The sequence below is a fragment of the Cervus elaphus genome, chromosome 12, assembly GCF_910594005.1.
Source record: "Cervus elaphus chromosome 12, mCerEla1.1, whole genome shotgun sequence".
Lineage (NCBI taxonomy): Eukaryota > Metazoa > Chordata > Mammalia > Artiodactyla > Cervidae > Cervus > Cervus elaphus.
Genome location: NC_057826.1, coordinates 80,615,205 through 80,759,383, shown reverse-complemented (window position 1 = coordinate 80,759,383; position 144,179 = coordinate 80,615,205). Strand labels below are relative to the sequence as shown.

General features: G+C 42.5%; 1 long non-coding RNA gene and 1 other non-coding gene across 2 annotated transcripts; both read left to right on the top strand.

Annotated features, from left to right (window-relative positions):
* Positions 1–8,417: 8,417 nt before the first annotated feature.
* TRNAC-GCA lies at positions 8,418–8,489 on the top strand. The gene has a single exon. It is a non-coding gene; the product is annotated as a tRNA-Cys (tRNA).
* Positions 8,490–45,315: 36,826 nt separating this feature from the next.
* On the top strand, positions 45,316–102,119 carry LOC122705195. The gene is made up of 4 exons (XR_006344056.1): positions 45,316–45,422; positions 46,320–46,394; positions 56,504–56,592; positions 101,636–102,119. It is a non-coding gene; the product is annotated as an uncharacterized LOC122705195 (long non-coding RNA).
* Positions 102,120–144,179: the final 42,060 nt, after the last annotated feature.

The window sequence follows — 144,179 nt, the reverse complement described above, 5'->3', positions numbered from 1 at the left end:
GGCCTGTGGAAAAAATGAGATTTGGACTATGGTAACAACTGGTGCATGTGTGAGTGAGGCAGTTTTCAATTAATTTTCAATTAATTTTTTCCCACTAATTTGGGATGGGCTTCTTCATGAGTAGTGAGCTTCCTATCCACTGTGTCATCAGTCTTGCTGCTCTCATGGTTCCATCCTTCGGTGCTCCTACATTTTGTCCTCCACCACTGGTTCAATGATCTCCAACCTAGTCTCCAACGATCTCCAACCTAGAGGTCTCTAGTCCCATCCTCTCCCCTCTCTCCCAAGGCTCCAGACTCCTGTCTTCACCCCACAGTGAAGCTGTTGCTTGAAGTGTGGGATCAGTCAAGGTCTCACCAGGCAATAGAAACCACTGGGATATTTAAAATGAAAGATGTGAAAGAAAGGAATTTGTTGGACAACAGGTGATAGAAGGGCCAAGAAGTCAAACAGAAGACAATGAGACAACTCAAAGATTAACAACAGCAGGAAGAAAAAAAGGGGGACTATGTTTATGTGTAGCTGATTCACTTTGCCATACAGCAGAAAATAACACAACATTGTAAAGCAACTCTATTACAATAAAAATTAAAAACAAAACAAAAATTAGTAGCAGGAAGAGCTATCACTGAGGGCTGAAAGGCGCTCAGTAGATATTTAAACCAAGTGGGCTTGTCTGTCATGTACTAGAGGACTAAAAAGACACAGCAATTGCTAGAAATGCAATTAAAGCAGAGGGAGAAATAGTCTGGCTACCCCAACCTTGACTCAATTTCCTGCCAGTGCTCCCCAGGGCCCAAACACCTCCAGAAGCCAGAGAACACACGAACCTGGGAAACACACTCCCAGAGAGCAGGAGAAAGGTAAAGGAAAATGGGCAGAGGACAGGAACACAAGTGAAGGGGGGGTATAATAAACAGTCCCTTACATTTCTGTTCTTTCCTCCCTCTGTTCCCCAGGCCTGAGAGTATAGAGGGAGCTGGGAAAGCTGGACAAAGTAAGCATGTGGGCTGGAGTCCCCAGTTGGTGTCTAGTGTTTCAAAAAGCATAAAATCTTCTGGGCATGATGGAAGATGCCTCCCAGGAAGGCAATACATGGGTTGGGTTTTGGAGGATGAAGAGAAGCTCTTTAGGTGGATGAGGCAGGAAAATCCATTCCAAGAAAAGGTTAATTGAAGACTGTATACTAAAGCCCAGAGATGTGGAAAAAATCATTGTGTGTCTTGGGAACTGAAATGACTCAGTGTGGCTGGAGCCCTGGGTGTGAGATTTTACATGGGGTGAGGAAGATGGACAGTCTGAGGATACTTTCACGTTTATGCTTAAGGCCTGGAGAGTGTTGGTTGTGTCATTAAGCTTAGCAATGAGAGGGACTCCCTGAGTTGTGGTTCTATGGTGGTTGTGAAGGTGGGGGTGGGGATAATGAATTACACTTTAGACATGTCAAATTTGTGATTCCCATGGAATATCAAGGTTGAGATGTCTAGGAAGGGTATGAGGTGGAATCTTGGGGAACAGGTCTAGTCTGAAGATGTCACCTTGGAAATGTTTGGAGGTTTAATCCTTAGGAGTCTATGTGATCATCCAAGGGAACTGTGATGAGGAAGACAGCATTATGGCAGAAGGTAGATCCGGGAAAGGCCATCCTTTAAGGGGTGACAGGGGAAATAGAAGCAGGAAACATCCTAAGAAGGAATAATCAGTGAAGTTGGAAGAGACTCAAGAGAATGGTATGTTACAGCTGGTACCACAACTAACACAAGGATTAAGTGAATCTACTATGTTTGGCAATGAGAAATTCACAGGTTATCCTGGTAAGACCTGTGTCTGGGAGAGGGTTGGTGTGGAAACCAGCCTATAATGGAGAAAAGATATGGGGAAACGGGGCCAGGGAGAATAGTATGGTTTTCAGAGAAGGCTGGCTGTGAAGGATGGAAAGTGTCAGGATAACTTGAGGAGACCTGGGTCCAAGGATGACCAGAGATACTGTGGTCCAGTGGTTAAGACTTTGCCTTTCAATGCAGAAGACATTGGGGTTCAGTCCCTTGTCAGTAAGCTAAGATCCCGCATACACTGTGGCCAAAAAAAAAAACCCCAAAATATAAAACAGAAGTAATATTGTAACAAATTCAATAAAGACTTTAAAAAATAAATAAAATATGGAAGAGCCTTGAAGGAGACAGGAAAATGTGGTAATCAATTAAAGGAGGCCCTCAAGGGGATAGATTGGTGTGAGGGCAATTACAGATGTACACATGTGTTTGGGGCAGGAGAAAAGGCAGGCCTTCCTCTGAGATTGAGAGCAGGAAAGTGCAAGCATCTGGAGCAACATATATGAATTATGTGCACAGCTTGTCCTTAAGAAACTCACAGTCTAATAGGGAGAAGGGACATGGTGTCTTTGGGCTTCAAGATACAGAAACTCACTCAGAAGTTGAAGGTTAGTGTGAAACCATAGAAAAAAAACACATGCTGACTTCTGCCCCCAGTCCCTGGCACAGAGCTCCTTAAACCCTTGGGATGTGCTGGATGGGAGGACTGTCTTTGTTCTAAAGTGGCGATGCTCAGTGGGCTCCTGGATGAGGTCTGTTCACCAGAAAGAGCAAGTCTTGCTTAGAAGCTTGGAACTTTCAACTCTACCCTTATCCTCCATGAAGGGGAAGGAGAAAAGATTGGAGATTTTGTTAATGACTGATCATGTCTACTTTATGAAGCCCCCACAAAGATCCTCAAAATGTGGGTTCGAGGAGCTTCCAGGTGTGTGAACATATCAGTGTTCATATCAGTTAGGAGAGTGACACACCCCAGATTCATGGGGACAGATGCCCTTGTGCTTGGGACGCTTCTGAATTTCACCCTATGAATCTCTTCATGTGGTTCTTCACCTATATCCTTTATCCTATCAGTTACAATACATTGGTAAACATAACCAAGTGCTTCCCTAAGTTCTGTGAGCTGTTCTAGCAAACGATTGAACCCAAGGACAGGTTATGAGAAGCTCTGATTTATAGCTGGTTGGTCAGAAGCACAGATGACAGCCTAGATTTGTAATTGGAGTTTGAGGTGGAGACATTCACACTTTTGTGGAACTAAGCCCTCAGTCTTTGGGGTCTGAGCTAACTCTGATTAGTGTCACACTGCATGGAATCGTAAGTCACCCAGCTGGTGTCACAAAGAACTGCTGCTTGGTGTGGAAAGCTCCCACACATCTGCTGTCATTCGTGTTGTGAGTGTGGTTGTGTGAAAACAGTGGAGGAGGAACACAGGAGGAGAAGGAACCAGTTTATCACAAAGATGCAAAGGATGATCGAGCAGACCCAACTATGAAGTTTTATTTTTAAATCGCTTTACTGAGATATATTTTGTATTTCATAAAATTCACCTATTTGAAGTCCAGTGGTTTTTAAAATATATACATATTTATATGTGTGTGTTGAGAATGCTCTAAAATTAAATTGCAATGATGGTTGCATTTTAGAACATTCTCAACACCCTCAAAAGAATTCTGGATGTATTAGCAGTCATGCTCCATTCCAACCACCTCCCTCCCCCACAACACCTCCAGACAACCACACATCTCCCCTCTGTCTCTCTGCCTATTCTGGGAATTTCACATAAACAAAGTGAAACACTGTAATATTTTATGTCCAGCTTCTTTCACTTAGCATTGCAGGTTCAAGTTTCATCCGTGACAGAGCATGTGTCAGTGCTTCGTTCTATCACTGAGTAATATTCCATTGTGTTGATATACCACATTTAATTTATATACTCATCAGTTGAGAGGCATTTGGGTTGTTTCTACTTTTTCGTTACTGTAATTAATGCTGCTATGAACATTGGTGTACATGTTTTTCTGTGGCTATGTTTCATTTCTCTTGGGTACATACCTAGGAGTGGAAATGCTGAATCATACAGTAGTTCTAGGTTTAACATTTTGAGAAACTGTCAAAATGTTTTCCAAAGTGGCGCCACCATTTACACCAGCAATGTATAAAGGTTCTAGTTCCTCTACATCCTCCACGATGTTGGTGACTGACTTTCAGACACCTACTAGCCATCCTAGTGGCTGTGACATGGTATCTGGTTGTGACTTTGATTTGCATTTCTCTAATGATTAATGATGCTCAGAATTTTTTCATGTGCTTTTTGGCACACAAACTGTCTTCCCCCAAATCAATTTGTTGAAGTCTCAACCCCCAATGTGATGGTATTTGGAGATAGGATATTTAGGAATTAGGTCATGAGGGTAGGGTCCTCAAGATGGATTTAGTGCCCCTTATAAGAAGAGACTCCAGAGAAATTGCTCACTCAAGAAATTAGCTATCTGCAAGCCAATAAGCAAGCTGTTGTGTGTGTGTGCTAAGTCGCTTATCGTGTCCTACTCTTTGTGATCTTATGGACTGTAGCCCACCAGGCTCCTCTGTCCATGGGATTCTCCAGGCAAGAATACTGGAGTGGGTTGCCATGCCCTCCTTCAGGAGATCTTCTTGACCTAGGGATCAAACCTGTGTCTCTTATGTCTCCTGCATTGGCAGGTGGGGTTCTTTACCACTAGTGCCACCTGGGAAGCCCCAAGAAAGCTCTTACCAGGAACCGAGTTGTGAGAATTAAGTCTGTTGTTTAAGCCATACAGTCTATGATATTTTGTTGTAGCAGCCCAAGCAGACTATGTATTTAAGAAACCATTGTCTAACCTGAGGTTAAGAAAGACTCTCCTTTTCTTCCAAGAGTTTTTATAGTTATTGCTCTCACATGTAGCATGCTTATTTGTTTTGAGAATTTAATTGCCTCTGCATGGATAAGGAATCCACCTGGTCTCATAATATGTGGCCAAGGAGGTAAAGTCCTATGGTGTGTAAAATTGCCTTTTGGGGGGCTGTGGGCAGAGATGGGACACGAGGAAGAGGATTCTCTGAGAGGCAGCCTCTGAGGCAAGGATTTGAGGCCAAGGGATTTGCTAAGAAACTGTTCCAAGGAGAAATCAGTAAGGGAGTGGAGGAAGCAGTATCAGAAAGGGAAGAATCAGTGAAAGAAAGGATTTCAGCTGAAGTCAGAACCTCTGCCTGACCCCTGGGGAGCTCTAGGATATACATTGCATCTGAGAGTTTGCATCAACTCAGGCAAGAAAGGTGGACCTTCTGACCCTTTACCGGCCAGTCATGGCTGGGAGGTGGGGAGGGGTGGGGACTTAACTCCCAGGCACTCCCAGACCTGTAACTCTGAGTATGTGGATATATTTGTGGCAGCTCCAGGAGCTCAAGGGCAAGCCTCAGAAGAAGGTCACAGCTGCAAACAATTAGTATCAAAGTACACAGAAGCTTGTGGCAGTGGGGGGCTGTGGGGGGAGTGGGCGGTGAACACTGCCAAAGGGAATCTGAGGGGGATCTAGGTGAGCGGTTGAGGGTGCCCTCCAAAGGGCACTCAGGAATGGCACTATATGGCACAAAATAGCAAGACTACATGACATCAGAGAGATTCAGATAAAGTGCAGAAGGAAGTCTATGGCAAGAGAGGTTTTTTCTTCTTTGTTGTGTAATGAAAAATTAATTGTGGTGTTTGTCAGAGATGTAGAAGTGCCCTTAGGATGCTGCAAGAGTCTCACGGAGGTAGATAAAAACCCTTCTGTTGAGACAGTACCAGAACTCTTTTTCTGATCACTAAGTGAGCTCTCATCCCCCTGGGGACTTCTCACCAGGCATTGTTATCTCCTGACTCTGGGGCTGCATTCCCACACCAGGGAGACTGAACCTGCTGCCCGCTGGGGATGCTGGGGATAGACTCCCGAGATTCCTGGTGTCTGTCTCGGCCCAACCCCAGGTCTTCTGAATAGCAACCCTTATCATCTTTTACCTTTCCAAATGGTACCCCCTCCTCACCATGCTTCAAAGAAGAGGGGTCTCTATTCTATCTCTTTAAGAAGCTCACTTCTAAATATGATCTGGTATATTATGAGTAGATGCAGTGATACAGTTAATGAGTCTCTAATGTGGACAATTATAAGCCTGGCTCGGTTCTCTCCCACTCACGTGCACAGACTGATTTAGTAACACACACCCACTCACAATTATACTCTTGTCCCTGAGAAAATACCATACCCAGGCCTCACAGGAGCAGAGCAGAACTGGGCACGTGCATGCACACACAGGCAGACAAGTGCCCACAGGCCCTCACACTCTCTCAGAAAAGTCTACTGTGGTACATGGATTTGGGGTGTCTTCTCCGACAGCACTCCTTCTTGGAAAGGACCTGCTATCGTACCTGTTGAAGAGGTGGGCCAGCGTAGCAAGTGGTCCTGCCCCCCTCCCGCCGTGTGTGCTTGCCTGCTGAGTCGCTTCAGTTGTGTCCGAATTTCCTGCCAAAGGCTGGAAATAGTGTCTGAAATACTGCAGTGCCGTGCATGCCCAGTCATGTCTGACTCTTTGTAACCCCATGGGCTGCAGACAGCCAGGCTCCTCTGTCCATGGGATTCTCCAGGCAAGAATACTGGAGTAGGTAGCCATTCCCTTCTCCAAGGGATCTTCCTGACCCAGGAATTGAACCCAGGCCTCCTGCACTGCAGGCAGATTCTTTACTGTCTGAGCCACCAATGAAGCCCCTGCCCCCAACCAGCTATGGCTAATGGGACCAGTTACTTACTCTTGGTTCCAGAAACAGGAATGCTTTTAGAAATTCTTTGGTAGGGAGAAACAGAAACCCACTTAGAATATTCTAGGAATCAAAGGAATGGACAAAACACAAGGACAGGAAAGACAAAAGGGCCTTATGAGGGACTGGAACTGAGAAACAAAGCCACTATCAACCGAAGCAGCTACTTTCCCATCTAAATTTTTCTCTCTGGGGCAATGAAGGTCTTTCACTGCTCATCTGCTTCAGTTGCTCTCTTGCTGAAGTACCTGCATTCAAATCACGTGGAGCGTTTGTTAAAAATTCAGAGCCCTGTATCCCTGGGGATGCAGCCAAGGAAACCACATTTTAAACAAATGTCCTGTGTGATCCTTCAGCATACAAAGTTTGAGAATCACTGTGCTCAGGTGCTATATCATTCAGATATTGACACATGTCTTTGAGACATGTCTTCCTGGGTATACAACCACCAAAGAACTAACTCATATGGTTCTTTAAAATATTTGGCTGTGCTAGGTCTTAGTCATAGCATGCAGAATCTTCCATCTTTGTTGCAGCATGTGGGATCTCTAGTTGTGGCATGCAGTCTCTTAGTTATAGCATGTGGGATCTCATTCCCCGACTGGGGATCAAACACAGGCCTCCCACATTGGGAGCGCAGAGTCTTAGCTACTGGACTGATAGGGAAGTCCTCTAACTCACACATTTGTGTCCCAGTTCCAAATTTCTGTGAGCGAGAAGCCGACTAATGCCCCATAAGTCAGAGGTCCTGGTCCAATGGGCTGTGGCTGTCAGTGATGGGATGGTCTCGTCCAATCAGAAGGTGCAAACTCTGACAAGCTAGGGAAACTGACCAATGTCTCTGTTACAGTGAGATGTTTCCAGCTTCTTAGAATAAATTCCCTTTTACTTAAGTTGGGTTAGGTGGGATTAAGTAAATGACTCCTTAGCCACAAGTTCTCAGAAACACTTAGGCATACGTGCTCACTTGCACATGCACACATCTGTACATATCAGCTGATGAGTACACACCCATCATCTGGGTGCTATGGGAGAAGTCTGTTCTGGTAATGATCTCTTTGCAGCCCCATAAGACTATAGAAAAGGTGGGGGTACCTTTATTAATTATATATATTACATTCAATGTAGCATAGTATTTCATTTAAATAACTAACTGCAGGATGTGGCTTTGATACTTTGATTCACTTGTCAGAACAAATGGCTTCTCTCCCTTCCTGGCCTGCTGCGTTGATCTCTCATGATGAAAGCCCAGCCGGGTCTGCGCCTTTCATAGGATCTTTGTCCTAGAAAATGATGAAATGCTTCCCTGACTGAGATAAAGCAGGAGTTACAGCCTCTGTGGCAGCTTTGAGAGGGAAATGCCATGGAAATAGATCCATTTTATCTTTTCAAAACAACAGGTTGGGGAGATGATGCTTAGAACAGGATGCTTCTGGGTCACAGCCTGAGAAGCTGATTGCACGAGGCAGGTGTTCCGTGCAGATGGCCCCACAAGTGTGGTGATGCTGGGCATTGTCTGTCAGTCTCCTCCCTCCAGGTCATCCATGTCTCCTGATCTTGGCCACACCTTCCTTTTTGCTGGGCACTGTCCATCTCTGTGGGTTCTCAGCAGTCAAAAGAGAAACCATTTTCTCCAGCAAGTTCTTTGGAGGTGAAAGTTTGGTGCACTGCTGACAATTCTAGACAACCCCATAACTCCACAATACTACAAAACCCCCTACAAAACTAGAACCTGACAAAATGGTCCAGGAATTCCTACTTTGACAAACACTTCCCTGGTGGCTCAGATGGTAAAGTGTCTGCCTGCAATGCAGAAGACCCAGGTTTGATCCCTGGGTTGGGAAGATACCCTGGAGAAGGAAATGGCAACCCAGTCCAATACTCTTGCCTGGAAAACTCCTTGGACGGAGGAGCCTGGTAGGCTGCAGTCCATGGAGGCTGCAAAAAGTTGGACACAACTGAGTGACTTTGCTTTCACTTTCCAGAGTTCAGGTGGCCAGAGGACTCATGTGTGTGTATTAGTTGCTCAGTTATATCCAACTCTTTGTGATCCCACGGACTATACTCTGCCAGGCTCCTCTGTCCATGGAATTCTCTAGGCAAGAATACTGGAGTGGGTTGCCATTTCCTTCTCCAGGGGATCTTCCTGACCTAGGGATTGAAACTGTGTCTCCTGCATTGCAGGCAGATTCTTTACCATCTGAGCCACCAGGGAAGCCCCAGAGGGTTCATGCAGGGTCTAATTGGAATAAGGAATCTCAGGATCCTTCCTTTGCTAGGAGCTCCCAAAACAATGCATCTGGTCAAGTCCGGGCCAGCTGGCTGAGCACATCCCTGGAATTGCCTCTCTTCCCTTCCTTAAAGACAAGACTTGGCACTGAATATAGGTCAAGTTTGTGTCCAAGATTCTTTTCTCTTTTATCCCAAGACAAAGTCTAAGAAGTAGCTGGGCTGGGAGTGGTCTGGGACAGGGAGGAGGGAATCTAACATTTGTTCAGTGTCTCCCATGTGTTAGGGACAGTGACTGGTTCATCAATGCCATGGCATTTGATCCTCACCAGTCTTGTCAACTAGGGAGCCTTAGCTCTACTCTATGGAAGAGGCAATTGAAACTCCAAGTGGTCACTTGCTAAGGTCACACAGAGGCAGAGCCAGGATTTTAAGTTACTTTGTTTGGTTCCAGGGAACCTCCCTTTTCTACTGCACCTGCATAGGAGGCAGGGGATCCCCTTGTCCAGGCTTATTCCCCCAACTTCGAAGGGTTCACAGTGGCAGAGGAAGCACCCAGGGCTTCTGCCAGTGAGCTTCCACAGGGCCAGGCCGCTGTGTTCCATCCTTGGTTGTTCTCTCTCCTGTTTCTTCATTCTTTCCCTTTGCCAACCAAATACCCTCCAAGCATTCAGATGTTAAAACAAAAAAACAACAATGACCAACAATGAAACCTCCTTGGCTTTCCTCCAGTTCTAGCCACCAGTTTTTTTTTATCCCTATAGGTGGATGCAGTCGCCTTCTTAGCTGCACTTCTTTGGAAAATTATCCTCATATCACATTCTCATCTCCTCACTATCCTGTCTTCATCTTTCATCACATTCCAGTCTGGCTTCCTCTCTCTGTTCTTCACTGAAATTGTCCCATCACAGCTACTAATTACCTTCTTGTTGCTAAACTCATTAGACAGTTTTCATTCTCACGATATTGGACTTCTCAGCAGCATCGATCTTTTGACCTCTTGGTGGGCCCACTTTTTCTTTTTTTCCATGACAACATAGTCTCTGGAATTTCCTCCAACCTCTTGACTACTGCTTCTTCATCTCCTTTCCAGCCTCTTTCTCCTCCATCCAAATTTCAAATATCTAAGTTTTTCAGGGCCTGACTTCAGCCCCTTCCCTTCTCAAGCTCTGATCTCATTGCCATCCATGGCTTAAATACCTCTGGATGCTGTATGTGCACGCTAAGTTGCGTCAGTCGTGTTCGACTCTTTGCCACCCTGTGGACTGTAGTCCACCAGGCTCCTATTTGCATGGGATTCTCCAGGCAAACATACTGGTGTGGGTTGCCATACCCCCCTGCAGGGGATTTTCCCCACCCAGGTATCAAACCTGTGTCTCTTATATCTTCTGCTTTGGCAGGCAGCTTCTTTATCACTAACACCACCTGGGAAGCCCCTCTGGATGCTAATGACGCCTGTATTTATATCATCAGTCTAGATGACCCTCCTGAGCTCCAGATCCATGGATCCAATCATCTATGCAAGAGTTCAGCAAATATTTTTGTGTGTGGCAGGCCAGGCAGCAACTATTTTAGGCTTTGTGGGCTAAATGGTCTCTGTTCCAACTACTCAACTCTGCCATTATACTGCAAACTCAACCATGGACAGTGCGACAATAACTAGGCATGGTGGCTGTGTTCCAGTCAAATTTTGTTTATGGACCCTGAAATTAGAATTTTATATAATTCTCATGTGTTAGGAAATATTATTCTTCTTTCAATTTTTCTCAGCCATTTAAAAATTAAAAATTGAACACAATTTTCACATGTCAGGAAATAATTATTTTCTTTTGGATTTTTTTCCAGTTATTTTAAACTGTAAAAACCAGATGGCAAGACAGATGTGTTTCATAGGCTGAGACTTCATATCCAGGTCTATATGTGTTGGTTTACTTAGATGCCTTTACACCAGAATATCCACAGTGTAGTTCTGGAGCTTCACCTCCAGATCGCAGTATCCCCAGCTCGCTAAAGGACACTTGGTAAGAAATCTGAGAGTCATCTCTGATGGATTCTTTTCACTTACTCCTCTCTGCTTACAACATTCAGTCACCGATGGAAGCACTTCCTGTTCTTCCTTCTAGATACAGGCAGCAGGATAATATTGTGAAATATCTACCATGGTTCTCAACTTGGGGGTTTGCACTCATCCACTCTCTCATCTCCTTCAAGTCTTTCCTCAAACGACATCATTTCCACAAGGTCTATGGAAAAGATGGATGATCTTTCTCCATCCCTGATACCTTTACCCTGATTTTTTCCTCCCTCTTAGCACTTTTCACTTGAGAATGTATGAATACTCTGAAATTTATTAGGTATTACTGGCTTTAACATTTTTATTGGGTTTTTAATAGATTATTTTGATATTGACCATTTTACAGTATTTATTGAATTTATTACAATATTGTTTCTGTTTCTTTAATTAATTTATTTTTAATTGCTTTATAATATTGTTTGTTTCTGTAATACATCAACATAAATCAGCCATAGTTATACATATGGCCCCTCCCTCTTGAACCTCCTTTCTACCTCCCATCCCATCCTACCCCCTAGGTTGTCACAGAGCCCAGGTTTGAAGTCCATAAGTCATACAGTAAGTTCCTCCTGGCTATCTATTTTACATATGATAATATATATGTGTCCAGGCACTCTCTCCCACCCTCCCCAGCCTCTGCATCTCCAGGTCTCCTCCCTACTGAATTTCTCTTTCGTGTTTTGGTTTTTTGGCCACAAGGCATGTGGGATCTTAGTTCCCCATACCTCCTGTGTTAGAAGGCAAAGTCTGAACCACTGGACCACCAGGAAAGTCCCCATATTATTGCTATTGTTTCTAGCCTGACTCTCCTGGTTAGAACATCCCCTAAGGGTAGGGATTTTTGTCTGTTTTCGTTCTCTGCTGTGTCCCAAGCACTTAGAACAGTGCACATAGAAGGGGCCCAACTCACATGTGTTGAATCAATGAATGATGCTGAGGCTTAGGTTTCTTCATGGGGAGGACAGGATTAGTGGAGACAAAAGAAATCATTGCTATTCATAAATGGGACTCTTTAAAGCAGTAGTTCCTGACCCCGGCTGCACACTAAAGTCATCTGGGAGCTTTAAGAATCCTGTCGCCCAGGCTAAGCCCCAGACCAATTAAATCAGAAGTTCCCGGAATGGAAACTTTTCAGGTCCCTACAAAGTGCAGCCAAGGTTAAGAATCACTGCTTTAAAATGATGGAAATTATAACAGTCATAAAAGCAAGATTTTCATTTGTTAAAGTCAGACTTTGTGGTGGAGGGAAAAAAGCATTCGTGGGCTCTGAAGATCCTGAGCTCAGAGGACTGGGTGTTTGAACAGGGAAGAAAGAAGAGTAATTCACAGAAGAAGATAAAAGTTCAGGCTGGGAGCAAGAGACGAGGACCAGAAACACGGTGGGGCTGGTACATCAGTCCCCATCATGGTTCAGGCCGTAAATGGGGTTGGGGATGTAAAGATGGAGGAGACTTTGTCTCATTTCTTCTAGGATATAAATGGTGGAACAATTTGTCAGAGTGAACCTGAATTAACCTCTCATTCTACCCTACACAGAGACTCTTTCACTTCCAGTGGTTTCCATTTTCCAAGAAAATGTTCCTGGACCCTGGAGAGGGGCCTGGCAGATGGCTTTCTATGGGGAGCTCCCATGGCTGCCAGGGGACTGTTGTGTCATGGGGTAAGGGGGGCCCAGAGCGGAGGCAGTGGGAAGGCCAGCCAGTATAGAGATGGGTCAGTCTCAGGTAACTGACAGAGCCAGTCATTGTGAAAATGGGTAGTGGGTCAGAAGAGTATAGATCACTGTACTTTTAATCTGGGAAAATAGATCCCATGTCACACCATCAATGGACCCTTGCAGGATTGTCACGGGGGCCGAGGCAAGGCTGATACCCAGACAGGCCAGGTTACCTCTGCAGGGTTTAGCAAGGACCAGAGGACAACGTGCACACAAGGAGCCCCTTCCCTGACTCCATAATGCCTTCCAAACCGTGCTAGCTCTCACTTGTGCTTTTCCTTCATGTCGCTTTCACATTTGTCATCCCATGGTTAGTGAACAATTGTTTAATGATTATTTGCTACTTGAATGAAAGAGCCTATGAAGGCAGGAACCACAGCTGTGTCCCCAGAAACTAATACAGTGCCAGGCCCACGGGAATGGATATTTACTGAATGAATGAAGACATGGATGAATGGGAGTCGCACCCTTAGTGTTGGGCTGAGGGCTTGGGGCAGGATTCCAGACACTGGGAAGGCTTGCATAGCCACCAAGGTGCTTCTGGGAAGAGGAAAGTCCTTGTGGGGTGCCTAGAGGACAGGGACCGTGTAGGCTTTTGCTCAGTTCTGCAGATTTGCATGGGTCTGGGCTTGTCTCTGTGCAACGAGGCAGTGTGTGAGATTCGTCAGCCTCAGACACAGGTGTGTAGGGTCGAGCCCCACACCACATCCTGCCTCAGCACCACCTTCTCCACACTTGGCTCCCTTGACACCCAAAAGGCTCTTGTCCTGACCAGGGCACTCCCACTTTCCTTCCCACCACTGTTCTGTTCTTCCCAGCGGCTGCCAAACTTCCCCTACCTCCCTCCTATCAGGCCCCCGCCTTCCTGTCTCTGGACCCATAAAAAGTCACTTTGGCCTCAATCAATAGGCCATCTCTTTAACAAGGGAGATGCTGGTTTGCAGAATGGAGCCTCTCCGCTGGGCCGGGGGAGAGCTAGTTTCCGAAGACAGCTCTGCTTTGCAGGATAATGCATTAGGCCGCATCAGCAGATTTTTGCTTTTTACGAGGACATATACGATTCCCCAAAGAAATCTTCCAGAGAGGGTGTGGGGAGGGTGGAAGAGTGGGGAGAAAAGTGAGGAGACGTAATTCTGGAGGTTCAGAGAGAGTGCTGCTCAGATTCTGTCCTTCGCCACCTTCCTGTCCCTTCCTTAGGGTCTTAATGTAAGGGCAGTGATGTTTCCTCCCGCCATCCACTTACACAGTGTGAACACTCAAACCCGTCTAGGAACAGAACACACACACTCATGCGCACACACGCTCTTTGCTTACACTCACCACTAGTACACACAGATGATGCTGTTCCTTTAGCCTTCAAGGTGCCCCTTGCCATTCCCACCTCTTCTCAGCACCCAGCTAACGCCCGGGCTTCCCTCACAGGTGAGCTCACTTCAATCAGCCCTTCTTTGGGGAGCCCCCTGGCCTGGTCCCCTGGGGAAACCTTCTCATGGCACCCTGTGAGGCCATCCCCCACTGCCCTCCACATTTTGGGGTCATTTGCTGTAGTAGATTTTGACACTAATTTGTGTGTTTCTTTAGTTAATATGTGCCTCACCTTCCAGACTGTAATCTTCAAGTGACAGTCACCATTTTGTTCCATCTTCCCCACTCAGCAGGTCCTCATTAAATATGGTAATTGCTGAATGAATCAATGGATGTGGCAGGCAGCTTCCAGAACAGACCCCAATGATCCCACTTCCTGGTAGTCGTTTCCCTGTGCAGTCCCCTCCCCTGAGTGTGGGCTGGACCTAGTGGCACTCTAATGAGTAGAATATGGCAGAAGCGTTGGATGTCACTTCTGAGATTAGGTTATACGAGATCATGAGTCCATCCGCCTCCCCTCTCTCTTTTGTTTTCATTCTTGCTCTCTCTCTCATTGACTTACTTGCTCTGAAGAAGTCAGCTGCCACATTGAGAGCTGCCCTATGGAGAGCTCGATGTGGCAAGGACTTGAGGGTGGCTTCTAGGTCACAACTAGTGACCTGCCAACAGCCAGGAGAGCTGGGCTTTGAGGTGACTGCAGACCAGTCTGACACCCTGATTGCAGTTTCATGAGATGCTCAAATCATCTGTGCCCCAGTTCCTGACCTACAGAAACCGTGAGATGATGAATGGTGTTCATTGAAGCCACTGTTTTTCAGAGTCATTTGTTACGTAGCTATGGATAACTAATACAAAAATAGATGATTGACAAACACCATAACCACTAGCCCATCCTGTACTGAAGTATGCCCTGCTCATAGCCTCTTCTGCACACTCAAACATTCCACATAAGTCTACCTTTTTGCCATACAGGAGCAATGTTTTCACACACACCACACACACACACACACACACACACACACACACCTGAACCCTGAAAGGCACTCTCCCTTTCTCTCTTTTCCCTACCTTCCAACCCTACTCAGGTGGACATACTCTACCAGTTCCACTGTATCAGGCCAGAGGGCCGGGCTGACGTGGAAGCCACCCCGTGGTCCTGCTACTGAGCCCCTCATTCTAAGAACCTCCTGCCTAGCTCTGCATCACTGCTGAGGCCAGAGTCACCAACCACTCAGCAATCTTGTGAGAGGGGTGTTGTGGGAGGCACAGGCCTGCTCCCGCCTGAGGCGCAGTCGCGAGGAATGAGCCTTCTCCTGCCATCAACCGCAGCCCTGGCCGGCAGCGTTGTTGTTGTTGTTCATTCGCTCAGTCATGTCTGACTCTTTGTGACCCCATGGACTGCAGCACACCAGGCTTCCCTGTCCTTCACCATCTCCCGGAGTTTGCTCAAACTCATGTCCATTGAGTTAGTGATGTCATCCAACCATCTCATCCTCTGTCACCCCCTTTGAACCATTCTCAGCCTGGAGCTCTGTACCCAGGCAGCCGTAGGCAGCTGACTGCACGCACTCCCACCTGGGCTGGACAGACTGGGCAGCAGGAGTGGAAAATCCCCTTTCTTCTTGCTTGCTCAGTCCCAGCTTCCCTGAGGCCCAGGAAAAGAGACTCTCCTAGCCCAGGACTCACAAGACCCTTCTCTGGAAGTCATTTCTCTAAGTCAAATCACCATCTGAAATTGTCAGTGGCAGAAGCTCAGGTGACTGACTTTTAGAGACCTCAAATCTAGGCAGATCTGTTGGCAATAGCATGAGTATTCTTGGTTGGTTGGCAAGAAGAGGTCCAGAAAAGCTGCATTTCCTGCTCCTCCCTCCTTGCCACCCTACCTTCGGCTCAGAGGCACCTGCCTTGCTCTGGGTCTAATGAGGCTACTCGGAGTCCAGTGTTGATGTCTCTGGGAAGGATAGTCGAGGGAAATCTGCAGGCATCTGCTTCTTACTATCTCAGGCCATATTCTCCCCTTAGCCCTGCTTTCTTTGGGTAAAATACAGGGGCGACTGGAGCTCTTCCATCAGGGAGAATGAGCAGCACTGGCTGGATGAAGAACTGAATCGGCTGGATGGATTGGCCTTCAGGGCCCTCAGGGGCAGCCGGAGCCACTCTGCTTAGCTTAGTCAGGCTGTGGGCAAGGCCAGCTGGCACCCTTGGGTCATGCTCCCTGCAGGCAGGGCCAGGGAGCAGCCGGCTCCGTGGAGCCTGCGGCTTCAGGCCCAGAGCAGGGGTTGGCCAGCGGGTTCCTGGTCTGGGAGGCTCTTACTGGCACCAGCAGGCCTCAGCCCTGACTGGAGAGGGGAGCTGATGTGGCTGGAGTCTTGGTTGAAAAACATAGTAGAGATGCCTTTAGCATTATTAGTGGTGAGTTCTCGCATTGGCCTCAATCCATATGCTCAGAGGCCTGCACTCTGCACATTGTGTATGCCCACGTCTGTGTGTGCCCTGTGATGGCCCTCAAAGTGGGGACCTTTACCTGGCAAGTCCTCGTGGGTAAAGGAATCGAAAGTTTTCCCTGATGCAAACCTATCTATCTAATCAATGGCCAAGTAGGCCTGCATATCAAAGAACTCATAATCTAGTTAAGGGGACCAAAATCGCAAATGGATGGTGGGGGCGGGTGGTGGTCTCCGGTTCGTATCAGCAGGGCTGTGTGAGTGTCTGCCCAAACACACCTTCTCCAGCTGTGCTCCAGCCTCCGACTTCCAGGTCCCCGAGCTGCCACTTTGAGCCTCTCTCTCAGCCTCCTCCTGTTTTCCTTTCCCTTCCCTCCTCACCCAGCTTTCCATGGGCTTCTACTCTGCTGTCCCTCAGTTCCAACCCCCTCTGGGCTTAACCACATGCCTTCCTCACGCCTGTACTAACACTGCTTACAGTATCTCCGAAGCCTGCCACAGCCACGTGCCCCAAGGTCACGGTACCCTCACGGTCCGCGGTCACCTGGTTCCCCTGCACGTCGGGTCATCTCTTCAGGTTTCTTCAGGGGCTTTCTTTCCTCTTCTCCAGTCTTTCTCCTCAAACTTCCAACTCAATCATTCCCTAGTCTGTTACGGCTCAGCCCCCTGCCGCCATCAACAATAAACTTGCTGCTATGTCACCGATAAAATCACCCCAATTTTGCTGTCAAATCTCAAACCTACCTGAACTTCACCTATATCCTCTCTTACCCTCCTGTTACCCAGGAGGCTTATGCTCTAGATTCTAGAGCCTCTCACCTTCCTACTCTTTCCCCATCCCTCACTTATAGCTGCAGTCTTTGCCTTCCTGTTGATCTCTTTTCATCAATATTTAAATATGTTCACATCTTTATCTTTAAAGCAATCTTCATGGACTCCATCATGTCCTCTCCGGTTGTCATCCCATCTCTTTCCTCCCTTTCACAGGCAAATTTCTTGAATGTTTTCTGTACTCATTGTGCTACTTTTTCCCTTGCTTGCCTTACCCCTCAACACTTGGTCATCAAAATTCTGCCCCCTCTTGTCCACTGAGCCTGTTTTCATTGAAGCTCAGCATCGTTGATTATTAGAGAAATGCAAATCAAAACAACAAAGAGATATCACCTCATACCAATCAGAATGACCATCATCAAAAAATCTACAAACAATAAATGCTAGATAGGGTGTGGAGAAAAGGGAATACTCCTACACTGTTGGTGGGAATGTAAATTGATAAAACCACTATGGGAGAACAGTATGGAGGTTCCTTAAAAAACTAAAAATAGAACTACCCTATGACCCAGCAATCCTACTACTGGGCATATATCCCGAGAAAACCATAATCCAAAAAGACAGCTGTACCCCTGAAGCACAGGGGAAAAGTCTGAACTGTAGGAATAAATTATAGTATCTTCTGTACAACCAAGTAAATCAGCTATTTATGTACATATATCCCCTCCCTCCCTTACCCCATCCCATCCCTCTAGATAATCACAGAACACCAAGTTGAGCTCGCTCCTATATAGCAGCTTATATAGTTCATCGCAGCACTATTTACAATAACCAGGACATGGAAGCAACATAAATATCCATCGACAGAGGAATGGATAAAGATGAAGATATGGTACATAAATGCAATGGAATATTACTCAGCCACAAAAATAAATGAAATTGGGTCATTTGTAGTGATGTACATGAACCTAGAGTCTGTCCTACAGAGTGAAGTAAGTCAGAAAGAAAAAAATAAATATTGTATTCATTAACACATATTTATGGAACCTAGAAAAATGATACGGATGAACCTATTTGCAGGGCAGGGATAGAGACACAGACATAGAGAAGAGACTTGGGGACACAGAGCGGGAAGGGGAGGGTGGGATGAATTGACAGAATAGCATTGACATATATACGCTGCTGCTGCTGCGGCTGCTAAGTCGCTTCAGTCATGTCCAACTCTGTGCGACCCCGGAGACGGCAGCTCACCAGGCTTCCCTGTCCCTGGGATTCTCAAGGCAAGAACACTGGAGTGGGTTGCCATTTCCTCCTCCAATGCATGAAAGTGAAAAGTGAAAGTGAAGTCGCTCAGTCATGTCTGACTGTTAGCGACCCCGTGGACTGCAGCCCACCAGGCTCTGCCGTCTACGTGTAAAATAGAGAGCTAGTGGGAAGCTGCTATATAGGAGCAACTTGGCACCTTGTGGTGACCTAGAGGGGTGGGATGGGGGAATGGGAGGGACGGGATATATGTATACAAATAGCTGATTTACTTTGTTGTACAACAGATACTATTATTTATTCCTCCGGTCCAGACTTTTCCCCTGTGCTTCAGTTTTAACCACCGGATAGATATCCCTTCTTGGATGTCTCAAACTTAACAAGTCTTTGCATAGATATCCTAGGAAATATATTCTGAATCAAAATGCATATGATATACAGATGAACAAGAGGCAGATGGAAGGATGCTCAACATTGCTAATTATTAGAGAAATACAAGTCAAAACTACAGCGAGGTATCACGTCACACCAGTCAGAATGATGATTTATTCACTGAGTTGTGTCCCACTCTTGTGACTCCATGAACTGTAGCCTGCCACGCTTCTCTGCCCATGGGATTTCCCAGGCAAGACTCCTGGAGTGGGTTGCCATTTCCTTCTCCAGGGTATCTTCCCAACCCAGGGATCGAATCCATGTCCCCATCAGAATGGCCATCATCAAAAAGTCTACAAACAATAAGTGCTGGAGAAGGTGAAGAAAAGGGAAACTTCTTGCACTGTTGGTGGGAATGTAAATTGATAACCACTGTGGAAAACAGTATGGAGGTTCCTTAAAAAACTAGAAATAGAACCACCATATGACCTAGTAATCCCACTACTGGGAAACCCTGAGAAAACCATAATTCAAGAAGACATATGTATCCCAGTGTTCACTGCAGCACTATTTACAATAGCCTGGACAAAGAAACAATCTAAATGTCCAATGACAGGTGAATGGATAAGAAGATGTGGTACATACATACAATGGAATATTACTCAGCCATATAAAGGAATGAAATTGGGCCATTTGCAGAGATGTAGATGGACCTTACTTTACTCTGCCCATACAGAGTAAAGGAAGTCAGAAAGAGAAAAACAAATATCATATATTAATGCATACATGGAATCTAGAAAAATGGTACTGATGAACCTATTTCCAGGGCAGTAATAGAGAATGGACATGTGGACACAGAGGAAGAAGGGGAGGGTGGGGTGAATTGGGGGGTTAGGACTGACATGTATACACCACCATGTGTAAAATAGGTAGCTAGTAGGAACCTGCTATAAAGCACAGGAAACATAACTCAGTGTTCTTTGATGGGTGGGATGGGGGCTGGGGCGGGAAGGAGGTTCAAGAGGGAAGGGCTATATGTACACACATAGCTGATTCACTTCATTGTACAGAAGAAACTCACAGAACTTTGTAAAGCAATTGTATTCCAGTAATAAAATAATGTATACGCTAAGGCTTTATTGGAGGTGTGAGTCCATGGTAGCACAGGGCGATAGAAAAAAGGTAAATGAGACAGGGAAGGAAGGAAGCAAATATAAGGTGATGTGTTACCAACTGTTGTGAACCTGATTATGTACCTCAGAAAGACATGCTGAAGTCCTAATCTGCAGTCCATTTGAATATGACCTTATTTGTAAATAATTACAGATGTAACTAATTAAGAGGAAGTTTTGCTGGATTAAGGTGGGCCTTAAATCCAGTCTGTTTGGGTGTCCTTGTTAGAAAAGGAAAGAACGCACAGAGACACAGTCACGTGAAGACAGAGGCAGAGACTGGAGTGATGATGCCACAAACCATGGAGCCCTGGGGGCCACTGCCTGCAGGAAGAGGCAAGGAAGCATGCTCACCCAGAGCCTTTGGAGGCAGCACAGCCCTGTCAGCCTTTGATTTCTGACGTCTGGCCTCCAGAATGGTGAGAGAATGCATTTCCTTGTTTTAAGCCACCCAGCTATGCTACTTTGTTATGGCAGCCCTGGAAACTAATACACAAAACTAGCCACAGCTTCAAAAAATGTTGCTTGGGGCTTTCCTGGGCTCAGTGGCAAAGAATCTGCCTGCCAACGCGGAAGACGTGGGTTCAGTCCCTGATCCGGGAAGCTCCTACACATGCAGAACGACTAAGCCAGTGCCCCACAACTACCGAGCCAGCGCTCTAGGGCCTGCGGCCACAACTGCTGAACCCATATGCTGTAGCTACTGAAGCCTGGGTGCTAGAGCCCATGCTCTACAACAAGAGAAGACACCACAGTGAGAAGCCAGTGCATAACTAGAGAGGAGCCCCCACTCACCACAACTAGAGAAAAGCCTGTGCAGCGATGAAGACCCAGCACAGCCAAAAAGAAAAAAAAAAATGTTGCTTGAACATAGAAGAAACATTCGAAGTGCCAATCAACAGATGAATGGATAAAGAAGATGTGGTATAAACACACACATATATATGTATATACCACATTATATATATATATATGTTTATGTGTATATACACACACACACACACACACACACACACACCACATCTCAACTATAAGGGCATCAGGATCACAGACTCTGACATAGTTAAGCTGCTGCATCCATCCTGGGTCTGGTCTAATCTCTGAAGGTGAGAATTAGAAGAAAGGACAGGAAGCTTCGATTTTTGTGAATTCCCCCAAATCTTTCCAGCAACCAAACTGTTTACATAACACTTTGTGACCAGACTATTGAAACTCAAATTCTGAGAATAAGTGAAGTGAAGTTGCTCAGTCGTGTCCGACTCTCTGCGACCCTGTGGTCTGTGGCCCACCAGGCTCCTCTGTCCATGGGATTCTCCAGGCAAGAATACTGGAGTGGGTTGCTATTTCCTTCTCCAGGGGATCTTCCCTACCCAGGGATTGAACCCAGGTCTCCCACGTTGCAGGCAGACGCTTTAACCTCTGAGCCACTAGGGAAGCCCAAATTCTGAGAATGGACTCCATCTTTTTTGCTCTGTCAGCCTCCCCCTAAGGCGATGAAGAATGACTCAGTTCAGATGCGAAAGGAATCTGGGCTGAAGGAAGTATGAGGAGGAGGTAGAATTCATTGACTATTTCAAACCATTACTCTGAAACAAGTGTTTGTAAGTGAGGTCTGTGCCAAGCAAGATGAATATAAATATTCTTAATGGCAAAGCAATGATTCTGCTCCAATTGGAGTAGAACATGAGGAAAAGTTAGAGGAGATTCTCCAGAGAGGATGATGAGGGTGCTGTACTTTGAAGACTGGATTTATTTTCATGAGACAGGGTAAAGCCTTCTAGACAAAGGTCTGGCTCAGAAAAGTCAGAGAGGCCTAAGTGTGCATGGCAGGTTGGAGGAAGTGATTAAATGCAGCAGGGAGTGGCAAGAGAGTGGCTGGGAGAGAGTTTGGGGACAGAGTGTGAAGGTTCTTGAATGTGTAACTTTCAAAGAACAGAGAAAATGGTAAAGCTTTGGGAAGATCCCCTGGAGAAGGGATAGGCTACCCACTCCTGTATTGTCGGGCCTCCCTTGTGGCTCAACTGGTAAAGAATTCGCCTGCCATGCAGGAGACCTGGGTTTGATCCCTGGGTTGGGAAGATCCCCTAGAGAAGGGAATGGCTACCCACTCCAATATTCTGGCCTGGAGAATTCCATGGACTGTATGGGGTTGCAAAGATTCGGACTCGTCTGAGCGACTTTCACTTTGGCTTCTTGCAGATGTCTCCCCCTGGTCTCAGGTATCTCTGCCAGCTCTTCATCTGCTAGATAAGTGGGCATACAGTGCTGGCCACCCTGGGGGAGTCGTGGGAGCTTGGGAAGATCCCCTGGAGCCAGTCGTGAGCCAGCTTGGGGAGCGTGTGTACTCCAGGCAGTGGGGTTGTCCCTTGGCTCAGGGGCTCCTAGGATCCTGAAAGCTTGACAAAGATCTTGGTAATATCTTTGGAAATCCCTTCCCCCTCAGGCCCTTAGGCACATACCTGAAGAGACAGAGAGCTGCTGTTAGCAGAGCAGGCTGCAGCAACCCCTGGCCTCCACCAGCCTGTGGCTGGGGAGACCAGGCTCCCCTGGGGCTCTGCAGTTACCCGCTGCGGGCCCATCGTGTTCCTCTGCTGTCTTGGCGCTCAGCGCTCTGTGCTGTGTGTGCTCTTTGTCCAGCCCAGAGATGTAAAGTAGGCTCCATCCTACATTTAGCCCCAGGGTAGGGATTCCTTTCTCTGCCCACCCCACCACTTCCTTGGAAACAAGCGATTAGAAACTTTCCACATTTATGGGGGTGGATAAAGACATGATCCTCTTATAGTTAGGAAGAATGCTGAAGCTGGGGAAGTCCTCTGGGGGTGGATCCTTCTCCACACCTCCTTGCTTTCATCAATGGATGGTGGATTCCAGTCCGCTGTCCCAGCCATGGGACAGTTCCAGGTAACTGAGGGAACTGCTTCCAGGTAACTGAGGGAACCCTATGGGCATGGGATCATTGCAGGCTTCAGTGAGGTGTTTGAGCTAGTCAGAAGAATAGAAAGACCACCTGACCATCCATGGGGTCAGGGAGTATTTTTCCGAATCCCCTTTACTCTTTGGGGACAGAAAGTAAAGTTGGTGGTCTTCTGATTCTACCCTCATCTTGCCCACACCCTCATCTTCTAGGGTTTAGGGAGCCAATCCCTTCACGGGTGTAGACCTTCGCACAACCTACTCCAGTCAGCTACAAGACCATACAGCCCAGGAAGGCTCCTGCCCAATTCCCTGCACCCACTGGAATAGGTCTATGGAGTGAGATGTGTTCTCTATTGCTGCTATAACAACTTGCCATAAATCCAGCAGCTAAAATGACACCTGCTTATTATTTCACAGTTCTCTAAGGCAGAAGTCTAGTACCTGTCTTACTGAGTCGAAATCAAGATTACTGCAGGTTATATTCCCTTCTAGAGGCTTAGAGGGGAGAATCCATTTCTTTGCTCACTCAGGCTGCTGGCAGAATTCAGCTCTTTACATTTGTAGGACTGAAGTCCCTGCTTTCTTGTAGGCTGTCACTGGAGGACCATTCTCAGCTTCTAGAAGCTGACAGCATTCCTTGGCTGTGGGCCCCTCCCCGCATCTCTTTAACCAGCGATGATAAGTCAAGTCCACTCATTAAATTCACCTTAAATTTCTCCTGCCTTTTTCCATTGTATGTCAGCCTGGAAATGTTCTCAGCTTTTAAGGATGATTAGGTTGGGGCCACTCTGGTAATCCTGAATAATCTTCCTGTCTGAAGATCGATAGCCTTAAACACACATGTGTAGACACTTTTGCCATGTAATATAATATATTCACGAGTCCTGGGGATTAGAGTGTAGACATCTTTATGGGTCGCTGTAGTCAGAAACAACGGAGCAACTAACACACATACACACACATTCAGCCTACCACAGTGCAACCTGAGAGCTTTTCCATTCGCCCTCACAAACTTTGGTCCCCTAGTCTCAGAGTGGAGGAGAAGCACTTTTCAAGAGAAGAGTTGGTTTTCAGGTTAAGGCTTCTCTTCTCTGAAGTTGTCTACATGACTTCTCCAACGGGAAGCTGGCTTGTCAACTGGAATTTCACTTACAATGTGACCTTATTTGGAGAGAACAAAAGAATGAGGGAGAACTGGGACCCTACCTGCCATCCCTGATCCCTTCTTCCTTGCCCTGCCTCAGACCTTGGCCTTGACTCATTTACTGAAAACATGGAAACAAATGTCAATATTACATAGGCTTCTTTCAGCAGACTCTAGACTCCTCCTCCTTGTCAGGGAGCCCAGGCCAGACAAGTAGGCTCTAAAAAAGTATTTACATTTGTTTATCAAAGTTTTTTGATAATCTTGACTTGGGAAAGTATTTGGAAATAGGATGTTTTTCCACCAGAGGCTGGCTGAGAATCAGGGGACCCTGCAGGGACTGCTCCGTAATGTACTTCTGTGCACCCTCCCGTTGTGTCTGCTCAGCATCCAGGTCCCCTGACCCTGCTCTCTGGAAAGGCCCATTAGTCTCACTGGATAGATGGCAAACCTGTAGGATACAGAGCAATCTATGGATATTCTTAAAGACCAAATCTTTAGCTACAGACAGCATCTATCCCCAGGAGAACAGGTATCTCCCACAGGGCTGACTTCTACTCCAGCATCTGGAAGGCTTGAGTGAGTCTGGCTACTGGGTTGGCTTCTGCCCCTGGCCCTTGGGCTCTGAGCTCTTGGGCTGTCCCATCACCTCTCAGATTCTCAGTGATGTAAATACACTTTGTAATCAAGAGAAAGGAGAAGTGTCAAGGTGGTACCTTACTGGGTACAGGGCTAGGAGAATAAGAACCTCATGTTATAACAGTACCCTCAACATCTTCTTCACCACAAAGGACACCTGGTGATTGAAAAGCACTAAACAGATTTGTTTATTTCAGGAGCCTAACCTTCATCTTTTGACCTTCCCAGTATCCACTACCTTCATCTAATTTGTCCTGGTTCTCATCTTCTTTATAGCTTCAATATAAAATATGCCCCTAACATTTCATGATAGGAGTGGGTAGCCATTTCCTTCTCCAGGGGATCTTCCCAACTCCTGATTGAACCAGGTCTCCTGCATTATAGGCATTCTTTACCATGTCAGTCACCAGGGGAAGCTTGATTAAAAAATCACTAGATACATTTTGCCACAGTAAAAATGTTACTATATTAGTGATCCTCAAACTTTGGTGTGTTGGGGAGTTGCTTAATAGCAACCTAGTGGTGTCCTGAGTCACATCCCCCAAATTCTGATCTGGGTCTAGGGTGGATCTGAATGTCTCTATCTTTAACATCTCAGTTTTTAACAATTCCCTGAGTAACTGATTCAGCTCACTGCCTGTGACCTGGATAATCAATCAGTGCTACAATCTGACTGCCTTTTCTTGGGGTGGGTAATTTTAAGTTCTTTGTTAATTTTATTTAAGTCTCTTTCCCTCATAAGTTAGAAGTATCTTAGACTTGGACCAGGTCCAATGCAGTATTTGGTACAGATCTGAGTATACCGGTAATTTTCAGCTAATACTACCTGAGTTATTTTTGTTTGAAACTAGACTTTCAACTCTTAGTCAAGTTGCTATTAAACACTCATTCAGTTTGAAAGGATAGAAATATTTTAAAATTGGTTTTTGCATACGTGGCAAAAGGAAAAGTACTCTTGGTGTGGTCTCAGTATGTCCATTCATTCATTGGCTAAGTAGGGACATAAAGACGAATAATGACCAGCATGTTTATAAGTCCTATGTGCTACAAATCCTGTGTGCTCTGACCCTCACCTGTACCCCAGCCTCTAAGAAGATTAATTTATTATTTGTTTTTGGCAGCACTGGGTCTTCAATGCTGCACCGTGGGCTTCTTTAGTTGTGGCGAGTCTACACTCTAGTTGTGGTGCATGGGTTTCTCATTGGGTGGCCTCTCTTGTTGTGGAGCTCGGGGTCGAGGGCACAGGGGCTTTAGTAGTTGCAGCACATGCGCGTAGTAGTTGTGGCGTATGGGCTTAGTTGCCCTGCAGTATGTGAGATTTTCCTGGACCAGGGATCTAACCTGTGTCCCTTGCATTAGCAGACAGAGTTAACCACTGGACCACTGGGAAAATCCACCAGACTCATTTTGAAAGCATAGGAAGTTCCAGCCCTGCACCAGCCACATTCAACTTCTTCCAGATCCTTAAATTAGCTCAACTTACTCTCACCACTGGATCTTTGCTTATGTCATTCTCTTTGCCCGGAATACCCTTACCTCGTCTTTCCAGCTAAATGCTACTGTATTCTTCAGCCACCAGCTCGAAGGACACCATAGTCTCAGGGAAATTCCACTGTTTTCCTAGATCTGGGTTAAGCTGTGTTCTCACATTATAAGATGTTTCTGTTTGTGTGCTTCTCCTTAGCTGCTGTATGTGCCTAATGCATAGCAGGCTCTCAGTAAATATTTGCTGAATGAATGGAAGCATGTAGGTATGAGAATCTTTCAATCCTTAGGTTGTTTACAGCCTAAGTGGGAGAAACAGATGTGTGAAGTGATCATTATAATAGGTGCTACAGTGAAAGAACATACCAGATTTATTGGAGAAAGGGAAACACAAAGATGACTTGATCAGTATCTCTTGTGGACCTGGGCCAGGGAAGACCTTATAAAGAAGAAGATTCTTGAGATGAAGTTTGAAGGATAACCTGGAGTTTTCCAGGCATTTAAGAGAACATTCTTGGCTAGAAAAGATGTATGCATTGGCAAAGGGTTGAAGAGCAGTGATGTTGTGGGTGGCTTTGACTAGTTTGCTACACTGGAGGGATGGAGTTTGGGCTCACGGCCAGAACTTTGCCCAGTGCCATTTGGGGGCAAATTCTACTCTGCAGGGGGTTGAATTGTGGTCCCCCAAAGATGTCCAAATCCTAAGTCATCATACTTGTGAATGTAACCTTATTTGAGAAAAGGGTCTTTGTAGATGTAACTTAAGAAAAAGTTCTGGATGAGTTAAGGATGTAGAGGTGAGGTCATCCTGGATTAACTGGGTGGACCCTAAATTCATTAACAGATGTCCTTATAAGAAAAGGAGAAGACACATACAGAGGAGGAGAAACCCAGGGGGAAGGCCATGGGAAGATGGAAGTAGAGGCTGAAGTTATGCAGCCACCAGCCAGAGAATGTGGATTGTACTGATAGCCATCAGAAGCTAGAAGAAAAGCAGGGAACAACAAATTCCCTTCAGAGCCTCCAGAAAGAACTAGCCTGGCTCAGTTCAGTTCAGTCACTCAATTAGGTCCGACTCTTTGCGACCCCAGTGGACTGCAGCACGCCAGGCTTCCCTGTCCATCACCAACTCCTGGAGCTTTCTCAAACTCATGTCCATTGAGTCAGAGATGCCATTCAACCATCTGACACCTTGATTTTATTTATTTATTTTTAAATTAATTTATTTTAATTGGAGGATAATTACTTTACAATATGATGGTTTTTGCCATACATCAACATGAATAGGCAACATGAATAGGTTTAAATGTATCCCTGCCTCCTTCCACCCTATCCCTCTGGATCTCAGAGCACTGGCTTTGGGTGTCCTGCTTCATGCATTGAACTTGCACTGATCATCTGTTTTACATATGGTAATGCACATGTTTCAATGCTATTTTCTCAAGTCATCCCACCCTCGCCTTCTCCCACTGGGTCCAAAAGTCTGTTCTTTACATCTGTGTCTCCTTTGCTGCTGTGCATGTAGGATCATCGGTACCATCTTTCTAAATTCCATATACATGTGTTAATATGCAGTATTTGTCTTTCTCTTTCTGACTTACTTTACTCTGTATAATAGACTCCAGGCTTATCCACCTCATTAGAACTGATACAAACATGTTCCTTTTTATTGACACCTTGATTTTAAACTTCTAGCCTCCAGAACTGTGAAAAAATGCATTCCTGTTGTTTTAGGTTGGTGATGAATTGTTATGGCAGCCACAGTTTACTTATACATACCATCAGGTGTCCAACCTAGATTCAGCATGGTTTTAAGACTGACCGTGTATGTTACTGGAATCCAGAGAGGAGCTCTAATGAGTGCTTGACTCCATGTCTGTTGCTTAACACTGAGAAAATTATGGCCATAATAGATGTGAACTTGTAAACAGGCAACAAATTGGCTGCCCAAAGGAGGCAACCTTTTCAGAATTAAGAAAGGACAGAGATGGCTAGGAAGAATTTTCTAAAGTCCTTTGGTCAGTACTAGCTCCTTATCCCAACTATGGGGTGAAATCCTGGTTGTTTGACATCACTCCCTTCACGAATTTGGAGAACTGCAAGTACCTTTATAAAGACAAGCATTTACCTGAATGGCTTCCAAGATCTTTTCATCAGGGAGAGAGCAGTGGGGTGTCATTGGTGATTTTTTAATGCTACAAGTTAAAGCAACCTTTCTCTTGTTCACCAACCTTCTTGCCCAAGGCAAATTGAAGAACTCCTATGATTCACCTTTGTCCTCTTCCTTCTTGGAAACATAATGTTTGTTTAATCCTTGTAATTTACTAGACATATGAACTTTTTGTATATGAGGGGGAGGGAGTGATAGGCAGAATAATAACTCCCCAAAGATGTCTTTGCCTTAATCCCTGGAACCTATGAGTACGTCAGGTGATATGGAGGAAGAGAATTAAGGTTGCAGATGGAATTAAAATTGCTCATCAATTGACCTTAACAGATTACGCTGGGTTATCCAGGTGAGCCCAGTGTAATCACAAGGCTCATTGTAAGAGAAGGAGCATGGCAGAAGAATCAGAGTCAGAGTGATGCAATATGAGAAAGATGTTTCATTCGGCAAAATGATGGCTTTGAAGATGGAAGGGGCAGGAGCCAAGGAATGTGGATGACCTCTCAAAGTTGGAAAAGGCAGAAAAGTGCATTTGCCCCCTAGAGCCTTGGGAAGGAAAGCAGCCTTGCCAACACCTTGATTTCAGCCCAATGAGAGCCATTTCAGACTTCTGACCTCAGAATGCAAGGTAATACATTTCATTGTTGGGACTTTCCGATGGTCCAGTGGCTAAGACTCTGCACTCCCAGTGCAGGAGGCCGGGTTCGAGCCCTGGTCAGGGAACTAGATCCCACATACCGCAATGAAGGTTGAAGAGCCCACATGCCAAAACTAAGACCTGGCACAGCCAAATAAATAATAAATTTAAATAAATAAATTTTGTTGTTGTTGAAAGTTACTAGGTTTGTGTTCGTTTGTTACAGCAGCCATGGGACACTAGCATGGTAGGGCAGGGGGAGATTGGAGAGGGAAAGATTGGTAGAAATTCCCTTCCATGTTCCTGATGCAGTTACCCTTTGGGGAATTGTTGAGGAAATACAGATCCGGGCTACTGTCAGCGACAAAAAGAGAAGGTGATGTAGTGTTACAAGCCACTGACACATGTCAAAAAATCTGACAGAACCCCCCTCACCAGCTTTCCTGGAGTGTGACTGTTAGGGGAAACACTGACTAAAACTGCCCACCCTGGCCAGGCACCACAGTAACCATTTGCGTGAATTATTTTAGGATAGGAGATCTTGGTAAGGAATATGGAACTACCAAGCCACCACCAACTGGAAGAACTGGTCAAAAAGAGAGAAAGGTCAAAAGGAGAGAGGAGATGCCCGTCCATATGTCCTACCAACCTCCCAGAATCCTCTTTGCTGGCATCCATCTTGGCTGAGTGATGTGGCACCACCAGGAAGGAGCCTGAGTCAGGGTGATCGGCCAGAGACAACCCAGAAACTAACCCCATCACCATAAAACCCGAGGCTGCGAGCCATGTGGCAGAGCCGTCCTGGGTTCCCTTAGCATCCTTCTCTCCACCCGGTGCCCCTTTCCAATAGTCTCTTGTTTTGTCAGCACCCGTGTCTCCTCCGACAATTCATCTCTGAGTGTCAGACAAGAGCCCGTTCTTGGGCCCTGGAAGGAGTCTCCATTCCTTCAGCATGACTGTCTCAGACTCTCTGGTTGCAGGAGAATCTGCATGGTGCCAGGCTGGGAATGGCTGCATCCTGACCGTCTGCGAAGTGTAGGGACACGTGGGATCCTCCTCTCACAAGTCCAGAGCCAGATCTGGAGGAGGCGTGGCCTTGCCAGCCACTCTGACCTAACGCAACTTTCAGCCCTCTGTGGTGTCTGATTCCTCTGGCAAACCCCCTGAGGCTTCACTGTGTCGGCGGCTCTCCCTTGTGGTTCTTCCAAGGCCCTCCCAGGCCTAATGAGACATCCTGGGGCACCTGTCACAACTGGCCTATGTGCCCCCTCCCCCTCCCCCCTGCCCTGGGAGGATTTGGAGAAGCGGCTGAACCTGCAGATATTTCAGGCATTCCTGCATGCGTCACTTTTCCCGACAGCTTTCGTCTTCGTCTTCTCAAATGTCTCTTTGAGCACTGGCTCCCAGCCTCCTGGCTGGGAATTCATGAGACCAGTGCTGCCGGAATTGAAACTTGTCAGGGATGGCTTTGCCTGCCTGGCCTCAGAGCATCTAAGCAGAAACAGAAGGGGAAGGGCTGGTGGGGCCGGGGAGCTCCGAGTCTGTGTGGCCCAGCAGAGCCAGGAGGGTTAGAACCACTGTGATTGGACTCGTGTTAGCACCTTCTCAATGTTGGTGGAAACGGAGGGCTTCCTGTGGGTCTGTTCTGGAAGTTCCCCATGATCTGGTGAAGTGTGTGGGATCTGGATCCTAAGCCTTATTCTTCTGCTCACTAGCTTTGTGAGCTTGAACTTGCACAACTGTTAAGCTTTTCTGAGCTTCATTTTCCCCATGTATGTAAATACAAAAGAGCAAGTGAACAGGTGGCACTAGTGGTAATGAAGCTCCCTGCCAGCACAAGAGATGTAAGAGACACGGGTTTGATCCCTGTGTAGGGAAGATCCTCTGGAGGAGGGCATGGTGACCCACTCCAGTCTTCTTGCCTGGAGAATCCCATGGACAGAGCAGCCTGGGGGGCTATGGTCCATAGGGTCGCAAAGAGTCAGACACAACTGAAGTGTCTTAGCACACTCACAAGTGGACAATAAGCATTAGCAGTAATCATAAAAACAATTGCTACTATTTCTGATACTATCAGTTGAATCCTTCATCTTCAAGAGTCATGAATGCCAAAGTATTCTCAAGTAACCTTCCTCAAACATCCTGGGCCCTCCATTCCTAGTTCACTTTGTCCGTTTGACAATTTTATTGAAGTATAATTGGCTTAAAGTGTATAATATGATGTATTTTGACAAATGTGCATATTCAGGAAACCATCACTACAATCAAGATGATGAAAATATTCACTCTGCCCTGAAGTTCTCCTTGGTAATTCTTCCCACAATCACTGCTTTGTTTTCTATCCCTATAGATTAGTTTGAATTTGTAGCATTTTATGTAAATAGAATCATACAGTATGTACTTTTTTTTTTTGTCTGGCTTACTTCACTTTGCAACCCCATGTGTGATTCTTTTGAGATCCATCCATCTTGTTGTATGTACCAAGGTTTATTGCTTTTTATGTTGCTGAGAACTATCCTATTGCACAAGATATATTGTTTTTGTTTGGCCATTCACCTGTTGATGGACATTTGGGTTGTTTTCAGTTTTGGGGTAGTTTGAATAAAGTTGCTAGGAACAACATACTTGTGTAAGTCTTTGTATGAACATATGCTTTTACTTATTTTGGTTAAATATATAGGAGTGAAATGGCTAGGTCACATGGTAGGTATAAATTTAATGTTTTGAGAAACTGCCAGACTTTTTTCCAAAGTGGTTGCATGATTTACACTCCAACTAGCAGTGCTTGAGACTTCCAATTGTTTTATTTCCTCACTAATGCTTGGTTTGATCTGTCTAATTTTAGACATTCCAACGAGATATAGTGGTTTTAATTAGAATTTCCTAGATAATTAATGATTAATGATGTCAAGCTTGTTTTCTTGCATCATCTGTATGTCTCCTTTAGCGAAATATATCTTCAAATCTTTTGCCTATCTTAATAATTACACATACTTACAGAGTTTTGACAGTTCTTTGTATACTATAGACATAAAGCCTTTCTGATATGCTTCTTTGAAAATATTGTCTCTGAGTCTGTGATTTATTTTTTTTCTCTCTTAACAATGTCTATCAAAGAACAGAAGTTCTTAGATTTGATGATGTCCAATTCATCAATTTCATCTTTTTATGGATTATGCTCCATTTTGAGTTCATTCTTTTAGATAGTGTGAGATTAGGATGAAGTGGATTTTGTTTTGTTTTGTTCTTTTACACATGGATATTCAATTGTTTGAGCATCATCCATTTAAAAGACTGTCATTTCCACACTAAATTGCCTTTGCATCTTTCTTGAAAATCAATTGATCATATATGGGTGTATTTTGGACTCTATTTTACTTCACTGATCTATTTGTCTCTCTTTATATCAACACCATACTTTCTTGATTGCTGTAGTTTTAGAAGTCTTGAAATCTGGTACTGTAAGTTCTCCAACTTTGTTATTTTTCAAAGTTGTTTTAGCTATTCTAGGTCCTTTGACTCACATGGATTTTAAAATAAGCATAACAATTTCTACAAAAAGCCTTCTGGGATTCTGATTGAGACTGTGTTGAATCTATAGATCCACTTGGAGAGAACTGATATCTTAGCAATATTAAACTATCTAAGCTATGAATACAGTTACACATTTATTTAGGTTACATTTAAAAATTTTTTTAACTTATTTTTTTAAAATTAATTTTTGTTAAAGTATAATTGCTTTACAATGTTGTGTTGGTTTCTGTCATACAGCAAAGTGATTCAGTTATATGTATATACATATATCTATTCCTTTTCAAGTACTTTTCCCTTTTAGGTTATTACAGAGTATTGAGCAGAATTCTCTGTGCTAAATGGTAGGTTCTTGTTGGTTGTCTATTTTAAATACAGCGGTGTGCACATGTCAATCCCAATCTCCCAATTCACCCATCTGCTTCCTCCTTGGTATCTATATGTCTGTTCTCTACATCTATGTGTGTATTTATTTAGGTTATCTTTAATATACTTCATCAGAATTTTGTAACTTTAAATGCACAGTTTGCACACTTAAAAATCAGATGTATTTCACTAATTTACATTTTTTGATGCTAGTAGGAATGGTACATTTACATTTACAGACTTTTACATTTCAATTTCTGATTCTTCATTTCTATTAAAAAGAAATACATTGAAGGCAGCCAGATTGGAAAGGAAGAAGAAAAACTGTCACTATTTGCAGATAACATGATATTATATATGGGAAACCCTACAGACTCCACTAAATAGCTGTTGGAACTAATAAATGAATTAAATAATATTACAGGATATAGAATCAATATACAAAAATCTGTATTTCATACACTAAAAGCAAACTATCAAAAAGAGAAATTAAGAAAACAATTCTGTTTACAATTGCCTCAAAAAGAATAAAGTAACTAGGAGTAAATTTAGCCAAGAAGGTGAAAGACCTGTATGCTAAAAACTATAAGATATTAATGAAAGTGAAAAAGACATGAATGAGTGGAAAGATATTACCTGCTCATGGATTTGAAGAATTAATATTGTTAAAATGTCCATACTATCCAAAGCAAATCCATAGGTTCAATGAAATCCTTATCAAAATTCCAGTGGCATTTTTTTCACAGCAATAAAACAAATTATCATAAAACTTGTATGGAACCACGAAAGACCCTGAATAGCCAAAACAATCTTGAGAAATGAAAAAGAAGCTGGAAGCATCATGCTCCTTGATTTCAAACGATATTACAAAGCTATAGTAAGCAAAATAGTATGGTACTGGCATAAAAACAGATGTGTAGATAATGCAACAGAAGAGAGAGCCCCAAAATAACCCTCCACATATATGGTCAGTTAATTTATGGCAAAGGAATAAAGAATATACAATGAGGAAAGGACAGTCTTTCCAATAAATGGTGTTGGGAAAACAGGACAGCCACATGCAAATGAATAAAAATGAACTACTATCTTATGCCGTAGACAAAAATTAACTCAAAATGGATTAAAGACTAGAATGTAACACCTGAAACTATAAAACTCTTAAAAGAAAACATAGGCAATAAGTTGTCATAGATCTTGGCAGTGATTTTTTTAATCTGACACCAAAAACAACAACAAAAAAACAAGTGGAACTATATAAAACTAAAAATCTTCTACACAGCAAAGGAAACCATCAATAGAATGAAAAGGCAACCTACTGAGAAAATACTTGCAAATCATATGTCTGATAAGGGCTTGCTACCTAAAATATATAAAAATCTAAACAACTCAGTAGCAAACAAAAGAATCCAGCTGAAACATGGGCAGGATATCTGAACAGACTGTTTTCAAAAGAAGACCCACAGATGGCCAACAGGTACATAAAAAGATGCTCATCATCAGGGACATACAAATCAAAACCACAATGAGTTATCACCTCACACTTGTCATAATACTATTATTGAAAGATAAGAAATGGCAAGTATTGGCAGGGATGTGAAGAAAACATAACTTTTGTGCACTGTAAGTGGAAATATAAATTGGTATAGCCATTATGGAAAACAGTATGGCAATTCCTTAAAAAATTAATAATAGAACTACCATATGATCCAGCAATTCCACATCTGGTTATTTAGCTAAAGAAAATAAAAACACTGACTCAAAAAGATATATGTACCCCTGTGTTCACTGTAGTATTATTTATAATACCCAGGTACAGAAACAACTTTAAGAATCCATCTTGATGAAAATGTGGTTTATATTCATAATGGAATATTATCCAACTATAAAAAAAAATGAAACCTTGCCATTTGTGACAACATGGATGGACCTTGAGGACATTAGGCTCAGTAGAACAACTCAGACAAAGAAAGACAAATACTATATGATCTCACTTTTATCTGGAATCTAAAAAAAAGGAAACAGAGCACAGAGTGGTGGTTGCCAGAGCAGTGAGTGTGTAGTGGGTGAAGGGTGTCAAAAAGTATGAAGTTTTAGTTATAAAGTAAATAAGCCATAGGGATGCAATGTATAGCATGGTAACTATAGTTAATAATGCTGTATTGCATATTTGAAAGTTGCTAAGAGATTAAGAGATTAGATCTTAAAACTCATCAAGAGGAAAAAAATGTCTTTAGTATGCATGGTAACAGACATTAAGTAGGCTTATTGTGGTGATCATTTCTCAGTGTGTATACAAACATCAAATCATTATGCTGTACATCTGAACTAATGTTATATGTCAATTATACCTTAATAAAAAAGAAATAGATTTTGTTCATTGATTTTTGTCCTGTAACATTGTTAATTAATTTGTTTGTTCTAGTTACTTTGATAGTTTGCATTGAATTTTCTATATAGATGACTTGCAGATGTCTGTAAATAGAGTTTTACATTTTTCTTTTCGATCTATTCTTTTCTTTCTTTTTATTGCCTTATTTCACTGGAGAGAATCTCCAGTACAACATTGAATATAAATGATAAGAACTGATATTTTAGCTTTTTCTGATTTTAGGAGGAAAGCATTCAGTCTTTCACCAATTAAATATGAGGTCACCTGAGGTCTTTATTGATAGTCCCTATTGAGAAACTGTTCTTCTCTTCCCAGTTTTCTGAAAGTTTTTTTTTATTATTATTAGATATGGATATCAGGTTTTGCCAAATTTTTTTATACATCTACAGAAATGACCATATTTCACTTCATGATTTTAAAATGTTCAGCCAATATTACATTATTGGAATAAAGCCCTCTGCACTGTGATATACTTTTTGTATATTTTAATTACAATTTCCTATAATTTTGTCTTTTGTCAGTGTTTATTAGGGATGTAGATTGGCAGTTCTCGTTTCTTCTTTTTCTGATTTGGGTATCAGTGTAATAATAACTTCCTCATAGAATGAGTTAGAAAGTATTCCCTCCTTTTTAATATTCTGGAAGAGTTTGTGTAGGATTGGTGTAATTTCCTTTTGCTAAAGTTTGATAGGATGCACCAGTAAAGCCATCTAGGCCTAGAATTTGTTGTGTGTGTGTGTGGAGAGGGGGCGGTGTTTTTTAACTACAAATTGAATTTATTTAATAGTTATTGGGCTACCCTGATTAATAATCCCATATTCTTTTTTTTAATTAATTTATTTTTTATTGAAGGATAATTGCTTTACAGATTTTTGCTGTTTTCTGTCAAGCCTCAACATGAATCAGCCATAGGTATACATATATCCCCTCCCTTTTGAACCCCTTCCCATCTCCCTCCCCACCCCACCCCTCTAGATTGATACGGAGCCCCTGTTTGAGTTTCCTGAGCCAGACAGCAAATTCCCTTTGGCTATCTATTTTACATATGGTAATGTAAGTTTCCATGGTACTCTTTCCATACATCCCACCCTCTCCTCTCCTTTCCCCATGTCTATATTCTCTAGGTCTGTTTCTCCACTGTTGCTCTGTAAATAAATTCTTCAGTACCATTTTTCTAGATTCCGTATATATGTGTTAGAATATGATATTTATCTTTCTCTTTCTGACTCACTTCACTCTGTATAATAGGTTCTAGGTTCATCCACCTCATTAGAACTGACTCAAATGCGTTCCTTTTTATGGCTGAGTAATATTCCAGCATGTATATGTTCCACAGCTTCTTTATCCATTCATCTATTGATGGACATCTAGGTTGCTTCCATGTTCTAGCTATTGTAAATAGTGCTGCAACAAATAATGGAATACATGCATCTCTTTCAGTTTTGGTTTCCTCAGGGTATCTGTCTAGGAGTGGGATTGCTGGGTCATATGGTGGTTTTATTCCTAGTTTTTTAAGGAATCTCCATACCGTCTTCCATAGTGGCTGTATAAATTTACATTCCTAAAAAAAAAAAAAAAAAAAAAAATTTACATTCCTACCAACAGTGCAAGAGCATTTCCTTTTCTCCACACCCTTTCCAGCATTTATTGTTTGTAGACTTTTTGATGAGGGCCATTCTGACCGGTGTGAGGTGATATCTCATTGCAGTTTTGATTTGCATTTCTCTAATAATGAGCGATGTTAAGCATCTTTTCATGTGTTTGTTAGCCATCTGTATGTCTTCTTGGGGGGAAATGTCTGTTTAGGTCTTTTTTCCACTTTTTGATTGGGTTGTTTGTTTTTCTGGCATTGAGTTGTATGAGCTGCTTGTGTATTTTGGAAATTAACCCTTTGTCAGTTGTTTCATTTGCTATTATTTTCTCCCATTCTGAGGGTTGTCTTTTCACCTTGCTTATAGTTTCCTTTGCTGTGCAAAAGCTGTTAAGTTTAATCAGGTCCCACTTGTTTATTTTTGTTTTTATTTCCATTACTCTAGGAGGTGGGTCATAGAGGATCTTGCATTGATTTATGTCATTGACTGTTCTGCCTATGTTTTCCTCTAAGAGTTTTATAGTTTCTGGTCTTACATTTAGATCTTTAATCCATTTTGAGTTTATCTTTGTGTATGGTGTTAGGAGGTGTTCTAAGTTCTTTCTTTTACATGTAGCTGTCCAGTTTTCCCAGCACTATTTTTTGAAGAGTCTGTCTTTGCCCCATTGTACATTCTTGCCTCTCTCTGCCAAAAATAAGGTACCCATAGGTGCATGGGTTTATTTCTGGGCTTTCTCTCTTGTTCCATTGGTCTATATTTCTGTTTTTGTGCCAGTACCATATTGTCTTGACTGTAGCTTTGTAGTATAACCTGAAGTCAGGAAGGTTGATTCCTCCAGCTCCAGTCTTCTTTCTCAAGGCTGCTTGCTATTCGGGGTCTTTTGTGTTTCCATATGAATTGCGAAATTTCTTTGTTCTAGTTCTGTGAAAAATGCCATTGGTAATTTGATATGGATCACATTTAAACTGTAGATTGCATTTGGTAGTATAGGCATTTTCACAATGTTGATTCTTCCTACCCAGAAACATGGAATATCTCTCTGTTTATGTCATCTTTGATTTCTTTCATTAGTGTCTTATAATTTTCTGTGTACAGTTCTTTTGTCTCCTTAGGTAGGTTTATCCCTAGATATTTAATTCTTTTTGTTGCAATGGTGAATGGGATTGATTCCTTAATTTATCTTTCTGATTTTTCATTGTTAGTATATAGAAATGCAAGTGACTTCTGTGTATTGATTTTATATCCTGCAACTTTGCTATATTTGCTGATTAGCTCTAGTAATTTTCTGATATTATCTTTAGGATTTTCTATGTACAGTATCATGTCATCTGCAAACAGTGAGAGCTTTACTTCTTTTCTGATCTGGATTCCTTTTATTTCTTTTTCTTCTCTGATTGCTGTAGCTAGGACTTCCAGAACTATGTTGAAAAATAGTGGTGGAAATGGACACCCTTGTCTTGTTCCTGATCTTAGGGGAAATGCTTTCAGTTTTTCACCATTGAGAATAATGTTTGCTGTAGGTTTATCATATATGGCCTTTACTATGTTGAGGTAGGTTCCTTCTATGTCCGTTTCTTGAAGAGTTTTAATCATAAATGGGTACTGAATTTTGTCAAAGGGTTTTTCTGCATTTATTGAGATGATCATATGGTTTTTATGTTTCAATTTGTTAATGTAGTGTATCACATTGATTGATTTCCATGTATTGAAGAACCCTTGCATCCCTGGAATAAACCCAACTTGATCATGGTGTTTGAGCTTTTTGATGTGTTGCTGAATTCTGTTAGCAAATATTTTGTTGAGGATTTTTGCATCTATGTTCATCAATATATTGGCTTGTAGTTTTCTTTTTTGTGTGTTGTCTTTGTCTGGTTTTGGTATCAGGGTGATGGTGGCCTTGTAGAATGAGTTTGGAAATGTTCCTTCCTCTGCAACTTTTTGAAAGAGTTTTAGAAGGATAGGCATTAGCTCTTCTCTAAATGTTTGATAGAATTCTCCTGTGAAGCCATCTGGTCTCGTGCTTTCATTTTTTTGGGAGATTTTTGATCACAGTTCAATTTCAGTGCTTGTAATTGAGTTGTTCATAATTTCTATTTCTTCCTGGTTCAGTCTTAGAAGATTGAACTTTTCTAAGAATCTGTCCATTTCTTCCAGGTTATCTATTTTATTGCCACATAGTTGTTCACAATAGTCTCATAATCCTTTGTATTTCTGCATTGTCTGTTGTAACCCCTCCTTTTTCATTTCTAATTTTGTTGATTTGATTCTTCCTTTTTTCTTCATGAGTCTGGCTAAATTTTGGTTTATTTTGTTTATCTTCTCAAAGAATCAGCTTTTAGTTTTGTTAATCTTTACTACTGTTTCTTTCTTTTTCATTTATTTCTGCTTGCATCTTTATGATTTCTTTCCTTCTACTAATTTTGGGGTTTTTTGTTCTACTTTTCCCAGTTGTTTTAGATGTAAAGTTAGGTTGTCTATTCAATGTTTTTCTTGTTTCTTGAGGTAGGGTTGTACACCTATAAACTTGCCTTTTATAACTGCTTTTGCTGCATCCCATAGGTTTTGAGTTGTCATGTTTTCATTGTCATTTGTTTCTAGAAATTTTTTTATTTCCCTTTTGATTTCTTCAGTAACCTGTTGGTTATTTAGAAACATGTTGTTTTATCTCCATGTGTTTGTGTTTCTTACAGTTTTCTTCTTGTAATTGATATCTAGTCTCATAGCATTGTAGTTGAAGAAGATGCTTGATACAATTTCAATTTTTAAAAATTTACTGAGGTTTGATTTGTGACCCAAGATGTGGTCTATCCTGGAGAATGTTCCTTGTGCACTTGAGAAGAAGGTGTATTCTTCTATGTTTGAATGGAAGGTCCTGAAGATATCAATGAGATCCACCTCATCTAATGTATCATTTAAGACTTGTGTTTCCTTATTAATTTTGTTTTGATGATCTGTCCATTGGTGTGAGTGGGGTGTTAAAAGTCTCCTACTATTATTGTGTTACTGTCAATTTCTCCTTTTATGTCTGTTAGTGTTTGTCTTATGTATTGAGATGCTCCTATGTTGGGTGCATAGATATTTATAATTGTTTTGTCTTCCTCTTGGATTGATCTCTTGATCATTATGTAGTGTCCTTATTTATCTCTTCTAATCTTCTTTATTTTAAGGTCTATTTTGTCTGATATGAGGGTTGCTACTCCAGCTTTCTTTTGCTTCCCATTTGCATGGAATATATTTTTCCATCCTCTCACTTTCAGTCTATATGTGTCTTGAGGTCTGAAGTGGGTTTCTTGTAGACAGCATATATATGGGTCTTGTTTTTGTATCCATTCAACTAGTCTGTGTCTCTTGGTTGGAGCATTTAATCCATTTGCATTTAAAGTACTTATTAATATATATGTTCCTGTTGCCATTTTCTTAATTGTTTGGGGTTGGTTTTGTAGATCTTTTTTCTTTTTTTTTTTTTAATTTTTTTATTAGTTGGAGGCTAATTACTTCACAACATTTCAGTGGGTTTTGTCATACATTGATATGAATCAGCCATAGATTTACACTTATTCCCCATCCCGATCCCCCCTCCCATCTCCCTCTCCACCCGATTCCTCTGGGTCTTCCCAGTGCACCAGGCCCAAGCACTTCTCTCATGCATCCCACCTGGGCTGGTGATCTGTTTCACCATAGATAGTATACATGCTGTTCTTTTGAAACATCCCACCCTCACCTTCTCCCACAGAGTTCAAAAGTCTGTTCTGTATTTCTGTGTCTCTTTTTCTGTTTTGCATGTAGGGTTATCGTTACCATCTTTCTAAATTCCATATATATGTGTTAGTATGCTGTAATGTTCTTTATCTTTCTGGCTTACTTCACTCTGTATAAGGGGCTCCAGTTTCATCCATCTCATTAGGACTGATTCAAATGAATTCTTTTTGACGGCTGAGTAAAATTCCATGGTGTATATGTACCACAGCTTCCTTATCCATTCATCTGCTGATGGGCATCTAGGTTGCTTCCATGTCCTGGCTATTATAAACAGTGCTGCGATGAACATTGGGGTGCATGTGTCTCTTTCAGATCTGGTTTCCTCAGTGTGTATGCCCAGAAGTGGGATTGCTGGGTCATATGGCAGTTCTATTTCCAGTTTTTTAAGGAATCTCCACACTGTTTTCCATAGTGGCTGTACTAGTTTGCATTCCCACCAACAGTGTAAGAGGGTTCCCTTTTCTCCACAGCCTCTCCAGCATTTATTGCTTGTAGACTTTTGGATAGCAGCCATCCTGACTGGTGTGTAATGGTACCTCATTGTGGTTTTGATTTGCATTTCTCTAATAATGAGTGATGTTGAGCACCTTTTCATGTGTTTGTTAGCCATCTGTATGTCTTCTTTGGAGAAATGTCTGTTTAGTTCTCTGGCCCATTTTTTGATTGGGTCATTTATTTTTCTGGAATTGAGCTGCAGGAGTTGCTTGTATATTTTTGAGATTAATCCTTTGTCCATTGCTTCATTTGCTATTATTTTCTCCCAATCTGACGGCTGTCTTTTCACCTTACTTATAGTTTCTTTTGTAGTGCAAAAGCTTTTCAGTTTCATTAGATCCCCTTTGTTTAGTTTTGCTTTTATTTCCAATATTCTGGGAGGTGGGTCATAGAGGATCTTGCTGTGATTCATGTCGGAGAGTGTTTTGCCTATGTTCTCCTCTAGGAGTTTTATAGTTTCTGGTCTTACATTTAGATCTTTAATCCATTTTGAGTTTATTTTTGTGTATGGTGTTAGAAAGTGTTCTAGTTTCATTCTTTTACAAGTGGTTGACCAGTTTTCCCAGCACCACTTGTTAAAGAGGTTGTCTTTTTTCCATTGTATATCCTTGCCTCCTTTGTCAAAGATAATGTGTCCATAGGTTCGTGGATTTATCTCTGGGCTTTCTATTCTGTTCCATTGATCTATATTTCTGTCTTTGTGCCAGTACCACACTGTCTTGATGACTGTGGCTTTGTAGTAGAGTCTGAAGTCAGGCAGGTTGATTCCTCCAGTTCCATTCTTCTTTCTCAAGATTACTTTGGCTATTCGAGGTTTTTTGTATTTCCATACAAATTGTGAAATTCTTTGGTCTAGTTCTGTGAAAAATACCATTGGTAGCTTGATAGGGATTGCATTGAATCTATAGATTACTTTGGGTAGAATAGCCATTTTGACAATATTGATTCTTCCAATCCATGAACACGGTATGTTTCTCCATCTGTTTGTGTCCTCTTTGATTTCTTTCATCAGTGTTTTATAGTTTTCTATGTATAGGTCTTTTGTTTCTTTAGGTAGATATACTCCTAAGTATTTTATTCTTTTTGTTGCAATGGTGAATGGTATTGTTTCCTTAATTTCTCTTTCTGTTTTTTCATTGTTAGTATATAGGAATGCAAGGGATTTCTGTGTGTTAATTTTATATCCTGCAACTTTACTATATTCGTTGATTAGTTCTAGTAATTTTCTGGTAGAGTCTTTAGGGTTTTCTATATAGAGGATCATGTCATCTGCAAACAGTGAGAGTTTCACTTCTTCTTTTCCTATCTGGATTCCTTTTACTTCTTTTTCTGCTCTGATTGCTGTGGCCAAAACTTCCAACACTATGTTGAACAGTAGTGGTGGATCTTTTTTCTTCTATTGTATTTCTTGACTAAATAAGTCCCTTTAACTTTTGTTGTAAAGCTGGTTTGGTGGTACTGAATTCTCTTAACTTTTGCTTGTCTGAGAAGCTTTTTATTTCTTCATCAATTTTGAATGAGATCCTTGCTGGGTACAGTAATCTTGGTTGTAGATTTTTCCCTTTCAGTACTTTAAATATATGCTGCTGTTCCCTTCTGGCCTGCAGAGTTTCTGCTGAAAGATCAGCTGTTAAGTGGATGGGGTTTCCCTTGTACGTTACTTGTTGCTTCTCCCTTGCTGCTTTCAATATTCTTTCTTTGTGTTTAGTCTTTGTTAGTTTGATTAGTTTGTGTCTTGGCATGTTTCTCCTTGAGTTTATCCTGTATGGGACTCTTTGTGCCTCTTGGACTTCATTGGCTATTTCCTTTTCCATGTTGGGGAAATTTTAAACTATAATCTCTTCAAAAATTTTCTCATACCATTTCTTTTTCTCTTCTTCTGGGATCCCTATAATTTTAATATTGGTGCATTTGATACGGTCCCAGAGGTCTCTGAGACTGTCCTCAGCTCTTTTCATTCTTTTTACTTTATTCTTCTCTTCAGAAGTTATTCCCACCATTTTATCTTGCAGCTCACTGGTTCATTCTTTCGCTTCAGATATTCTGCTATTGATTCCTTTTAGAGTATTTTTAATTTCAGTAATTGTGTTGTGTGTCTCTGTATGTTTGTTCTTTAATTCTTCTAGGTCTTTGTTGATTGATTCTTGCATTTTCTCCATTTTGTTTTCAAGGTTTTTGATCATCTTTACTATCATTATTCTGAACTCTTTTCCAGGTAGTTTACCTGCTTCCTCTTCATTTATTTGGACTTCTGTGTTTCTAGTTTGTCCCTTCCTTTGTGCAGTATTTCTCTGCCTTATTATCATTTATCATTTTTTTTTTAAGTTATTGTGTTTGAGGTCTCCTTTCCCTGAAGAATTCAAGAAAGTTGAATTCTTTCTTCCTTCTGGTTTCTGCCCTCCTAAGATTGATCCAGTGGTTTATGTGAGCTTTGTATAGGGTGAGATTTGTGCTGAGTTTTGGTTTGTTTGCTTATTTTTCTCTAATGGGCAAGGCTGAGTGAGGTGGTAATCCTGTCTGCTGATGATTTGGTTTGTATTTTTGTTTTGTTTGTTGTCTAGATGAAGCATCCTGCACAGGGTGCTACTGGTGGTTGGGTGATGCCGGGTCTTGTACTCAAGTGGTTTTGCTTGTGTGAGTTCTCACTATTTGATACTCCCTATGGTTAGTTCTCCAGTAGTCTAGAGTCTTGGAGTCAGTGCTCCTACTCCAAAGGCTCAGGGCCTGATCTCTGATCAGGAACAAAGATTCCACAAGTGGTTTGTTAAGGCATTACATGAGTTTAAAACAAATATCCAAAAATGAGAAACCAAAGATGAACCCCAGACAAATGGCAGTTACAAAATCAGGCAAATAATAATTAAAATAATGGAATATACACATATACACCCATGAGCAAAGTGAAAACAGTCCAACAAACATAAAGTACAGTAGATTGACCTGGCAAACAAAGGAAATCAAAAATTGTATTTACCAGTTAAGAATAAAACTAACTTAAGCACAAACTGGAAAAGAAAACTAAAGCAAGGTGCCAAGTGGGGAATAAAGCAATGAGAGCAAAACTAGCAAATATGTTGAGAGGAAAGGGAAGAAAGAAAAGAAAGAAAGAATATGTAAAGTTAAATAGAGGTAGATGAAGAAAATTTATATACATTAAAGATTAACTGCAAGGGGAAAAGAACAATAGGAAAGGCAAACAAAGGAATAAATGTAGAAAAAACACAATAGGTTTAAAAAAATTAACAATATATAAAAGAAAAGAAAAAGACAGAAGAAAGAAAAAAGGGGAAAAAAAGGGAAACTTCACAGAACTGCAAAAGCCTAACGTAGAGGCAGAGGTTTAAAACAACAATAGAAAGTATGACTGGATATACACATATACATAGACACCTATAAGCAAAATCAGAACAGTGCAACAAACATAAAGTACAATAGATTGACCCAGTAAGCAAAGGAAACCAAAAATTATATCTACCAGAACAAAACTAATTAAAGCACAAACTGGAAAACAAAACTAAAGCAAGGTGCCAGTTGGGGAATAAAGCAATGAAAATAAAACTAACAAATATGTTGAGAGGAGAGAAAGAAAATAAAGGAAGACTAGATATACAAAGTTAAATAGAGGTAGATAAAGAAGATTTATATATGTTAAAGATTAACGGTAAGGGGAAAAGGACAGTAGGAAAAGCAAAGAACGGAATAAATGTAGAAAAATAATAACAGGTTTAAAAAATTAAAAATTAAAATTAAAAAAAGAGAAAAAAAAAAAAAAGAGAGGCAAACTTCACAGAACTGCAGAAGCCCAAAGTAGAGGCAGAGGTTTATGACAACAATAAAAAATGTGACAGAGAAAAAAAAATCTCAAAAGCTTAACTGGATTTCTTAGTGTCGATGAAATTGACAGCTACAACAGAGCGGGGAAAACATGAAAAGGAAAAAGAAAAAAATCCAACAGACTTTACAGAACAAGTAAAAAAACAAGAATAATAAACGTTTTTCTTGAGTCACTGCGGTCAGGGTCCTCTCCCATGCTGGCAGTCACCGTCCACCTCCCCTCCCTAGGAGGCCCTCCGACACTGTGCTGACCTCTGGACCCGCTGTGAGGGCAGCTCAGAGTCTAACCTGCTCCTGCTCCTGTGTGTTCTTGCCTCCAACGTCCACAGCTATCAGAGCTAGTGCGTTTTCTCGTGTGGGCGCTCTCAATAGCCTTTCATATCTTTCATCAACGCAGAGTCTGCTTAGTTGATCAGGTGGGTTTAATCTGCAGTTTGTACAGCTGACGGGAAGGTGTTGGGTCTTCTTCCTTAGCCACACTGCCCCTGAGTTTCACTTGTGGCTTTATTTCCACTCTGCATGTGGGTCGTCCACTGGGGTTTGCTCCTGAGGCTGCCCTGGAGGACTTGGGTGTGCCCCTGTGAGGGCCAGGGGTGGAGGTGGTGCCGCTGCTTGGGCCGCAGGGGTTCTGGCAGCAGCAGGGACTCAGGGGGGTTGGCGGCTAGGGCAGCAGGAAATATAGTGCTCTGGAAGGGTAGGGCACCCAGCGTTGGCCAATACGCTCCAATATTCTTGCCTGGAGAACCCCCTCTCTGACAGAGAAGCCTGGCAGACCACAGTACAGGGTCGCAAATAGTCAGACGCGGCCAAAGCGACCCTGCGTGCATAGACCCAACACTTTTTTATGCCTGTGGCAGCTCTGCCCCAGGGAGAGCTGAGCGTGAAGGTGGTGCAGCGGCTCGGCTCGCGGGGACCCTGGCAGCGTGTGCAGGGACACGGACTGCCTCTCCGCAGGAGGGATGGCCCTATCAGGGTCTTTTTTCGAACCTCTTGTAGCTGGCGATCAGAAGGCCTCTTTGGCCAGTCTTTCTCCTTAGCTCCGCCTGTTCAGGCACTTAGAGGGTTCCCTCTCCTGGGTTCCTCCCAGTATTCTCTTACCATCTTTAGAATCTGTAGTGATGTCTCTCTCAATGATGGCAATGTGTTTACTCCGTTTTCTTTTTCTTAATCAGTCTGACTGGGGTGTTATTAATTTTATTGATCTTTTCAATAAATACTGAGCTTTTGGTTTCACTAATTTTTCTGTATTGTTTTTTCTGTTACCAATTTAATTGACTTCTGCATTTTTTGGGTTCATCCTGCTCTTTTTCTAGTTACTTAAAGTGGAAGATCAGACCATCGAGTTGAGAACCGTTTTTATACAGGCGTTTAGTATTATAAATTTCCCTGTAAGTATTGCTTTTAATTGTACCCTACAAATTCTGATATGTTGTGTTTTCATTTTCATTCAGTTAAAATTTTTTCTAATTTCCTTCGATTTATTCTTTGACCTGGGACCTACTTAGAAGTATGCTGTTTAAAAATATTTGGAGATTTTCCCAGAGATGTTTCTGTTATTGATGTATAATTCAATTCCATTGCAATCAGGGAATATCTTTATATGAATTGACTTATTTTAAAGTGACTGAAACTTGTTATATGGCCCAGAATATGGTCCATCTTGCTACATATCTTATGTGCACTTGAAAATAATGTACATGCTGCTGTTGTTGTGTAGAATGGCCTATAAATATCAATTATACCAATTTTTGACAGTGTTTTAGGTTTTCTGTGTTTTAAGGTTACTTTTTTACTCATTCTGTCAATTATTGAGACAAAGGTGTTGAAATCTCTAATTATAATTGTGGACTTGTCTATTTATCATTGTAATTCTATTATTTTTTGCTTCGTATATTTTGCAGTTCTGTTATTAGCTGCATAAACATTTAGAATTATTATGTCTTGAGTAAATTGATCCCTTTATCAATATGATATGGTATTATTATCCTTGGATATATTTGTTGCTCTGAAATCTACTTTGTTTGGTATTACCATAACTACCTGTTTTTTTTTTAAACTTTTTATTTTTTTTTAATTTTTTTAATTTTTTATTTTTTTTTTAAACTTTTTATTTTATATTGGAGTATAGCTAATTAATAATTAACAACGTTGTGATAGTTTCCAGTGGACATACTCAATCATATGTATACAAGTATCCATTCTCCCCGGAACTCCCCTCCCATCCAGGCTAACACATAACGCTGAGCAGAGTTCCCTGTCCTATATACAATAGGATCTCGTTGGTTATCCATTTTAAATACAGCAGTGTGTGCCTGTCGATCTCAAGCTCCCTAACTCTCCCTTCCCCCTATTCTCCCCCTCTGGCAACCATGAGTTCATTCTCTAAGTCTGTGAGTCTGTTTCTGTTTTGTAAATAATTTCACCTGCATCATTTCTTTTTAGATTCTGCATATAAGGGATATCATATGATATTTCTTCTTCTCTGACTTATTTCACTCAAAGTGACACTCTCTAGATCTATCCGTGTTGCTGCAAATGGCGTTATCTCATTCTTTTTAATGGTCAAGTACTATTGCATTGTATAGATGTACTACAGCTTCTTGATCCACTCCTCTGTTGATGGACATTGTAGGTTGTTTCCTCATCTTGGCTATTGTAAACAGGGCTACCGTGAATATTGGGGTGCATGTTTCCTTTCAAACCATGTTTTTCTCTGGGTATATGCCCAGAAGGATTGCTGGATGATATGGTAGCTTTATTTTTAGTTTTTTAAGGAACCTCCACACTGTTCTCCAAAGAGGCTATACCAATTTACATTTCTACCAAGTGTGTAGAAGGGTTCTCTTCTCTTCACAACCTCTCCAGCATTCATTGTTTGTGGATTTCTTGATGATGGCCATTTTGACTGGTGTGAGGTAGATGTCTCACCCTGGGTTTTTTTGATGAGTGTTAGCATACGTAGTGGGTTGAATAGTGTCCCCCACCAAATTCATGTCTACTTGGAATCTCAAAATGTGGATCTTATTTGGAAATAGGGTCTTTGCAGATGCAATTGAGGATCAAGATGCGATCATACTGGATTAGGGTGGGCCAGTGAGACTGTCCTTGTGAGATAGCAAAGGACGCACAGAGACGAAGGGGAGGCCGTGTGAAGACGGAGGCAGATACTGGAGTGACGCTGCCATAAACCAAGGAACACTGACGTCACCAGAAACTGGAAGAGACACAGAAGAATTCTTCACTAGAGCCTCCAAAGGGATCATGGCCCTGCCAACACCTTGATTTCATACTTCAGCTTCCAGAACTGTGAGAGATATACACTTCTGTTGTTTTCAGTCACCGAGTTTGTGATAATTTGTTACAGCAGCCCCAGGAATCTAATGCAATATGGCATATATTTTTACCATCCCTTGGCTTCAAAACTATCTGTGTCTTTTTATTTAAAGTGGGTTCTTTATTCCTATAGTTGGACTTTGCTTTATTTACCCAATCTTAAAATATTTTTTTCTGGATGAGTTTAGACCATATACCTTAATTTGATTTAAAAAATGGGGGGGGGGGTGAGTGGGTTTAAATCTAACCTTTTTGCTATTTGCTTTCTGTGTTCTTTTCCTGACTTTTTTAGAATTAACTGTTTATTTTTATTATTTCATTTCATGTCCTTCGGAGGGTTACAATTGCTTTAAGCAATTGGTTGTGATATTTCTTTCATTTGAAGTTCATTGAGGTTTTTGGATATGTGAGTATGTAGTTTACCATCAAGTCTGGAAAATTTACAACCATTGTCTCTTCAACCTTTTTTTTTTTTTTACTTTCTCCTCCTTTGGGGATTTCATTTAAGCATGTATTTGGCTTACTGAAGTTGTCCTGCAGCTCACTGATGCTCTGTTTCTTTTTTTTTTTTCTTTTTCAGTCTTTTCCCCTCTATTCTGGATAGTTTCTATTACTGGGTCATCAAGTTCACTCTTCTTTCCTCTGTGCTATCTAATTCCCTCCAGCTTATTTTCCATCTCAGATATGACAACTTTTTTATCTCTAGACATATGATTGGGATCATTTTTTAAATATCTTTAATGTCTCTACTAAATATGCTCAATCTTCCCTTCAGCCTCTTGAACATATGGAGTGCAGTTATAATAACTTTTAATATCCTTGTCTATTAATTCCATCATCTGTATCATTTCTGGGTCTGTTTCACTTGGTTGGTTTTCTCACTACATGTCTTATTCTCCTACTATTTTTCAATCCTAATTTTTTTATTAGACATCAAGCATTGTGAATTTTACCTTATTGGGTGCTGGATATTTTTTTTCTTCCTATATGATTCTTCAGCTTTATTCTGGGGTACAGCTAAATTACTTAGAAGCCATTTGATATTTTTGTTTGTTTTTCAGATCTTGCTTTTAAGTCTTGTTCAACTGAACCAGACCAGAATTTTTTCTAGGGTTAATTCTGCCTCACAAATTAGGCAAATCCCTTCCTGGTACTTTTCCCAATGTCTCATGAATTCTGAGGTTTTTCCAATCCAGCTGTTGAAAACAAGAACCATTTCTAGCATTGTGAGGGCTAGGAATATTAGAATATTTGCTTCTAATCTTTTCTCTTTTCATGACCTTGGATTGTTTCTTCACATATATGCATTGATTAGAACTTAGCTAGAGGTTCAAGAAGGACTCTTTCTGCTGATCTCCAGAGCTCTCATCCCATTTACAGCCCTCTCTTTCTCAGTTGTTGGCCTTTGAATTCTAGGCTCTTTGCCAACCCACCTCCATCTCCTCAACTCAGGAGACTGCTGGGTTCTTCCTGGGCTCCTCCTCCCCACAGTGTGGGCTGGATTCCCTCTAGGCAGTTAGCTGAGGTAATCATAGGACTTTAGTTCAGTTCGGTTCAATCACTCAGTTGTGTCTGACTCTGCAACCCCATGAACCACACCACGCCAGGCCTCCCTGTCCATCACCAACTCCCGGAGTCCACCCAAACCCATGTCCATCGAGTCGGTGATGCCATCCAGCCATCTCATCCTCTGTTGTCCCCCTCTCCTCCTGCCTTCAATCTTTCCCAGCATCAGGGTCTTTTCAAATCAGTCAGCTCTTCACATCAGGTGGCCAAAGTATTGGAGTTTCAGCTTCAGCATTAGTCCTTCCAATGAACAACCAGGATTGATTTCCTTCAGGATGGACTGGTTGGATCTCCTTGCAGTCCAAGGGACTCTCAAGAGTCTTCTCCAACACCACAGTTCAAAAGCATCAATTCTTTGGCACTCAGCTTTCTTCACAGTCCAACTCTCACATCCAAACATGACCAGTGGAAAAACCATAGCCTTGACTAGATGGACCTTTGTTGGCAAAGTAATGTCTCTGCTTTTTAATATGCTATCTAGTTTGGTCATAACTTTCCTTCCAAGGAGTAAGCATCTTTTAATTTTATGGCTGCAATCACTATCTGCAGTGATTTTGGAGCCCAGAAAAATAAAGTCAGCCATTGTTTCTACTGTTTCCCCATCTATTTGCCATGAAGTGATGGGACCAGATGCCGTGATCTTAGTTCATAGGACTTACCTCATTTATTTCTGACCTCCCAAGGATCACTGTCCTTTTCTTTCTCATATCTAGTGTCTTGAAAACTGTTGTTTCATGTATTTTGTCTGGGTTTTTCTTAGTTGTTTTAGGCCAGAAGGTAGTTGGCAGCAGAATTTATACCTTTGCCTTACTCTTCTTTTTTTTTTTCCAATAAGATTTATTTATTTAAAATATTTATTTATTTATTGGCTGTGCCAGGTCTTGGTTGTGGTGTATGGGATCTAGTTCCTTGACCAGGATTTGAACCTGGGCTTCCTATACTAGGAGCTCAGAGTCTTAGCCACAAGACCACCAGGGAAGTCCCCCTTTGCATCACTCTTTATCCATTCTCCGTTCCCTTGTATGTCCCTCCAATTCCTGCTATTGCCAGAAATGTCATCTATGCAGAACCTTCCTTTAGATCAGCAGGAGGCAATGTGGCAGCAATGAGGGACACACTGTTGAAGTCAAACATACTAGGCTCAGATCTCAGCTCTGCCAATTCCCTGTGTAATGTTAACCAAGTTATTTCACTCCTGTGAGCCTCACTTTCCTTATTTGAAAAACAGGGAAAAAATGAGACCTAGTTGTAGAAGCATTGTGAGAATTAAGTAAGGTGATGCATAGAAACTGACTAGCACCAGGTAATGGGCTCAATAATATAATTCAATGACTGTATGACTGAATGAATACAAGTAGGATTTGTTTTTTAAATTGCTCCAATTTCTTCATTGTCTGCTCTAGCTCTGTTCCTAGGGACAGTCCTACCGTTACTCTAGAGCTCCCAGAAAGGGTGACCAGCTCTAAATTTCTTCTACCAACAGAGGGGAGCAGTCATGTGGAGAAAGTCCAATAGCACATACTAGAAATATCACAGACATTTGGCTGCATGAAGCATTATAATGATCTTTTCTTTGCGGCAGATTGACTTTACTAATTAGGTTGGACTTGAGCCAATGTTAAATACAGTTTGCATGTACAGAACACAAACCAATTGGCAGAACTGGGGGGACTCAGAAACACTTTAGGTATCAGGACAAGCCAGCTATGATTAAAGCTTTGCTTCAGATAATTCTTTCTCTCTCCCCCAGCCTCCATTTTTCTGAGCTCTTTAAATATTAGGGCTATTAACCCTTTATCATAGCTGCTGCAAACATATCCTTCTCATTTGTTATTCAATTCTGTTTTTAAATTAAAATCTGATGTAAACAGAATTTAACTTTTTTATGCAGTTAAACTATGGATCTTTCCTTTTGTAATGTCTTCTACCAATTTTAGGCCTTAGAAAACCCCCCATCGAGAGGTCAGATAAACATTCATCTTTATTTTCTTACAGTTTTTAACATTTCTTATTCTATCTAGAATTTATCTTGATTTGGATGTGTGGTGTAAGGTGCGAAGGCGTTGTATTTGAGATAATTAATGCTAGCTGCTACAACTGTTAAACCCTGAAATCTCAAAGCCTTAACACAACAAATCCTTAATTCTCACTGATGTCAAGCCCAGTGACAGGTAGCACTCCCAAGCATGTGCCTCCAAGTGGTGACTCAGGAACCCAGGCTGCTTCAGCCTGAAATTCTACCATCTCAGTCTTTTGCTTCTAGTTCTCAGACCCCATAGAATTTCAGGTAAGAACTACCTGCTGTTGCCTGAAGATCTAATTCAGTTTTTCAAATAGCCAACCAATTACCTGGTGGCATTTACTGATCAAATATGAACTTGTTATGTGTGCACTGTGGTCTAGGCTACTTATTTTGTCCTATTGGGCACTATGCTAGATTTTTTTCCCAAACTACCTTATGTTTTAGCATCCTCTCAAGTGAGTCCCTCCCTCATTGTTTTCCATTGTCAAAGTTTTCTTGGCTGTTACCTGATAGATGATATTCATGTTACATATCATCTCTTGGCTCTGTGAGCATATCAGGTGTATTAGCACATCAGAGACTGCACCTACCCCCTGGGGTTCAATGAACAGCTCAGATGGAGGATGTCTGCTACATTCTAAATGTCTGCTTCTCTCCTAGACCCTTATGTTGAAGTCCTAATGTGATGGTGTTTGGAGGTGGGGCTTTGTCATGAGAGAGGAATCCATGATAGGTTAGTGTCCATATAAGAGAAGGAAAGGAGTTAGCCCTCTCTCTCTTTCCCATATAAGGATACAGGGAGAAAGTGGCTGTGCCTAAGCCAAGAGTTGGGCCCTCACCAGACACTGGATCTGCCAGTTCCTTGAGCTTGGATTTCCTAGCCTCCAGAATTGTGAGAAATAAATGCTTGTTGTTTTAGCCACCCAATTTCTCATGTTTCTGTTACAGGCAGCCCAAACTGACTAATACAATGTTCAAATCCTTGTCTCCATCTTTTAACCCTTCTCCAAACTCCAGACCTACATTTCTAAGTTCCTGATAGATACTTGGAAATACCTGGAAATTTGGCTAGCTCCTCAGGGAAGATCTAGGTCATGCTGAAGCTGATGGCTGATTTTTTATAAGTCAGAGGTAGAGGTAAGTTGAGAAAAGGGGAAGAACTGATGCTTCAAAATATTCCCTCATCCCCACACAAAACCTAGAGGAATAATTCAAGGGTCTTTTTACTTGGGAGGGTCTGCTCCTCCTTGGGAAACCTTGAGAAAACCATTTCATGAGTCTATACTCTCCTCACTGTGGCTGGGGTTGAGTCAGGAGGAGAGGAAGTTCAGCAAGGGGTCAAGGGATGGTGTGGACGTTGGCCCCAGTTGCCAGCAAGAGGGCCTTCAGGATGAGTGGGGTGCTTTTTCACCATCTGCAATGAAGAATGGATGTCACTAAAACCATAATAACAGCAATTGCTCTCAAGACTTCCCTGGTGGTCCAGTGGTTAAGAATGTGCCTTGCAATGCAAGGGACGTAGGTTTGATCTCTGGTCGGGGAACTAAGATCCCACATGCCACAAAGTAAGCCCATGTGCTGCAAAAAGAGAGTCTATGCTCCTCAAAGCAAGATCCTGCACGATGCAGAAAGATCCTGTGTGCTGCAACTAAGACCTGATGCAGCCACATAAAAAATAATAGTGATTGCTCTCAGTTTTTGAGCACCTGCTATGAACTGGGTATTTTGAGCAAACTCTGGGAGAAAGTGGACAGAGGAGCCTGGCAGGCTATAGTTCATTGGCTTGCAAAGGGTTGGACATGACATAGTGACTGAACAACAATGGATTTTTGAACATGAACTCATTTGAGTTTCGCAACTCCCTGACAAGCTAACCAGTGTGACCGTGGTAAAGAGATGAGGAAAGTCAGATTCAAAAATTCGTGTAGCTTACCCAAGGCCACAGAGATAATAAGTAGCTGAGCTGGGAGTTATACTAAGTCAGTTGGCTCAGAAGGTGGTGCTCCATCTACTCAACTGTGCTGTATCTGCCATCTTTCAGACAGTAGGGAGACCTGGAATATTTAAAAACTGGCAAGCAGAATTTAAAATTGTCTTGAAAATTTGTTATAGTTGTGTGAGGGCAGGATGTTCCATCTTGCTAGTGTGGTGGAGGGAGAATTTAATTCTTCATGCTGAAATATAGTGATGTGTTTGGAGAAGAGGGAACCAATTGGCTAGAATAGCGAAAATGGAATTTCTGGACCTAAGACAATTGCTTATATTTGCCTTTTGCTTTGATGGATAGACCAGCTATTAAGGACAAGGGCCAGTACCTCTAATATAAAATAGAGAGGAACTGGTTAATAAGTCTTAATGAGCCTCGAGTTGAACCTGGGCTAGGAGAGAGCTGGATTATGGATGATGGTAGAGACCAGCCAGGCTTCTGTGGGACTGAAGGCCACAGAAGAAGTGAAAATGTCTAATTCGTGTTGAAGGAAATCTTCTGTGTTCTGAGGAGATCCCTCTCCTATGGCAATCAACCTTTAGAGCATTCAGGCTTTAAATACAGAAAAGTAGTTGTCCTAACTGGCCTGTGATGACCCTGACACAGGATAACCACACTCTTTTTTTAGCCTAAAGGTTCTGAGTCTGTGATGGGTTATTCCAACCAGTTTGTATCAGGAAGCAGAAAAAAACCCCTTATTCATAGAGCAAATTGCAAGAAAAATGCTTGGGAGAGAGAGCAGATTAGGTTTAGCTATGGCCATGCTCCCTCTAATGCCCTGTGACAACCTAAGTCACCCACGTAGTTAAAGAGTGTCTCAGACAAATGGAAAACTCAAGCATGTTGGGATTTGCTGGGCATCATACTTTTCTGCAGTGTTTAGGGCACAAGAAACAATTATGCATTTTGCCTGGTGTGCCTCTTCCCTTAATGACTACATCCATGTGTATTTTAGAACTTCAGTCTTCTGTTTCTTATTCATTTACACTTTACACTTCAAAAGACTGTTTTGTAAGAGCTACTCAATGCACAAGAAGTCTCATGAGTTTTTCCTTCTAAATGAGCCAGCAACTTTCCAAGAATCAGGAAGCAGCAAGTTGCCAAGAATAAATAAATGATCTCCAGAAGGTTCAAGTTTGGTTTAAAACTCTGTAAGGTTTTAAGTAGGTTCTATATCTGGCTTAACTCCATGTCCTCATTCTAAGACATAAACCACAGGAAGGAAGGCTATTCCTGGCATGCAACTTTTCCCCAAGCACTGGATTTAATGATCATTCCCAATAATGATTAATTAGAAAATTCTAGCAAAACAGTCATAAGGCAATGATGTAAGGAGGAATGTGGGTATGGTGGAATAGCTCTTGTTTGGAAGTTATGTAGCCACAGGCTTGGTTCTGCTACAAAATTTGTTAGACAAAGTAAATCTTGTTTATCTGTACCTCAGTTGCCTCATTTATTGAAATGAAGAAGCGACAGTGCTGGTCTTTAAGATTCTATGATGAAAATTCATAATGATCCTTTGTCTAGTCCATGGAAGCAAGTAGTCTGGGGTTTCAGTAGGTTGATAAAGATTGGCATTAGGTGATTGTGTCCATGTCCAAGTATGAAGGTTAAAAAAAAGTGAAAGTCATAGACCTGTCAAAAGAAAATGTGTGTGGGAAGAGAACAAGTAATGGGGGATGTCTTAGTCAGTTAGGCTGTTATAGCAAGATACCAGGGACTGGATAGCTTTAACAACAAATGTTTATTTCTCACAGTTCTGGAGGCTAGCAGCCCAAGATCAAGATACCAGCATGGTTGGGTGCTGGTGAGGGCAGGGCCTGCTTGTTGCTTCACAGAGAGCTATGTCCTCGCTGTATCCTCACATGGCTAAGAGTGAGCTCAGATCTCTTCCTTCATTCCCTTTGAAGGGCACCAATGCCATCATGTAGAACAGAGGCATGTGTGCCTAATCACTTCAGTGGTGTCTGACTCTTTGTGACCCTAACCATAACCTGCCAAGCTCCTCTGTCCATGGGATTTCCCAGGCAGAATACTGGAGTGGGCTGCCATTTGCATCTCCAGGGGATCTTCCCAATGCAGGGATCAAACCCTCGTCTCTTATGTCTCCTGCATTGGCAGGTGGGTTCTTTACCACCAGTGCCACCCACCCCTATCACCTCATTCAAACTCAGTTACTTCCCAAAGGGTCTATCTCCAAACACTATTGGGGATTAGGGGCCTAACATATGAATTTGCTGGGGAAGGGGAGCACACAAATATGCAGTCCATAGCCAGGGATGTAACAGATGTTGGTATCTCCCCCAGATCCCTTGTCTAGCTGCTGTGGGTGTTGACTGCTAACAGTTCATATCTGCACGCTTGCCTGGAGGTGTGCTGTTGGCTGCTAGAAAGCTGGAGAAATGGGAGGTTACAAGTCCCACCCCTTTGGAAGCATCTTGGCCAATGACTGACCACTGGAGCAGTCTAGAAACCCAGCTTCCTTGCCTCTGGGCACTTGATGACCCAGGACTCTCCAGGGATCAGCTGTAGTTAGATTTCCCCTGACATCTTTATGAAGCTTCTCCTCCTGCTTCTCTCATCTACAGGTTTCTCCTGAGGGTACTTCCTCAATGCATCACTTGCCCAAGAATCCATCTCTCAGTCACTGCTTCTAGGGGCCTGACTGACAATGCAGGTAAGAAGGAAAATGAATCGTGTAACTCATTAGTGTCCTAAGAAACATGCTGGGCTCGCAAGTCCTGGGCCTGGCCTGGACCAGGTCGTAGTGGAGAGGTCAGGGGTGCAGGGCACTAGAGATCTCTGGAAAATAGAGCTCTGTGGTCGGGGTAGGAGTTTTATGCAGCCAGCCAGCAGCCATTTGCAGAGAGTTATTACCGTGAAGACTCTGGGCTTGCCAGCAGCTTCACTCAGGTCAATTCAGTTCATGCTGTAACTTAACCAAGCCAGACCTTGCATGTGCCGAGGGTTCAGCAGTAGGCTGAGAAAGGGAGGGGATGGGCATCATAGCAGGGAATGGTCAGCATCTGTTCTGCCCAGGAGACATGTGAATTCAGGACTAGGGGATTTGACAAGGAGGAAAGATAACACTCGGCTGAAGATCAGAGAAAACTTTCTGACGGAGATGGCATTTATTCCAGACCCTGAAGGATGCATCTGATTTAAAAATGTGGACATGTGGAGCAGAGCTTTCTAGGTGGAAAAAGAGTCTTATCTAAATGAACAAGCTCTTTTTCTCTGTGAAACTATACCGAAGTAAAATTTCAACCTTGGGCATGATTCACAGGTCTGAGACTCCATATGGGGAATTGAAACTAAGGTCCCGTGGGACTGAGAGCCCGGGGATATGTTTTCCTCCTGGAGAAAGCTATATGTCCCTTGTGAGCACACTCAAATACTTCCCAGGATGCACTCCCTTTCCTATGGTCCCATGTGATGGTGTATATCATGGTAAGGGACTTATTTGGGGAAGGCTACAGACTTCAGCTCCCTAGGGGAAGCCAGGGGGATGCTAAGTGAAGGGGAGAGATTGTGAAAGCTCCCTAAAGATAAGGACCCAGACTGAGTGAGGGCAGGAGAGAATACTACATGCCCGAAGCAGGGAATTCTCAGCGGAGACGAGAAAGCTAAGACGAGACGGCAGCTGGTGGTAGGCATCAGCAGATGGTCTGCCTCGCTGCCGGAGATGGAACAGCAATTGCAGACAAAGAGGCCGTCCCGGAGAGAGGAGGACCGCCGCACTGGCCCTTCTGCAGGAGTCCCTGGCCAAGCTGGGGAGAGAAGCCTCTCACCTTCTGCCAGAAAGTGGAATAAAGAAAAGATAAAGGCACTGTCTAGCTTTCATCTCTAGGAGGGTCAGGAAGCAAAGAGATGGATGGAGACTGCTGAGAACTAGAAATGCTTTTTGTCAAGATCAAGAAAGGAGCCTGGTGCACTACAACCCTTGAGGATTGTCTTCCCAGAGAGGTGGGAGTGGAAATGAACAAACAGGGACCAGTCTAAGCCACCAAACAGAGAGGACTTGGGGGAGATTATGTCAAAAGGGCTGAACAGTCATGGAGCCTTATGTTAGCATTTTTATCAAGGTATGAAGTCACATCCTTGGGATTTGAGATATTATTCTGACTTTATGATATTACAGAATTTTCACATAGCAAATCCTTTTCTTTGTGATTTCTCTTACAATTCAAACATTTAGAAAATTACCCCGTTCAAGAAGTTTGACTTCATAGTCTCCAAGTTTTGCAGTTTGAAAAATTGATTCTTTAAAATCCCTGGAATTAATTTTAGTGCATAGAGTGAAATGTGAGGACCTCATTTAAAAAATAATCTGTAACTCTCTCACTGATGAAAAGAGAAAATTGGTGTCTTGTTATTATAGCAATAATTAGGAAAATAGAGAAGGATTGAAAGAAGAAAAAAAAATCATATTTTTACCACCCAGAAGTACTCATTTCTGGTACATTCCCTTTAATTCTTTTGTTGTCTGTAGTTTTACTGATTGTAATCATATGATATATGCAAAATTATATAGGCTGATTTTTAAAACTGTAACTATTTTGATAAAATAAATGTAATGTGTGCTTGCTCATTAGAGACATTCTGGAAAATACATAAGTTTATGAAGCAGAAAATGAAATTCAGTTTTGTGTATTTCCTTACAGTGTAATTTTTACAACATACTTTGATGTTTTTTAAATCATTGAGACCATACAGCCCATACTGAACTTTAAGCATTGTGAGCACATATTTGTAGGCTCTAGAGAGAAGATACTATGAAGAAGGGCATGGAAACATAGCTATATACATATCTAATCTATGTCTTATCTGTATTTGTGTGTGGAACCTGTGACCCATTAGTCTTTCACCCCAAATATGTCACTACTCAGGTTGCTCAATGTAAATTTTTTCAACTGCATTAGTAATATTTTATTTCTTGAGGCAGATAGTTTTTATTGTATTTTTTAAATTAAAATTCAGGGGACATCAAGATGTGTTTAGTTCCTTTGTAACATTTTATTTCGCAATGATTTAAAATTTATAAAAATAGAAAAAGAAGCATTCATGTACCCTGATTTACTTCTTGTTAACATTTTAAGCCTATTTGCTTTATCATATGCCCTCTCTCCCCAAATTTTTTTCCTGTACCATCTCATGGTAAGCTATGTACCTCATAGTCCTTTAACCCCAAATACTTTGGTGTTTCCTAAGAACAAAAATATTCTCTTAGGACTTCCCTGGTGGTACAGTGGATAGGAATCCGCCTGTCAATGAAGGGGACATGGGTTCGATCCCTGCTCCAGGAAGATCCCACATGCCACAGAGCAACTAAAGCCAATGTGCCACAACTCCTGAGCCCATTGTCCAGAGCTCTCAAGCTGCGACTACTACTGAGCCCGTGTGCTGCGACTACTGAAGACCGGGCACCTAGATCGTGTGCTCCGCAACAAGAGAAGCTGCCACAATGAGAAACCCATTCACTGCCATGAAGAGTAGCCCCTGCTCACCGCAACAAGAGAAAGCCCGCATGCAGCAGTGAAGACCCAGTGCAACCATAAACACATAAATACATACAGACATACATACACACATAATTTAAAAAATATTCTCTTCACGACTACAGTACAGTTATCAACTTCATATACTTACAATTTGCATTGCTACAATACTTATCTAATCTATTGTCCATAGTCTAATTTTGTCAGTTGATCTAATAATCTCCTTTATTGCATTTTCTTCTCCAGCACAGAACCCACTGTAGGGTCAAGTACTGCTTTTTGTTGTCAAATCTCTTTAGCCTCTTTTAATCTGGAACATTTCCAGAGCCTTTCTTTGATTCTTAGGACATTGACATTTGTTAGGAACATAGTCCTGCCTGTCTTTTTAACTAGACTATCCCTCATTTATACAAATGCCCATTTTGATTAAATTATGATTATTATTTCATGATCAGAATACTGCATTGAAGATGTGGTGTTCTTTCGGAGTATCATATTTAGAATTATACAGTGGTCGCATGTCTCTCCTGTGCTTAGCTGCTCAGTCATGTCCAACTCTTTTGTGACCCCATGGACTGTAGTCCACCAGGTTCCTCTGTCCATGGAATTTTTTTCGGCCAAGAATACTGGAGTGGATTGCCATTTCCTCTTCCAGGGGATCTTCCCAACCCAGGGATCAAACCCACATCTCCTGTGCCTCCTGTATTGCAGGTGAATTCTTTACTTGCTGAGCCATCAGGGAAGCCCCCTGTCCCTCCTAACTACTGTTAATTGTAATTACTCTACCAAGGTGTTGCCCTATTTACCCCATTTGTAGAATTAGTTCTTCCCCTCACACTTGCAACTTTTAAGAAGCCTGTAGATAGATACTTTAACATCAAAGCTTCCCCTAGAATTAGCATCCACTGATGATTCTTTCCTGATTCAATCTTTAAAATGATGATTACAAAATGAAGATTTTTCTAACCCTAGAATCCCTCCACATTCACCAGCTGGCTCTTGACATTCTTTAGGAGACCTCCTTGGCATTCAAGAGACTTCCCCCATCCCTATATATTTAATTATTATTTGTTCTTTATCAGTTTTCAGTATAGGCTCACAAACTCTTATTTTTCCCCCATGGTTTATAACATATTATTGCACTTATGTATTTTGGGCAGACTGTCTAAGATGTGGCCAGTGGAAACCCCTTCAAGGTAGCTTCTGTGTCCTTGTGATGTGTCCCAGCATCCTTCAAGTACCTCCTCACTTTCTGGAGTAACAAGATGTTCTAGGCTCATCTTGTGCCCACCCTGTCCTAACCTTGGAATCAGCCATTTCTCTAAGGATCTAGGTGTTATGTACTTAGTTTTAAGAGTTTTGCATGGTTTATTACAAAAATTATAAACTCATCACTCCTTTAATTTCTGGCTTCCCAGAGGCAACTACCTTCATCTCTAACTGATTCTACTTACCTTTGAATTACTAAATAACACATGTCTGCTGTTCTAAATTTTTCATAAGTGTGGATATTTCCCATCTCCTTGTGCACTTATATCATAAATTTGGTTACCTCAGTATTCAATGTTTATATTATTATGATGATGTAAGTACTATTCATGGTTGAACTATGAATGTCCTTAAGATTACTTTTCCCTTCCTGCATAAGGTTTTATTTTCCCTGGAATCGATTGTCTTTACTTTCTCCATTTGCTTAGTTTCTTTGTGTATTATTATTTCTAATTCAACCCCAAGTCCTCTGCCAGTTCTCTAAATCTGCTCCTGAGAGCTCCAGATGCATCAGATGCACATTCAGTTTCACTTTCTGGAAGTACCTGTCCCTGGAACCTTCTGACCTGCTCCAGTTTGGCCTTGTTGTGATACAGACGTGATCTTGGTTTCTTTTACCATTATCTTGGGGAGTTCCTCCATCCCTTTCTGGATCTCTTTGTCCCTGATTTCCATCTCTCTCTACATTTAGTTCTTTGTTTTGATGAATCACAACCTCTGGTAATTTCTTTTCCACTCTTCCTTTTGGGGCCATGCAGCATGCAGGATCTTAGTGTCCCAACCAAGAGTTGAACCCATGTCCCTTGCACTGGAAGAGTCTTAATCACTGGACCACCAGGGAAGTCCCTCTAGAAGTTTCCTAAACAAACAAGAGACAAGAGTACTTTTTTGAGACCTTACATTTCTGAGAATGTCTTTATTATGCCCTCACCATTAATTGACAATTTGCTTGATTTAGGATTCTAGGTCAGACACAAGTTCAACTCAGAATTTGGGGGGAATTACTCCCTGTCTTCTAGCTTCTAATGTTGTTATCAATAAGCTGAAAGGCAATTCTGATTCTTGATTTTTTACATGAAAACATTCTTCCCCTTTCTGGAACTATCTCTTCTCTGTTTTCAGTTTCTGAAATTTTAATATGGCATGCCTTGATGTGTGTCTGTTTTCATCCATTAGGTATCAAAGGGTTCTTTTGATCTAGAAACACCTATCTTCCAGTTCTGAAATTTTTCTTGAGTCATTTCTTTGATAATTTCCTCTTGTTTTTCTTTCTGTGATTTGTGTGACAGACCTCCCAAATTGAGTCTCTTCTAATTTCCATTTTGTAAGTCCCCCTCACTTTCTGGAAGATTAAAAAAAAATTTCCAACAGAATCAATATTGTCAAAATGACCATAATACTAAGAACATCTACAGATTCAGTGCAATCCTTATTAAATTTTCAATGGCATTTTTCACACAGCTAGAACAAAAATTTTTTAAAATTTGTATGGAAACACAAAAAATCCCCCAAAAGTCAAAGCAATCTTGAGAAAGAGAAATAGAGCAGGAGGAAGTAAATGCCCTAACTTTAGACTCTACTACAAAGCTATAGTCATCAAAACAGTATGGTACTGGCACAAAAACAGAAATCTAGATCAATAGAACATGACAGAAGCCTAGAAATTAAACCACACACCTATGGTCACTTGATCTATGACAAAGGAGGCAAGACTATACAAAGGAGAAAATACAGACTCTTCAATAAGCGTGCTGGGAAAACTGGACAGCTAAATGTAAAAGAATGAAATTAGAACACTCTTTAACATCATACACAAAAATAAGCTCAAAATGGATCAAAGATCTAAGTCAGACCATATACTACAAAACTCTTAGAGAAAAACATAGGCAGAACACTATTTGACATAATCACAGCAACATCTTTTTGCATCTACCTCCCAGAGCATTGAAAATAAAAATAGAAAACAAATGGGACCTAATTAAACTAAACTTTTGCACAGCAAAGGAAATCATAAACAAAATGAAAAGACAACCCACTGAATGGGAGACAATATTTGCCAGCAATGTGAATAACAAGGGATTAATCTCCAAAATATATAAACAGCTTATGAAACTCAATTAAAAAAAACAAAAAATGGGCAGAAGAACTAAATAGACATTTCTCCAAAGGTGGTTATCAGATGGTGAAAAGCAAATGAAATGATGCTCAACATCACTAATTATTAAAGAAATGCAAATCAAAATTACAACGAGATATCGACTTATACCAGCAAGAATGGCCATCATCAAAAAGTCTACAAATAATAAATGCTAGAGAAGGTGTGAAGAAAAGGGAACCCTCCTGTACTGTTGATGAAAATGTAAATTGGTACTGCCACTATGGAGAACAGTGTGGAAGTACCTTAAAAAAAAAAAAAGAGAGAGAAAAATAGAGCTATGGTATAATCCAGCAGTCACACTCCTGAGCATACATCCAGAGAAAACCAGCTTCAAAAAGATACATACCCCAATGTTCATTGTGGCACTGTTTACAATAACCAAGACAAGGAAGCAACCTAAATGTCCATTGATAGATGAATAGTAAAGAAGATATGGTACATATATACAATGGAATATTACCCAACCATAAAAAAGGAATGAACTAATGCTGTTTGCAGCAATATAGATGCAAGTAAGAGAGTATCATACTAAGTGAAGTAATTCAGGACCTTTAGGTGTCATATGGGATCTTTAGTTGCGGCATGTGGAATCTAGGCCCAGACCCCCTGAATTGGGAGCAGGGAGTCTTAGCCACTGGACCACCAGGGAAGTCCCAGATGTAATTCTTTTGTTCCTCTGTATGTAAAATATTTTTCCCTCTCTGGCTTCTTTCAGGGAATTTCTTTATCTTTAATTTTTATTTAGTTTGAAAGTGATGTACCTAGATTGAGTTTTTTATTCTCCAGCATTTATCTTGCTTATTGTTCTCTGAGCTTCTTGGATCTGTGGTTTACAGACATTAATTTGGAGAGATTCTCTGTTGTTACTGTTTCCAACATTTCTTCAGTTCCTTTCTGTCTTTCTTCTCCCTCTGGTATCCCCACTGCATCTATGTCATGCCTTTTGGAGTTATCCCATAGTCCTTGGATATTCTATTCTGTTTTTTCCCCTCGTCTTTTTTCTCTTTGCTTTTCCGTTTTGGAGCATTCCATTGATGTATGTTCTAGCTCAGAAATTCTTTCCTCAGTTGTGGGCAATCTACTAATGAACCTATCAAGGGCTAGAGTGGACTGGATTTGAGTATTTACAGTCTCCCACATGGGATGGGAGGCTAGAGCTCACTGGAGGAGATTTCCCTTCCTGTAGATCACTTAGGCATTAGGGAAATCCCAGATGTAATTCTTATCTTTGCTCATCTGTATGTAAGATATTTTCCCCTCTCCTTTCCTGATGAAGGTAAAAGAGAAACCAGTGTAGCTGTGACTGCAAGCCTTTAGTTTTTATAAACATGTGTCTGCAGGGCCAGGGTCCTTCGTTCAACAAATGTTTCCTGTGGGCCGTCTCTGCCACACACGCTGACTGGCATCAGCTCTCTCTGTTGATGCTTAGAGATGCTGTTTACAGCATCTTTGGGGACATGAGGCATTCCAGAGGGCAGTCTCTGAGGAAGTGGCTTGGCCTCTCTGAGCTCCCATGAGTCTTTGGCATCCACTTTTAGGGGAGAGGATGGCTGGGAGGGGCACACGAGGCTTTCTCTGAAACTAAGAAGCCATGAGGTTGCAATTCCACAGGAGCAGGCAGAATTGTACAAACTCCAATGAATTAGGAGTGTAAATGGAGCGGTTCGACTTGGCTTGCACAGTACAATAAAGATCTGCAAACACTCAGCTTCGTATTGAATTCGAAGCAGGGTGATTAATTCATTATTCACTTCCCTGCCTGGAAGGGAAACCGTGTATACCCGGGGGCCAGCGTGGATGAGCACAGTCATAAATCACGCCATTACAAGCCTTGCAATGAGAAAATCAGCTGGCTGGAGGGGGACGCTCTGCAGGCAGCAATAGTGGCCGGAGAACCAGGCTGTCGAGGCCGGTCGGCCAGCTCCCTGGAGACGCACCAGTTGGCCAGTCATTCGGCCTTCCAGCCAAGATGGCCAGCCTCTCGGCCACCCGGCTTGGCACTTCCTGACCAGACCACAAGCAAACAAACTCCACTCCACCCAGGAGTGCTTCTGTGACCTGAGGTAACCTCTTCTGAAACTGGGCAAAATACTAGGAATAGTGTTAGGATCTGTCTGAAAGCCTTCTATGGTCCAGTTGGGATAAACCACTACCTGCTCACCTCTCTGGGCTGTTCTGGGTCCCAGGTCCTTCTGGTTCAGCCAGAGGACCAGGCTGGTCAGCATCTCCCAGCTGGGAGCCCTGGATGCCCCCAGCTGCTAACCATGAGTCACAGCCTTTGCCCAACAATCTCTGCTGCCTTCAGGACACAGCCCTTTGGGAGACCAGAGTTTCATCTAGAGTTGAAAGGTACCACATGGCACAGAGCATCCCTGTCAGGTGGGTTTAGCCACTACTGGAATACAACATGGTCCATCAGGTAGACAATTTTTTCTCTTGCAAGCAAGACACCCTTAGTTTCCTCAACTGTTTCTCATATTTCAAGATTTCCAGACCTCCCATGTCCTGACATTTTGTCATAGACTATTTCTCTTTATTTATTACTGTGCTGTGCTTAGTCGCTTCAGTCATTTCTGACTCTTTGCAACCCCATGGACTGTAGCCCACCAGGCTATTCTGTTCATGGGATTCTCCAGGCAAGAATACTGGAATGGGTTGCCATTTCCTTCTTCAGGAGATCTTCCCGGCCCAGGGATCAAACCTGCATCTCTAATATCTCCTGCATTGGCAGGTGGGTTCTTTACCTCTAGTGCTGCCTGGGAAGCCTTATTTATTACTATCTCACTTTAAATCTCCAAACCCCCAAGTGGGATGTAGCACCTCCCATGTGTTCTTATCATGAAAATAACAATAATTAAGACTATGTTTTTTTTTTTAATTTGTTTTTGAGAAAGATTTATTTATTTATTTAGTACTTTTGGCTATGCTGGGTCTCTGTTGCTATGTGTGAGCTTTCTCTAGCTGCAGCGAGCAGGGGCTATTCTTTGTAGTGGTGCATGGGCTTCTCATTGCAGTGACTTCTCTTGCCGTGGAGCACAGGCTCTAGGGCATGTGGGCTTTAGTAGTAATAGTGCCCAGGCTTAGTTACCCAGCAGCACGTACGATCTTCCTGGACCAGGGATCAAACCTATGTCCCCTGTCTTGGCAGGTGGGCTCCCAACCCCTGGACTGCCAGGGAAGTCCAGTGTGTCTTTTTTAAAAAAATAATTATTTAGTTAGTTTTTAAATTTTTTGGCTGTGGCATTTAGCATGCAGAATCTTAGTTCCCCCATCAGGGATCAAACCCTCACCCCCTGCAGTGGAAGCACCCGGTCTTAACCACTGGACTGCTAGGGAAGTTCCAAGGCTTACTATGTCTTAATGCTTTATATGTATCATCTCACTTAACTCTCGGTGACCTGGTGGTGTAGTTATTAATTCTAGTTTACAGATGAGGCCTGTAAACTAGAGGTAAAATGGCAACCATTGGTCAGTCTGACTCTAGAGATCATGCTTCTAACCTTGATGTGCCTGCTCACTCACCCGAGTCTGGTGAGTTTATTAGCTAAGATACTAGAGACATCTGTTTCAAGGCCTGCCAAACTTGGGGGCTTTCTTCCTTAGAGCCAAGTTGAGCTTTGAGAGCCTGGCCAAAACCCTTTCATCTCTACCAAAATTACCATCAAAACACAAATAATAATAAAATAATGAAAGTGTTATCCACACTGCTTTCTCCTCTTATAGAAAGAGGAGAAGGGATCCTTATTTCTCACATTCATCTCTCCAGGCAGATATTACGGCTCAGTATGCAATCTGTTTACACCTTTCTTTTACCTTATTTCAGACACAAAAGAGCATCTTCTCCCTAATCTGTTTATGGCACAAAAATACAAGCAAACAGGATTCCTTAACAAAAGGGTCTCTAACCAAGGGATTAGTGGATAATGCTCATTCACCTCAGGACTCCCAGGCAGCTATCTTAACAAAAAAAGAGCAATGGGACTCAGCCTGCCTTGCTTAAGAACAATAGGTATAATCTATTAATACCCTCCCTTCCCCTAAGAAGGGAAACAATGTTACATGGCTAGAACCATGGGACCCAGGCTCCAGTTGGGGATTTGACCAAGCATTGCCCATAGCAACACTGCACATGCATTAACAAAGCTTCCAGTGAATATTTAATGAGGGATATTCTGATTGTACTTAAATGTGGGCTGTATTTGACATTAGGGTTAAGAAGAAAGGATGGAGGGTTGGGCTGCTGCTTATATAAGGTTCTCTCATCCTAGGAGAAGTTGGATGACCTGGAATGGGCATCCAGGTGGGCCCTACAGGGACTGCTCTCTGACCACACCAAGCCAACCCGAGAGATGGTACAAGGAGTTCAACTCCTACATTACTTGCAACCTCAAGGCAGTTAGAATTGCTCAAAGCCTGCCCAATGTGCTGGCCTTGCTCCAAACACACAGGAATATGGAGGCAAAACACCAGCTGGTGCCTGTCAACCATCCATTAGGATCAGCATAGGAGGTGGGTGGCTAAGAGCTGTCTATTTGGGGCAAGGGCATGAAGACTGAGGACAATTTGTAGAAAATCGTTTGTGGCTCAATCCCAGAAGCAAGGATCCACAATTACCTGAACTCAGGATGCTGTGTACTGATGTGCGTGTTCAGATCCATCACCCAGCATGACTTTCCCAATTAGATGTTATGAAAACTAAGCTGTCATGGAGTTGAATATGCTGAGGGATGGAGCACACATCTACTACTCAAATGAAGCGAGCTCACTAAACAGGTGCCAACCTGAAGGTGTGCTTGTTTGCATTCAAAATTAAAATTGCATCCAAAAAAGCATGTAAAAACTTAACAAAACTTCCAACCAGAGGTAAAAATATTCAAGCTCAGTGTGCTTTTGAGTGGAAACTTACATATCAAATATAAAGAAATATAAGCAATAATTTAGTAAGGTGTTACTTTATACATAGTAAAATGCACAAGGATGAAGAATAGACCTTGATGACTTTTTGTGTGAGTGTGACCTTTTACATATATGGCCACTTCCGAGATCAAGGCATAGAATTCTTTTTTACCCCCAGAAAATTCATTTATGCTCCTTCCCAGTCAATTCCTACTCCCTGATAATAACCACACCAATTCTTCCACCATATTTTAACTTTGCCTCTGCTTGAACTTCATATGAGTGGAATGATAACCCATGCATTCCTGGCTTCTTGTGTTCAGTATGTTTTTGAGATTAATCCATGTTGTTGCATGATCAGTGGTTAATTTTTTTTTTTTTTTTTTTTTTTTTGCTGAGTAGTAATTCATAGTATCTATGTAACTGGGTTTGGTTTTTCTTGTGTCAATGGATTCTTGTGTTATTTACAATGTTTGGTTATTACGAATAAAACAGGAATGAACTTTTTTGCTTATATGTGTTGTATAAGTCTTTTTGTGTGAAAAGATTCTGGCTTCCTCTAGGGTCTATACCTAGGTGGAGAACACTAACAGAATCTGCCAAGTAATGTATGATAAGTTTAAAGATAACATAGAAATGTGAAATAAAACTAGTAGAAGTTCCAGACTTCCTGGTGGTCCAGTGGTTAAGAATCCGCCTGCCAATGCAGGGAACGTAATCCCTGGTCCAAAAAGATGCCACATGCTGCAGAGCAACTAAACCTGCAACTACTGAAGCCCGCACACCTAGAGCCCATGCTCCACAAGTGAAGCCACTGCAATGAGAAGCCTCTGCATTGCAACAAGGGAGTAGCCCCAGCTCGCCGCAACTAGAGAAATCTCTCGTGGCAACGAAGACTCAGAGGAGCCAAAAATAAACAACAAAATATTTTTTTAAAGTAGAAATTCCTTAAGGTTTGCTTGCAAATTCATAATATATTTAAACATAGTACAATAGGAGGAATCACCCAACACTTAAAATGCTTTATAGAATAGAGACAGAGTGACTTTATTCTTAAGAGCCACAATGTGCTCTTAAGATACACATTTTCAATATCTGGAACTTGAAGCAAATTGACCTTAGGCAAATTGGTCTCAGGCAATTTGGCCCAAAGGCCCAATGGAGATTCTTGTCAAGATAAGCCTCCCCCATTCTGTACTGGTGTAATTGAACTTATAAACAATGCAGAATTGACATTCATCCCTGTGAGATTTCATTCCAGTGGGAAGGACACATATATTTATGAGCAGGGATGTATGGGATTAGGATGTTGGAACAAGTAGACACTTGGTGGAAGGAGGGAAAGGAATTTCTTGCCCTGTTCACAGAGCTCTGGGGGACTTATAATGGGCCACAAGCTGGCAGGATGCCCAGAGAGCTAAAACGTGGCTGAGCCAGGGCAGGGGCCTGAGCTGGGAAGGTCTGATGGAGCTCAAGTGCAGCAGTGGGGTTTGTTTGGCAATGTCGGGACTCATTTGTGGGGAGGAACTGGGGTGTCATTAAGTTAATGAGGAGAATAAGGTAGAGGCTGACCCTGGGCAGAGTGGCATAGGGAAATAGGTAACCAACAGAGGCCCCAGCATGAACAGGCTGTGCAAGTTAGAATTTGTCCAAGAAGGTGGAAAAACTGAGCTTAAATCAGCCCTCAGCAGGTTTTTGCCATGGTTGCTGCTATTTCAACCTTCATTTCCAAAATGTGTCAGCAGATATGACTGCAAATTTTAAAAATTTATAGTCTTTCATGTGTGTTCACTATCTCTTTTGCCTTAGTGTCTTCCACGCTTTTGATAAAATTGGCTTCTATGTCATCTTCCAAGTTATTAATAAAAAATATTAACCTGGACAGAGCCAGAACAAAGCCCATTGGAACGCCGCCAGAGACCCCCCTCCCCCCAATCCAGGGTGACATGGATTCATTCATCAACACACTTGGAGAACAATTGTTCAACCAACTATAAATCTACCTCTCAGCCCCCGCTGACAGGTCTCCACTTTTGCACAAGAGAATCAGGAGGGATTCACTAAAAGTCCTCACAGAAATAAGACACTGAGCCTATTACACCTTCCCGACCCACTAGTCTAATAATTCATATGAAAAAAGAAATGAGGTTAGACTTGTTCTTAGTGACTCTGCACTAGTTCCTGGCAAACAGTTTCTTTTTAAAGTACTCTGGAAACCACCTGTTTAATAATCCCATCAAGATTTTTGTTGGTGCTGGTGGCACTCATCAACCAAGCTGTAAATTTCATCTATTACCCCATTTAAAAATCAGGACATTTTCATACTTCTGGCTATGTTCTCAATTTTCTAGGACATCGCAAAGATTTTACAGGTAACTTTTGTGGCCATCTGGGAGCTCATTTGTCTGGACAGTTGACTTAAACTCACTTAAGCAAGCTGAGTAGTGTATTTGGTCTAAGCGAACTTCCACGGTATAAGTGGAAAGCAACTTTATGTTGTCTCCATCTGTCCCTTCAAATGAATGCAGTGGGGGATATCCTTCTGCTGTTTGTGGTTGAAAATTCATCAGTTGCACGACTTTTCTGATTACTCATGATAATGAAAGCTAATAGTCACCAGTCTCCATTTTGATGCAGAAATATATTCCTATGTAAGGAGCAGAACTGTGAGCTTTGTTTCAAATGGAATCTTCCTCATAAGCCTGGGCCTGCTGCAGGCAGAAAGGTTACAGCTGGTCACACTGTGTGTTAAGCATCTTCTTTTTTTTAAAATTTTTTAAAAAATGTTTTATTTTTGGCTGTGCTGCGTCATCATTGCTTTGTGGGCTTTCTCTAGTTGCAACAAGATGGGCCTACTCTCTTTTGTGATGCACAGGCTTCTCATTGTGATGGCTTTTCTTGTTGTTGACACAGGCTCTAGGGATGCAGGCTTCAGTAATCGTGTCTCGGGGGCTCTAGAGCGAGGACTTAGTAGCTGTGGTACACAGGCTTAGTTGCTCCGAGAATCTTTTTGGACCAGGGATAGAACCTGTGTCCCCTGCATTGGCAGACTCCTATCCACTGTACCACCAGGGAAGTCCCAGGCATCTACTTTTTTTTACCCTTTCCTCCTACCTGAGGGTGCAAACCTGGAATTCTGACTCCTCTGGGGTGGGGTGGTGCTGAGAAGTCTTAAGAGCAGGGAAGCTACTCTGGTACTTTTCTAAACTCGCTTTTCACTCCCTGTGCCTGGCAAGTGTTTCAAGCCTTCTCATTCTTTAGGTTTTTCAGTCAGGAATCAGACCCCTGTTTCCTGTGTCCCGTCCTCAGCCTCTGCTCTGACTGCTCTCCTTTGAAGCCTTCCTCTCTTTCTCTTGCTCGATGAAGGGCAAGTACCCATCGTATACAAACCATTCTCTCCAAAGACCTCTTCCTCCCAAATGCTCTCCCATCTCCACCCCTCTGACCCTCAATGCTCTCAGTGTGGTTTTAAGGGGTTCAAGAGAAATTCAGCCAGTTCAAAGGCACTTACGCAATATTTGAACAGTGGCCTCCCATGGAATGTGACTTTTCTCTTCATTTTGCAACCAAAGGGGAGGTGGAGTCCAGTTTGTATATTTGGTTAGAGTGGTTTCCTGCTATCTGCACTCCCATCTTGGCCTTCGGTTTCCTCCAGTCTGGTTTGATGGCATTTCTTCTTGATAGAGAGACAGATGAAAATCCAAGTTAAGAACCTACATGTTCTTTCTGAAACCTCCCCTTGTTACCTGCCATCTTCCTCAAGCACAGAGATTTTCTTCCTTTTTAAAACGTTTGCTTTTAAAAACCACAACTATCAAGTCATTCGATTAATTTATAATGAATAATAGAACAGTATATAGCTCTAAATACATTACTTCCTATTGGTCCAATTAAAACAGAAGAGGGGACTGGGGAGATCAGGGGGAAGAATTCACTTAATATGTGCTCGTCACTTTATATTCACCTTACTAAATAATCAAAATATTTATTTTGGTAAATATTATCATTCCCATTATATAAATAAAGAAACTCAGGTATAACAAAATGAAGTGACTTGTCTAAACTCTATAATTACCTGGGTATATGTGTTTCTTATTATATCTCTGAATTTCAAATTACTGTCATAAGATAAACTACTGTGCTTGGTAAAATAACAAGTAGATCCAATTATTTTTACAAAAAAACAACAAAAAAAGCTGTCTCTCTGGTGAGGGATATGAAAAAGAAAATAATAATCACCAGCTATGAATATCTAAAAGGTTGATATATTTCTTTTTAATATTTTACTTAGGAATATGCATATAATCAATTTATAAAATTAAAATAATATGTTATACAGAGCCCTGAATCCTAATTCTTAAACTCATTATACTATGAACATTTTTCATTGCCAATACAATTATTTGAAAATCATTTTTAATGGTTTCATGCTCGTCCAATGTATGGGTACACCAGTATTTAATCTTTCCTTATTGTCAAATACTGAGGTTCTTTCCATTTTTTACCACTTTGGATAATACTATAATGCACACCATTGTGCATAAATCTGTGTTTGAATTTCTGACAATTATTAGAAGAGGAGTTGCTGGATCAAAGTGTACAGAGTTCTTAAAGGCTCCTGATACAACTTGCAATATTGCTTTCTAGAAAGGTTTGTAACAGATGGGTTTATCTTAATGGACAGTGTCACCATCAAACTCCATTAGTCTAAAAGACCCATTTCTACACTAGGGCCAGTCAACAAAACCAGGACATTTGTGCAGGCTGGCTAGATCATTCCCTTCTCTGGACAATATCAGGCATACAAAACAAAAATGTTTTTGGCTGCAGTAATCATTGTCTACAAATCAGGAATCCATTTGGAGGGAGTGGAAGCCGGGAGTACCTTTGTATATCTGCATATTCGTAGTCATGGTTCTCCTTGGAAGGCTGTACCTTCCTCTGATCCAGCCTGCACTGGGTTCACTGCCTTGCAGCACAGCCCTGCCTTAGCTGGGTGGACCAGAAAGCCACGGGCAGGGCAGTTCTGTTTGCTGTCAGTCACGTTCTGGTCACACTTTCCTGCACATAATTTCAGGGCTCCTCTATGGACCCAGAGCCCTGCCCAAGAATCCCCAGCAACACATCTTAATAAACACATCTTAAGGTGGGTTTGTTTTGCATCTATCACAGGTTTAATTGTCCAGTTTTGCTTTCAAGTGGTGACTTTCATCTAGAACTTATTCTAAACCCTGCCTGTTTCCTACCCCAGGACCACACTTTTTAAGACAGAAAAGCAACATGCAGTAATACTAAAGATACATTTAAACAACAACATTTTAATAACTTTTCCCTCTAATTTCAAAAGCAGCACGTTTAAGCAGAAAATGTAGAAAATCCAGGAAACTAAGACGGAAAGGATGCGGAGTGACCAGCGTGGACTACGTTCTGCCCAGCAGGTGGGGTGTATACAGGTCTCAGCAGACATCTGTGAGGGGTCAGCAGGGGTGACACTCAGCTCAACAGATGTCAGTGGACATACAACAAAGACTGGGAATGGCTAAGAGCCCTCCCACTTGACACTGTATAAGCCCAGGAACTTACTGCCAATGCCAGGAAAAAGGGGAGGGAGAAACCTCTGAAATGATGGGGGAGAAAATAGTAAGAGCAGGAGAACGGCGCCAAATACAGAAACGAAGTTTGTTTGTAAGAAAACAAAAAAGCCCAGACTCTGACTTGTATTCTCTTTCTCACTCCCCGTGGCTTCTGATCTCTGACTTCAGCTGTACCAACCACCAGACTCTGGTGGTACCTCAGCTGGGTTCTGTCCCGGTACCCGAGAGGGTTGGAGGGAAAGACGTAGCATGTTTTGGGCTCCCCATGGGAGTTAGCCTTGCAAGTCACCATGGAAACTGGAGATACTGTGATTGTTCATGCTGCGCTTAGAGGGAATGTGTTCTAGTGAAGGCTAGAAAAGCAACTCTTAGAAAGGCTGTCAATGGTCCTCCGCCTCTGAGGATGTCTTTCCCTAATTCTCCTTCATTGGAACTGGGGGAGCTAAATCTCTGAAAGCAGCAGGTGGATATAAAAAAAGACAACAAAATAAAATAAACAGCTCTCAGTAGGGCCATGAACACACCAGGAGGAAAGGAATTTGGTTTCCCTGGGCCATGATACTGGTCCTGCCTCTTTGTCCTACAAGGGCTCTCTGAGTCAAATGGCACAGTTGCCTTTCTCTTGCGGGGGTGGGTGGGGGGTCCTTATTTTTGCACTCTGAACCCTTGGCAACATTTCAGGGGAGCCCCAGGATAGGGCAGCATCCTGTCAAGATTATACAGCATCAGAGAGAACCACTGAGGCAGGCTCTGGAGTCCCTGGAGACCTCTGAGAACAGGGCATGTGTGACAGGATTGTTACTGCAGTGATGTCTATAGTTACAAATTGGAAACATCCAAAATGCTGATCCATAGGAAAACACTTAAACAAATTAAGGTACATTCATACAAAGGATCTCTATGCCATCATTAAACTGGAGTGGGTAGCCTTTCCCTACTCCAGAGGATCTTTTCAACCCAGGGATCAAACCCAGGTCTCCTACATTGCAGGCAGATTCTTTATCAGCTGAGCCACAAGGGAAGCCCAAGAATATTAGAGTAGGTAGCCTATCCCTTCTCCAGCAGATCTTCCTGACCCAGGAATAGAACCAGGGTCTCCTGCATTGCAGGTGGATTCTTTACCAACTGAGCTATCAGGGAAGGCTTAGAAAATATATAGACTTATGTAATTTAAAGGGAACATGAATATGTTTACATGTTCACTGTGAAAAGGATAAAGACAGTATGCACAGTCAGTCAGTCAGTTCAGTTGCTCAGTCGTGTCCAACTCTGCGACCCCATGGACGGCAGCACACCATGCTTCCCTGTCCATCACCAACTCCTGGAGCTTACTCAAACTCATGTCCATAGAGTCAGTGATGCCATCCAAGCATCTCATCCTCTGTTGTTCCCTTCTCCTCCTGCCTTCAATCTTTCCCAGCATCAGGGTCTTTTCCAGTAAGTCAGTTCTTCGCATCAGGTAGCCAAAGAATTGGAGTTTCAGCTTCATCATCAATCCTTCCAGTGAATATTCAGGATTGATTTCCTTTAGGATGGACTGGTTGGATCTCCTTGCAGTCCAAGGGACTCTCAAGAGTCTTCTCCAACACCATAGTTCAAAAGCATCAATTCTTTGGTGCTCAGCTTTCTTTATAGTCCAACTCTCACATCCATACATGACTACTGGAAAAACCATAACTTTGACTATACAGACCTTTGTTGGCAAAGTAATATCTCTGCTTTTTAATATGCTGTCTAGATTGGTCATAGCTTTTCTTCCAAGGAGCAAATGTCTTTTAATTTCATGGCTGCAGTCACCATCTGCAGTGATTTTGGAGCCCCAAAAGGAAAGTCTGTCACTGTTTCCATTGTTTCCCCATCTATTTACCATGAAGTGATAGGATCAGATGCCATGATCTTAGTTTTCTGAATGTTGAGTTTTAGGCTTAATTTTTCACTCTCTTCTTTCACTTTCATCAAAAGGCTCTTTCATTCTTCTTTGCTTTCTGCCATAAGGGTGGTGTCATCTGCATCTGAGGTTATTGATACTTCTGGCAATCTTGATTTCAGCTTGTGCTTCATCCACCCAGCATTTCTCCTGATGTATGCTGCATATAAGTTAAATAAGCAGGGAGACAATATACAGCCTTGATGTATTCCTTTCCTGATTTGGAACCAGTCTATTGTTCAATGTCCAGTTCTAACTGTTGCTTCTTAACCTGCATACAGATTTCTCAGGAGGCAGGTCAGGTGGTCTGGTATTCCCATCTCTTAAAGAATTTTCCACAGTTTATTGTGATCCACACAGTCAAAGGCTTTGGCATAGTCAATAAAGCAGAAGTATATGTTTTTCTGGAAGTCTCTTGCTTTTTCGATGATCCAACAGATGTTGGCAATCTGGTCTCTGGTTCCTCTGCCTTTTCTAAATGCAGCTTGAACATCTGGAGGTTCATGGTTCATGTACTGTTGAAGCCTGGCTTGGAGAATTTTGAGCATTACTTTACTAGCGTGTGAGATGAGTGCAATCGTGTGGTAGTTTGAACATTCTTTGGGATTGCTTTTCTTTGGGATTGGAATGAAAACTGACCTTTTCCAGTCCTGTGGCCACTGCTGAGTTTTCCAAATTCATTGGCATATTGAGTGCAGCACTTTCACAGCATCATCTTTCAGGATTTGAAATAGCTCAACTGGAATTCCATCACCTCCATTAGCTTTGTTCATAGTGATATTTTCTAAGGCCCACTTGACTTCACATTCCAGGATATCTGGCTCTAGGTGAGTGATCACACCATCTTGATTATCTGGTTATGAAGATCTTTTTTGTATAGTTCTTCTCTGTATTCTTGCCACCTCTTCTTAATATCTTCTGTTTCTGTTAGGTCCATACCATTTCTGTCTTTTATTGCACCCATTTTTGCATGAAATGTTCCCTTGGTATCTCTAATTTTTTTGAAGAGATCTCTAGTTTTTCCCATTCTATTGTTTTCCTCTATTTCTTTGCATTGATCGCTGAGGAAGGCTTTCATATCTCTCCTTGCTATTCTTTGGAACTCTGCATTCAGATGCTTATATCTTTCCTTTTCTCCTTTGCCTTTTGCATCTTTTCTTTCCCCAGCTATTTGTAAGCTTTCCTCAGACAAACATATTGCCTTTTTGCATTTCTTTTTCTTGGAGATATTCCTGATCACAGCCTCCTGTACGATGTCATGAACCTCCATCCATAGTTCTTCAGACACTCTGTCTATCAAATCTAATCCCTCGAATCCATTTGTCACTTCCACTGTATAATCGTAAGGGATTTGATTTAGGTCATACCTGAATGGTCTAGTGGTTTTCCCTACTTTCTTCAATTTAAGTCTGAGTTTTGCAATAAGGAGTTTGTGATCTGAGCCACAGTCAGCTTCCAGTCTTGTTTTTGCTGACTGTATAGAGCTTCTCCATCTTTGGCTGCAAAGAATATAATCAACATGATTTCTGTATTGGCCATTGGTGATGTCCATGTGTAGAGTCTTCTCTTTTGTTGCTGGAAGAGGGTGTTTGTTATTACTAGTGCGTTCTTGCCTTGAGAACCCCATGAACAGTATGAAAAGGCAAAAAGATAGGACACTGAAAGATGAACTCCCCAGGTCAGTAGGTGCCCAATATGCTACTGGAGATCAGTGGAGAAATAAGTCCAGAAAGAATGGAGAAACGGAGCCAAAGCAAAAACAACACCCAGCTGTAGATGTGACCAGTGATGGAAGTAAAGTCCAATGCTGTAAAGAGCAATATTGCATAGGAACCTGGAATGTTAGGTCCATGAATCAAGGCAAATTGGAAGTGGTCAAGCAGGAGATGGCAAGAGTGAACAATGACATTTTAGGAACCAGCAAACTAAAATGGACTGGAATGGGTGAATTTAACTCAGAAGACCATTTTAACTCAGAAGACCATTTTAACTCAGACAGTATGTACAGCAGGATCTTATTTGTATATGTTATACATAGAAAATCTCTAGTAGGATAGCAGCTATTTCCTTTCCTTTTTATATTTTTCTACATGTTTAAAATGATTATGATATATGTGCTTTGCATTAATTTAAAATAACATAACATTTGTTGATGGAAGTGTTGCTAAAAACTGTTGTGATGGCCATGGAGTTATGCCACTTGGATCCCCTTGTAAGGAAGAACTTGACATCCCTTTGAGGAGAGCAATGAACTGACAGCCTCTGGCTCTAGGGGCTTGAGGAGCCACCAGAGTGTTTGCCCTAAGCTCTACATGCAATTCCGGGGCAGCCCCTGGCAATGACCTAGCATGGAAGGTGTGCTAATCCTCATGCTTGATACCCCACACTGAAGTTCTCTTGTGTGCACTTGGTGTTGGAGCTGCTTTTTGGGCTGACAGTTTTCTCAAGCCACCCCAAAGTCTGAGACTCTTCCACCTAGCCATCCCCTTTCCCTCTCCTTCCATGAGTATTAGACTTGCACAGCAATCTAAAGCCTTCCTTGCCTCCTCTTTCTCCCTCTTTATTCTTTTAAAATTTTATTTATTTATCTTTGGCTGCCCTGGGTCTTTTTGCTGTGTGCAGACTTTGTCCAGCTGTAACAAGCAGGGACTACTCTTCATTGAGGTGTGCTGACTTCTCATTGTGGTGGTTTCTTTGGTTGCAGAGCAAGAGCTCTAGAGCATGGGCCCAGTAGCTATGGTACACAGGCTTAGTTGTTCAGTGGCATGTGGGATCTTCCTGGACCAGGGATTGAACCTATGTCCTCTGCATTGACAGGCAGAGTCTTAACCACTAAACTACCAGGGAAGTCTTCCCCCTTTATTCTTTACAGGTGTCACTCCAATCATCTCTTGCATGTCCAGCTCTATTTGTGTCTGCTTCCTGGAGGACCCTGTGTTCCTGAATATATAAGAAAGCTTGGTTTTACATTGTTTACTTAAAAATACCATCTCCCCACCCACTGTAGGGAATCATTATCCCAGATGACCTCCAATTGGTCTCACAAACAAAATGAAATGCCTTTTTTTAAAACCAGGATTTTCTTCTGATTGTTATTCCATGCAATTGACTCCCGTTAAGCCCACTTCTCAATCCCCCTGGTGCTGATTCAGAAAGGCTGGCAGTAGCCAAGTCAATGTCTGTGACCTATGTTACTTCTAGAATGAGAAAAGCCAGCTAACAAAAATGAAGATCTGAAAACCACAGACCTTTGTGTGCCTCAAGGCAACACATGAAGTAACTACAGAAAAATGTAGCCATACCAACAGGCACATGAAAATATACTCAACATCTCTAATTACCAGAGAAATGCAAATCAAAACTGCAATGAGATACCACTTCACACAGATCAGAATGACCATCATTAAATATTCTACAACTAACAAATATTGGAAAGAATGTGGAGAAAAGGGGATCCTCCTACACTGTTGGTGGGAATGTAAATTGATACGGCCACTATGGAAAACAGCATGGAGGTTCCTCAGAAAACTAAAAGTAGAATTAGCATATAATCCAGCAATTCTACTCCTGGGCATATACCCAGACAAAACTCTAATTCAAAAAGACACATGCACCCCCATGTTCATAGCAGCACTGTTCACAATGGCCTAGACATGGAAATGACCTAAATGCCCATCAACAGATCAATGGATAAAGCAAATGTAGTGTATATACACACACACACACATATATACACAATGAAATATTACCCAACCGTAAAAAACAGTGAAATAATGCCATTTGCAGCAATATGGATGCAACTAGACATTATCATACTAAGTGAAGTAAGTCAGAAGGAGAAAGACAAATACCATATGATGTCACTCATATGTGGAATCTAAAATATGACACAAATGAATGTCTCTATGAAACAGAAACAGACTCACGGGCATAAACAGACTGTGGTTGCTAGGAGGGAGAGGAGGCTGGGAAAGGGATGGAGTCAGAGGTTGGGGTTAGCAAAGCTATTGTATGTAGGGTGGATAAACAATAAGGTCCTACTGTGTAGCACAGGGAACTGTATTCAATATCCTAGGACAAACCATAATAGAAAAGAATATTTTAAAAGAATGCATATATATATACATATTGTTATTCAGTCGCTCAGCTGTGTCTGACTCTTTGCGACCCCATGGACTGCAGTACACCAGGCTTCCCTGTCCTTCACCATCTCCTGGAGTTTGCTCAAACTCATGTCCATTGAGTCGGTAATAACTGAGTCACTTTGCTATACAGCAGACGTTAACACAACATTCTAAATCAACTATACGTAAAAAAAAAATGTAGCCGTAGCTGCTAAGACTTTGCTCTTTGTATTTTGCCACCTTCCAGCCTGGTCAGCTCTTCCCAGATAAGAGAGTTTCTGAGATGGTGACCTGCTCCTCTCAGCACATAAGGCTCAGGTTCCCCTTGGCACCCCACAAAGCATGTCAGGCTCTTGGGAGCCCACACCAGACACACAGCATTTCTTGGGAGGTCATGCAGAGCTGGGAGAAGGCAGCCTTCTCACCTGTCCTCAGAACTCTGGCCTGAGGCTCAGAGAGTCAGCACAACAGGAAAAACTGAGAACCAGAAGCAAAATGGAACAGGGCAATCAGCATATTTGAAGGGGGTGAACAAGGGTTGAAACTCTGGACACAACGGAAGTTGTAACCAAGTGTAACTGTGAGGTGAAGAGCACCCAGGATCCTGCTATGGTCCCAAGAGGCTGCCAATGCAGGGGGAGCCTTCTGCTGTAGGGAGAGAAGCGTTTGCCTCCCCTGGGTCAGTGCTGGGCTCCTGGCGGCAAAAATGGCGTGGTCACAGGACCTGCCGAGTGTATGACTTGGGCGTGGCCCTGGAGGGACAGCCTTCAGACCATTTCTCCAGCCCCCACAGAGTATCTGTGAACTGCTCAGTGTCTCTGTAAGAGATGGCTTAAATCAGTCAGAATTGGTTTCTGCAGCTTGCTGAGCACCCCGGCTGATGTGGATATGTGACACACAGTGTTTTTGTATATGCTAAGTTAGGAGAAAACCACATTAACAATGGAGGTGAATGACCTGGTTTGAACCCAGGTTTCCAGAGACAGAGGAGAGGTGAAGATGGGGAGGAGAGGAAAAGGAAGGAAGCAAGGAAAATAGGATAAGGGAGAAAACGTAAGGCTGCCAGAAGGAAAGGCTCAGCTTATATGCTGATAGGATCTCACATAGCATCCACATAGTCAGTATATTCACATACCGGCCCTACCCCAGATCCACCAAAAAGGAATTTCCCAGGATTACACCATACTTGAGTATTCTTCAGAGCTTCTCAGGAGATGCTGATGGGGAGACAGACTTGATAAGTGTTCATTCACTCGTGTGATCTTGGACCACTTGCATCAGAATCAGCCAGAAGTTTATTTAAAAATTCATGTTCCTGGACTGCACTGCCAACCTCCTGAGTCTGAGTCTCCAGTGGCAGGGGATATTTTCCACCCAAAATAGGGAAGTCAGTAGCCTGTGGCCGCAGGATCAAATCCCTGGATCCTAGAGCAAGCACAGGACCCCATGGCAATAGGCCAGGTATGGTACTGTGGGCCCCTTCTTCTCAAAGATCTGCTATAAAAATCTTTAATGGGGCTTCCCTGGTGGTCCAGTGGTTAACAATCTGCCTGCCAATGCAGGGGACACAGGTTTGATCACTACTCTGGGAAGATCCCACATGCCTCTGGGAGACTGAGCCTGTTTTTCACAACTGCTGAATCTTTGCTTTAGAGCCCGTGAGCCACAACTGTTGAACCTAACTCACTGCAGGCTAGTTGATGCCACAACTCCTGAAGCCCACGAGCCTAGAGCGTGTGCTCCACAGCAAGACAGGAACCCTTGCTTTCTGCAACTAGAGAAAAGCCCTCATGCAGCAAGGAAGGCCTAGCACGGCCAATAAATAAATAATTTTTAAAATGAAATCTTTAATGACTATTTCACCCAGCAGCCCCATTTCTTGCAACCTATCCTAAGGAAATATTCACACAACGTGGAAGGATATACGAGGAAGAAGGTTCATCACAACCTGCGTATATATTAGTGAGTGTTTGGAAACAACCCAAATATGAAATAATGGGGGAGTAGTTGAACAATTATGACACATTCATACAATGGAAGGCTATGTATCTGTTAAAATTGTGAGACAGATCTCTATGTACAGAAATGGAAATCTGTCCATGATAAATTGTGTTAAGTGGGGAAAAACTCAGATGGCAAAAGAGTAAGAATATCTCACATGCAACAAATGGCATTCACAAGAGTGGCATAGCTGTATGTCATGCATAATCTTGGGGACACTTGTTTTTCACCCAAGAAAACAGATCTGTTTTTCACCCAAGAAAACAATGCTATTATGGAGAATCTACAATCCACTCTATTTCATATACACACTTCTGCATAGCAAAGGAAATCATCAGCAAAACAAATAGGCAAACTACAGAATGGGAGAAAATATTTGCATATCACATATTTGTTGATGGGTTAATATCCAAAATCTATAAAATAACTTACTCAACTCCATAGCAAGAAACAATCTGATTTTAAAAATGGGCAGAGGAATAGATCTTACAAAAACAGGCAACAGGCCAGATTTGACTCACTGGCCAGAATTTGATGACCCCAGATCTGCTGCAGTAAGAAGGAAGGAACATAGCTATAGTCATCAATGTAAATTAATTACAAATAATTTTGAGTGAAAAATCTAGACACAAAATAGTATATACTGGCTGATTCCATTTATGTAAAGCTAAAAAGTAGGCACAGTTATCTATGATGCTCAAGTCAAGATCAAGACTATTGTTGGGGTGGTTGGTAGTGACTGTACAAGAGGGCTTCTGGGGAACTAATAAAACATTCTGTATCTTGGTCTGGATGTTGGTTACACAAGTATGTGCAGTTAGTGAAAATTCACAGGTTATACCTTTGATCTGTGCACTTTTCAGTATATAAGCTCCTTGAATAAAAGCTTTATTTTAAAATGTGGGCAGAGAACTGAATAGATATTTTTTCCAAAGAAGACACACAAGTGATCAATAGGTACATGAAAAAAAGCACTCAACATCACTCATCATCAGGGTAATGCAAATCAAAACCACACTGATTTTCATTGTCTAATTAGTGAAGTTGAGCATCTTTTCATGTATTTGTAGGCCATCTGTATGTCCTCTTCAGAGAAATGTCTATTTAGGTCTTCTGCCCGTTTTTTGATTGGGTTGTTTTTTTGATATTGAGCTGCATGAGCTGTTTGTGTATGTTAGAGATTAATCCCTTGTCGGTTGCTTCATTTGCGAATATTTTCTCCCATCCTGAAGGTAGTCTTTTTTGTCCTGTTTATGGTTTTCTTTGCTGTGTAAAAGCTTTTAAGTTTAATTAGGTCCCATTTGTTTATTTTTGTTTTCATTTTCATTACTCTAAGAGGTAGGTCAAAAAAGATCTTGCTGCAATTTATATCAAACAGTGTTCTATGTTTTCCTCTAAGAGTTTTATAGTATCCAGCTTTATATTTAGGTCTTTAATCCATTTTGAGTTTATTTTTGTGTATGGTGTTAGGAAGTGTTCTAATTTCTTCCTTTTACATATAGCTGTCCAGTTTTCCCAGCACCACTTATGGAAGAGACTGTCTTTTCTCCACTATATATTCTTGCCTCCTTTGTCATAGCTTAGGTGACTATAGGTGCGTAGGTTTCTCTCTGGGATTTCTAACCTTTTCCTTAAAAAACTAAAAACAGAGCTACCTGACCCAGCAATTCTACTCCTGGGTGTATACCTGGAGAAAACCATAATTCAAAAAAATATTTGCACCCCAATGTTCACCATAGCACTGCTTACATGCCAGGACATGGAAGCAACATAAATGTCTATCAACAGAGGAATGAATAAGGAAGATATGGTACATATACATAATAGAATATTACTCAGCCATAAAAAAGGACTGGAAAGGTGTCACTTGCAGAGACATGGTTGGACCTAGAGACTGTTGTTTACAGAGAAGTCAGAAAAAGAAAAACAAATATTATATAATATTGCTTACATGCAGAATCTAGAAAAATGCTACAGATGAACTTATTTGCAAAGCAGAAATAGAGACACAGATGTAGAGAACAAATAGGGAAGGAAGGGGTGGGATAAAGTGGGAGATTGGGATTGACATAGATACAATACTATGCATAAAATAAATAACTGATGAGAACCTACTCCAGAGCACAGGGGCCCCTACTTAGTGCTCTGTGTAAACAGGAAGGGAATCCAAAGACGAGGGGATGTATGTATACATGCAACTGATTCACTTCTCAGTACAATAGAAGCGAACACAGCATTGTAAAGCAATTACGTGAGTGCTCAGTTGCTTAGTCATGCCTGATTCTTTGCAACCCCATGGACTATAGCCCACCAGGCTCCTCTGTCCATGGAATTTTCCAGGCAAGAGTACTGGAGTGGATTGCCATTTCCTGCTCCAGAGGATCTTCCAGACCCAGGGATCGAACCCATGTCTCTTGCCTCTCTTACAGTGGCAGGCAGTTTTTTCTTTTCTTTTTTTTTTTACCACTGGGAAAGCAACTATACTCCAATAAAATTAAAAAAAAAAAAAACACACTCTCAGATATCACCTCACACCCAGTAACACACAGGCCATGTCACTTGGCCTCAAAACTTTTGTGACTTTGTTTTATATTTTGAGTATGTATGTCTTTTAGGAGTAAAATATTTGTCTTTATGATTTGTTTCTTTATTTGGTCTCTTTTGTATTGGTGGGGGGTATATCTTTTGAATTTAAGCAAGTTTGCATTTTTGTCCTAATGGTTTTAGAATTACCTAATAGTAATTCTTAGACTTTTTAGAATAGATTAGACTATACTCTTAATCTCTTCTTTTTCAGGCTCTTGCCTATTGGTTCCCCTCCCCCAGGAACAATATTAAAATTATCTAGTAACTTCCTCTTTCTCCTCTACACCTCAAACTCTAATTTGAAGTGATATCCCCGTATTCTCAGTTAAAACCTACAAGGAAGTTTGCAAGCTCAATGAACTTGGTATATATTTCCTTTAGTCTCCTCCCATGTTTGATAGTGTACATTCTTTACAGCATCAGAACACAAAGCCATTCATACTATTCTCTATTCTTAAGAACCTTCTTTTAGTCTTAATTCTACAGGAAAATATATCTTTAATGCTCACCACCAGTCTTTATGCTGGTACTTCTCTAGTCATTCTGGTTTCTTAAAAACCCATTCTCTAGTAGATTCCTCAGGAAGGACTCATAGGACAATATCCTGAGTTTTTTGGCTGTTCATAAAAGTGCCTGTGCTTTTATATTTGAAGGTCATCTTCCTTGCTATAAAATTCTTATCTCACAATTCCTTTCCTTAAGTAACTTCAATATGTGGCTTCATTGTCCTAATGCATACAGCATTGGGTCCAAAGTCTGATGGCAATTTGATTCTCTTTCCCTAAGTGACTTAGTCTTTTTTGCATTTAAAAAAAAAAAAAAAAACATGAAAAGACAACCTACAGAATGGGAGAAAATATTTGCAAATGATGTGACCGACGAGGGATTTATTTCCAAAATATACCAACAGTTCATACATTTTAAGGTCAAACAAATGCAATAAAAATGGGCAGAAGATCTAAATAGACATTTCTCAAAGAAGATCAGTAGATGGCCAAAAAGCACATGTAAAGATGCTCAACATCGCTAATTATTAGAGAAACACAAATCAAAACTACAATGAGGTATCACCTCACAGTGGTCAGAATGGCCATCATCCAAAGGTCTACAAATAATAAACGCTGGAGAGAGTGTAGAGAAAATGGAACTCTCCTACACTCTTGGTGGGAATGTAACTGGTACAGCCACTATGGAGTAGAGTATGGAGGTTCATTAAAAAACTAAAAATAGGGCTACCATAAGATTCAGCAATCCTCCTCTTGGGCATATATCCAGAGAAAACCATAATTCAAAAAGATACATGCATCCTAATGTTCACATCAGCACAATTAATAGTGGCCAAGACATGGAAGCAACCTAAATATCCATCAACAGATGAATGGATAAAGAAGATGTGATATATGATGGAATATTAGCCATAAAAAAGAATGAAATAACGCCACTCACAGCAACATGGATGGACCTAGAGATTATAATACTAAGTGATGTAAGCCAGACAAAGACAAACATCATATGATACTGCTTATATGTGGAATCTGAAAAATTGATATAAATGAATCCATATACAAAATAGAAATAGGTCTACAGACATAAAAACAAAATTAAGGTTACTAAAAGGGATAAAGTAGGGAAGAGGTAAATTAGGAATTTGGGATTAACAAAACATACTATATATAAAATAGATAACTAACAAGGACCTACTCTACAGCACAGGGAACTACACTTAATATTTTGTAATAACTTATAATGGAAAAGAATTTTAAAGTGTATATATATATATATATATATATATATATATATATAAACAGAATCACTTTGCAGTATACCTGAATCAATTATACTTCAATAAAATTGTTTTCCTTTGAAGTTTGCTAGTTTTACTAGAATGTTGGCTGTTGTAGGCTGATTTTCCCAGATATGAGATGGATCTTTCACTACAAAGTTTTAATTCCATTTTATTTCAGAAAATTTTTTAATTTAAATATCTTTTATTTGTTTTGTTCTGCTGCTTTGGTTTTTCGTCTTCAGGATTTCTATTCTACATGAATCAGATATTCATTTTACCAAATGTATGTGTGCACATACCATTTTGTCTTGAGTCATTTTTCAATTCCTTCATTTCTTTTTCATTTAAAAACTTTTGATCCTTTGCAACTAGTTTTCATTTATATTTAGATTTTGTGCAAAACATGGCCACAAAGAAGCACAAGAAAATATTCTAAGGTGAGGAAATTGTTCTATATCTTGACTGTATTGGTGGTTACAAGACTGTATATAATTACCCAAAGTCATCCAATGGCATGATTATAATGGATGAAGGCATGAAAATCATACCTTAATAAAGCTGGGGAAAATGGACAAAAATTCGTTGATACTCCTCCCAACAAGGGACAAAGTCTGTGTTTCTTCTTTTTCAATTTGTGTGGGTCTGTGACAGTCTTCATTGATAGAACACAGTGGAAAAGATGCTATGGGCCTCTAAGGCTAGGTCAGAAAAGACCCAGTTTGTCTGCCTTGGTCTTTGGGACACTCGCCCTTGGAAACTTGAGCTGCTATGTGTGAAGCCCAACTACCCTGAGAACTCCATGCAGGACAGGCCACCTGTCAGCACTCCAGTCGCCAGGCCTAGCGAACCCACCCTCCCGCCAGCCAAGCCCAAGTGTCAGAGATGAAATTGAAGAAGCCGTTTTGGAAGTAGACCTTCAACTCCCTGCTGACTCAGCCCACGGCCATTCGAGTCAGCCCAGCGAAGGCTGTAATCTATGTGCCCCGTACAATGATTGTTTTCTTACATTTGGGGAATGTGTCCCTTCCATTTTAATCTTCATTTACAAAATTGTTTTGTATTTCTTATTCTTTTCTGAGTTCTGTCACTCCTCTTTTCAAATCTTTCTTTTCTCAATTACCTCCTTTCTGAGTGTTTCTCAGCTTATTAAAATCTAATTGTATTTGGGCTATTCTTTCATAGCATCATTTTTCTTAATTTATTTTAGTTCATGTCAAACATTAGTTTACAAGGTGTATCTGTTTTGTGGGTTTGTCTTTCTCACATGTCTTCATCCTCTGCAGAGGTAGTAGTACGCTTCTTGTTTTCTTTTCTCTTAGGCTGACTTTATGTGGGATTTGCTCACCATCATTTCCTATTGCTCATTTTAATGAGAGAAATTTTAGGAGGGAAAGGTAGGCTAGGATAATTTTCCTAGATTCATAATTCAGAAGTTCTCCTTCATGGTTTTAACAACATGATTAAATCTCGTGAAAGTCAATCAATCAGTCTCTCCAAGTATTTTCTGAGCTGTGTCTTCCACTGCTCTTCGTGCTCACCTTTATTTGAATCCCGCCCCCCCTCTCTCTTTTGTCCCCAGGATGCTCAATTTAAATTCTACTTCCAGCAGGTATCCTAGATAAAAGTTTGGTTTGCCAGTTAAAAACATTCAGAAAGCCAGGACTCTTCCAGCACCTTCCATGGGACCCTCTTGGACTCACACACAAATTGGAGCCTTTGAACTTCTTCCAGCTTTTGGCTGTTTTGCTCAGGGTGGGCCGCCAACGTTCCCAGGGCAATTTGTGGCTACTGGATCATTTCCTTGTCTCACCTTCCTCACACATAATTGCCAGGATCACATGGTCTGGAGCTTTAAGTAGCTTGTACCCACCTACTTGTACTTTGGAATTTGTTACCTTATCACCTAGTTTGGTTTTAGATCAGTGGTTCACAAACTCCAGAGTCAGCACTAATCAGACACCTAGGGGGCTTGTTGAAGCACAGGTGCAGAAATCTAGCGTGGCCTCTGAGATCTACATTTTCCTGACAGATTCTCAGATGATACAGATACTTCTGGTTTGCAGGTCCCACTTTTAGAACCACTGTTACTGGCACTTGTGGATTTTTTTTTTTTTTTTTTTTTTTTTGCTATCTTTACTATTTTGTCTCTTCTTATGGAAGAAACTGATGAGTTCAAAAATTTTGCTGCTGCCACTTTGGGAAAAAATCTGACAGTTCTTCAAAATGTTAAACATAGGGGTACCATGTAACCCAGCAATTTTACTCCTGGGTATATGCCCAAGAGAAATGAAAACATATGTCCACACAAAAACTTGTACATGAAAGTTTACAGCAGCATTATTCCTAATATCCAAAAGGTGGAAACAACCCAAATGCCCTTCAACAGATGAGTAGAAAAAGAAAAGGTACTATATACATATAATAGAATATTATTCAGCTGTAAAAAAAAATGATTTCATTTATTTATTTATTTATGGCTGTTGTAGGTCTTCGTTGCTGTGCACAGCCTTTTCTCTAGTTGCAGAGAATGGGGGTTGCTCTTCATTTTGGTGTGCGGGCTTCTCGTTGTGGTGTTTTCTCTTGTTGTGGCACATAGACTATAGGCACATGAGCTTCAGTAGTTCCGGCATATGGGCTCAGTAGCTGTGGCTCCCAGGCTTAGCTGCTCCAGAGCATGTGGGATCTTCCTGGACTAGGGATTGAACCCACATCTCCTGTATTGCAAGGTGGATACTTCACCACTGCACCACCAGGGAAGCCCCTATTTAACTTTTAAAAGGAAGGAAATTCGGAACCATGTTACAATGTGAATGAACTTTGAAGACATTATGCTAAGCCAAACACATATGCTATGATATGTGAGCTATATCTCAATAAAGCTGTTACTAAAAAAAGCCAACTATGTTGCCAATCTCTGCTATCTTCTCAGAATCCTCTTATCTTTAAAAAATATTAATTATTCAAAAATGTTGGTACTTCTAGTCATTGTAACAAGTTTCACATAAAACTCCTTGCAAACAAGCATGACATGGCCATCTATGGAGGGCACTGTTATTGAAACTGGTGGCTGAGGGCACCCCAGGAAGGCTTTGTGACTCCCGGAGTGCTGCTCCCAGAAGAAGCTGTAGTGACGTAATGTGAGGTTTGCCATGATAAAGCCCTGTGTCTGGCCGCAGAACAAAGCCTCTAGGCTCTGGGAATCCTGGCCCCTCCCTGCTCAGTGCCGCCCACAGTCTGCTGCCTCTGCCATGAAAGGAAGCAGACACCTTCATCGCTGGCTATTCTCTTCTCCATGTGGACTCCTTCCCACCCCTTCCCTTGGTTCCAAGGGCTGTCAGGGTCGTTCTCCCTCTCCCTAAACTCCCCACCCCCTACCCCGCCAAGACTCATTCTGTTTTCCATCTTGTCAGACAACAAAGACACTGGAGGAATTTATTTTTACCTCCAGCCAGCTAATGAGACAATTCAATAGAAAGCAGCTCCAGCTTGCTAGAGCCTCCTCAGCCCTTTGATTGCCTCTTCTGTGTTCCACTTCCCAGCATTTACTCTCCATATAAATTTTCCACGGTGAATAGACACCATTCTTCCTGGAAACCCATTTGTTCCCCTGGCTATTTCATTTCAATCTCTTGCTTTGCTTTTTATTATTATTGTTAAACTGTAATTAATTCTTCTCCTATCAGCTTCTCTTTAGTATACAATGTCTAATGGAGCATGAAGTGTCTTCACTCATCCCAGCTACACACCTATACTTGAGAAAAAGTAAGTCTCTGACATTTAAAAGACACGCAAGCTGCTAAATTCTTGTCTTTCTGAGCTGGGAGTCAGGGAGGGAGGGAAGTTTGTGCAGGCAGAGTAGAAATGGTTTTATAGGCAAGAGACCATGAGTTTCACTTTAGCTGAGATACTTCTGATCTGTAGCAGACAGACCCTTGAAGGGTTAAGAGTCACGGTGGAAGACTGACAGAAAAACCAAGATGCTCTTTAAAGTGTGGCCCCTGTCTTGATGCTCAAATTTGGAACCACTGTCCTCCTTCCATTTCCAGAGGAACTTTGCTGTATTATGTACCCTCTGTTTCTTGCAGAATCCCCTCTGAGTCAGCTCTTTGAAAGGTTTACCAGATTTGTGGACCACTCTGTGATGGCCTGAATAGCAGCCCCCAGATACACCTGCATCTGACCCCCCAAACTTGCAAATGTGGGGACTTCCCTGGTGGTCCAGTGGTTAAGAATCTGCTTACCAATGCAGGGGAGGTGGGTTCAATCTCTGGTCCAGGAACTAAGATCCCACATGCCATGGGGCAACTAAGCCTGAGTGTTGCAACTACTGAGCTCTTCAACTGGAGAGAGAAGTCCATGCACTGCAAAGAAAGATCCTGCATGCCACAGATAAGATCTGACATGGCCAAAAATAAATAAATAAAAATAAAATATTTAAAAATTCTAACTCGTTTGAAAAAAAAAAACTTGCAAATGTGACCTTATTTGGAAAAAGCATCTTTTCAGATGTTATTAAGGATCTTGAGATGAGGAGACCCCCTGGATTATCTGGGTGAACCCTAAATCCAATGACAAGTGTCCTTATAGTAGATACCCAGAGGGGAGAGGCAGACAGAAGGGGCTGTGATGTGAAGACAGAGGAGGAGACTCGAGTGATGCAACTACAAGCTAAGGATGGCTGGGTAGCCACCAGAAGAAGCTAGGAGAGGCAAGGAATGGACTTTCTTACAGAGCTTCCAGAGGGAGTGTGATCCTACTGACACCTTGATTTTGGACTTCTCACCTCCAAAATTGTGAGACAGTAAATTTCTGTGGTTTTTAAGCCACCCGGTTTGTGATAATTCATTACAGCAGCCCTAGGAAATGAATATCACATTCACAGTTTGCCAGCTCACAACAAGCAGAAAACACAGAAGAGAAAGGGCTGAATAATATAATATCAAGGCTTTCCAGGTTGCTCAGTGGTAAAGAATCCACCTGCCAAAGCAGGAAATGCAAGAGACAGGTTTGATCCCTGGGTCAGGCAGATCCCCTGGAGGAGGAAATGGCAACCCACTTCAGTGTCCTTGCCTGGAAAATTCCATGGACAGAGGAGCCTGGTGGGCTACAGTCCATGGGGTTGCAAAGAGTCAGAAATGACTAAGCATGCACACAAATATATATGTATAGGTATATGGCCTTGAGGCATGTGGTATCTAGCCTGACCAGGGATGGAAACTGTACCCTTGCATTGGAAGGCAAAGTCTTAACCCCTGAACCACCAGGGAAATCCTTGAATTTCTTTTAGTGGCTGGAAAGAACACATTGATGAGTGGTTAGGGAAACAACCTGGAATCACAGGTCTGCATGGGATCTTTCTGAGAAATCACATAGTTTGTGAGCAGATGCCCTGCCTCTGTCTCAGAAAGGCACCTGTCCCAGCCGATGGGTACCCCCCACCTTTCTTAAGATCTGGCTCTTGTTTGTTCATTTATTCAAAAATGCTTGTTTTTTCATATTTATAAATTTCTCATCAATTGATGATAACTTGCAGGCATTTGTTTTTCTTCTCTATTGGTTCAGGCAACTTCTGGTCATTCTCCCTATAAGATTCTCCTTGGTTCACTTGCTTCCTACTGCCAACCTCTCATGTAATACCCCAATCATTCACTCATCCTGTCCCCAGGACTGAAGCCCAGATAATTGGGGTTCATATTTTCATCTCTTGGTAGAAACAGTGCATCCATAGGATCTGGCATACAGTAGGTTCTTACAAATGATCTGTTGACTAAAAAAGGCCAAGTTTCCAGATATTTTAGGGACCTAAAGTACCACTTTGTTATACTTTGATTTTTATCTTGTGGAAAAATGTTCGAAAAAAAATTTATCTTGGATTTGCTCCTATTTCTATTAAAGAATCTTCTCTTGCATCTTACAGAGTGAGTTGTTATTCTAAATGATTAGTTGTGTGTCTCTGCTTGACTTCTTGTAGTTGTGTATGTGTTGCATCTGTGTGTATACATCTGTGTGTGCATACATGTGTGTATGTTTACACACAAAATTCCTCTGGTAACAGAAAGTGTATTCTTTCTCTTCCCATAACTCAAAGTCCATTGAATGAATTTAACTTAAATTAGCTCTCCTGACCCAAGTAAATAAATAAAATGTCAACAGGGTAAATTATGGCCTAAAAACATTATTTCTTATTTTCAAAAAGTGAAAAGGTGAGTGTAATTGAGTTTGCCACTCGAATCACAGCCCTCCCTCTTGGAAACACCCTAAAATAACACTTTCCATCTCAGTTCTGTAGCCCAAACACAGAGGCAGCCAGGTCCCTCTTCTCCACTGATGAAAGGTTTTCATTTCTGGCAGGGCGCGCCGTAAACCGAGGCCCACAGCAGTGAAATGAGAGGTGGTGTGGAATTTACAAAGCTCAGAGGAGCAATCTGCATCCATTTGTGGTGATTAATATCTCCTTCCTGTGGATTGAATGCCAGCCTTCAATTAGAAACAGAAACAGAACCATGCTTTTTACAGAGCAGCCCCCGTCCCCCAGGACCCCTGGAAGTGACTGCCCCTGGAAAGGAAGGCCTGGTAAAATGGGAAGAGAAGAAGAGCTGACACCCTCCCCCCTCATTAGCAGTGGGCACTAATGCCTGACCATCTCAGGCCATCTCTACTGGGCACCTGACAATATGCCAACCTCACAAGCGACCTCAGGAAGGTGATATCTTTTTTTAAAAATATATTTTTTTGGCTAGGTTGGGTCTTAGTTACAGCACACAGGATCTTTGTTGCTTCGTGTGCCATCTTTTGTTGAGGTGCACGAACTCTCTAGCTGTGGTCCATGGACTTAGTTGCTCCATGGCATATGCAATCTTAGTTCCCCCACCAGGGATAGAACCCACATCCCCTGCATTGCAAGGCAGATTCTTAACCACTGGACAATCAGTGATGACAATCAGTCTGAAGAAGGTGATGATTTAAGGAAGGAAACAGACTCTGAATTTCTTTAGTTTTCTATGACTATTTTTATTAAGGAAAAAAAAAAAATCCCTGGAGTCTGTGAGAAATTTCCTAGGTCCCCTTCCCCCAGCCTCCTCCCTTCACTGAATTCAGGAACTCATCAGTTGGGCCCATTTGGGGTCCTACTTTCAGTCAGGCTGAGGCTGACGTCACCAACTTCAAGGCCAGTTGAGGGGAGAACAGGACCATTGTGAATGCCAGTTTTGAAAAATTTTGAGTGCTTGTTGGGGGTATGTGAAAAATAACACAAACTCTGATTCATTATGACAGCCTTTCCTCGTTCCCCCAACTTTTCCTTACCTTTGGAGTTAATATGTGCTCTTGGACCTCTAGAAGATGAGTCGATATGACTCTTAAAATAGGCCTGTATCCAACCAGAACTCAGTGGTGAGATCTGGGTCCTGCACTGTGCATCAGGCAGACGTGAATTGGTTGCCCCAGCCCCTCTGTATTCATCCTCCACTTTCTTACCCACATAGTACGTGCCAGGCTCTGGGGTTACAACAGGGAATAAGACAGGTAAATCTCCTGTTCCCATACGGCTTGTCTGCTGGTTAGGGAGACATACACTGAGCCCGTCCATCAGTCAGTTCCGATGATTCTAAGTAACACGAAAAAGAATAAAACAGGCTAATGTAATATTGAATAGCTAGTAGGAGGTGAGCTAAGTGTTTTTTACGTTGATCAGGAGAGGCCTGAGAAAATGATACTTGGGCTTGAGACCCCCAAGACAATGCGTATATAACTTCCACATAACGCAGAGCTGGTCTGGGAGGTCACGGGTCAGGCGTAAAGCAAGAGAGTGGGTCTGTTGCCAGGAAGCCAAGCAGAAGAGGAAAGCAAAGAGGAAGCATTTTCCTCCTACATCCCTCCCACCCCCAGGTCCCTCAGTCACAGACACTGGGGCCACTGACACCCTGCAGGGTAGCCAACGTCCTGTTTTGGAGCCAGGCCTGCCCATGGCCTCCACCGGCCATGCTTACAACTTTGGGCCTTATAGGAAGACCCTCCAGTCCTTGCAGGAAGAGCAGCTGCGCTGACCACACACAGCCTCGGCCCTGAGCCACGATCTCTCCACACCTGTCACTGATCGAGCGAGGGAGGAAGTTACAACCTGGCAAACTGCTGACACACAGACAATCTCAATCCAGGGTGCTAAGTGCAGATGAAGTGAGGGCTCAGGAGGGGGGTGGCAGCCAGGGGAAGGGGTGAAGGAGGCCCCCAGGGAAGCTGGATCCCTCCTGATCATCTTTAGCCCATCTTTGGACTTGACTCTGTACCAGCAATCATCTTGGCTCCACTTGACTGTGATTCTGGGTCAGCACCAAGTGAATCGGCTCTGGTGAGTGCACCACCAAATTTGACCTGCTCAGGAGGCCTGTTCCCTGCCCACCACCCCAGTGCTGCTCTCCATGAGGTGTTCTCACCCCGTGTTCCCCATGCCCGAGAGAGAAAGCTGGCGAGTCCCCCTTGGGGCAGGAGCAAGTCTTGGGTCCTCCACACCTAAGAAATCCAGGCCTCCTAGCCTGCCTGGTCATGCCTTGGTCTTGGGTTCCTATTTCCTCCCCAGTGTCCTGCTGGGATCTACATCCAGCGCTAAGCTCAGACCCCAGGTTGGATCTCAATAATCCCTGAGAAAATGTCCCCAACTGGTCACTGCAAGCTGGGCTGGGCAGAGGGAACCAGGATGCCTTAGCCCTGCAGGCCTTAGGAGCACAACCTGCCTACTTGAACCATCATGCTGACCACGGGGCCTGAACATGAAGAGAAACTCTGCAGTCAGGAGCAGGGCGAACCCCTCCCCACGAGTCATCATCCTGGAGGAAGTTGGGAACTGCTGACCTGGGACCTGAGCATTAGTCCATGTGGGGAGCTTTGGTCAGGGTCTGGGTCTCCAAGGCCAATAGCAGTGACACTCTTTGATCCAAAGGGCTCCTGGGCTTGTTTTCAGGGTTATGGAGAAGGGAGAGGTAGGGGGCCTGTCCCTCACTTCAGAGTCAAGCTAGAGGGGCCAGATCTGAGCTTAAGGAAGGTCACTGGGTCTCAGCATTAAAACCCACATGAGGGGCAGCAAGTTCTGACACCACTATTCTCTGCCTCCCTTCAGTTTGGACTACAGGTGTGGGGCGTCTCCCTTCCTCACAGAAGTTCAAGGTGCCTACTGAGCGTAATTTACTCTCTTCCTATCAATGGGCCTGTGGGTGGTTTCCTAACTAAATGTTGCTATTTCTGAATGCTGCTGGCACAAAAACATTTCAAACATGCATGGAAAAGCAACTTGGAAAGCAACATATATCAATTTACAAGTAAATTTCACACACAAATAAAAATTATGTGTATTTCTCTGTGTATGTATACACACAGAAGAGAGCCTGGCAGGTACCTCCTGGTACTAGCAGTGGTCATCTCTGGTGTGGGGGAGAGGGGAGGTAGGATTGTAGGAGGAAATGGGAAGTGCTGAGGAAAAGCATGGCTTGAATTTTTTTTTATTTTTATACAGCCAAAAAGTGTTCAGGTTCTCTGATAAGTTTTCAAAAACTGAAAAATTGAAAACATCTCCCTGTTCTCTGTGTTGCTGGGTGTGCCAGCCCAGGATTACAGGCTGGGGTAGACAGCGCTATTGGTTAGACTAGCCCATAACAGTCTTGTTGATTACAAATGGAATAGTCTAAATGGACAAAAATGAAAACCAAACAGGGTTAGATTACTCTGAAGAGGTCACCAGTTTTGTCTCAATGATCAGACAGAGAGAATCTCCAAGGCCCTGGAATGGGAGAAAGATCTAGAAAGGAGATAGAAAGAAAGAAGGCCCAAGGAATGGCAGTTGCTGGGGCTCTGGGAAAAGGTGGCTGCTGAGACATCCCTGGGACATCCTGTGGTGGGGCTGGTCCAGGCTTGTAACATCCCATTGGTTGGGACTTCCCTGGTGGTCCAGTGGCTAAGACTTGGAGCCCCCAGTTCAGGATGCCTGGGGTTCGATCGCTGGTCAGGGATCTAGGTCCCACATGCTGCAACAAAAGATCCCGCAAGCCACAATGAAGACATAAGATCCCATGTGCCACAACTAAGACTTGGCACAGCCAAATAAATAAATATTTTTTAAAAGATCCCATTGGTTTTAAATTCCACTGTGAGTTGTTCCCTGCTCTGTAATGTCTTATAGATCCCTTAGCTATCCTCAAACCTTTAGGAAAAAAGTCTGTCACAGGTAAAACCTTATGTCAGCGGAGCTTTAGAAAATCAAAGAGAACATAAAGTAGTTACTCAAAGACAGGCAACAGGAAAAGATCAGGAATTCAGAGGCATCAGGAATTTGAGTTGTAGACCAGGAGAATGTGAAGCCATTGGGGATTCCTTGGAAATCCTGGGAAGAGTGGTAGAATTTGCTGTGGCACATGGGATGGAGGCTGGAGCAAGTTTAATCGGCCACCGGAGTAGTGGTGAGTCCAAACAACTGAAGATCTTGAGGCCATGTGAGTTCATATAAGTAAAAACATGACCATTGATTTTTAAAAATCAGAAGCCTATAAAGAAGTCAAAATTGCCAGCATAGCATTTCCATCCATTTGGTGTAATACATTCACTCATTAAAAAGTAAACTCATGCACTGCTCCCTCCGACATTCCCCTCTGCGATTGCGTCTGATGGTCCGGCTTTTAGAGTAACGCAGTACACAGAGTCAGAAGCCCAGAGATCCATAAACCATCCAGACATCTAATAGTGCTTTCAGAGGGGCCCTGAACACTGGAGGGCAAGTGGCCAGTAATGGCTGAGCCGGGTGGAGGAGGGGGAGGAGAGAGGGCTTTGGGGGCTTCAGGGGAAAGCGAAGTAACCAGTGAAAGGAGAATTTTACAGCGGCTATAAAAACAAGCCCCATGCGCACACAGCTAGACTCTGAGTTGGCCAAATAAACTCAGGCCTCTCACTGTTTGAGTTGCCAGCCTTGGCTTCAGTTCTGGCAGCTACTGTCTTAGAGACCCAGTACAGAGCGCTTTGAGAGAGAAAGAGGCACCAGCATCTCATTGTGGAGCCTGTGCAAGGATGGCTCTCAGAAGAGCTCCCTGTTACCAGGAGTTACAGGCAGCGGGCAGTCCTCCTGGTCAATAGGCTCCTGGCAGGTGATTATTACTATTCAGCACCAGCCCTTGGTTCCTGGGAACCAAACAATGGTTTAGGCTTCTGAGCACAGGCTACGCTTTGCAGACATGGAAGGGAATGTCTGTATTCGCAAAATGCTATGATTTAGGGTTGCCGACCCCGCAGCCCATTCCCATAGGAACTCCAAATGGAAAGGCTCACCCATCAGTGCTCCTGAGACTCCCCACCCACTACTCTCAACCTGTCACTGGTGACAAATGGAAATTTCCTGCCTCGGCTCCGCACTGGAGAGGTCAAAGACACTTGCTGGCTTCGCTGAAACTCCCAGTTTACGTGTCCTGGGAGAGGAAGGCCAGACCCAGGCTGATAAATGTTCAACCACCAGCTCTCTAGGGGACAAAAGGCCTGACTTGTAGCATTTGCTGATTTCCATAGAGTAAATACTCCCACCAGCTACCAAATCATTTCTCTGGACAGAGTCGGGAAGAGGAGTTCAGCAGCATCCCATGCTGTATAATGAAAATAACCCCTGCAACAGAAAGATTTGTAAAATGCAGTCAGAGAAGGAGGAAGTAATGTATTCTGAGTATTTATTATTTCGTCTTTGATATAATGTATTTAATTGAAGCCAGATATCATTTAAGTTTTAATAATCACTGTGTTGAACAATTGGCTTGCAAAATTTCTGAAAACTTATTAATAGCAAGTGACTCTCATGAGTTGGTGTATGAGCCTACTCTTAGCACACCACTGGCTGGACCCTGGGGCATCCTTGCTATGGATCAAATTTCCTTCTGTAAATTTCCTCTATGCGTCTATCTTTGTTCTTCTCTTCTTTCCTCCTCCTTGCTCTGGGCCTTTTCTCCCCACTTTGCACTATTTCTCGAGCATGGAGCCCCTGTGCTAAACACGCTACGTGTGTGACCAGGGAGGCCCTCTGTGGGGGAGACTTCCATTTGTGCTCTCCCTTTGGCGCCTTTGGCATGATACTGCTCTGCCTCCCAGCAGTTGGAGCCAAATGGCCAGCTCTGGCCACTCATTGGTTGTAAACGGAAGTGACACATGTCACTTCTAGACCAAAGCATTTAACTGATGGTAGGAGACTCCCAAGACTGTCTTTCCTGCTGCAGCAGTATTGGAGAAGGCCTTGTGTTAAAATGGCAGGACCAAATCCTGGAAGGGGCTCAGGTGACTGAGTCACCACATAGAGGATGGGTGCCCTAAAAAAGCATGTGGACCCATGGTGGATTTGCAAGAAGAAATAAACATTTGTGCATTAAGCCACAGAGCCTTTGGTGTTGCTTATTAACCTAGCATAACCTGGGGCTTCCCTGATGGTCCAGGGCTTAAGACGATGTGTTACCAACGCAGGAGGCCCAGGTTAGATCCCTGGTCAGGGAACTAGATCCCACATGCTTCACCTAAGACATAGCCCAGCCAAAAACAGAAAACAATAAAAAACACAAAAATAAAACTAGCAAAACCTAGTCTATCCTACCTAATAACCCTCCTTATAGTTAAAGTCATGCTTGTATTATCAGAAAATCCAGTGTACCCTTTTCAAGACTTCTCTCCCTTAGCAAAATCTTTGTTTAGGAATTTGTGCTATTAAGTGTTGGGAGTCTGTTTTTCTTAGGGGGTTGGACAGTCCAGTTAGTTTGAGCTTTATTTAGTTAGGATGTAAACAAACCAAAAAACACGGTGACTTAAATAAGATAGAAGTTTCAGATGCTTCTTTCTCTTACACATAAAAGTCTGCACATCAGCAATACAGGTTGAGGAGGTACATCCTGAATATGGGGTTTCCTGTCTGGGTTCACTCTTTCCCACCCAAAACAGAAGATAAGAGGGGCTGGAAAAGAGAAACCCAATCCTTTTAAGCTAAGTGGCCCACATCAGTTCTTGTCATAACTCATGGATATATCCAGCTGCAGGGAGGCTGGGAGACAAAATCTCTAGCTGGGCAGCCTGCTAACACTTGATGGGATATTTCTGTTGCTAAAAGTGAGAAAGGGTACGGGGAGAGAAACCTAGTCCCTTCCATGATCTGTTGTGTTGTCCCGGCAGCGGGGGAGCTCTAGCTATCGTAGAGAAGCTGCCTCGGGCAGAGAAACCATTCCCAAGCACAGTACAGTAAATTCCCTACATACGACCAAGTTCCATTTCAAGAGTGCATTCATAAGTCCAATTTGTTTGTAGGTCCAACAAAGTTAGTCTATGTACCCAACTAACACAATCAGCTGTATAGTACTATATTGGAATAGGTTTATAATACTTTTCACACAAATAATATACCAAAAAAAAAAAACCCCACAAAAAGAAAACATTTTTAATCTTGCAGTACAGTACCTTGAAAAGTACAGTAGTACAGTACAGCAGCTGGCATACAGAGGCTGGCATCGAGTGAACAGGCAAGAAGAGTTACTGAGAAGAGGAGAGAAAGGAGGTAGGAGATGGTAGAGATGAAGGTTCGTCAGAAACAGGAAATGGAGGGCAAGCCACAATCTCACTCACACCTGACGTTGATGGAATGTGTGTTTGCATCTTTGAAAGTTTGCAATTCGAAGGTTTGTATGTAAGGAACTTACCATAACTGGTCCTCTCTGACTTCTACCATCAAATAGACTATTTGGGGTATAGATGATTCCACTTCTCCAGTATAATGTCTCCAACCCAAAAATGGCCAAGTCCCCTAAAGTCATAGTGCCATCCATTTCTTCCCCCAGCCTTGGCCAGGGTGAAAGCCTCCAGCGAGGCTGCCTGACATGAAGGTCACACCAGAGGGTAAGAAGCACTTGTCAGACTGTCTACAAGGAGATAGCCAAGGAGTGATGGGATATGTGGGCCCTGGAGTTAGAATCCCTTGGGGAAAGTATTTCATCTTTACTATCCAGGTTTTGTTATCTGTAAACTGGGACTGTCCTGGTACCAAGTTCATAGGATTGTTGGGATTATTAAAGGAGGTAATGATGTAAATGTGCTTATCATAGTGCTTTAACACCCATTAGCTATGATTGCAGCCCCCATGGTAGGGAGTGACTGGTTCTTTCACACGGAGCTGCTTCTGTAAGGGCAGGTCTCCATTAGAAGGGGGAAAACAACAGGCTCAAGAATGCCCGGTATCCTCAACTTAGAATCACTCTCTCCCATTTCTCATTTATGATTCATACAGAGCAGCCTGCTGGTCCATTTTTGCTCTCATGGTAGCTTTGTTTCAGGGTTCTTCTTGCTCTTTTGTGGCACTGGGCCTTGATTAGGGGACCAGCTTGGGTCTCAGAGAGGAGTTGGCTATGAGTTCATTCCTCCCAGAAGGGTCTCCGAGTGCTTTACACAAAATGATTCTTCTGTTTCCCAAACTTCTCCTGCTCAGGGCATCCTTGAGCTTTGCCACACCAAATTAAAGTCCTGTTACAACTTTTCTCCAGGACTGGCCTGACAATTTGTATAACAAAGAGGAAGTGAGATGATCCCTGCTCCCACCCAGACTAAAATGCGGCTGGCAACTTTTCTGAAAAATAAACCAAAACATAACAACAAGCCATAACACTTTGGTAAGATAACTGGTTGGACCAGTCATTACATAAGTTATTTATTTATTAAAATTATAAGAACTTACTAATTATTAATTAGCCTCCGTGTGGCTCAGCTGGTAAAGAATCCGCCTGCAATGCAGGAGACCTGGGTTTGATCCCTGAATTGGGAAGATATCCTGGAGAAGGGAAAGGCTACTCACTTCAGTATTCTGGCCTGGAGAATTCCATGGACTGTATAGTCCATGGGGTCAGAGAGTCGGACACGACTAAGCGACTTTCACTTTTATTAGTTAGTGATGCTTGCTTCTAAGATTTGAAAAGATGGATGACTTCTTTCAAGTCACATAAAATGCACAGTTACAGGGTATAACTCTTTGACTGTTCTTTTAAAAAATTATTTAAATTGGAGTATAGTTGCTTTACAGTGTTGTGTTGGCTTCTGCTGTGCAAAAATGCGGATCAGCTGTAAGTATACATATCTCCCCTCCCTCCTGAGCCTCCCCCCTTACACACATCCCATCCCCTCCATCCCTCTAGGTTATCACAGAGCATCACTCTCTGCGCCATTCAGCAGCTTCCAACCAGCTTTCTCTCTCACATGTGTTAGATGCTCAGTCGTGTCCGACTCTGCGACCCCATAGACTGTAGTGTGTACAAGTCAATGCTACTCTCTCCATTCGTCTCCCCTCCTCCCTTCCCTGTGTCCACAAGTCGGTTCTCTTACCTAAGTTTTATCTCATGTGATAGCAAACCTGTGAGGTTGGCATCCTTAGAGCCAAATCCATTTAAGTCCAAAATATCACCTTGCTCTGGTCATTAACCTATTTAGGCAAAACTAATAGAAGGGAAAGAAGACAACTTTACATCCATCAGAGCTGATTTTTGAGAAACATTCTGAGATAGGGTTCTTACAGATGCAACTGACGAACTCAAATCCAATTGGGTTAAAGAAAATCTGCAGCTTCATTGGCTCAGTAATGGTGAAACCCAAGGGACTCTTCAAACAGAGCTGGATCCAGCTGCTTAGATGCTGTCACTAGAGCTGTGTCTTCTTTTCTTTCTTTTTTTTTTTTTTTTTGGCTATAGTTCCTGGTTTATGAGATCTTAGTTCCCTGACCAGGGATGGATCCAGGGCCCCCTGCAGTGGAAGCCTGGAGTCTTAACCACTTGGACTGCCAGGGAAGCCTCACCTGTTTGTTTTGTTTTTCTTAACCTCTGTTCTCTCTGTGTTGGCTTCCTTTCCAGGCCCACCCTCTCTTCAGGCTACTGGCTTCCAGCCCAGGAGAAAGAGAGTCTCTTTCCTGATAGCTTCAGAGGAAGTCCAAGGTCAGCAGCCCATTGGCTCATTGAGTCTTGATGAACCCATGTGGGCCTTGTACCCATCCCAGAAGCTGGAGGGGGTTGGGAGAGAGTGTGCAGAAATTGGAAGGATGGTTCCCCAAAGGAAAGTTGCTATGCCATTACTAGAAGGTTAAAGCAAAATCCACAGATGACCCTGTAGTGCCTATAAAAGTTGGAATGAGGAGAGGTTATATTTTGACTCCCTGCAATATAAAGTGAATTTCTCTCAATATCTCTAATTCAGGGATTCTCACTCCTGGTTGTACTTTGGGCTTAAAAATCCTGATGCTTGGGACACATCCTCAGTTCAGTTCAGTCGCTCAGTTGTGTCCGACTCTTTGCGACCCCGTGGACTACAGCATGCCAGGCCTCCCTGTCCATCATCAACTCCAGGAGTTCACCCAAACCCATGTCCAATGAGTCGGTGATGCCATCCAGCCATCTCATCCTCTGTCGTCCCCTTCTCCTCCTGCCCTCAATCTTTCCAAGCATCAGGGTCTTTACAAATGAGTCAGCTCTTCATGTCAGGTGGCCAAAATATTGGAGTTTCAGCTTCAACATCAGTTCTTCCAATGAACACCCAGGACTGATCTCCTTTAGGATGGACTGGTTGGATCTCCTTGTAGTCCAAGGGAATCTCAAGAGTCTTCTCCAACACCATAGTTCAAAAGCGTCAATTCTTTGGCACTCAGCTTTCTTCATAACCCAACTCTCACATCCATACATGACTATTGGAAAAACCATAGCCTTGACTAGATGGACCATTTGTTGACAAAGTAATGTCTCTGCTTTTTAATATGCTGTCTAGGTTGGTCATAACTTTCCTTGCAAGGAGTAAGTGTCTTTTAATTTCATGGCTGCTTGACAAAGGAGGCAAGAATATACAATGGAGAAAAGACAATCTCTATAATAAGTGGTGCTGGGAAAGCTGGTCAACCACTTGTAAAAGAATGAAACTAGAACACTTTCTAACACCATACACAAAAATAAACTCAAAATGGATTAAAGATCTAAATGTAAGACCAGAAACTATAAAACTCCTAGAGGAGAACATAGGCAAAACACTCTCCGACATGAATCACAGCAGGATCCTCTATGACCCACCTCCCAGTATATTGGACATAAAAGCAAAACTAAACAAATAGGACCTAATTAACATTAAAAGCTTCTGCACAACACAGGAAATTATAAGCAAGGTGAAAATACAGCCTTCAGAATGGGAGAAAATAATAGCAAATGAAGCAATGGACAAAGGATTAATCTCAAAAATATACAAGCAACTCCTGCAGCTCAATTCCAGAAAAATAAATGACCCAATCAAAAAGTGGGCCAAAGAACTAAACAGACATTTCTTCAAAGAAGACATACAGATGGCTAACAAACACATGTAAAGATGCTCAACATCACTCATTACCAGAGAAATGCAAATCAAAACCACAATGAGGTTCCATTACACACCAGTCAGAATGGCTGCTATCCAAAAGTCTACAAGCAATAAATGCTGGAGAGGGTGTGAAGAAAAGGGAACCCTCTTACACTGTTCGTGGGAATGCAAACTAGTACAGTCTCTATGGAGAACAGTGTGGAGATTCCTTAAAAAAGTGGAAATAGAACTGCCATATGACCCAGTAATCCCACTTCTGGGCATACACACTGAGGAAACCAGAATTGAAAGAGACGCGTGTACCCCAATGTTCATCTCAGCACTGTTTATAATAGCCAGGACATGGAAGCAACCTAGATGCCCAGTGGTAGATGAATGGATAAGAAAGCTGTGGCACATATACACAATGGAATATTACTCAGCCATTAAAAAGAATACATTTGAATCAGTTCTAATGAGGTGGATGAAACTGGAGCCTATTAAACAGAGTGAAGTAAGTCACAAAGAAAAACACCGATATAGTACACTAACGCATATATATGGAATTTAGAAGATGGTAATGATAACCCTGTATGCGAGACAGCAAGAGAGACACAGATGTATTGAACAATCTTTTGGACTCTGTGGGAGAGGGCAAGGGTGGGATGATATGGGAGAATAGCATTGAAACATGTAAACTATCATATGTGAAATGAATCGCCATTCCAGGTTCGATGCATGATACAGGATGCTCGGGCCTGGTGTACTGGGATGACCCAGAGGGATGGGATGGGGAAGGGAGGTGGGAGTGGGGTTCAGGAAGGGGAACACATGTACACCCATGGAGTATTCAAATCAATGTATGGCAAAACCAATACAATGTTGTAAAGTAAAATCAATAAATTAATAATAATTTAAAAAAGCTAAACAATTGATTTCCTGTATAGTACAAGGAACTATATTTGATATCTTGTAATAACCTATAATGAAAAATAATCTGAAAAAGATTATGTGTATAAATACAAAAATGTTAAAAATAATAATAATTTCATGGCTGCAACCACCATCTGCAGTGATTTTGGAGCCCCAAAAAATAAAGTCTGACACTGTTTCCACTGTTTCCTGATCTATTTGTCATGAAGTGATGGAACTGGGTGTCATGGTCTTAGTTTTCTGAATGTTGAGCTTTAAGCCAACTTTTTCACTCTCCTCTTTCACTTTCATCAAGAGGCTCTTCAGTTCCTCTTCACTTTCTGCCATAACGGTGGTGTCATCTGCATATCTGAATTTACTGATATTTCTCCCGGCAATCTTGATTCCAGCTTGTGCTTCTTCCAGCCCAGCATTTCTCATGATGTACTCTGCATATAAGTTAAACAAGCAGGGTGACAATATACAGCCTTGACGTACTCCCTTTCCTATTTGGAACCAGTCTGTTGTTCCATGTTTAGTTCTAACTGTTTCTTCCTGACCTGCATATAGGTTTCTCAAGAGGCAGGTCAGGTGGTCTGGTATTCCCATCTCTTGAAGAATTTTCCACAGTTTATTGTGATCCACGCAGTCAAAGGCTTTGGCATAGTCAATAAAGCAGAAATAGATGTTTTTCTGGAACTCTCTTGCTTTTTCGATGATCCAGCAGATGTTGGCAATTTGATCTCTGGTTCCTCTGCCTTTTCTAAATGCAGCTTGAATATCTGGAAGTTCACGGTTCACATAATGCTGAAGCCTGGCTTGAGAATTTTGAGCATCACTTTACTAGTGTGTGAGATGAGTGCAATTGTGCGGTAGTTTGAGCATTCTTTGGCATTGCCTTTCTTTGGGATTGGAATGAAAACTGCCTTTTTTCAGCCCTGTGGCCACTGCTGAGTTTTCCAAATTCATTGGCATATTGAGTGCAGCACTTTCACAGCATCATCTTTCAGGATTTGAAATAACTCAGCTGGAATTCCGTCACCTCCACTAGCTTTGTTAGTAGTGATGCTTCCTAAGGCCCACTTGACTTTGCATTCCAGGAGGTCTGGCTCTAGGTGAGTGATCACACCATCATGATTATCTGGGTCATGAAGATCTTTTTTTGTACAGTTCTTCTGTGTATCCTTGCCACCTCATCTTAATATCTTCTGCTTCTGTTAGATCCATACCATTTCTGTCCTTTATTGAGCTCATTTTTGCATGGAATGTTCCCTTGGTATCTCTAATTTTCTTGAAGAGATCTCTAGTCTTTCCCATTCTGTTGTTTTCCTCTATTTCTTTGCATTGATCGCTGAGGAAGGCTTTCTTATCTCTCCTTGCTATTCTTTGGAACTCTGCATTTAGATGCAGATATAAATCTTTCCTTTTCTCCTTTGCTTTTGACTTCTCTTCTTTTCACAGCTATTTGTAAGGCCTCCTCAGACAACCATTTTGCCTTTTTGCATTTCTTTTTCTTGGGGACGGTCTTTTTTTGTTTTTGTTTTTATTAGTTGGAGGCTAATTACTTCACAACATTTCAGTGGGTTTTGTCATACACTGATATGAATCAGCCATAGAGCTACATGCACTCCCCATCCCGATCCCCCCTCCCACCTCCCTCTCCACCCGATTCCTCTGGGTCTTCCCAGTGCACCAGGCCCGAGCACCTGTCTCGTGCATCCCTCCCGGGCTGGTGATCTGTTTCACCATAGATAATATACATGCTGTTCTTTCGAAACATCCCACCCTCACCTTCTCCCACAGAGTTCAAAAGTCTGTTCTGTACTTCTGTGTCTCTTTTTCTGTTTTGCATATAGGGTTATCGTTACCATCTTTCTAAATTCCATATATATGTGTTAGTATGCTGTAATGTTCTTTATCTTTCTGGCTTACTTCACTCTGTATAATGGGCTCCAGTTTCATCCACCTCATTAGAACTGATTCAAATGTATTCTTTTTAATGGCTGAGTAATATTCCATGGTGTATATGTACCACAGCTTCCTTATCCATTCATCTGCTGATGGACATCTAGGTTGCTTCCATGTCCTGGCTATTATAAACAGTGCTGCGATGAACATTGGGGTGCACATGTCTCTTTCAGATCTGGCTTCCTCAGTGTGTATGCCCAGAAGTGGGATTACTGGGTCATATGGCAGTTCTATTTCCACTTTTTTAAGGAATCTCCACACTGTTCTCCATAGCGGCTGTACTAGTTTGCATTCCCACAAACAGTGTAAGAGGGTTCCCTTTTCTTCACACCCTCTCCAGCATTTATTGCTTGTAGACTTTTGGATAGCAGCCATCCTGACTGGCGTGTAATGGTACCTCATTGTGGTTTTGATTTGCATTTCTCTGGTAATGAGTGATGTTGAGCATCTTTACATGTGTTTGTTAGCCATCTGTATGTCTTCTTTGGAGAAATGTCTGTTTAGTTCTTTGGCCCACTTTTTGATTGGGTCATTTATTTTTCTGGAATTGAGCTGCAGGAGTTGCTTGTATATTTTTGAGATTAATCCTTTGTCCATTGCTTCATTTGCTATTATTTTCTCCCATTCTGAGGGCTGTATTTTCACCTTGCTTATAATTTCCTGTGTTGTGCAGAAGCTTTTAATGTTAATTAGGTCCTATTTGTTTAGTTTTGCTTTTATTTCCAATATCCTGGGAGGTGGGTCATAGAGGATCCTGCTGTGATTCATGTCAGAGAGTGTTTTGCCTATGTTCTCCTCTAGGAGTTTTATAGTTTCTGGTCTTACATTTAGATCTTTAATCCATTTTGAGTTTATTTTTGTGTATGGTGTCAGAAAGTGTTCTAGTTTCATTCTTTTACAAGTGGTTGACCAGTTTTCCCAGCACCACTTGTTAAAGAGGTTGTCTTTTTTCCATTGAATATCCTTCCCTCCTTTGTCAAAGATAAGGTGTCCATAGGTTCGTGGATTTATCTCTGGGCTTTCTATTCTGTTCCATTGATCTATATTTCTGTCTTTGTGCCAGTACCATACTGTCTTGATGACTGTGGCTTTGTAGTAGAGTCTGAAGTCAGGCAGGTTGATTCCTCCAGTTCCATTCTTCTTTCTCAAGATTACTTTGGCTATTCGAGGTTTTTTGTATTTCCATACAAATTGTGAAATTCTTTGGTCTAGTTCTGTGAAAAATACCGTTGGTAGCTTGATAGGGATTGCATTGAATCTATAGATTGCTTTGGGTAGAATAGCCATTTTGACAATATTGATTCTTCCAATCCATGAACACGGTATGTTTCTCCATCTGTTTGTGTCCTCTTTGATTTCTTTCATCAGTGTTTTATAGTTTTCTATGTATAGGTCCTTTGTTTCTTTAGGTAGATATACTCCTGAATATTTTATTCTTTTTGTTGCAATGGTGAATGGTATTGTTTCCTTAATTTCTCTTTCTGTTTTTTCATTGTTAGTATATAGGAATGCAAGGGATTTCTGTGTGTTAATTTTATATCCTGAAACTTTACTATATTCATTGATTAGCTCTAGTAATTTTCTGGAAGAGTCTTTCGGGTTTTCTATGTAGAGGATCATGTCATCTGCAAACAGCGAGAGTTTCACTTCTTCTTTTCCTATCTGGATTCCTTTTACTTCTTTTTCTGCTCTGATTGCTGTGGCCAAAACTTCCAACACTATGTTGAATAGTAGTGGTGATTGGGGATGGTCTTGATCCCTGTCTCCTGTACAATGGCACGAACCTCCATCCATAGTTCATCAGCGACACTGTCTATCAGATCTAGTCCCTTAAATCTATTTCTCACTTCCACTGTATAATCATAAGGGATTTGATTTACATCATACCTGAATGGTCTAGTGGTTTTCCCCACTTTCTTCAATTTAAGTCTGAATTTGGCAGTAAGGAGTCCATGATCTGAGCCACAGTCAGCTCCTGGTCTTGTTTTTGCTGACTGTATAGAGCTTCTCCATCTTTGGCTGCAAAGAATATAATCAATCTGATTTCAGTGCTGGCCATCTGGTGATGTCCATCTGTAGAGTCTTCTCTTGTGTTGTTGGAAGAGGGTATTTGCTATGACCAGTGTGTTCTCTTGGCAAAACTCTATTAGCTTTTGCCCTGCTTCATTCTGTACTCCAAGGCCAAATTTGCCTGTTACTCCAGGTGTTTCTTGACTTCCTACTTTTGCATTCTAGTCCCCTATAATGAAAGGGACATCTTTTTTGGGTGTTAGTCCTAAAAGGTCTTGTAGGTCTTCATAGAACCGTTCAACTTCAGCTTCTTTGGCGTTACTGGTCGGGGCATAGACTTGGATTACCCTGATATTGAATGGCTTGCCTTGGAAACAAACAGAGATCATTCTGTCATTTTTGAGATTGCATCCAATTACTGCATTTCGGACTCTCTTATTGACTGTGATGGCTACTCCATTTCTTCTAAGGGATTCTTGCCCACAATAGTAGATATAATGGTCCTCTGAGTTAAATTCACCCATTCCTGTCCATTTTAGTTCTCTGATTCCTAGAATGTCAAAGTTCACTCTTGCCATCTCCTGTTTGACCACTTCCAATTTGCCTTGAGTCATGGACCTAACATTCCAGGTTCCTATGCAATATTGCTCTTTACAGCATCAGACCTTGCTTCTATCACCAGTCACATCCACAACTGGGTGTTGTTTTTGCTTTGGCTCCATACCTTCATTCTTTCTGGAGTTATTTCTCCAATGATCTCCAGTAGCATATTGGGCACCTACCAACCTAGGGAGTTCATCTTTCAGTGTCCTATCTTTTTGCCTTTTCATACTGTTCATGGGGTTCTCAAGGCAAGAATACTGAAGTGGTTTGCCATTCCTTTCTCCAGTGGACCACATTCTGTCAGACCTCTCCACCATGACCTGTCCATCTTGGGTGGCCCCACACAGCGTGGTTTAGTTTCATTGAGTTAGACAAGGCTGTGGTCCATGTGATCAGATTGGCTAGTTGTCTGTGATTGGCTAGTTGTCTGGGACACATCCTAGATGAGAGAAATCAGAAGCTCTGGTGGGATCCAGGTATCATAATTTTTCAAACTTACCATGTGATTACACACTATGCAGGCAGGATTGAAAGCCAGGGCTCTAATGTCCTGGTCTCATTATTAAAACCTACGCTTTACCGATACATTGATTACTCCAAGTTCCAGCCAGCAGCTCTGAGTGCTATTGTGAGCTGTGTAATTGAGGGGTGCATCTGAGCCTCTTCTCTCCCAAATGCTGAGCCAAAGGACAGGCTACCTGGGCCCCCAGAGAAGTCTTTGGACATTCACAATTCAACTCAGTGCCAAGAGTGCTTGGCTAAGGGGACGAGGCCAACACTCCAGAGGACCAGGGACCTGGTCATCACTCTGAGCACAGCCGTAGCCCTGAGCAACCCTTCCCTCTGAGGGCCCGAGGAGACCTGATGCTGCCCCCAGGGTAAAGTTCTGGCAGGACACCAAGTGTAGGAAGCAATGGAGACCTCTGAGGGAGAGGGGAATATCCTGCTCAGGGCAACCTGGGATTTATTTGAGGAAGAGAATCCAATTGCTTGCCCCACTGGGACAATGAGTCTCCAAGAGGGACTGAGCTGGCAAACACAGGCTCAGTCTTGCAGCATCCATCCACGTTGGTAGACAAGTGCTAGAAAGATAGCAGGGAGACTCATCGTGCCTGTCAGAGTCTCCCTGCACTGGGATGGGCAGCAGGAGTCATCTGTGATCTTGGCAAGTGCCCCTGCTGTCTGGACTTGTTTTCCCTGCTGTGTAACCAAAGGGCTATATGACAGGAGGTCATCCCGGGGGTCCTTTCCCAGAGGTTGTTGCAGAATTTACTTCGATGCTTGATAAATGGTTTCCTTTCCAGAGGCTGCATGTCTGTACTTTGCCGGGACATGTGTCAAGAAGGGGAGAGTCTCAAGGGGCCCCTGGCCTGCCTTTCCACTCCATTCTAAAGCCACTGCCTGAGTCTGACAGTCAGCTAGTCCCAGTTCCCTATCTTGGCTGAGCCCCCCAGATAATCCAGGGAGCTGTCAGAGTAGGTCCACCTTGAGGACTCTGGGTTCTGAGCAGGGCAGGGATCACCCCTGCTGCCAGCCTGAGACTGGTCCCAACATGTGGGACCTCATGGCCGCTCTCCTGAGCTACAGATTTCTCTGGCCCCAAAGGACTGACCGAGGTGTAGGATGCGTCTGGAGTGTCCTTGGCTCCCTACAAAGACTGATCATCCTAGGCTCAGGCCTCCTGCATAACCAGCCCAACTGACCAGTCCCTCCCTGAGTTTCCTATTCTTTACCCTAACCAGAAATCCTGTGTTCTTATCTGGAATCCTGGTCTTGTAGCTCCAGGACATGACATAGGGGTCTTTTTCATCCCCCTGCTTGCACTTGAGTCCCTGAAATAGCCTCTTAACCTATTTTTTTGAGGCTTGCTCCCCTCTCATTCAGCACCTTACTAGTAACAGGGTCTTCTTCCTGAAGGGGCCCTCACTGCTTGTGACCAGCTGGCCCTTCAGCTCAAGAACCTCTAATGGGTCATGAATACGTCTGCACTCAGTACAAATTCTCTGCCCACCTTTCAGGGCTGTGGGGCCTTGAGCCACTCTGGGGAGATAGCCTCTTTCTGGGCTGGCCCTGGGCACTACCCCCCAACTCCACCCACCACCCTCCCCTCTACCCCACTGACCCACCGCCTTCTGCTCAGCCCGGCTGCCTCCACCCCAGGGCGCCTGTCCAGGCAGCAGTCTTGTCTTCCTTGAATCATCGCTTAGCCTGTGTATGCTCCCCTATCTCGGAATATCCTCCATTTAAAAAAAAAAAAAAAAAGACATTTGTTTTTAGGACATATTTAAGGTTAACCTTAAAAATGTATTCCAGTATACATTAGGTACAGAAAAATACAGTTTGATTCCACTTACACAAGGCACCTAGAATAGTCAAATTCATAGAGTCAGAAAGTACCCAGGGGAATCGGGTGGAGAGGGAGGTGGGAGGGGGGATCGGGATGGGGAATACGTGTAACTCTATGGCTAATTCATATCAATGTATGACAAAACCCACTGAAATGTTGTGAAGTAATTAGCCTCCAACTAATAAAAAAAAAAAAAGAAAGTACACTGGTAGATGCCAGGGGCCAGGAGTTGGGAGTGTGTTGGAGAGGGGGAATGAGGAGTTAATGTTTAATGGGAACAGAGTTTCAGCTGAGCAAGGTGAAAAGTTTGGAAGATGAATGATGATGAGAGTTGCATGACAATGTGAATGTACTTGGTGCCACTAAACTGTACAGTTAAATATGGTTAAGATAGTATGCTTTATACTACGTGTCTTTTCATTTCAATTCAGTCACTCAGTTGTGTCCAACTCTTTGCGACTCCATGGACTGCAACACGCCAGGCTTCCCTGTCTATCACCAACTTTCAGAGCTTGCTCAAACTCATGTCCATTGAGTCGGTGATGCCATCCAACCAGCTCATCCTCTGTCGTCCCCTTCTCCTGCCTTCAATCTTTCCCAGCATCAGGGTCTTTTCCAATGAGTCAGTTCTTGCAACAGGTAGCCAAAGTATTGGAGTTTCAACTTCAACATCAGTCCTTCCAATGAATATTCAGGACTGATTTCCTTTAGGATTGACTGGTTTGATCTCCTTGCAGTCCAAGGGACTCTCAAGAGTTTTCTCCAATACCACAGTTCAAAAAAGCATCAGTTCTTCAGTGCTCAGCTTTCTTTATAACCCAACTCTCACATCCATAGATGACTACTGGAAAAACCATAGCTTTGACTAGACGGACCTTTGTTGGCAAAGTAATGTGTCTGCTTTTTAATACGCTGTCTAGGTTGGTCATAGCTTTTCTTCCAAGAAGCAAGTATCTTTTAATTTCATGGCTACAGTCACTATCTGCAGTCATTTTGTAACCCAACAAAGTAAAGTTTCTCACTGTTTCCATTGTTTCCCCATCTATTTCCCATGACCGATGAAGTGATGGGACCAGATGCCAAGATCTTAGTTTTTTGAATGTTGAGTTTTAAGCCAGCTTTTTCACTCTCCTCTTTCACCTTCATCAAGAAGCTCTTAAGTTCCTCTTTGTTTTCTGCCATAAGGGTGGTGTCATCTGCATATCTGAGGTTATTGATATTTCTCCTGGCAATCTTGGTTCCAGCTTGTGTTTCATCCAGGCTAGCATTTCTCATGATGCTCTGCATATAATTAAATAAGCAGGGTGACAATATATAGCCTTGACGTACTCCTTCCCCAATTTGGAACCAGTCTGTTGTTCCACATCCAATTCTAACTGTTGCTTCTTGACCTGCATATAGGTTTCTCAGGAGGACAGTCAGGTGGCCTGGTATTCCCATGTCTTCAAGAATTTTCCACAGTTGTTGTGATCTACACAGTCAAAGGCTTTGGTGTAATCAATTAAGCAGAAGTAGATGTTTTTCTGGAATTCTCTTGCTTTTTCGATGATCCAGCAGATGTTGGCAATTTGATCTCTGGTTCCTATGCCTTTCCTAAATCCAGCTTGAACATCTGGAAGTTCACGGTTCACATACTGTTGAAGTCTGGCTCACATATGGTTGGGCATTACTTTACTAGTGTGTGAGATGAGTGCAATTGTGTGGTAGTTTGAACATTCTTTGGCATTGCCCTTCTTTGGGATTGGAATGAAAACTGACCTTTTCCAGTCCTGTGGCCACTGCTGAGTTTTCCAAATCTGCTGGCATACTGAGTACAGCACTTGAACAGCATCACCTTAGGATTTGAAATAGCTAATCTGAAATTCTGTCTCCTCCACTAGCTTTGTTCGTAGTGATGCTTCCTAAGGCCCACTTGACTTCACACTCCAGGATGTCTGGCTCTCAGTGAATGACCACACCATTGTGGTTATCTGGGTCATTAAGATATTTTTTGTGTAGTTCTTCTGTGTATTCTTACCACCTCTTATTAATACCTTCTGCTTCTGTTAGGTCCATACCATTTCTGTCCTTTATTGTGCCCATCTTTGTATGAAATGTTCCCTTGGTATCTCTAATTTTCTTGAAGAGATCTCTAGTCTTTCCCATTCTATTGTTTTCTTCTATTTCCTCTGTGTGTCTTTTACTACAATAAAAAAAAAATCCCACCACCCATTTAAGGCTCCTGCTCTGTTCTCTTTACTTCTAAAAGTCTGTTCCAACTATTCTAGCATATACTGGGCTCTTCATCCTTTCATCTCTTTTCCAAATCAGAGTTAGCACCATCATTTTGGTTGCACTTAATGGATACTGAGCTCCGTGGAAACACAGTTTATACTTGTTTTGTGTCTCACCGGGATACCTGGCACCGTGCCTTGTGCTTCACAGGGTGGGACACGCTCACAGTTGCCCACCCAGGAGCAATGCTTTCCTGCTGGCCAGCCAGCTTGTCCACTGGATGCTGTCAAGAAGGGATCCCAGGGCCATGTTTTCTAGTTTCCTGGGCAGGAAGGGAACTGAGCCACTGGAGCCAGAAGGGAATTCTGATGTGTGTGTGGGGGAGGGGTTGGGGAGGCAGGGGGTAACTTGGCGGGGGGTGGGGGGGTGACTGGGAAAGATTCCTTCTTGTGTGAGGCAGGAAATTCTTTTACTTCTTAATCTGTGGAAATCAGAGTGATACAAATAGATAGCCTCTATACCAGTCTCTCCCAGACTTAAGCCAGGACCACTGAACCAGAGCATCCCCAGGGCCGTAAGTCAGTGAGACCTCAGGAACAAGCTCAGAGAGAAGCACAGAAATCCACGGGGCTTTTGTTTGTTTCATTTCTGCAATTCGTCAAGTCACTGACCAGCAATTAATGCTCCAGAAGAAGGTAAAGGTCTCTGATAATGGGCCTACCCACTCGTGTAATCCTAGAAAATATGCCTTCCTGACCCCTTCAGGCAATCAGCTCATACCATGAAATATGAAATCCATGCATGCATAACTGTGAACATTATTAAGGATCATAAAACCATCCAACTCCTTCAAAAATCTCAGGCTTATTTCTAACACAATTACCCCCTGCTGCAGACTGGTTATTCATGATGAAAAGATACACTTCCTTTCCTTTGTTAAAATATACCAGTCATTAACTCTACTGAACGATTCTATCGTGGACAAGTTGAAGCTTTTCCAGGCAGTGAGACCTGCCCACCGAACCCTCCCTGACTAAATCTGGAGATGTCCAGGTGTTACCCTTTGGTAACCTAGAAGAGTTCTCTCTGTTTGTTCCATTAATACACATCTATGTAAGTTGGGCTTCCCAGGTGGCACTAGTGGTTAAAAGAAAAAAAAGCAAACAAAAAAACTGCCTACCAGTGCAGGAGATTTAAGAGATGCAGGCTTGATCCATGGGTCAGGAAGATCCCCTAGAGAAGGGCATGGCAACCCACTCCAATATTCTTGCCTGGAGAATCCCATGGACAGAGGAGCCTGGCGAGTCGCAAGGAGTTGGACATGACTGAAGCAACTTAGCATTAGCATAATGAGTGTATCTCGGCCGAGCAGGGTCTGGGAGCTGTGTGCTCCTGGGGAGTGGAGCAAGGTAACACATGAACCCTCACCGCCAGCTCAGTACCTACCTGAGTGTACCAATCAACATACAGGGAACTGGTTTGGTGAACTATGGAATATCAGCATAGGGTATCTGACAAACTCTGCCTGTCCCAGCACTGGGACAGTTCCCTCTTCTTTACCCCTCATGTTCATATTTCAAATTGGAACAGGCAAGTTCCCACAAAATGACCCTGGTCCCCTTCTCTGCTGCTGATTGGACCAAGGTCAGCCCCTGATCAGAACTGGACTAAGCAAGGCTTCTCCACAAGTATTTGATACAAGAGCTGAGAGAGGATCAATTTCTCACAGGAATATCTGGACATGAAAACTCAGGAGTCAATGGCCATGTCTCCTGCAAAAGCTGATGTACAAAAGCAGAGGAGAAGCAGAGGGGGAAATAGGCCAGTTAGAGGGAGGGGGCTTCCTGGCTTCCCTACACTCTAGTCCAGGCTTGGTGAATAATCTAGTCCTGAGGTCTAGCTGCATCTCTGCCTTTAGTTTCCAGGAAATATCCCTGATCCTCATAACAAATGTCTCTCATTAAAAAAACTTATACTTTCTTGAGCAGGTTTCTGTGACTTTCAATCAAAAGACTTCTAACAGATGTTATCAGATGCTAACAGATTTATAACAAAATATAACATTGGATATTATGCAACCATTAAAAGTTTTCTTATAAATAATTTTCAGTGTCAATGGAGAATGCTTATGGTATAATGGTGAGTAATTTAAAAAGCAGCCTGCGAAATTACATAAACAATGTGATCCTGATAATGTAAAGCAATAGGGGACTAAAGATCATTAAAACTCTACTTGTAACTATTTCTAAGTAGTGGGATTATAGGTGAGTTTTATTTTCTTCACTGTGTCTTTTTTCCTCTATGCATTTTACTTCTCATAAAAAATATTATTAATTTTGTCATAAAAGGTTTATTTGTTTAAAAGTAAAAAGACCTAAGGACCTTTACCTGCCCGCCCCCCCACTCTGCTGACAAAACCTGCCATGAAAAACACAGCTTGAGTCCAACGTACTTACCAATAAAATATAAAAATATCTAGAGAACTTGTAATGTGTCTCTTGGCATGAGGGGTCAAAGAGCCTGCTAGGAGAGAACTCACTCAGCACAGAAGCCAAGGTGACCCATTCACGGAGCCTTGGTTTTCAGGGAGGAGAGAAAATTCCCCTGCCCCAGCCAGTCTCCTGTGGCTCAGGTCCCAGCGAGAGAGAGTGAATAAAATGGAGAAAGGTGGCTTTTGCTGCACACTCAGAGAGACAGAGGGGGTATAGGTAGTCCTCCCCTGGAGATCCTCTGCATGTGACATATCGCGGGGTAGAAGCACTCAACCCCCACTTCGCTATAGACCACAGTACAACTTTGACACCTTGGGGCCCGGAGCGCTGGCAGTGGTGATGGTGGCGGCGGCAACGAATGCTGAGGTGGCCGGGACAGCAGCACACACGCACGCACGCCAGCTGCAGCAGAGCCGCAGAAGCGATGCCCGTCTTCAGTCCATGCCGCGGCGGCACGGAGTCCCGCCGTGATGTCTGACAAAGCCAGAGATGCCCGGTGGGTGTGGCGAGTCCAGTGACATGAGGATTAGAATAAATCAATCAAAACAGGAGTAAAGGTCAAAATGTTAGTAGCTGAATGGACAGTAAAATGGAAGTCTGAGAGAAGCAGACACAGAGAACAGACTTGCAGACTTAGGCGGGAAAGGAGTGGGTGGGGTGAATTGAGAGAATAGCACTGAAACTTATCCATGACCCTACGTAAAATGAGACAGCCAGTGAGAATTTGCTGTATGATGCAAGGAGTGCAGATCTCGTGCTGTGGCCACCTAGAGGAGTGGGATGAGGTGGAAGGTGGGAGGGAGGTTCAGGAGGGAGGGGACATATGTATGCCTATGGCTGATTCATGCTGATATATGGCAGAAACCAACACAATATTTAAAGCAATTATCCTCCAATTAAAAATAAATTAATATAAATGAAAAAAAAAAAAGCAGTCCCAGATGTAAGTTGGTGCAGTCACTGTGGAAAACAGTGTGGAGATTCCTCAGAAAACTAAAAATAGAACTATCATATGATCCAGCAATCCCACTCCTGGGCATATATCTGGACAAAACTTTAATTCAAAATGATACATGCACCTCTGTGCCCATAGCAGCACTATTCACAATAGTCAAGACAGAGAAACAACCTAGATGTCCATCAACAGGTGAATGGATAAACAAGATGTGGTGCATGTATACAACGGAATACTACTCAGCCATAAAAAGAACAAACAACGCCTCCTGAAGAAACATGGATGCAACTAGAGATTATCATACTAAGTAAAGTAAGTCAGAAAGAGAAAGACAAATACCATATGGTATCACTTATGCATGAAATCTACAACGTGACACAAACGAACCTATCTATGAAACAGAAACAGAATCATGAACATAGAGAACAGACTGGAGGTTGCCAAGTGGTAGGGGATTGGAGGACAGATGAAGTAAGAGGTCGGGGTTAGCAGATGCAGGATTTTATATTTGAAATGGATAAGCAGCAAAGTCCTACTTAGTATAGTACAGAGAACTATGTTCAATATCCCATGATGAACCATAATAAGAAAGAATATTTAAAAAAAAGAATGTACATATACATATGTATATGTATGTATAACTGAATCACTTTGCTATATAGCTGTAATTAGCACAACATTATAAATCAACTACACTTCAATTAAAAAAATAAATAAAAGGGTCCCAGAAAACCTCAGTATACTGCTAATGGCTTATTGACCAGAATTTTGCCACATGTTCACCCCTGCTAATAAGCATGTTGAAAAAACAAGTTCTCAGATTTTTTTGTTCTTAATCTAGAAGCAAGCAAGAAAGAGGAGAAATAGTGATGAGTACTGACTTGATAAATGTGAGTTAAAAATAGTATCAAATTAAATATAGGCAGATATTATAGAGGGGGAAATCTGTTAAGAATTCTGCATTCAGATTGTAGTTTTATGACACATAGCCTTATATCAAAAAACAGTGAATGGGTGTTCATTTATGTGTTTTAAATGGAAATAGAATGCTAAACATATGCCTATGTCATTCTTTTGATTCCCCATAGTAACTGACATATTCTGGGTTGCCAGCCATAGGTCTTATCGAATCCAGTAGATTGAGTTGACTTACCACATTTTTTCTTCCTTTATTTTGAAAGTAGCTTTATTCTGTTAGAGTCATGCTCTTTATAAATGTTGAAGCAATACAGAAATACACAAAGAATAAAATAAAATTCAGCTGTTAAGGTAAGCACACTTCTAGATTTCTAGTGCAGTTATTAAAATGTTTTACAAGTGGAACCATGCTGTTCTGTTATCCACTTTTTTGCATTCAATTACATGTGTCATAGGCAAATTTCCAGGTCATCAAATAAAGAGCTACATTGTCATTTTTATATTATCAAGATGGAAGTACTATAATTTCTTTAACCAATGATTTAACTCTATTGATGACTTAACGATCCTTTTTTTTAACTATTGTTAAAAAAGAAACCAAGATGGACATTCTTGTCTGTAGATCATTGTAGGCTTTGGTAATTATTGTCTTGGGAAAAGTTACAAGAAGTGGGATTCCTGGGTCAAAGGTACACTCATTGAAAAGGTTGCTTCCTCCCATCCTGCTGTATTCTGGATAGGCTGGGCCAATTTATGTCACCACCAACAGAGCATGAAAGGGCTGAGCATCTGCCTCTCACCAGTCCAAGGTTTTGTCATTCTTCTGTTCCTAGAGTAAAATTTCAGAAGAATTCGCTTCATTCATCTTTTGTCTACTGTAGTCTTTTATTGTAGGTGCTTTTTTGCATAGGTTCCATGCTGAGTTTTTTTCTGCTTGCTTATCTTTAATTGGCGGCAGTTCTATTAGGATTTACCATTTGCTTAAAAAATAATATGAGTGAAATCTCCTTGACTCCATTCCCTGGTGGTTTGGTTACTGTTCGCATCTTCTTTTTAGGATTTGAATTGAAAGGCAGGCTAGAATCTAATCGGGATTTTCCTCTCCTAATTATTAATTTGCCAGAAAGATTTGGTGAAAGGATGGAACCTTGATTTCCCTCCTGAATTGACACCATTCCTGCCACCTGGACAACTTGATCGAGTTGGGGCTGTTTGAGTTTCTAGAAAGACTGGCTACTTAGGTGAGAAGTTGGGAAAGTAATACCCAGTGGTTCATCAGAAGTATCTTCTCCCCTTTAATAAGGAGAGCAGGACAATTGAGACAAATAACACAGGTAAAAACCCAGCTCACCAACATCCTCTGGCTAATTGGATACAATCTAAGAAAGGCCACCTTCTAGATCACCTCTGTCCAGTGGACCTCTCATGAAGGTTTAGCTTAGCCTTGGCTGATCCCATAGCTCATGGCTCGCATAATTCTCTCTGATCTGTTTTCCAGGAGGACTGCAAGACTTCTCAGCTGATACGTCTGTCCTCGGGGTCTAGAACCACACCCTTAAAGAGAAGACACTACTTTTGATCACCGCAATTCTCTCCTTTTAGGGCCCAGAGTGTGCTGTCCCTGGCTGTACTAGACATTCCTATTCCCTGCCATTCTTTCTGCTTGGAAGACCTCAGGGAAACTGTGGGGTCATCTATCAGCAGGTGAATGAACCCAGGACTGCCATCGGGAGGCACAGGGAGCAGGCATGACAACAGGGGATGAGAAAGAGACAGGGTTCACTGCTCAGAACAGAGCCCCAAGAGGCTGGTACAGCATCCCAGTGAGAACCAGTTTATGTTGTAGGAAACCTATCCATGAGCTCTTGAAGAAAGTACCGATGGCCGAGTGCACTTCAATACCAACGTCATGGACTGAGTCTGTAGTATCTTCCAGTTTTGTACTGGTTTTCTATTGCTGTCATGACAAATTACCACAAATGCAGGGGCTTCGAACGATACCCATTCATAATCTCCCAGTTTATAGGTCTGGAGTTTAATATGGGTTTCAATAGGCTAAAATCAAGGTTTCAGCAGGGCTGTGCTCTTTAAGAGGCTCTAGGGGAGGATCATTTTCAGGCCTGTGCAGGTTATTAGCAGAATCCAGTTGTGAGTGGTTATAGGAATGAGAGCCATTGGCTAGAGGCCATTCTTAGTTTTTAGAAGCCACTCATATCCCTTGGCTCATGGCCCCCTTCATTTTCAAAGCCAGTAACAGAAGTTCAAATCCTTCTCAAGCCTTATCTTATCTTTTCTCTTCTGCCATGTCTGTCTCTCTCTTCAGCTGGGAAAGATTCTATTTTAGGGGCTTATATTATTACATTGAGCCCACCTGGATAATTCAGGATAATCGTCCCATTTTTAGATACATAACCTTAATCATATCTTAATTAATTAAAAATGGTAATAACCTTAATTACATAAAAAGTCCCTTTTGCCACATAACATATTCACAGATTCCAAGGATGAGGTATAGACAACTTTGGGGGGCCATTGGCCTACTATGACTTTTTTGGCCAGGATTCATCCAGGAGAAAAAGGGGCCTCAGAGATTAGTCCAAGGAAGACTGGCGTGACTCCCGCCCTTCCATCCTCCTCTCCACGCATATCCACCTCCCTGGGACCAGCTGACCCAGGCTTCCCAGCTGAAAACCTTGCCAGACTCATGCCACAGTGCATCATGCTCTAGGAGAAGCTGACCACCTGGCACAGTCGCCTGGCCCTGGAGAGTTGAGGGCAAGGCTGGAACTTTCACCCCCGGCCCTGAGCTGCCCAATCTGTCTGCCTACTGCTGTTTTTCTGAAGCTGGGCCAATATGCCTGGGAGGATCTCAAGGACTTTAGGCTTTGAGCCAATGTGCCCATAAACAGATGGCTCTATCTTACCTTTACCCTTAAAGGTTTGGGCTAAGGTTTCAATGAAATTATAAATATTATAAAGGTACTATAGACAGGGACCCAGCAAAGCTAAAACACCATCCTGACAATCAACCTGCTCCTTTGGATACCATATAAGGAAGAATAGCAGGATGAATGCTAGAAAGTGCCATTTAATTAACCTTGTTGGTACTTCCCTGGTGGTCCAGTGGCTAAGACTCTGTGCTCCCAATGTAGGGGGTCCAGGTTCAATCCTTGGTCAGGGAACTAGATTTCACATGTTGCAACGAAGACCAAAAATCCCACATGCTGCAACTAAGACCCAGCACAGCCAAATAAATAAAAATAAAATATTAAAAAAATAATAATTAGCCTTGTTAGTGGCAGACATGCAGATGAAGAAGCTGGTGCAAGAATGTTTGTATGAGATGCCTGAGGTCTAGGCAAGATCTCCTATTTCTTCTCTTCTTAAATTTAAATCTAGAGGGAGCAAATGCAGGTACACATGCCAAAGAGTAAGGGAGCCACATCTGATTTACTCATTTACCTATTCAAGGAGACAGAGCTGTGGCCAGGTTTATCCTGAGTCTGCCCACCACATAGGGAAACACAAGCACAGTTGGCTCCAAAGACCAAGACTTTCCTAGGACAAAGGCAGGAAGAAAAAGAGAGAGAGTGGAACCCAGGGTGGGTGCCTTTAAAGAACAGTGAACCTGCTGAAACACCCACACCCACACAAAACCCTGCTCGGCAATAAAATGTGGCCCAGTAAATATTCTGGACTCTGACCTGTCAGGCGAGCAACTGTTCTTCCTTTGGGCCAGATGGGAAGCCAGGAAAGAGCTAGAGGCTATGCTGGTGTGTGAGGAATGCATGGTGGGCTATTTCATTCAAACCTGCCTTCATGTAATTTTGCTCTCAACCCAGTGGCTGCCCTCAGATTTCTGGGGATGGAGGGTATGGGTGCTTATCAACTCACATGTTTGTGAGCTCCATTTCTTTTTTCTTTTCATTTGTTTGTGGCTGTGTTGGATCTTTGTTGCTGCGTGAGGGCTTTCTCTAGCTGTGGTGAGCAGGGGCTGCTCTCTAGTTGCAGTGCGCAGGCTTCCCACTGTGGTGGCTTCCCTTGTTGGGGAGCAAGGGTTCTAGGTGTGTGGGCTCTGTAATTGCTTGTGAGCCCAGTTTCTTTGAAAATCAGGTGTCCAACCACTGTGAGCTCAAGCTGACCATACTTACCAGTGGAGGGACACATCACCTAGAGCAAGCCACTCAGCCAGAGATCTGCAATGGTGCAGCCACTTTGAGACCTCTTGGCCTGTAATTGCTGGCATGAGCTCTCCCTGAAGTGTCAAGGACATCCTAAATTCCTAACATTCAAAGACCAAATCTGGTGCCAAATTTTTGTGCTGAGAAAATTCTAGCTTGGGTTTAGGGAATATGGGTGGTTTCCTGGGTTCAACAAATAATCAAGATTCTCCCCAGGAAGTCATCACTGATATCCAGGTCAGAGGTAGGTGTCCCACCTGCTGCTTCCCTGCCTGCCTCATACTGCTCTGAAATCACCTTCTATTGATCTGACTTCCTGAATACACAGTTTCTTGAGGTCAGAGATTGTGCTATTTCTCCCTTATTTCCCTAGACTGGTGTAGGATGTAGCACATAGGAACTCAGCTAAAAGCCGTTGGTGAGTACTAAATGACGGAAATACTCGTCCTACCCCACGCATTAAAGAAACTAAGATGAGGGTATTCTGTCTCATCGCTTCATGACAAATAGAAGGGGAAAAAGCAGAAGCAGTGACAGATTTTATTTTCTTGGGTTCCCAAATCATTGTGGATGTGACAGCAGCCATGAAATTAAAAGATGCTTACTCCCGGAAGAAAAGCTATTACAAAACTTGACAGCGTATTGAAAAGCAGAGACATCACTTTGCCAACAAAGGTCTGAATAGTCAAAGCTATGGTTTTTCCAGTAGTCATGAACAGAAGTGAGAGAGTTGGATCATAAAGAAGACTGAGCCCTGAAGAATTGATGCTTTGAAACTGTGCTGGACAAGACTCTTGAGAGTCCCCTGGACAGCAAGGAGATCAAATCAGTCAATCCTAAAGGAAATCAACCCTGAATATTCATTGGAAGGACTGATACTGAAGCTCCAATATTTTGGCCACCTGATGCAAAGAGCCAACTCACTGGAAAAGACCCTGATGCTGGGAAAGATTGAAGGCACAAGGAGAAGGGGATAGTAGAGGATGAGATGGCTAGATAGCATCACTGACTCAATGAACATGACTTGGAGCAAATTCCAGGAGATAGTGAAGGACAAGGGAGCCTGGTAATTTCCTTCCTAGCTTGGGTTTGGGAAACACAGGTGGCTTGTAACCCCTAGTCCATGGGGTCGAAAAGAATTGGATATGACTTAGCAACTGAACAACAATCCCACCCTGGGAAGGATGGCTCCCACCACCATCTGTATAGCTCTTGCTAACCTCAGGCTTTACAAGGTTGTCATTTTTCAGGACAACCTTTGTCATGGCCTGTACAAAGTCTCCTGTGAGATCTTCCTGCCTCACACAGTCTGACACAGTCATAATCAATATTGGGTGCTCCATATTGGAACTCCCTAGGACCTTCTCAACCATAGGAGGACCACTTATTTTCATTTCTTAAAATTGTTGAAGATACCAGAACTATGGAACTGATAATTGATCTTAGAAGTTGGAATGCTTGACTATGTGGGATATAGAAAAATGGTACAGAGGAACCTGTTTGCAAGGCAGAAATAGAGACATAGACATTGAGAACAAATGGATGGACACCAAGGAGGGGGAGATGGGATGAATTGAGAGATTGGGATTGATATATAGACCCTAATATGTATAAAATTGATAACTGATGAGATCCTGCTGTATCACACAGGGAAACTTACTCAATGCTCTAAAAAAGAAGAGATGTGTGTAGTTGATTCATTTTGCTGTCCAGCAGAAACGAACACACCATTGTAAAGCAACTACACTCCAACACACACAGAACAAAGTTGGAATGCGTGACCAGCCTGCTGATCAGTTCTCCTTCTGGCACTTTGCTGCCATCCCACTTCTTTGCACCGCTCTGCTAATGCCAACTACTCAGCCCTTTTATCCAACAAAAATAAGGATGGATCAGGTGCTTTTTTGGGCTTTCCAGGTGGCGCTAGAGGTAAAGAACCTGCCTGCCAATGAGACACTGGTTTGATCCCTGGATCAGGAAGCTCTCCTGAAGGAAGGCATGGCAACCCACTTTAGTACTCTTACCCAGAGAATCCCCGTGGACAGAGGAGCCTGGTGGGCTGCAGTCCACAGCATCGCACAGAATCGGACATGACTGAATGCCAACGACTCAGTAATACAGAGTCGGACATGACTGAAGTGACCTAGCATGCATGCATGCACGCAGGTGCTCTTTTGAAGCTTCTACTTTAAAACAGAGAAGAAAGAGCATGTATAGATTCCCTGGAGAGGGCGCAGCCTGACACCTTAAGCAGTAGATCTCACCCACCTCACTGCTTCATAGACTATGATTAACTCCCACCTCATCCCCACCAGCTCTCTGCTCCACCCCAGGCAAGTACCCTGTGCCTACACTCTCACCCTCTGCCCACACTTTTCTTGGCTTCAGACCTAGTTGTGTTTCCTCTGGATCTTGCTCTTGACTCTTTGCTATGCCCTTCTGGCACTGATTTTGTTCCAATGACTGGGCTAGACACTTGTATGTACACTGAAGACCATTTCTATTCCCTAACCTTCAGCTACCATTCAAGACTGGTTCCACACTTTCCCCATAACTGCTCTCCAGTGCCACCCTAAGCTGGTCATATAGATGGAAGAGCAAATGACTACTGACTAGGGGGATTATGACCCAGGCAGGAGACAAATTCCCAGGAATATAGGAAACAATGCTGGGGTGAGTGGAGCCTGACAGAAAATACAAAAGGCTTTCTACTTTTTAATATGCCTTCCTTACCCTCCAAACTGTATCATTTCATCATCTGCTCAAATCAGAAGTCTTTCATCTTCCTTATTTGTTTTTTCTTATTTTTTCCATACACTGACAAGACATTTTGGAGTAAGGGAGAAGGAGCAATAGGTTACTGGAGGCTTGTGAGTTGCATGATCAGAGTTGCTCTGTGCTAAAAAAACCATCATGGCAGCAGAGAATGGAGGAAGCTGGTGACCAGACTGGAGGTATTGGTCTGGGCCATGTGAAGGATCCTAATGTCTTCTGCTTCTGTTAGGTCCATACCATTTCTGTCCTTTATCGAACCCATCTTTGCATGGAATGTTCCCTTGATATCTCTAATTTTCTTGAAGAGATCTCTAGTCTTTCCCATTCTGTTGTTTCCCTCTATTTCTTTGCATTGATCGCTGAGGAAGGCTTTCTTATCTCTCCTTGCTATTCTTGGGAACTCTGCATTCACATGGGAATATCTTTCCTTTTCTCCTTTGCTTTTGACTTCTCTTCTTTTCACAGCTATTTGTAAGGCCTCCTCAGACAACCATTTTGCCTTTTTGCATTTCTTTTTCTTGGGGATGATCTTGATCCCTGTCTCCTGTACAATGTCACGAACCTCCATCCATAGTTCATCAGGGACTCTGTTTATCAGATCTAGTCCCTTAAATCTATTTCTCACTTCCACTGTATAGTCATAAGGGATTTGATTTAGGTCATACCTGAATGGTCTAGTGGTTTTCCCTACTTTCTTCAATTTAAGTCTGAATTTGGCAATAAGGAGTTCATGATCTGAGCCACAGTCAGCTCCCGGTCTTGTTTTTGCTGACTGTATAGAGCTTCTCCATCTTTGGCTGCAAAGAATATAATCAATCTGATTTCAGTATTGACCATCTGGTGATGTCCATGTGTAGAGTCTTCTCTTGTGTTGTTGGAAGAGGGTGTTTGCTATGACCAGTGTGTTCTCTTGGCAAAACTCTATTAGCTTTTGCCCTGCTTCATTCTGTACTCCAAGGCCAAATTTGCCTGTTACTCCAGATGTTTCTTGACTACCTACTTTTGCATTCCAGTCCCCTATAATGAAAAGGATGTCTTTATTGGGTGTTAGTTCTAAAATGTCTTGTAGGTCTTCACAGAACTGTTCAACTTCAGCTTCTTTGGCGTTACTGGTCGGGGCATAGACTTGGATTACCATGATACTGAATGGTTTGCCTTGGAAACGAACAGAGATCATTCTGTCATTTTTGAGACTGCATCCAAGTACTGCATTTCGAACTCTTTTGTTGACCATGATGGCAACTCCATTTCTTCGAAGGGATTCCTGCCCACAGTAGAAGACATTAAGAAGAGGTGGCAAGAATACACAGAAGAACTGTACAAAAAAGATCTTCACGGGCCAGATAATCACGATGGTGTGATTACTCACCTAGAGCCAGACATCCCAGAATGTGAAGTCAAGTGGGCCTTAGAAAGCATCACTACAAACAACGCTAGTGGAGGTGATGGAATTCCAGTTGAGTTATTTCAAATCCTGAAAGATGATGCTGTGAAAGTGCTGCACCCAATATGCCAGCAAATTTGGAAAACTCAGCAGTGGCCACAGGACTGGAAAAGGTCAGTTTTCATTCCAATCCCAAAGAAAGGTAATGCCAAAGAATGCTCAAACTACCACACAATTGCACTCATCTCACACACTAGTAAAGTAATGCTCAAAATTCTTCAAGCCAGGTTTCAGCAATACATGAACCGTGAACTTCCAGATGTTCAAGCTGCATTTAGAAAAGGCAGAGGAACCAGAGATCAAATCGCCAACATCTGCTGGATAATTGAGAAAGCAAGAGAGTTTCAGAAAAACATCTATTTCTGCTTTATTGACTATGCCAAAGCCTTTGACTGTGTGGATCACAATAAACTGTGGAAAATTCTTCAAGAGATGGGAATACCAGACCACCTGACCTGCCTCTTGAGAAACCTATATGCAGGTCAGAAAGCAACAGTTAGAACTAAACATGGAACAACAGACTGGTTCCAAATAGGAAAAGGAGTACGTTAAGGCTGTATATTGTCACCCTGCTTGTTTAACTTATATGCAGAGTACATCATGAGAAACGCTGGGCTGGAAGAAGCACAAGCTGAAATCAAGATTGCTGGGAGAAATATCAATAACCTCAGATATGCAGATGACACCACCCTTATGGCAGAAAGTGAAAAGGAATTGAAGAGCCTCTTAATGAAAGTGAAAGAGGAGAGTGAAAAAGTTGGCTTAAAGCTCCACATTCAGAAAACTAAGGTCATGGCATCCGGTCCCATCACCTCATGGGAAATAGATGGGGAAACAGTGGAAATAGCGTCAGACTTTATTTTTTTGGGCTCCAAAATCACTGCAGGTGGTGATTGCAGCCATGAAATTAAAAGACGCTTACTCCTTGGAAGGAAAGTTATGACCAACCTAGATAGCATATTAAAAAGCAGAGACATTACATTGCCAACAAAGGTCCATCTAGTCAAGGCTATGGTTTTTCCAGTGCTCATGTATGGATTGTATGGATGTGAGAGTTGGACTGTGAAGAAAGCTGAGTGCCGAAAAATTGATGCTTTTGAACTGTGGTATTGGAGAAGACTCTTGAGAGTCCCTTGGACTGCAAGGAGATCCAACCAGTCCATTCTGAAGGAGATCAGTCCTGGGTGTTCATTGAAGGACTGATGCTGAAGCTGAAACTCCAATACTTTGGCCACCTCATGCGAAGAGATGACTCATTGGAAAAGACCCTGATGCTGGGAGGGATTGGGGGCAGGAGGAGGAGGGGACGACAGAGGATGAGTTGGCTGGATGGCATCACCGACTCGATGGACATGAGTTTGAGTAAACTCCGGGAGTTGGTGATGGACAGGGAGGCCTGGCGTGCTGCGATTCATGGGGTCGCAAAGAGTTGGACACGACTGAGCGACTGAACTGAACTGAACTGATGTGAAGGATCTAAACTTGAAGTAGGTACAAAAGTTTGGTGATGGTAGTGCTAAAACAGACACAAAATACAGTCAACCTCTGAACAATGCAATGGTTGCTGCAGTTTAAAATCCACATGTAATTTATAGTTGACTCCCCATCTCCATACCCATGGTTTCAACCAATCTAGGATTGTGTAGTAGTGTAGTAACTATTATTGTCATAAATCCATGTATAAGTGGGCCCACACAGTTTAAGCTCATGTTGTTCAGGATCATCTGTATTATGGAAGTAGAATTACAGGATAAGAAAGGATTATATCAGTCATGTCTGACTCTTTTTGACCCCATGGACTATAGCCTGCCAGGCTCCTCCGTCCATGGGATTCTCCAGGCAAGAATCCTGGAGTGGGTTGCCATTTCCTTCTCCAGAGGATCTTCCTGACCCAGGGATGGAACCCAGGTCTCTTGCATTGCAGACAGTTTCTTTACCGTCTGAGCCACCATGGAAGCCCATGAAAGGATAGCTGTCAAATTTGGGTTAAGGGGAAAAAATGAATGAAAACACCAAAGTGAACAGTAGGTGACTATAACTGTGATGGTGTCATTAACAAAATTACTGAACACAGGAAAACCTGTTCCTAGGATATCATTTTGAGTTCCCTCTGTGATATATTGAGTTGGCTGTTTGGTAGGATACTTAGATAGAGCTGTCCAGTAAGCAGTTGGTTCTATGGCACATCAGTTTGGGAGCAGTGAGGACTGGAGTTGCAGCTAGGAGTCATCTGCATAGAAAGGACAGTTGGAAACAAAAAGAGAAAGCAAACCGAAAGGGAAAAATACCCAGACTGTCCCCTTTGACTGGAATGCTCTTTCTCACACATCTGGTGCTACAGTTAGCTATTGTTGGGTAACATATGACCTCAAAATTAGTGGCTTAAAGCAACAATGGTCACTTTATTGTTAACTCTTATAGTTCTGTGGATTGATTGGGTTTAGTTGGGCAGTCCTTGGTCAGGATGTCTCAAGTATCATTGACCCTTGAACAATAAAGATTTGAACTACGTGGGTGCACTTTCATGAGGATTTTTTTTTCAATGGTAACCTCTACATGATTCATGTTTGGTTGAATTGAAGATATGGAGAAACCTTGAATTTGGAGGAATAATTGTAGGTTATAGGCAGATTTTTGACTCTATTCCCCTAACCCCCCATATTGTTCAAGGGTCAACTATAGCTGTCATCAGGCCGTGGCTGGGGATGAACTAATCATTCCTAATAATGAAGGAGACTCCTCTCCATGTGTCTAAAGCTCAAGCTGGGAAAAGTCCCATAGGTATGGATTGGAACAGTTGGGGATCCTCAGTCATTTCTTTCTCCCCTTCCTCCCGTCTCTGTCTTCTCTCCAGAGTGGCAGCTTATGTGTTCAGGGTAGCCAGACTTCTTATATGGTGTCTCCAAAAGGGTTCATGTCTCAGGAGAGACAGAGCCAGGAGGAAGGCACATCATCTTTTATGACCTAATTTCAGAAGTCATGCAGCATTGCTTTTGCTAGTGTCTTTTTAAAATTTTTATTTATTTATTTTTAATTGGAGGATAATTGCTTTAAAATATTGTGTTGGTTTCTGCCATAAGTCATCATGAATCAGTCATAAGTATATATATGTCCCCTCTTTCTTGAACCTCCCTTCCACTTTTGCTAGACTCGGTTCCTCAAAGCAATCATAAAGGCCCCCTCAGGTTTTCAGGGAATGGAATTCCACCTCTTGATGGAAAGGTTCTACAAGAGCAGAATATTTTTTCAGTCATTTCAGTCATTCAACCTACCTTCTCTTTCAAAATCCAGCATAAGAAGCCTCCCTGGATCCTCATGGGTGGTGTAATATACCCTCCAGTAGCCTTCCAGCATCTTATACCCCCACAACAACATTTGGCACCATAGGCATTTTTTTTTTTACTACATTTTTAATCTAGTTTTATTTGTAGGCATATGTAAATACTAAGACTCTATAAGCCCAGACCCATGTCCTGTCCTTTTTGGTGAAGCACAAATTAGCAAGTAGATATGGCTTACTGACTTAAATTTCAAGACAAAAGGGGAGGACGGAGTGCAGATCATTGGGGAAAAACCTGTATTTGAAACCTGAAAACAAGATCAATATCCCCTCAACAACCAAACAGTTCTGAAAACCAAACCTGTCTTCAAATATTGTCACCTGTCGCCTGGTGGGCAAAATTGCCCCTGCTTCAGAACCATAGATATACACAATTAAGGATTAAAAAAAAAAATCTCTCCTAAGTAGTTTGGTGAACCTACTCATAGGCTAGTTGCATTTATTCATTTATCAGAGATTTATAAATTTATATAGATATAGATAGATATGCAAATACTACATTTTGGTGCTTGCAGAGTGCTAATTTAGAGAATATTTCACAGTATGAAAAAATCTGAAATATCTGTAGAATTATCAAAATTAATATATATGTGTGGTTTCCATATTTTAAATATTAATGTTGAGAAAAAGGAAATAATCATGGAAATGTGTATCAAATTATATAGCTAAAGTTCCATAGCAGGTTCTCTATTTTTACATCATAATAGCAGAATGAGGATTAAATCTGTAAGAATATAACCACAAAAGATAGGTCTTTCCAGTCATAGTTTACAATGTTAGAGTTATACATTTGTTTAGGGGTTTCATTTTTATGTACAATTTACCAATGAAAAAGTCTCTGGGGAAAGTGTTTTCCAAAGCAAACTGGAATAGTCTTTGCAAAAATATTGTGGGCATTTTCCCTATGTATAAAAACCATTGCTGAATAAAACTAAACATGTCTGTGATAATTAGCAACTTTGGAAAATCCTCCACAATTAATACTTTGTAAGTAATAGTTCTGAATAGTTCCTTATTTTTATAGCAGGGAACTTTGGAATAGTTAAACCTTGTAATAAATCATAACCATAAAATAGAACCAAAGCTCAAAAGGATTTTTTGTTCTCCCCAGAAACTTATTGTATTACAAGGCATAGCTTCACCCATGATCAAATCATCTTAGAACAATACAGAGTTATCATTTCAAGTCTGTTAAACTGGGAGAGCTTTATTTATTTATTTATTTATTTTTTGGGGGGAGAGCTTTAAAACAATATATTTGTAAAATTGCCTGCGTGAGTGGATGCTAAGTTGCTTCAGTTGTGTCTGACTCTTCGGGATTCCATGAACTGTAGCCCTCCAGGCTCCTCTGTCCATGGGATTCTCTGGGCAAGAATACTGGAGTGGGTTGCCATTCCCTTCTCCAGGAGATCTTCCCAACCCAGGAATCAAACCTGGGTCTCTTACATCTCCTGCGTTGGCGTGCAGCTTCTTTACCAGTAGCATCACTTGGGAAGCCCATAAAACGGCCTAGAAGCATCAGATGAACAGTACTTTCCTGAAAGAAAGTTAAGTTGGCTAAGCCTTCTGGAGGGTAGAGGACTTTTAAGAGAGCCTTCCTTTTGATGCAATAATTTCACCTTACAAATTTATTCTAAGGAAAAAATTCTGATAGGGCAAAATTCATATCTGAGGATGCTCAACAAAATATATTTTATGATAGTAAAATATTGGAAAGTACCTGCAAGGTCAGAGATTGGTTAAATAGATGATGGCTAATTCACCTGGTGAAACAATGCTTCTGCTGCTGCTGCTAAGTCGCTTCAGTCGTGTCTGACTCTGTGCGACCCTATAGATGGCAGCCCACCAGGCTCCCCCATCCCTGGGATTCTCCAGGCAAGAACACTGGAGTGGGTTGCCATTTCCTTCTCCGATGCATGAAAGTGAAAAGTGAAAGTGAAGTCGCTCAGTCGTGTCTGACTCTTAGTGACCCCATGGACTACAGCCTACCAGGCTCCTCCGTCCATGGGATTTTCCAGGCAAGAGTACTGGAGTGGGGTGCCATTGCCTTCTTGGTGAAACAATATGTAGCCATTAAAAAATTAATGTTGTTTTAATGTTTTTGAAAGTTATTCACAAGCAAAAGAGCCTGAATATAATATGATGTTCTCCATAAATAAAGCAGAATACAAACTGCATAAATTATAGGCACTAATATGATCTCAATTGGGTTTTAAAAAATTATATGTGTATAGAGAAAAGGCTAAAAGCCAATTACACAAAATGTTAAAAGTAGTTATGTCTGAGTGACAGAATTACAGTTAGTTTAATTTTTTTCTCTATTCCCTTCGGCCTTTTATATTTTTACAATAAACATGTAATACTTTTGTAATCACGGGAAGGAAATGTACTTAAACAAACAAACAAAAAAAAACCACAGCAGTTGCTTCTGTTACTAGCTAGGTGATTAGCAAAATGGAGAAGGGAGAAATGCTTTTCTGGACAAGAAATTAAATAATTTATGATAAAGGTCTTGGTATAGAATAACTCACACTTTTACAAAAACTAACATGCAAGAAAGCTGCCTGGACACACACAGAAGTGCTATCTCTGAGGTGTGAAATTTCACACATGCCAAAGCCTGTGCAGCCGCACTGAATATTTCCTTTAATGGCACATGGGAACTGGAGTCCTCCGGCTGTAACTCAGACAAACTCTAATGGGTGGTCAGAGTGCTGAGCTGTGCCTTTCTGGTTCGGCCTCAGACTTCCTGGGTAACAAGGAACAAGTCCATTAATCTCTGGAGCTCTTCAAGACCCTCTTGGATATAGAAATCCAGTAAAATCAATAGAGCTCTTAAAGGCATATGTGGAAAAAAACAAGCCACAAATAAGGTGGCTTTAGATGGGGGACACTACACATCTGTCTCTTATTGAGCTGCCAAAGACCCTGGGTGGTGGGGGGTGTTTTCCCACTGCCCCTTGTCATAGTCTTCATTGTAACAGGGCTCAGTACCCGGGGAATGGCTGCAGTTTTGGCACAGGTAGATGGAATTACCGGGAACCACCATACCTCCTCTGATCGCAGGAGCCTCTATTGCAGAAACTAGTTATCATAATCCCATAAAGTTGTCTGCCCTGGGCAATGCATCATGCGTGGTGACAAGCTCATAAAGCCTGACTTCCCTGTGGACACCGAGTGCTAGCCCTAAGGGCATATACGGTCAGCATTCAGGTCATTCCCAACTTGCAAACGAGCCAGGATCCTAAACCTTGTTTGCAAAGTGAGTGTTCCTCACTCCTGAGGAACCTGGAGTACCAGGGAAACCATGTTATAAATATAGCATAGTACATGGCACATAGGAGATACTGAATAAATATTTGATGACCCGGGACAGCTAAGTGAAGGTCAAGGTCCAGTTGTAGCTCTTAGAAGCATAACATAGCCCAAAGCTGCGTATGTTTTCAATACAGGAAACAGTTTTGCTTAATGCCAGCAATTAAAGTAACCAAAGACCATCCCAAGCATTAAATAATTGAATAATTAGTCTTAAATATATTTATCTTCATGTGTTTAGGAGAAAGTAGTCTCAACTAGAGGGAGGTGAAAATGTAGGGTCCAACAGAGACTAAGGAGGAATCAAGGCAGTTTCAAGTAGTTGAGAGGTGAGAAGCATGCTCAGTACTCAGTCGTGTCTGACTTTTTGCAACCCCATGTATGCAGACTCCTCCATTCAAGGGATTATCCCTGCAGGAATACTGAAGGGGGTTGCCAGTTCCTCCTCCAGAGAGATGAAAAACACTACGTTTTTATTCTTTTACTTTCTGTATTCTTTCTATAAGTGAAACAGCAATTCTCTTTTGATTGACAGCCAAGATCAGGATCATTTTACAAGAATTACAAGAGAAAAGAGGCGGAAGTAGAGAAAGGGAGGCAGCGTCGATCCACTCTCCAACATCACAGAGTCAGAGGGACTTCCTGCCACACACCTGGGATAACAGCCAGGACCAGCACACAAATCTAAGACTTAGGATCTGGTTCAGCCACTCACCGGCTCTGTGCCTGGGATTAGTGACATCCCTCTCTGAGCTCCAATTGCTGAAGCATGTTAGTCATAGCTGTGTCCGACTCTTCATGACCCCATGGACTGTAGCCCACCAGGCTCCTCTTGGAATTCTCCAGACAAGAATACTGGAGTGGATAGCCATTCCCTTCTCTTCCCAACCCAGGGATTGAACCCGGGTCTCCTGCATTACAGGAAAGTTCTTTACCATCTGAGCCACTCACACAAACCACTATGAAGTTACTGAAGCGTAAGTGTACCCACTTCATAGGGCTATTGAGAGGATTATACGAGGTCCAGCATGGAAGCACTCTTCTACTGGCACATAACAAATGCTAAATAATGTACGTTTTTATTATTATCATTATTGGGTATTCCTGACCTTTCCTCTGAACTTTAAGTTTCATGAGAGGGAGACCATTTGCCCATTTGCAGCCATGAAATTTAAAGATGCTTACTCCTTGGAAGGAAACCTATGACAAACCTAGACAGCATATTAAAAAGCAGAGACAATACTTTGCTGACAAACATCTGTATAGTCAAAGCTATGGTTTTTCCAGTAGTCATGTACAGATATGAGAGTAGGATCATAGAGACAGCTGAGCCCTGAAGAACTGATGCTTTGAAACTGTGGTGCTGGAGAAGATTCTTGAGAGTCCCTTGGACTGCAAGGAGATCAAATCAGCCAATCCTAAAGGAAATCAATCCTGAATATTCATTAGAAGGACTGGTGCTGAAGTTCCAATATTTTGGCCACCTGTTACAAAGAGCCTACTCATTGGAAAAGACACTGATTCTGGAAAAGATTGAAGGCAAAAGGAGAAGGGGTTAGCAGAGGATGGGATGGTTAGATAGCATTATGGACTCAAGGGACATGAATTTCAGCAAACTCTGAGAGATGGTGAAGGACAGGGAAGCCTGGTGTGCTGCAGTCCATGGGATCACAAAGAGTCAGACACAACTTAGCAACTGAACAACGACACCCAGCACGTAGCAAACCTGGCATATGGCAAGGTTTTGTTTTGTTTTTTCTATTTTTTGGCTGCACCACTTGGCATGCAGGATCTCAGTTCCTGGACCAGCAATCAAACCCATGCCTCTTGTATGGAAGGGTGGTGCCTCAACCGCTGGACTACCAGTCCCAGCAAGGGTTTAACAAATATTTGCAGGGAAAAATTTGTTCTCACTGTTTTGTATAGTCAGTGGCAAAGTGTTTTGATTTTGCTTATCTTTTTTTCTCAAGTATTTTGTAATATATTACAAAAGTCATAACACTTCATTCTTAATTATTATATATACTTCTCTGAAAAGGGTATTTTCCTCCATAACCATATCATTATCATACCCAACAAAAATTAACAATGACTCCTAAAAATCATAGAATACCTAGTCTGTATTCATATTTCTTCCTTATTCATAAAAAGACCCTTTACAACTGATCTGCTCACTCTAGGAGCAAACAGAGGATCAAATTTGCACACCCCATTCCTTTTTTCTATGCCACTGACTTATTGAAGATGTTAGACTATCTGATCTTTTGGATTTGCTTCATTGAAGATGACACCTAATGTGTTCCTGTCTTCCCTGTTTTTCTCCTGAGAAGGAAGTTAAATCTAAAGTCCTGATGTGATTCGGGTTACATATTTTTATCCAGAAAACCCCATAGAAGATGCTACCTACTTAGCACTGCATCCCACCAGGGGGCATATACAGTTGACCCTTGAACAACATGTGTTTGAATTGTGTGGATCCATTTATACACAAGCTTTTCTTTTCAGCAAACATATTGGAAAAATTTTTTTGAGATCTGTGACAGCTTGAAAAAACTCTCAGATGTACTATATGGCCTAGAGATATTACAAAAGAAAGAAAAAGATAGGTCATGAGTGCATGAAGTGTATATAAATATACATATAATGTACAAAATGTGTATTAATTGACTGTTTATGCTATTGGTACAATTTCTGGTTAACAATAGACTATTAGTATAAAAGGCTGTAAGTTTGGGGGGAATCAAAAGCTATATGTGGGTTTCCCACTCCACTGGGGGTTGGCGCACCTCAGGGTCAACTAAGGTCAAATGTCAGGTTGACCTACTGTTAGTGATGCCAAGATCAGTTGCTGGGTTAAGGTGGTGATAACTTGATCCCTTCATGGAAAATAAGGGATTTCCCCCCTTGGAACTAGCAAGTAAACATAAGGGTGATAACTGGTAACTTGTAGATACGTAATTCACTATCAAATTTTCTCTGGATGGTTTGCACACTCACTGATGATCCTTGTCTGAATCCTTTATCCAATAGGGTTGCAAAATGGGAACTTTCCAATCCTAAACTTTCCAACCCTAACTTTCCAATCCTTCTTTAATTATTAGCTTGCATTTTCTATAAAATAGAGTTTTCCTTCTCAACTGCAGCTATTTGGATATTCTGAAATACAGCTCCTAATGGAAGTTCAGTTCAGTTCAGTCACTTGGTCGTGCCCATCTCTTTGAGACCATATGGACTGCAGCACACCAGGTTTCCCTGTCCATCACCAACTCCTGGAGATTCCTAATGGAAGGATATATATCCAGGAGTTGGTGATGGACAGGGAAACCTGGTGTGTGTGTGGGTGTGTAATGCAATTCTTTCCTTTAATAGCCAATTTCCCAAAAAAGAGTTATTGGTAAATACTAAATTTTAAAATACTGAGAGTTAAGGCAAAGCACATCAGGGCCTATTCTCTGGCCCCAGTCATTGTCTTATTTTGAGCCTGGGAAGGGACTGGGGGGCTGGGGAATGTGGTGGTTACCCAGACTCTTCTTGGGTGGAAATCTCATTTCTGACCTAGAGTCCTCAGGTTATTTATCCAGTTGGTTGATTCTATATTTAAGATTGTTGATTTTTAGTCACTAAGTAGTGTTTGGCTCTTTTTCGACCTGATTCTTTTTCAACCGCATGGACTGTAGCCCGCCAGGCTCCTCTGTCCATGGGATTTCTCAGGCAAGAATACTGGTGTGTGTTGCCATTTTCTTTTCCAGGGGATCTTCCCCACCCAGGGATTGAACTCAAGTCTCCTGCATTGATAGGCAGATTCTTTACCACGGAGCCATCACAGAAGCCCCATATCTAAGATAACATGTGGCTGTTGTGTTCCAACTGGTCTTTGTTATATAATTTGTGAATTTGGTACTAATATCCCGTCTATAATTGGAAGTATCTAGTAATGTTATTTTTCTAACACTTCCCTCAGAAGTGTATTCCATAAGCTGATAGAATTTGGAGATGTCCCTGATTTTACTGAAAACTTTATTTTATGCATTCCAATGAGAACTCTTAAATCTGAAATGTCAAATCAGAGTAAAGTAATTCTTGTTCCCTGCCTGCACATGTGGCTGCACCTATTACTAGAACAAAACCTTGACTTGCCACCCAGCCAAGCAACACAAGCCACACTGAGCTCTTAAACATGGGCTCATAAATCTAGCTCTGCCCAGCGCTTCCCCATCCAGACCCTCTCGTTGCCCTCAGATTCCATGGCTCCAGATTCGCTCTCCTAGAACCGAGCTCAGCGCTGCCGTATTGGGGTAGTGAGGTGCCCCCTTCCTGAAATCAAATGCAGAACGTCCTACCCTCCCTCTGACCCCTTTGCCGCCACGCTGCAACATAAGCTCCCATCTAATCGCTGCTCTGCCTCTCTCAGCAGAACTTGACCTCTTTCTGGGCTCCTCTCTTAAAGCAACTGTCTGTGTTTTTCATTATGTTTGCCAAGATGTATTAGCTTGAACTTTTCCCGGATGAGGTTCGTTTTGCTACTTTTTCTTCAAACCTCTGAGGCAGCAGATTCAGGAGTGCAGTCTTCCATGGGGAACTTGATCGTCTCAGAGCCTTCAGCCAAGACAGCTAAGTCCATCAGACTTTCCCACTTGTGCTGTGTGAGAACTGGCCCTTTAAGAAGTGGACAAATTTGGGTTCCAACTCCAAACCTCAGTTGGAAGTTCAAGCCGCAATTGGAACACGTATGTCCTGCCCAGAAAGCTGCCCTAACCTTGAGTTGACGTTCTCCTACAAACCCATCCCACGCAAACACAAACATCTCCTTTTAAACATTGAAGTCTCAGAGCCTCCACCCTGAAAAGGAAGTGGAAAGCCAAGTTCTGGGCTCCCTCGGCTTCCCTAGTCTGACCAGTCAGCTGACCAGAAGCAGCAGCAGGGGACAGTGTGGGTTTGCCCAACACAATGCCAGTGAGAATTCCTTCATGATCACCGGGAAGATGTCATCTTTGTGTCTCAGCTAATCCTTTCCTTAAAAATAAAAGTGCTCCTGAGACTGAGAGAGAAGAGAGAGGAAGTGCAGTGATAAGAATACTAATCAGGATGGAGTTTTCCAGCATTTGCTTTGCTAGCACATTAAAAAAAAAAAAAAAAATGTCATCCATATAAAAAGCACTGGAAACCTTTTTCCTGCAGCCTGGGGGCTTTTGCCAGGGGATAGATTTTTCTCCTTCATCTCAGTTTCTTCCAGACCCTTTTCTTGTGTGTTCTCCCTTTTTCTTCCTTTCTTCTTTAGTCTTTTAACAGAGTCCTCTCTGTCTGGGAAGCAAGCCGGGGGGGGGTGTTGGAGGAGCCTGCGCTGTGCCGACCCTGGAAGCAGATGTGGCTGGTTCCCTGCTGTTGGGATATGAAACCATTTAGGGTTGCAATAGGAAGACCCCATTTCTCAGCTAGTGGGGTCCTAGTAAGGTCCTACACAGACATCCCTGCTGCTTTTCCTAGCACCTTCTTTGCTGTTTCTTTCCTATTTCCTTCTTCTCCTGGGCTTCCCTCCAGTGCAACCTTTTCCTTCGGTGGCAAGATGACTGAAGGAATCAGCAGGCTAGAGTCTGCCTCCTCACACTCCCTTCCTACACATGATTTTGACAAGACTGATCTGTGCAGCTCAGCAAAGCCCAAGAATGGCCTTCTCCCTGACCCCACAGTCTGGATGCATGACCCCAATATCTTTGTAAATGATATAGTAAAATCTCAAGAGGCTTGCTACTGTAGAGAGAGGAATAAATAAATCAATATGTAAATAAACACACAAGTCGGGGTGGGGGGGTGATGATGTACTAGGACTTTGCAAAACTGTGATAAAGCATTTTAGAAGATGGATGTTGCTGCATCGCTGTTGAGCTGATTGAAGGGCTAGGATTTCAGCCATGGGCTATGAGAGAGAAAGTAAGCCGTGACTAAAATTCCCTCATGGGTTTATTTGGTTTAAATATATTCCAGGAGCTGCTCTAATTGCTGGTTCAGTCTCAGGCTTTGATTTTCCTCCTCTCAATTCCCTGCATTCCAAGTACTTTTCATGAAGGGGCCCTGGCTGCCCTCAGTACTATCCAGAATTTTTCTGGATTCACAATCCACTGTTCTGAAGGCACAGTGCCTGAAATTCTGCTCTCTGCCAAAGGGAGAACCAGGCAGTCCTTACCTGGGGGAAGAAGCATGCTGGTAATTTCTAGAGGAAAAGGTAGTTAACTCTCAACTTGAAGTGGAAGTAAAGACGACAGGCTCTTACCGTTCCCAACAGACTCAGAGTCACTTTGCTACTGGGGTGGAGGAGCCTGGAGGGCTGCAGTCCATGGGGTCACAAAGAGTCGGACACAACTGAACATGGACACACAAGCCAGTAGAAGGTGAGAGAAGAGCTTTCAATCATGCGGGTCCTCTTACACCACCCAGCCAGCACAGAAGGCCACAGAAGTTGACCTCTGGAGTCTCACACCATGAGCTTCTTGCCAATTCAGAATCCCTAGCCGCATCTCTGCTGCCTTTCTCTTCTGCTTGACCCCCTGCATCACTTTTTTTAAAAAAATTATTTATTTGGTTGAATTGAGTCTTAGTTGTGGGATATTAGTTTCATGCCTGACCAGGGATGGATCTTAGTTCCCCAACTAGGGATTGAAGCTGTGCCCACTGTTGCAGGGCAGTTTTTTAACCACTGAGCCACCAGGGAAGCCCCTCTGCACCACTACCTAATTCTTCTTTCCTTCCTTCTCCCCCTCCTCCCTCCTTCCTCCTCTCCTTCTCCCTCTCTTTCTAGAAAATCTCAAGCATATACATCAGTTCAGTTCAGTCACTCAGTCATGTCCGACTCTTTGCGGCCCCGTGAACCGCAGCACGCCAGGCCTCCATGTCCATCACCAACTCCTGGAGTCCACCCAAACCCATGTCCATTGAGTTGATGATGCCATCCAACCATCTGATCCTCTGTTGTCCCCTTCTCCTCCTGCCCTCAGTCCCTCCTAGCATCAGGGTCCTTTCCAGTGAGTCAGCTCTTTGCATCAGGTGGCCAAAGTATTGGAGTTTCAGCTTCAGCATCAGTCCTTCCAATGAACACCCAGGCCTGATCTCCTGTAGGATGGACTGGTTGGATCTCCTTGTAGTCCAAGGGACTCTCAAGAGTCTTTTCCAACACCACAGTTCTTAGAGAGAATAGTGAAATGATCCCCCAAATGCCATAAATCCACCCAGATCCAACAGATATCAACTCATGGCCAGTCTTGTTTCAGTTGTATGCCCGCTTACTATTACCATCCACTCATTTTACTGGGATGATTTTTGAAGGAAATTTCAGATATCATTTAATCTGTAAATAGTTTAGCATATGTCTCCAATGAGAAAGGCCTTTTTGGATGTAATCTCATTATTACACAAAACAATCAAATTTCCAATGTCTCCAAATATCCAGTGTCAAAGTTTTCACAATGTCTTATTTTTATATTTGTTCACGTCAGGATCCAAATAAGATCCCTATAATGTAATTAGTTTATGTGGCTTAAAAGTCCGTTTTTCATGTAGCTTCTCTTTTTCTCTCTTAAATTTATTGAAGACGTTCAACCATCTGAATTGTAGGCATTCCCACAGCCTGGATTTTGCTGATTGCATCCCTGTGGTATTGTTGACCATGCTCCTCTGCCCATTATATTTTCTTTAAATTGGTGAAGAGTTTCACTGAGTTCAGAGTTGATTTAAAAACAAACAAACAAACAAGAATACTTTATAAATCGTGTTGTGTTCTTCCATATCAGGGAGCACATAATTCTGTTTGTAATTTTTGTGAATGATATTAACAGCCATTAAGTGTTACTGTCTGATTTACTTTTCATCAATTTCATCAAGGGCTGCAAAATGGTGACATTCTAATTCTATTATTCTGTTTTCATTTATTTGCTAAAATACTTCTACAAAGAGAAATTCTTTCCATCAACCATCTGGTTAGCCTTAGTTCACACACTACTTGGAAACTTCAGTCTACACAGCCACAATGTGAAGGTGCTTTGTGGCCAGTATCCTCCAGACTTTGGGGAAGACTCAACAGGAAGAAAATGATGTTTTTTTCCCTGGGTCATCTATGTCTGGAGAAGGCAATGGCACCCCACTCCAGTACTCTTGCCTGGAAAATCCCATAGATGGAGGAGCCTGGTAGGCTGCAGTCCATGGGGTTGCTACGAGTTGGACACGACTGAGCGACTTCACTTTCACTTTTCACTTTCATGCATCGGAGAAGGAAATGGCAACCCACTCCAGTGTTCTTGCCTGGAGAATCCCAGGGACAGGGGAGGCTGGTGGGCTGCTGACTATGGGGCCACACAGAGTAGGACATGACTGAGGCAACTTAGCAGCAGCAGCAGCATCTATGTCCATTTTTTCAAAGATATTTCACAATCCATTTACCAGGCAAGAGACTGGCCCTGCTTCAGTATCTGTAAGTTCTGCATTTACCAATTGGAAAATATGGATTAGTTCCAATAATTCAGGGAAAAAAAATCTCCTCCACTCAGGTTTTTCCAGCCTAAAGCTCATCCCTTCCACCTTTCAGAGCTAGAGTTCACACAGGGTATCGTGTGGCCCATTGTAAATGATAGAACCATGAACTCACCCTTCTAGGGCTGTCCTATTTGCTGTATGGTAAGAAAGATATATCCTCAGATTTGAACATACTCAGTATTAGCTCTTAGGGGGAAGCAAGCATAAACTCCTCCATGTAGAGAGGCCTCCACCATCTGAGGACAAGGGTGAGGCCAAGGTCCAGATGTTTACCAGTGCTGCCCATAAGCCTTGCCCCCTGACCGTACAGGCTCCAATCTAGGAGTCCCTACTACTCTGTGCTCTGGGAAGACAGTATTTCCACCCAGGTTTCTTTGTAACTATGGAGACTTGTAGGCTGCAACTAGGTCATTTTGCATCAGATCATACCAACAGAGTTTTACCTGCACACACCTCAAGGGGGAACCTTGAGGTGGGTCTTCCTACACAAGCAGTCAGCAGCACACTCAAGGGCTCTTAGATTCCCAAGAGAGCCACTCAAGCAGATATCATTCAGGACCCAGGGCCCTCTGTCAGGGCCAGGCCAGTTGGCTGCACCTCTTGGACCATAGCCACTGGGTTGAAATGCTACTAGGCACTGGGTACTTGTAATCCAGCCCTGGCTGGGACCAAGGTTGCCTCACCAGGGGTTTGAGGAGAGGTGGGGGCAGGAGTACAGAGGGCTTTCTATTCTCAGCCCTAAGCAGTCAGCTGCAGAGAAAATTCAGTGAGGAGGTAGAGCTGAATACCGCCCACCCTGGCTACCATAGCGAATCTTGGTGCTTGGGGACCCAGTTGGGTGGGCCCTGTGTCCATCCAGAAGAGACTGGAAAGAGAAATCAACCTCCTCTGCTTGAGTTTTTCCCCTACCACCTCAAGTTCCTCTCTGAGCCAAAGAATGTTTAGACTTCTCACCAAAATGCAAGGAAATTTTTAGATAAAATCCATCCATTCCAGGGGCTTCCCTAGTAGCTCAGTGGTAAAGAATCTGCCAACCAATGCAGGAGACGCAGTTTCAATTCCTAATCTGGGAAGATCCCACATGCCACAGAGCAACTAAGCCCTTGCACCCTAGAGCCAGTGTTCCACAAGAAGAGAAGCCATTGCAATGAGAAGCCCCACTTGGCACAACTCGAGAATGCCTTCACAGCAGTGAAGACCTTGCACAGCAAAAAAATAAATAAATAAAATTAAAATTAAATAATTTTTAAAAATCCATTCATTCCAAATTTGGGAGCCGGACTCTGGTTTAAAAGGACCCATAAACCACCCAGTGCAAGCTGGTCCCAGTCCAGGCGGATGCATCTTCCGGTATTCACAATTGTGGTGGAGTAGTAGGGAGTGGGAGAGAAGACTCTCACATATAAAATGCTTTGTGTATTACCTGTAGAGTTTGAGGTGAGTGATAGGGACACAGGATATGAAGGGGAGGGATACAGGAGAGGTTAATACTGCCACTCACCCTATGTTCATATTTTTATTTCCTGCTAACAATGAGATGCAGCTGGAATGAATTCCCTCAGCCCTGCCAACTTCACTCCAATGTCTTGGTATCAACAGACCATGTACATATCCTCATAGCCCACCTGGATAAGAACCAGGCAAACTTGCAAACTCTGAGCTGTACTGGGACAAACCTTGCCAAGTATAAGGATGGGTTTTCAAAGTCTCATGTCCAGGTGTGTAGGAACTCAGAGGCACATCAGATTTTTGCCACATCTTGGGGCTTTTTTTGCAGAGGGGAAGCTCTGGATAAACCAGGCCGGTCAGGAGTGGACATGGTAATGATATGGGGCTGCTATTTGCTACTACTTAACACCGCCTTTTGGATCACCTCAGATCATTCCTAGGATTCACAAAGATGGCCTTGTGGGGAGCAAAGCCTCATTCATAGTCTCATTCATAACAGGAACCTACAGAAAACACTAAGTGTAGAAGTCGTGAGTGCTATTCAGCAAATACTGCTGGTTCTCTGCTTTTTGGATACATGGCATGCTTGCTCTTCCTGATATCATTGTGTTTCAGTGTGACCATCTGACTAGCTTTGACCAATGAATTGTGAGCTGAAGTGATGTGTCACTTATAAGCCCAGGTATTTAATTGTTGGGCAAGATACTCCTTTCCCACTATGATCTCTTTCTGTGTCCCTCTACCTTGACAATTGGTGATGTTTGCAAAGGTTGTTCAGAGCAGACAATGGCACCCCACTCCAGTACTCTTGCCTGGAAAATCCCATAGATGGAGGAGCCTGGTAGGCTGCAGTCCATGGGGTTGCTACAAGTTGGACACGACTGAGCGACTTCACTTTCACTTTTCACTTTCATGCATCGGAGAAGGAAATGGCAACCCACTCCAGTGTTCTTGCCTGGAGAATCCCAGGGACAGGGGAGGCTGGTGGGCTGCTGACTATGGGGCCACACAGAGTAGGACATGACTGAGGCGACTTAGCAGCAGCAGCAAAGGTTGTTGCTCTGTCCACTTGGGTGTCAGAGTAAGGAGCACAGAGCAGAGACCTGCTGACCCACGATGGATGTGTAGCATTACTTAGTAAACCTTGGTTGTCATAGGCTGTCAAGATTTGGAGATTACTTGTTATCATAACATAACCTAGGCTATTCTGACTGATACTCAGATAAGACATGCTTAGAGGCAAACTAGCTGTCTAGGGTGGCCCTGAGATAGCCTCTTACAGCTTTCCTGAAGTTCTAGGGTCTGATGTAAGCTCCTACATGATCTCTTGGCTGGGAGTGATTATCCGTTTAATGACATAGCCATGGACTTCCTGGCCTGCCTTCTTCCAAATACCCAGAAAAGTGCCCTGAACTCCTGAGTGTAGGGCATCATGAAAAATACAAGGTCTCTCTGTAGGGCATGAGACAAATGATAAACCCAGTAAGCCCAAGGTATAGTAGGCAGAATAACGTCCCCCAAAGATGCCCATATCCTAACCCCTAGGACCTGTGAATGTGTTACCTTACATGGCAAAACGGACTTTATAGATACGAGGAAATTAAGGATCTCAAGATGGGGAGAATATCCTGGATTATCTGAA